The 129,143-nt window shown below is 40.9% G+C and overlaps 4 protein-coding genes across 4 annotated transcripts; 2 read left to right on the top strand and 2 right to left on the bottom strand.

The window, feature by feature from the left end:
• Window positions 1-1,793: 1,793 nt before the first annotated feature.
• Window positions 1,794-51,497, bottom strand: slc4a4a (solute carrier family 4 member 4a; the record flags this gene model as incomplete). Its single annotated transcript, XM_079221619.1, has 24 exons — window positions 51,410-51,497; window positions 45,750-45,923; window positions 36,521-36,656; window positions 34,179-34,339; window positions 31,271-31,450; window positions 27,971-28,047; window positions 23,544-23,701; window positions 22,601-22,688; window positions 21,704-21,858; window positions 18,700-18,810; window positions 17,746-17,920; window positions 17,518-17,651; window positions 17,005-17,279; window positions 15,878-15,948; window positions 15,054-15,239; window positions 14,823-14,936; window positions 12,510-12,671; window positions 11,730-11,908; window positions 9,039-9,111; window positions 7,967-8,035; window positions 7,676-7,849; window positions 6,867-7,028; window positions 4,736-4,815; window positions 1,794-1,932 (listed from the first exon to the last, which is right to left on the bottom strand). Exons 1-24 carry the CDS (start codon window positions 51,480-51,482, stop codon window positions 1,794-1,796), a joined length of 3,306 nt encoding a protein of 1,101 aa, XP_079077745.1. The 5' UTR covers window positions 51,483-51,497.
• Window positions 51,498-68,599: 17,102 nt separating this feature from the next.
• rufy3 (RUN and FYVE domain containing 3) lies at window positions 68,600-87,051 on the top strand (the record flags this gene model as incomplete). Its single annotated transcript, XM_079221909.1, has 18 exons — window positions 68,600-68,852; window positions 74,570-74,743; window positions 75,917-76,034; window positions 76,170-76,271; window positions 76,700-76,823; window positions 77,821-77,885; window positions 78,430-78,495; window positions 78,595-78,664; window positions 78,749-78,838; window positions 79,287-79,370; window positions 79,534-79,701; window positions 81,833-81,930; window positions 82,947-83,066; window positions 83,245-83,386; window positions 83,497-83,582; window positions 83,659-83,689; window positions 83,900-83,977; window positions 85,368-87,051. 18 exons carry the CDS (start codon window positions 68,600-68,602, stop codon window positions 85,509-85,511), a joined length of 2,013 nt encoding a protein of 670 aa, XP_079078035.1. The 3' UTR covers window positions 85,512-87,051.
• A 473-nt stretch (window positions 87,052-87,524) lies between these two features.
• grsf1 (G-rich RNA sequence binding factor 1) lies at window positions 87,525-92,161 on the bottom strand. The gene is made up of 10 exons (XM_079221864.1): window positions 91,863-92,161; window positions 91,074-91,218; window positions 90,285-90,440; window positions 89,958-90,092; window positions 89,458-89,596; window positions 89,246-89,376; window positions 88,362-88,441; window positions 88,130-88,265; window positions 87,951-88,002; window positions 87,525-87,637 (listed from the first exon to the last, which is right to left on the bottom strand). Exons 1-10 carry the CDS (start codon window positions 92,085-92,087, stop codon window positions 87,634-87,636), a joined length of 1,203 nt encoding a protein of 400 aa, XP_079077990.1. The 5' UTR covers window positions 92,088-92,161; the 3' UTR covers window positions 87,525-87,633.
• A 1,288-nt stretch (window positions 92,162-93,449) lies between these two features.
• On the top strand, window positions 93,450-116,139 carry mapk1 (mitogen-activated protein kinase 1). The gene is made up of 9 exons (XM_079222465.1): window positions 93,450-93,879; window positions 110,421-110,603; window positions 111,253-111,442; window positions 111,879-111,995; window positions 112,300-112,414; window positions 113,393-113,524; window positions 114,237-114,346; window positions 114,619-114,747; window positions 115,992-116,139. Exons 1-8 carry the CDS (start codon window positions 93,734-93,736, stop codon window positions 114,733-114,735), a joined length of 1,110 nt encoding a protein of 369 aa, XP_079078591.1. The 5' UTR covers window positions 93,450-93,733; the 3' UTR covers window positions 114,736-114,747; window positions 115,992-116,139.
• Window positions 116,140-129,143: the final 13,004 nt, after the last annotated feature.

Here is a 129,143-nt window from a genome sequence, read left to right on the forward strand (position 1 = left end):
TACAGTGGTGATGACGACGGAGAGGACGGCCACCAAAGACTCAAACATTCAAGTGAGAAAAAGTGCTCCAGTCCTTCAGAGAGGAAGTGGGGATACTGTGATGAAGAAGATGAAGATGAGGATGATGAACAGTGCTTTAGAAGGTAATACTGGCCAATAACAGCTCAGAGGTTTCATTCTTTCTGGACGCGACCGTATGGACTCGCTGGAGGAATGCAGTGAATAGTTTGGATACCAATTGCCTCAATTTCAGCAGCTGTGTTTTTGAGTTTGGATTTTTTCAAAAGTCTGTTCAAATATGTTACTTCTTCGTCATTTCTTCGATCTTCCTCACTGTAGGAAGACTTACAATTTTGTGCAAAAAAAGTCCAAAGTCCAAATCCAGTGGGTATCTTTAAAGGTCTGACGGGAACAACGACCCGAAACACGAGAACCAGTCGACGTACCCGCTGGTTTTGACGAAGGCCTCTTTAAGAGCATACCCTGCTTTATGGTCTGCTTGACTCTAAATGAACCATCATTTACTAAAAGAACATCATGATGTATTGAAGAAGACTTGAAACAAGAGATTGAGACATAAACTCATGTTTAACTGAGGGAATAAATCAAGAGAGAAGTAGAGTCATTTTCTCATAGACTTCTATACCACCAGGTGGTCAGTAGAGAGAATGCACGTTTTAAGAAACTTTCTCATCGGCTTCACTCGCCTGGGTACCGGGAACCTGTGATTACACAGATTTCATTCCCCTTCTCATAATTATTTCGTCGCATCGTTACCATAATAATTTCCGTCTGGATCGATCTCTTATAAGCCACTTAGGTTAAGTAGTTTGTGCAGCACAAGCGATTATATGATATGCATTCCTAGTTACAGCTACGTTTGGCTGAGGAAAATCCGGTGATTATGTATCGCTCAACTGTTTTCTACCAGCAAAGAGAGGGAAAAAAAAGGACATCATAAAAAGTTACCAACATAAACACAAAATAATCATAAAAAAGAAAGAAAAGATTTAATTTAAAAGAGTAACAAAAGCTTTTGAAGTGAACACACGTGAAAGAAGGAATTCAGGAAATTAGAAACAGAAAGTGAAGCGATCAAAAAGAAACGTCATCAAAAAGTGATAATAAAAATATTTACCTCATCTGCACATACAAATATGCTGCTGTTAATGGACCGTTAATTACCTTCAAATAAGCTAATCGCACACGTTTTCTTCACTGGCTATGAAACAGTGAATCTCTTGAATCATTCGGACTCGACAAGAGGAAATGTCAACCTCCTCCATGCTGCGTCAAAAATCAACATGTTGCGTTTGTTCATAAGAAGCTTTTAATCTAAAACAAGAGGTAGAGCTATTAAAAAAAAACATAATTTTCCTGCTACAGGAAAATGTTATTAGAGTAAATCACTTTATATAAAAAATCCCCACAGATGATATTTGTTTGTGTGTGTGTGTGTATATATATATTTATTTTAAGAGCAGGGATGTCATGCGAGGTCAGAGAGAGCTGCAGCCGTTAATATGTGGGAGGAGTTACATTTATCACATTACTGTGGAGCTGTGAGCAAAAATACCGAGAAGATTGTGAGCAAATAAATGGTTTTAAAATAGTTTCATTATTAGAAAAAGAAAGTTTTCTTGTGTCTAACTAAGACTAAGAAAAAGTGTTGTGTTCTTAGTGCGTTAGCTTTCTTTTCTTTGTGACATTCAGAACAAAGTCTTTTTGGGAGATTTTTTTTTGAGTTAAAAAATAATATTTTTGTGTTGCGGGCGCTGCGGTGGTTCGTTGCTCTACAGAGACGTTTCGGATCCTCGGCTCTTCCAGTAGAATGAATCGTCGTCGTCGTCGTCGGGGTCGTCGTCGGGGTCGTCGTCGGGGTCCATGTCGATTCTGATCTGAGGCACAGACTTCAGCGGACTCATCTCGGGGCTGGAACACAAGACGGGTTGCTGTTAGGACACGAGCTGGGAGGAACAGCGGGACATTTATTACATCTCTTGGCGAGAGTCCACACCAAGAAATATAACTCTGAATATATATACATATATGGGTTTTCAAACTTTTTAACTCTCATGGACGGCCATCCACGCCACCACAACAACAACACTGGCGAACGACATCGGATAATTTTTGATGAACGCTGCGAGGTAAAGTAGTTTTATGTGCAACATTCATAAAGCACTTGATTTTTGTAAATTATTCTTTATTATAAGAATATGAATAATAAGACAAACTGCTGAGAAGTCACCACGGAGGCAATTTCAATAAGTAAACTTTATTGCTGGTAGAAAATGTGTTCAAAGACTATTTTTACTAGAACAAATACACCTTTGTATTCCTGAGGTTTTACGTGAGAAGAAGATCAATGCTCTCATGTCTTTACGCTAAAAGTACATTTCCCAAAACTATTTTAATATTGAAGGATCATTTTGGTTTATTACAGCGTCAAAATGTCAATTGTTGTTATACTTTTGCCTCAGAAATGAAGTTTACTGAAAAAAATGAAAGAAATAAGCGATGACTTTAGTGATAGAAAAGACAAAAAAAAGAACAAAAATCACACTTTACATGAACATAAGTGTGTCTTTTTATTTGAGAGGTAATTAATAAAAGAAAAAATTGTCCAACTTGTTGACCATTTTTGACTGTTCAACTGGAAATGTGAAATATTATCTTAATTAGACTAATTAAACTTCAGACACATTAATACGAGATTAAATAGTCTTCTGCCTCTCTGTACTCACAAAAGGAATCCTTTATATTATTTATGCAGAAGCATTATTGCTGCAGGACAGTTGCTGTCACATCCTCCAAATGCTGTGATTAATGTGCCGCGACTGTGAAGCAAAAGGTTTAGATCTACAAACATTTCTTCCACAGTGCCGCTCGTATAAATTTGTCTCTTCGATTGGGTCGAGCGTTTGGATCATAACATAAACTAAGCTTTTTGTATTAATTCCGGTTTGCATCATATATATATATATATAGACTGTGGTTTGATGGATCCTGAGGTCATCTGAGCTCAAAGCAATTTGGCTTCAGCCTGAGTGAGGACGGGATTACAGGACGACTGACGGACATGAGCACAGACCAGCGAAAGGTCGGAGGTCCTTAAAGTAGCAGGAGATCAAACTCAGAATGAGCTTCATCTGAAGAGTTGGTTAGAGTCGTCTGCCACAAGAGCTCGGTCGTCGAGTCCTCTTTACAAATAGATGTCATTTTGTATTTGTTTTATACGCTTTAAAACTTGATATATATAAAAAGTGATTCTGTCAGTAGAACATGTTTTTAGTCACCCTCCATGTGAAGAAAAGCCAGCTGTCCGTGTGAACTCTACAGCTGTGGACCAATTAGGGAAAACCAATCTTGTTGTGTTGCGATCACGGCTGCTTTTTTCCACACATTGTTCCAAAAAAAATATCCACTAATCCTCTTTCGTCAGCGATCGTAGAGCAGATGAGGTAACGCAGCCCCAGGAGAGTGGAGCCTGCTCATCACTAAACGACGGGGGGCCCGATGGAGGAACATAATCTCTTCTCGAGCATCGTAATCATATCTCTCAATGTTGTTCTGCCTCTATAAGAGCGATTGTCTCCTCTAAAGCTCGTAGCGGTGAAGCACAATGTGTGTTTTTCACGCAGCATAACGGTGACGAGGTCACCGACAAAAAGACTCTTTTCAGACCATCATTACTTCTGTAAACGGGCCTGTTCAGTTTGTCTGAAGGAAATCCAAATCTTAAATCTTAAATCTGAAGCACCAGATGACGAGTCTCAAAACAAGTTTCAAGATTAAGTTGAAGTCAAATATTACATTTGTATGTTGCAGGTACTCAGAAATTGCAATTTTAACATCACAGAATATTTCAACGCACACATTTTGTAACTCAATTACTTTTAGGTATTCAGCAGGTTACAAACTTCTCATCTGACGGTATTGAAACAAGATAAAACTCAAAGAGTTTTAAGCTGTGGTGTAATTCAAATATATATTTGCAGTAATTACAAACTGGTCATCTGCGGTGACATTCCCAGGTAAAAGTGCTGAATGTACAAATTCTGCATGTATTCTATGAACACAATTCTGAAAAACATGAAGCTCGTGTATCAACAAAACGACTCCAGGCCGCTAAACTCGAGGCACATTGTCTCCACTCAAGAAGAAATTCCTAATCAACCAGGACTTCTTGTCGAGTATTTAATAATCAACACGGGAGTGGACAACTATGCTTTCTTCATGCAAATATATGTATATCTATTATTGGATATCAATTAACAAAACAAAACAATGACAAAAACTGTCGAGAAAGCTGACTTTGTAGCGCTGTGCCGAACGCCATTTTTTTGTGAATGTCTGACGTCATATTTTATGACGTCATCACCCAAAGAAATGGGAAAAATAACTTGAATTCATGTTTATCGCGGTTATAGAAATATACCGGATGGTGCCGCTAGATTGCTGCTACACAATACTGAATATTAAACTTTTAATTAATGGTGTTCATCCATAACTTCTGCATGCGTAAAATAAGCAACTGTTGGCTCAGTCAGCTGCCCCCTAGTGGACAAAAAAAAAACAGTTCCTGAAGCTTAATAAAGGCCGGCAGTAGTACTGTGTCATCGAAGGATGAATTAAAAAAAGAAATCAGCGGCAGTTTAATTTTTTTTTTTTGCCCTTTCTGTCCCATTTAATTCGTCCGGTTACGTCGGCGTCCCACTCGCCCTCATCTCACCTGGACAAGCAGTTGTCTTGGTAGTAGCGAAGCTGCTCAGCACGATGTGTGTCGTTCAAGGAATGATGGGGACTTCTCTCCTGTGGAAGAAGAAAACAGACAAACGGCCGTTAGTGTGCTAGTGAAGTCAAGCTGGAACAAGCGTTACATGTACCGGACCAACTAAACCCGACAGCAGCTTCGGTCCGGCAAGCGAGAAGTTAAAAAGGGGAAAAGACGAATAAAATCATAGCATCACAAACCCAAGAGAAAAAAAAAGTTTCAAGAGGAGAGGAAAAGGTAAGAATAAAAGAGACAGGGCTGGAGCGAAGGAGAAAGACAAAGAAGGAACGTTAATATCATGCAGTTAGTGAAAGGCCAACACCGACTCTAAGTCACAGAAGACGACTTCAGAGACGAGGAATGAGGAAGCAGAGCAGGAGTCAGTCAGGACCGAGCGGAGGGCGTATTTCCTCCTGCAGCGAGGGTGGAGTCTACTCACTGTCGGAGGCCTTATCACCTAAGAAAGGCTCCTGCTCCATCATGTCCATGGGGATTTTAATGCTGGGGACTCTCTCATTGTAAGGATAGTCAGACTGTTGGGAGAGAGGAAACACACACACACACATCCTGAGACGGGAGCTCAGGGCGCGTCGGTGAGTTTGCATCAACACACACATTCGTGCTGCTAAACCTGCGCTCCCTATTGATTTTGTTGTTTTTCCTTCAGGACAATACAAACGAGCGATTGCTAAACAGCTGACGGCGATGCAACTTGATTCATACTTTCCTGGTTTGCAAAGATAAAAAGAGGCAGGAAAAATAAATACTTCAAAGACGACACGGGGCAGGTCACACATGGCCTGCTGGTGGGGTCTGAAACACCATGGCCACTGCCGGATGTGGCAGAGAAACAACAGAACTGTGAAATATTATGTAATGAACACTTTGTTCACACCAAAAGAAACTACAGGAGGAAAGTATAAGTCATAGGTTGTTGCTATATTATTAAATACATTTTAAATGGAACCGTATGCATTAGTGTGGTGCATTGCCCCCAAAAGAGTGCCGGTTATATCACACTCAATACCATCTAGTCTCATTTTAAAGAAGACTTTGAAAATGTAAATGAGTTGTCATGGGATAAAACCAACGACCTTGGTTGATCTTCACGACTCCAGACTTCCTGGTCTAACGATGGCAAAGCCATCAGCGCTGAATTAGTGTTGAAATAGAATCGTAAGTCAAATCAAATCATGGAATCGGACAGTGGCGCGGCACTGGGAGATTTCTGGCGCAGTTGGACCATCAGATATGTGATGAACCTTTCTGCCTGTCTGTAAGAATCAAAGGTCAAGAGCTTAAATCTAATTTAACCCCCTGATTGTCAAGCCTGTAACCTCTGGCATTTTACAAATGCATCACTCACTGGGTCTGAAATCATCCGATCCATCTGGATTCCAGCTAGAAGGTATTAAATGAATGCATGTCCATGAGTGAATTAAAGAAACGGACCCGATCGAAGCTGACCTGAGAAATGCTGGGAACCAAACAGTGAACCCATTTCCCAATATAGTTTTTATCCGGCACAACTTGGGTCCGTGGTTGAGCGTTACCACATAAACAAAACAAGTTGGACCCATGAAGACCTCCAGCTTCTGCGTGTAATCCCTTAAAACTCAAACTCTAAAAACACGGATCATCCGATTGGCTTATAATCACCGTAAAGACATCTGAATATTACATCAAATATAAAACACACTCGTACAACAGCGGTCTTGCCCCCTATCTGTCAGTCCAAAAAACAAGAAACATCAGTCAAATTGAACTTTGAGACAAAACAGTGAACTAAATCCGCTGGATGTTTATCTTTTACACCGAGGAGACATAAATAAAAATCACTGAAAGTTCGAAAGCGACTCTTGCACTTGATATCTATAACATCTCTACGATTTCCCCGAGAGGGGAAGACATCCTGTAGACCTGGATCTTGATCAGCCAGAGTGGGTAAACACTCAAGTGGGACATGAAGGAGGACGTAACGGGGAGCCGGGAGGAGATCGTTGGTGACAGACTTGGGAAAGGGCCATCATGTAAAACACGAGAAGAACAGGGTCCAACGCTTTGAAGCCGTAAAAGTCAAAACCCTTACGTCTTCAGCGTCGCTGTCTATGCTGCTTCGCTTTTTCTTCTTCTGCTTCTCGTCCTCTTTCTTCTTCTTGTCCTTCTCTGGGATGACGTCGTCCAGGAAGCCGAGCTCATGCTGCGAGAACATGTAGTCCATCGCCTTCCTGACGGCCACCAGAGCGAGGATCTAAAAGCAGAGCAGGATCATTTTTATTTGAAATGAATAAATCAGTGTGGTTCATGACAGCTGTTGTGGTGAGCCTGAGAGCGCCATCTAGTGGGCCAAGGAGGAACTGCCAAATGAACTTTCTGATGAGGAGGCGTCGCTTATTATCTTTTCCATTTCTCAGACTAAACTATTCAAAAAACAGTGCTCATAGAAATTACTACATACTGGTCACTTTTCAGTAGCATCATGATAATTAAATATACATACATAAAATCAGCATTTAACCATTTTTCTCAGTAAATATATTTCAAAAGGTGCTATTGACATGAAATGTTCACCAGATGGCTTTTGAAAGAAGTATTGAATACATTTCAGTAAGCATCTTCAATACTTTTTCCCTATGTCATTCCATTTAATTACACATAACTTGATTTCTGAACTTATTTTTCTGTATGTATGGAATACTCAAGTTCATGTCAATAGCACCTTTAGAAATGTATTTCCTGAGCAAAATGGTGATGTGTTCAATACTTATTTTACCCGCTATATATATATATATATATATACATATATATACACATATATATATACATGCTCATTTGTAGCCTACAAATAGAAGTCGTTCAAATACTAATATTGGCCGAATAGTACTACATGTCTCTCACCATGACAGGGAATACAATGGCGGCCACGGTGGACTTGAGGATCCAGAGCAGGGCCAAGCAGAGGATCTGGATGAAGGTGAAGAGGTGGACCTTCCTGAGGGGGACGTGTCGCAGGTAAACCAGGTCGGGCTGGTGCTTCGCTGGCATCAGGAGCAGCTTGAGACGATCCATGAACTGCAGACAGGTGAGAGGTACAAGTACGCGTGAGCATGAATACATCAGAGGGAGCTGATGTATTGGCTGGCCTTCCTTTGCTCTAAACGCCAATAAAATAAAATATGTACAATTTACCTGCACTCCATTGAGAGAGGCGACCCCCATGTATAGGAAGACTCCATACAGCACAGGCATCGGGATGAACTTGGTCAAACAGAGAGGAAAGCAGGTTATTTTAGTTCAAGTACAAGATGCTTCAGGTTATCATAATAATTAGTTAAACTACAACGGTATGATAAAGTGGAATGAAAGGGCTTGTTGCTTGACCTTAATGAGGTTACTATGTATCAGCTAAAATATTTGGTATAATAACAACATGAATGTTGTTAAAATGTCTATCAAACCTTTTGCCATCTAGGTTTTTTTTTTATTTCTGCAGTTTTACAAGAAACAATGATTTTCTCCTCAATGACAAAAAACCACTCAGGACTTTTCCAAATAACATTTTTACATTAAGAGTCAAAAAAACACAGTCAGTTAATCAATGCTCGGATCTTGTGACCTCTGACCTCAACACACATGGACTGATGTATGAATGTATGAATGAATGAATATATACTTTATTAATCCCCAAGGGGAAATTTTGTGTCGAGTAGCAGCAATTTACACAGAAAACAAGATAAGATGAAAGATATATAAGATATATGCAATAATAATACTAATAAAGATAACAATAACAATAAAATAGCTGAATGAAAGAAAGAAGAACAGAGTGTTAATTTAGGAATTAAATTTAATTAACTTCAACAGTAGAAGTGCAAGAGTGCAAGTATGTATGTGCATATTAAGTGTGTGAGGTGTAAATGAAAATAACAACAACAACAACAAACAAAAGGAGAGTGCAAAAATGCAAATAATGTATGTAATATGATATGTTAAGTGTGAAGTGTAGATAACCATAAACATGTACAGCGTTTAATCCATAGAGGATCTGGCAAGCGGTGACTGTAAAGTCGTATTGTAGCGCCCAACTGGAGAGTTTAGTGTTACAGAATTGATACTGATACAGAATTAAACGTTCATGTATCTCTCTTTTCTCAGACAGTTAGAAAAGTGAATTTCATAACCACAGTCATTTTGAAAAGATGAAAAAGATTAAACTTGAGTCACTCGGTGACGAACAACACGAGACAATCTGCTTAATTACCTTTAGAATGGGAGACATAAATACAGAAAGTCCCGTCAGGAGGAACACAATGACACCGGTGACCCTCTGCTCTCTACAAAAAGAGAAACAAATAGTTAGACACAAGATCAAAACTCAAATGTCTGCTTGGTTTAATGTCCCTTTTTGGACATGTTTTAAAGAAAAAGTCAAAGAACAGCCTGAACAAATGTTGTTGATTTCTTCATTTCCCAAATCTCATTCACTTTAGCCAAAACACAAAAGCGACCCCATCATTTGTCAGGGGTTCAAATTGTGGAGACGTTTCGAGAGTTTGTTAGTTCAGCTCACAGCTGACACATCGGGAGGCTCTGGAGGACGCCGCCGAACAAACTACAAACGAAAACAAACTTTAAAGACGGGAAGTGTCTGAACCGTCTATTAATGAAAACAACAACATGACGTTTGCAACACAGAGTCACTAATGGGCAGCAGAGATACAAACTCAAACTTTGAATTTCATAATTTCTCTTTTAAACGCTCAAATTGAAAGATATTATAATTTTTTCCCCCACTACGTCCTCTAAAACAACAGTCCCCAACCACCGGGTACCGGTCCGTGGCTCCTTTGGAACCGGCCGCACAGAAAGAATGAATGAAAAAATATTTGATTTATTACCACGGACTGAAAGACGCTTTATTTTGAAAAATGACTGGATACATCCGTCTGTGCGTCTGAGCCCCTTGACACACAACAAGACACACGTCTCGGTCACGTGATACATTACCCCAAAAAGGTAGCAAAGATTTGTACAAAACAACCGTCTTTGGATAGGGGAAAAGGCCAAATGGGGAGACACAAGAAGAAGAAGAGCCGACGACTTCCAAGAAAAAGAAAGCTGCATTTAAAAGACAATATCAGGAAACTTAAAAAACGGGTTTAACGCGCCCGCTCTGCATAATATGGTGATAACTCAGTGTTCTCGTGAGTTGTATTTTTTATGTACTTTATATTTGTTTTCATGCCGGTCGTATCATTTTATTTCGTCATATTTATCCCCCACACCTTGAAGGCCGGTCCGTGAAAATGTTTTCCGTCACCAAACCAGTCCGTGGTGAAAAAAAGGTTGAGCTGCTCTAAAATAAAGTTAAAACAAGATTAAGTTAATATGCCTTTTAAATTAGTCGAGCTTTTAAACACGAGAGAATGTAAATATCAGTATTGTACTATTCAGGATTAACAATCCAACAGTAACCGGCTGTGTAAATGATTTTAGAGCTCAAAGTCAGCTGATTACAGTTCAGCTCATGATCTCTAACAAGGGTTATTTCATGTTTTTGGCACACAGCGTATGTTGGTGTGTTTGTTAAGAGGAAGTCTCAAACTACATTTTTGCTGAAATTTGGTGCTTCGACTTCTGAATTGTGTTTTTGTGAAATATTTATTTTTGCTTGTTTGAAAGCTAATCTTTCCGTTGTAGACCACATTTCTTCCTACAAAGACAGTCCACCATGTTCAACACGTTACTCTCAGTCTTCGTGTAATTTGGTGTATTCAACATTGGGACGAGTCACCGAGGTTATTATTAGTGTTAAAAAAGATATGCTATCCACACAGCTTTTCCAAGCGCTTCTGTAAAGTTGTGTGACCTACAGATGGTGCTACAGCGGCACGGTGGATTTAAATGACTATGAATTTGACTCCTTTGTCTCTTGCAGGATTATTAACATTATTAACGTTATCTTTTAATATCCATCATAGCTTTTAATATCCATCATAGCTCCAGGCTTTTGTAAACTACACATTCTATCTGTGTTTGAGGTCAATAGGATGCTAATTTGTAATTTGGCCTCAATCTATCTGGAAATATCAGAGAAGAGATTAGAGAATGTACTCGGCTTCAGATTCCCCTTGTTGAAACCAGCCTCAGTCAAATGCATAATGGACACAGAAAGAGTGCTGCAGGAATGTTTTGCACGTCCCCTTTTGGTTTGAAATATGCTCAGTGGTGAACACAAGCTTAAGACATTTTAAAGTTTTGTTCTACAATATAGAATCAGTAAATATTCCTCTCGTGAATGTTGAAGGTTTTATTTGTGTCAAAAGAGAACACTGGTCCTCCTCCAACGTGAAGTCATGTGACCGCGGTTTGTATCCTAATGTTAGATTTTTTTTTTACTTCTGCCGTTTGTATTTATGCTTCGGAAAGTGTTCATTTGTGCAGATTATCCTGCTGGACAAAAAATAAGTATCATCAACGTTTGTTCGCCACAGCCTGTTCTCTGCAATTATCCAAAATCCAATGGAAGCATTTTTCTTTGTTGAGGGAACATGTGCGATGATAACTTCCTGTTGGCCTCCAAAAATATGTACGTTATCCTGCAGCACTCTGTGTTGGAACAAAGTTTAACAGCTCCCCGTCAGTGTTTAAAAACTTTAAAAAGGTTTCATATTACTTTCTTATCTGTGTGAGACTTTTTTCACCAACAGGATCAGTGTATGAATGGTTGAAACAAGTGCGTAGTTTAAAGAATAGTCCATTTACCAATAATTTGTTTTTCAGTTGATCTTATTTTATTGGGTTGTTTTATCCCAAACTGGGGGAGATCAGTGACGAACCTTTTGGGCTTTTGATATCGTTTCGTTAATATTGTTTTTCCTTCTGCGCTGAACAATCAAATGAAAACAAACACTCAAAGTGTGCACTCTGGAATACGTTAAACAAGTCTCACCTCACACCCAGGAACTTCGGCTGCTCTCCAGGAGCCGACGTTTCGGTTTCCATCTTCAGACTGTCGATGTGCGCGATGGAGATGACGGTGGCGGCGACGTACCACGGCAGACCCATGAAGGAGCAGATAATGAGCAGAATGGCCACCCAGAACAGATCCAGATGGTAACCTGCCCCTTTCTGGTACAGACAACAAACACAAGGTCAAAGGTCATGTGTGTGTGTGCTCAGACGTTAGACCGTATGTAGAGCATGGCTGCAGACACGGGGAAACTCAAACAGCTCTTTCATGGTTGGGTCATATTGTACGCCGTTTAAGACGCCGTTAACTTTAAAGAGACCGAAATCAAAGAAATCATTGCTCAGCTTCGGCGAAAAACACTTCAAGTGGTCGCTTTTTTTGAGCCGACCCGTGTTCAGTCACTGCCGTGAAACATCTCTCACCCCCACGAGAAGAATGACAACGATATTTAACGACAGTGTGAAGGTAGCCGGTGTCCTGTACACACTACAGTATGTTGTGGGAAACTCATGAAAACCCCTACTTCACATGAATCAAGTCAGACAAACAGAAAGAAAAATACTTTTTCACGGCAAATTAACTTGTTTTTCGTTGCCGTTATTGAATTTCTTATTTACACACACATATGCTGCAACCAAAATCTTGCCATCTGAATTCTGAGAACTAGTCCCAACTCTCCGCCGCCTCAACCCTGTACAGTAAATCCACCATGTGTGTTAAGCGCTCCAAACGTTTTGCAGGGGGAGGTTTCATCTCTACCTTCAGCATGTGCTCCTTCCTGTTGACAATCACAGCAGTAATCTGTTGGTCCATGAAGACCAGGATGGTGACCAGCAGGGCGGGGAGGGCCGATGCCAGGTAAACCCACCAAGGGTTTCCTCCGAACGGGGGCACAAACCAGCCCCGTTTAGGACTCGTTGGCTGTGGAGGAGGAGGAGGAGGAGGAGGAAGATAAAGTGCCATTTGTGCTCAACATGCAGAGAGAAATTTGCAGCTGATTATTTTACAAACCCATTACCGTAAAAGTCGGGTACAAGCCGCTACAACCTTCGGTTAGTGTCCACGTTAGCTCCCCGCAGTAGCCAGCTAGCGCTGCTGCTAGCTCTCCGCTAGCTCCCCGACAACCACCGAAGGTAGCGGGACCAGCCCCGGCTCGACACCAGACTCGGGCAGAGGGGATGCAGGCAGTAGCAGCAGCAGCGGGGAGCTAGCTAGTAGTTGCAAGTAGCAGCGCTAGCTAGCTAGCGTTGATACTAGCTTGCTAAAGCGGGGACACCCATCGGACGTACATTCCATTAATCAGAGGTGTCAAGTAACGAAGTACAAATACTTCGCTACCTTACTTGAGTAGAAATTTTGGGTATCTATACTTTACTGGAGTATTTATTTTTCAGACGACTTTTTACTTTTACGCCTTACATTTTCACGCAAATATCTGTACTTTCTACTCCCTACATTTTAAAAATAGCCTCATTTCATTTTGGTTTGTTTTCACTCCGGCTTGTCATCGTTAAAAAACACACACAAAAAATTCTCCGCCCCGTTGCCCACAGATACGTGCGCGCGCACACAGGTGAGCACTGAGCACACACACCAGCGGACAGAGAGCGTCGAAAAATATGTCGCGTGAAAAGTAGACCGCTATATCTGCGTTTTAAACGCTCCCAGGGTGAAGATGCAACAGCAGCTCTCCTGTGAGGAGCAACCGGAGTTCTCCTCGCACTGGAGCGGCTCTCTGAACCCGGAGCAGCTCTCTGAACCCGGAGCAGCTCTCTGAACCCGGAGCGGCTCTCTGAACCCGGAGCAGCTCTCCTGCTCCAGGTGAAACGAGCCAAAGTGCTCGTGTCTTCTACCCAACAAAGAGCTGCTGTCTTCACATATTACAAAAGTACAAAGTACACGGATATAAAACTAAGTCATTAATAAATACATGGACAAATGCCTGTACTTTCGGGTAAATGGTTACGGTACGCCGTTAACAGGTTACGCTTGCGCATGCGCGATTTGACACGACGCCGTGAGCTCCGTGAGCTCGTCTTTTCTTGCTGCTGCGTTTCTCAAAATAAAAAAACAGATCTAAGCTCAATATTGAGCATGAATTGAGAGAGGCCGTATCAAATCTACAACCCCGTTTATAACATATGTGTCGAGGAAAGCAGGTCACTGCAGCCACTAATACTGATACAACCTGATGCCCACATCTGCATTCTGTTTTAAAATTAAAAGCTTATTGTTTTCCACAATGAGCTATTTAGTAGTAACTAAATATGAGTAATTTTTTGCACAGATAGAACTTACACAAAACATTGTCTGATGGGGCAATCTGATTTACTTGAAAGTGATTGCAATTTTCTTTATTCTGTTATTTATAAAAGCACAGATGTGTCACACAATTATGTTATTTACAGAAAAAGTTTTGAGAACCACAGCTTTAAGTGTTTGTGTCGGAGTCGCCGCCTATTTTGCACTATTACAATACTTATAGGCAACTAGTTATCATGTCTTCCGCTCCATGAAACGCATGTTAATGCTCAGTAGTACACATATGGTACTTTATTGTAGTTGCATTGTAATAAAATGTGATCATTTTCAATGGGCATATATGCAGCTGAAACGGGTAGCCTAGTGCATCCCACATTTTTCAACATAACATTTTAAAACATTATAGTCATTATGGCCTTTATAAAAATTATTGTTTTGGGGGAGGTGAGGTAAGACCCTGAGACACGGCTTAAGAGTTTGTCCTTAATGGAAAAAAAAAACATTCCCCTTACATTACTTTTATACTTTTAAGTAGTTTTTAAACCAGTACTTACACTTTTACTTGAGTAAAAAGCTTGAGTTGATACTTCAACTTTTACAGAAGTATTTTTAAACCCTAGTATCTATACTTCTATTTGAGTAAGGGATGTGAATACTTTTGACACCTCTGCCATTAATATGGCAGAATATATTTCCGACATGCAGACGGGAGGACAAGTGTCTACTGTAATCTGGTTGGGTTTCATGATGCAACGCACCAAAACTAAGTGCGCTTGAATCGTGCATCGGCATCAGCGTTGAGGGGCTCACCTTGAATTCACTTGGCACGATGAGTTTCGGAGTGTCGACGCCGACGAGCATGTCGACTCCGACGAAGATGAGGATTGCCAGGATGATGGCAAAGTCACTGATGAGTTTCCTCACCTGGGTGGAAGTTAACACAGATATTTGAGTTGTTCCTCACAACCTGCAGGGCACATGATTCATCCCCTCTGACGGAAGACCTGTTGGATTTGAATTAGCTCGGTGCGGTCGACTCACAGTGGTGGGGAAAAACGGGCTGGTCTTGAACTTCTTCAGACACATGGAGCAGGTGTACGTGCCGAAGAACAGGATCAAGGACATGAGGGCGATGTCGGGGACAAACTCGCAGGCCTTCCCCACCAGCTCTCCGTTGTACTTTAAGCACTCTGTCTTGGAGAGCGACGACCACGTGGCGTTCATGGGCTGCACAGAGGGAACGAAGAGCATCGAGGTTAGAAAGAAATGCAAAAGGAGCGCCCCGCCACCGCTGTGACCTAAACCGAGGCTGAGAAGACAAGACGGATCACTTTTAGAGTAAACAGAGATAATAAAAAAATTATAATAAACTGACTAAGTGTCACAATAACTTTAAATTGAAAACAATGTGCTAATCAGACCGTTTTATTTTCCTTCCAACATTGTTCAACAAACACTTCAGTTTTCTCATTATCTTGCCACCTGTGGTTGGTATGTGATTTGAGCCCAAAGTCCTTCAGTTTGAAACAAACAGTACACTTCATTATATAGCAGCTATGGTGCAAGTACTGTCCTTAAGTACAAGTACCTCAAAACTACTTTTTGTTCTAGTATCTTTGCTGATTCATATTGTTAGTTAATTCTGCGGATGATGAGGACTTTTATTGTAACAGAATATTCTAATGTTAGGATGCTACATAAGTAAAAGATCGTTGTATTTCCTCTACCACTGATGACATATCAATAAGAATATTTGTGCATCCAGGACAAATACCAATAGAAAAGTGTAAAAGATTATGGAAATAATGTAAATATATCTTCTTTTTTCCCCTCAGAAGAGAGCGATAAAAACGTGAAAGACTTACCAGATCAGTGCTGTTCCAGAACCAGACTGAAGTACCGTCCAAAGCATCGTCAATGACGTCTGAACTGTTCTCTGCAACAAAGAAACATATTTTTAACACTGTATTTTTCATCCTCAATAATAGATTAAAACCATGCAATAACAGCTTTATACTTTATACTGCTCTGCATACACATGAAAAACAACCATTGCCATCCATTGTTGAATGGATGACAATTGAATCTGGACGTCTGAATCTCGGCTCTGTGTCGACACACTTGGCTGAACTCTACTTGCTGTTAAGCTCAGCTGCATTCAGGGTCAGCTTGGAGTTGAATGATGATGTGGTAAATGTAGCATGCATGTTTCTATCCCAACGTAAGTGTCGTCATCACGGTGCCATGCTCACACTTCACACGTTAGCTGATCTCAGTGCCGTCAATGTATGTGGAAAATGTCACGGCACACATCACCCCTCACTCCCTCGTTTCCAGACGTTTCTGCATAAAATGCCTCCAAAGGGAATTTACAGTAAAAAGATATTTCCCTCTTGAGCTAAATGACCAACCGCCATGACATAATTGCATCCCCCAGCAACGCTAGAGTATATAAATTCATTATAGTGCATGCTCACTACATATAATGCACTACTAATAACGAGGGCCTTGCATATTTCGAGAGCTTGCACTAAACGCTGCACTTCCTTGGTCTCTCAGCAATACACCCGCTAAATGTGAAGTCAATCGGATTATGTGTTGTCAAGAAAATCAAAAAGGACAGACAGACGGAGACTCCTTCCATTTTTACTGAGATGTGTTAGCTGCTCACTCATCCAGAGTAAGATATTTTTGAAAGCCGCAGGGGATTACCAGTAATTCAGGCTCTTCATCTACCATCCTCCACCAGAAAATAAAACAAAGATGCATGCTGTGGCGCATTAAAGTCTCATCAGCAGCACTTTTTTTTTAATGGTCACAAAAGCAAGCTTGTTTTTCAAATTAAACTCAGTGTTTGTCGGTAGCTGGTCTCCTGTATTCTAAAACATGGGTCCATTAATATACATGATGTCTTATTAAAAAAACACTCTGCTCATTCAATGTCTGGATTCCAACTTTCAGGCCGACGCCTCAAAGGTAAAGATCATCTCACCGAGAACAGCAGGCGCCATACAGAGGCAGTCGTACTGCGTGACATAATCTATCGTAAATTCCGGGTTGATGGGATAGTGGTGAGCTAATTTGAGCATCTTCTTGAAGGCATCGTAGATGAAGATGAAGCTGATGAGACAGGAGAAGCCCTCCTCCGTGAACCGGGTGAAGTACTGAACCAAGTAGCTGGCGTCAGTGGCCACGAGCACCAGGCAGAAAAACGCCGACCACAGGCCGATCCACAGGCGGAACTCCAGGTAGTCAAACTCGTTGTCTCTGCGAGGAAAGAAACACAGCACGTATTAAAAGATGAAAGGAGTATTGGTTTTTTTAAAGAATAAAAAGGACAATATTTAAAGAATATCTTCATACTATCAAATCCATCATTTGACACATGGACGCTGACAGACTGGTCTCCCTCTGCTCACTGAGCCGGAGATTGAAAATGTTGACTGTTCGTTTTATTTTTTCCTAACAGTGGCCCTGATATGACGTAAGAAAACGGGGAAGGCACCTGCTGAAGTTGAAGAGCAGCCGTTCAAACACCAGAACAGGACCGGTGCTGCTGAGGATGATGAGCGGCTGGCCGCCCAGCAGACAGAAAACCCCGCCTGTGATCGCCGTGCCCAGAAAACTCTCCAACACCCCCTGCGCATGCGGAGGGGAACAATTCAGGGGATGAGTCAGAGCACGAGTGGTCGACGCTTCACAAACTGCTGAAAGGTTCAAATCTCAGTCCGACCTGCATGTTCTCTGTGGCGTCCCCCAGCAGACCGCCGAAGGTGATGGCGTTTGTCACGGTTCCCAGGTAAATAAACAAAATGGCGGACAAGGCCTGAATGTGAAATACATCGGTGAAGTCACTGACAAAGAAAGGCGCTTTTCTTTTGATGTCACGTAGGAGACCCCCACAAAACCTGAAAACAGAGAAACCAGAGGGGTTGTTTTCCACAATAAGGAACACTAAGCACTTGGCCTTCACCTGTATGTCTCTCAAAGAGACACGAACAAACCAAGAAAAGACTTAAATGACTACAAAGAGATACAGACGACTACAAAAAGATACAGCTGCAGAGAGACTCAAAACAGACAGAGACAAAAAGCTACTACAAAGGATCGACTACAAAGAGATGTAAAATGACTACAAATAGACAAAAAAAAAAAAACACATAGGGACACACAATTACTACAAAGAGCCCAGGGGTTAATTGTCTCATAGACCCAACAAAAACAACATTTGGGATATTTAAAGTATTTAAAGTACTAGTATGCAGACCCAAGGACCTACGCTATAAGACTTCTTTCATTTTACAAAACATGGTCCATGCAACACTGAATCATGAGCACAGTGGGGCCAAATGTTCCAACAAGACAATATTCTGTGTAATCAGACAAAAGGACCTTCGGCATGTTTTACATTTTTCTCTGGATATGTCAAGTTGCACTTTGGTTCTTTGTACAATGCTTGTAAACTCATTTAGCTCTTGTGTGTTGTGCAATTTAAATTAACTAAATATTTGCACTCCAGGTTGCGCGTGTTGTTGCTTGAATTTTACACTCTACAGTGGCCATTTAACTATTAGAAATTTTGTGTTTGAAAGGTCATACAAATGCTCTGTGTCTAGTTTTAAGCCTGGTATGCATACTATTATAGATATCCATAAAAAATGTCTTTTATTTCTTCATAATTCCGTACCTTCCAGTCTTCTGCAGCTCGTCCCCAGCAGCATGTCCCTCTCCTCCGTGACCTCCATCATGAGGCATATCTCCATTCATATGAGAGTCCCCTCCAGCATACATGTTTTTCCTAAAACACACAAAAAATACACAGTTTTGTTCAGTCGGACAGGAACCGTACCTATATTGAGCATTTTGGTTGCTAAAAAAGGAACAAGTGTGTTGCATTTAGGGGGATCTATTGGCAGAAATGGAATAAAACGGAGTGGGTCCTCTTTCAAGAGCCCAGAATGGACAAGCCAAACTCTGGCTCTAGCCAGGGCCATTCACACTGGAGAAGTTTCAGTCGGTTGCAATCTACAAACTCACCGCTAGATGTCGCCAAATACTACACACTGCACCTTTAAGTGTCAGCATGTTGCTGCGGCCTCTTTTCTTGAGTTGTTGATCATTAATTAGTTGATTGACCAGTGTGTGTGTGCACACACACACACACACACACACACACACACACACACACACACACACACACACACACACACACACACACACACACACACACACACACACACACACACACACCGGCTTCACCGAGTAAACCTGCAGCTTTAACTAAAGTCCACAGCTGCTCCTTCATAAGTGAACACTGTGCTGTACATCTGGATGCACACGGGTGGTTTTGCAATGATTACTCTTCTGTAACATGATGTAGTTACTGCACACACAGCAGTCAGCACAGATCTTACATGTTTAATGCAAGACCTTGTACTCGCTGACACCAGTTTTTTTTAACCATCAAGTTGTTTTTAAATGTACTCTGTCTGGTATAAATGTCAGATTTCACTTAATTCTGTTCCAGACACATTTTTACAATTTAATTTGAAGCTGCTTCTAAGGCTTAACGTCGCACTGGTAATAAAATAACTTTTGTTATACATATTATGAGGTGCCGTAAATTGATTAATAAATGACCAGCAGACTAATACACAGCCTGAGGACCTTGTAGAACAATTGTGATTTCAGATAAGATAACAAGGAAAACCTCTCAAGGGGTTACTGCCGGGTCACTTTTGATAATCCTCCAGTTACAAGAGAGTTGTAGAGACTCAACGTGGGAACACAGCTGAGAGGTGAAGACACAACGCGAAGACGCAACGCGAAGACGCAACGTGAAGACGCAACGCGAAGACGCAACGCGAAGACGCAACGCGAAGACGCAACGTGAAGACGCAACGCGAAGACGCAACGCGAAGACGCAACGCGAAGACGCAACGTGAAGACGCAACGCGAAGACGCAACGCGAAGACGCAACGTGGGAACACAACGTGAAGACACAACGTGAAGACGCAACGTGGGAACACAAAGTGAAGACGCAACGTGGGAACACAACGTGAAGACACAACGTGAAGACGCAACGTGGGAACACAAAGTGAAGACGCAACGTGAGGACACAACGTGAAGACACAACGTGAGGACACAACGTGAGGACACAACGGAAAGACACAACGTGAAGACACAACGTGAAGACACAACGTGAAGACACAACGTGGGAACACAACGTGGGAACACAACGTGGGAACACAACGTGAAGACACAACGTGGGAACACAACGTGAAGACACAACGTGAAGACACAACGTGAAGACACAACGTGAAGACACAACGTGAAGACGCAACGTGAAGACGCAACGTGAAGACGCAACGTGAAGACGCAACGTGAAGACGTAACGTGAAGACACAACGTGAAGACACAACGTGAGGACGCAACGTGAAGACGCAACGTGAAGACACAACGTGAGGACACAACGTGAAGACGCAACGTGAAGACACAACGTGAAGACGCAACGTGAAGACGTAACGTGAAGACACAACGTGAGGACACAACGTGAAGACACAACGTGAGGACACAACGTGAGGACACAACATGAAGACACAACGTGAGGACAGAACGTGAAGACGCAACGTGAAGACGCAACGTGAGGACGCAACGTGAAGACACAACGTGAGGACACAACGTGAAGACACAACGTAAGGACACAACGTGAGGACACAATGTAAAGACACAACGTGAAGACACAACGTGAGGACACAACGTGAGGACACAACGTGAGGACACAATGTAAAGACACAATGTGAAGACACAACGTGAAGACACAACGTGAAGACACACGTGAGGACACAATGTGAAGACACAACGTAAGGACACAACGTGAGGACACAATGTGAAGACACAACGTGAAGACACAACGTGAGGACACAACGTGAAGACGCAACGTGAAGACACAACGTGAGGACACAACGTGAGGACACAACGTGAAGACACAACGTGAGGACACAACGTGAAGACACAACGTGAGGACACAACGTGAAGACACAACATGAAGACACAACGTGAGAACACAACATGAAGACACAACGTGAGGACACAACATGAAGACACAACGTGAGGACACAACATGAAGACACAACGTGAGAACACAACATGAAGACACAACGTGAGGACACAACGTGAAGACGCAACGTGAGGACACAACGTGAGGACACAACGTGAGGACACAACGTGAGGACACAATGTGAAGACACAACGTGAGACTTAAAGATTTAGACTTAATGCAGTTAAGTGCAGTGCAGTGCATGGGACAATATGAACATTACATACGCCACGACGATTATTCTGGCCAAAATAATTGAGATTCACTAATTGATAACGATAATCGTGAAAAAATGCTTTTTAGTGAACATTAATTAAGGTAATAATCATAAATACCAGGATCCCCATGCATAAAATAGCAACATTGTTCTATCTTACATGATAATTCCTATATGTTCTTGAATCTGGCTCTATTTCTGCTCCATGACAGCGAGCTAGACAGCACTCATGGCGATATTCACGTTTATTCCGATAATGGAAAGCACGATCAACTTATTGTAAGCGTATTCACTGTATTAAAAAGAAGAAAATGACAGACTAAATATGATAAAAACTAACAAGGACATTTGACACAGCACTAAGACATGACGGACCTTTTGTCAGAGGAGGGGAGGGATTTCGGGGGCTCTATCCTGATGGCCGGGTCCCATTCTCCAGGAGGAAGCACGATCACCTCATCCAGGAACTCGTCGATACCGGCCAGCAGGTCTTGTCTGTCCTTGGCCTTGTAGGCGATGTCGTGAAAGATCTGAACACAGACAGAGAGGGACGAGGCATTCGACTGTGAAAAAGACCTGTCACAGCACGCAGCGAACCATTGTGTCAGATTACAGGATTAATGGATGGGGAGCATCAAAAATACAACAATTACGCAATTAATATCTGATCGGGACAGAGATCAATAAAATGTGAATGCAATGCAGCTCTGGGGTTTCAGAGGAAACAGTTAATGTCTGAATACATTCTAACTTTGGATTTGGTTGAATTATTTTCCACTGCTCACATTTTTGACTTTTAATATTTGCATACTTTGGGTTTGAGTTTTTATTATATTATTTATTGTAATTTTTTAACTAAAATGTCTTCCCCACAGAACAACTTGAAGAATATTCCTGATCGACAGATCTTTGCATTGTTAATTGAATGCCTTCTCAGCATCTTGTTCAGGAATTATCAGAGATATTTATATGTGAACAAAGTTATGAAATACAACTTGAGTGCACGAATCAAAGTAGAAAGAAAACGCCACTCAAACGAGTAGCAGGCAGCTCAAACTTTAAGGTACTTTAAGAAGCTGATTGTCGGCCTCCGCATGGGGCAGACAAAATCACACGAACAGCTGACAACCCCATAAAGTACGGCTGAGATAACGACCATAGAGCAGAGCAGCAAAAATCTAACAGCAATGGTTCACAAATCCCTCTGAAATGTTCTGCTCTATGTAAACATTAAAATTCGTCAGAGACAATGTGTGTTGTTGGCAGTCGAACCTCATCGGACATCAGCGTGGCGATCGCTCTGCCGATCTCATGGTACGACTTGGCTTTGCCTTTGGGTCCGAGCAGGATGAATAGGAATCTGCAAAGGGTACAAAATCATTTGTATTAATAATGCCAATTATCTTTTTACTTGCTCTGCAACGGATTCACTTTTGAAATAAAGAAGACTTTAAATCTACGTTAGAACCAGATATCAAATAATCATGCTTTATTAGTTTTTTTATAGCATCCTTTTCATATTTACTTTATGTTCAGGTTTCTGGTTTAATGTCTGGTTTTAATGTCAGCGTTTTTATTTTCTCTTTACAAGACTGCAAACTATTTGCATGTATTATTCACAACGTGGACACAGTCACTCCAAACACAAAGAGATATTGTTAATGTGTTTTGTCTACAGGGAAGCTGCTGCAGACCGAATACTGGCCATCCATTCAAATTATGTGTGTTTACCACGAGTATTCAGCCATAAAAGTGACGCACTCCATACGCAACCAGAGCAGAGAAATTCCTGAAGGGCATTGTCGCTCTCTCTCTCTCTCACACACACACACACACACACACACACACACACACACACACACACACACACACACACACTTTACTAGTTCAACAGAAAATAAAATAGTTTTATGGCTCTTTGGTTATCTCTTGGGATTTATTTATGATTTAAGGTGAACACAGAGACACCTAAATAGTATGCATGCCTTACAATATCATGCAATCCACTCTTTTGTTAATTAGCGGGTGGACATTGTATATTTTATGACTGTGTTTTTCACAGATTTCGGTCAATGTTCTGAAACCTTGAAAAAGACGCGTAAAGCACCGTACAAGTTGCACCTTGATGACTACAACTCTCAACGAAAATTCGGTACCGACGCATCTCTCCACATTATTTATGGATTCCTGGAGCTCAGACGTGACTCTCGGCTACCTTGTGGGAACCGGGACCTCCGTCAGCGCTCCCAGCATCACAGCTTGCTGCAGACGAACAAACGCCACGAACGGCGAGTCCAGGAAGTCCACCTCCCCCACCAGCACGTTGGACGCCTCGGCGTCTCTCGGCAACTTCTTCATGAACTTGTTCCTCAGCTGAAAGCACAAAAGGGGCGAACGGGAGGAGACGGCAAATGTTATTTTCACACCAGCAAGCTACCCAACACAATTAAACAAACCTATATCAACCCAGACAATCCCATTCAGCTTAAATACCAAACCGGGGAGGCGCCCATGGGATCTAAATGAGGAACTAGTGGTAAAATGAGGTTTGCATTTCTCTCCGTCATGGCGACGGTGAGGTGTGTGAAGATGGAGGTCAGACACCTGCGGAGCTCCGCAGGTTCAACACTTTACCTTTAAGAGGACATTAAAGTCCTGTGACTCTTGCATGTGCAACAAAAGCAACATACCAACGCGTGTACATGTCTTTCCTTGTTTCGTGTTGTGAACATGTTTCGGTTCTTGGTGTGAAAACTTTGAAAAAAACACATTTTGCTGGGATTCATTACAAAATAATTCTTTGTTAAATGGAGCTCATGAGGCGTCCTGAAGGTTTATCTTTGCGCAGAAGAGTTTCTAAATGTTTTTGTTGGATTTTAAATCGCATATCGGAAGATCCAGTTTATTAAAGCTCGGGTTGGTAATCTTGAGAAACTGGCAAAAGCACGCTGGATTATAAACATCATCCAACTGAAAAACCCAGGCCAGACTGGCCAACTCGTTTCCAATGAAAGTAGCTCTTAATTGTCACATTTTGGTATAAAAGTCCCTTGAGATGCCAATTCATGTCCCTCCGTACGCCACTTTTCTCTGTTTTTAATCCAGGAGTGGTTATTGCAAGTTAAAATCACATATAATTATTAATTCCCCAATCATAAGATGTTCCATATGATAAACAAGTAGTGGCATGTTTATGAGCAGCTCGAGATCACTAATAGATAAAAACTTAGACAAAGAACCATAAACATCCAGATAAGATTGTCATGGAAAACTACTGTGTTATACATTAACTTGCAAAGAGCCGGCAGGAACCGCTTCCTAAGACACAGCCGGTGATAATCAGAGCACCTGTGGGCCCTGGACGGTCACATTTCTTCACATAAAACAATTCCAAGTTTGGTGTCCAAAGAGTCAAAAAGTGGACATTTAACTTGAACTAATGTTGACTTTATCCCGACAGACCCCACTGGAACATTCGGGTAAATATGATTGACAGATATTTTGCGCTTGTTATCACATTTACAACCTGGTGGATTCTTCATTTGTTCATTCTACTATATTCCAGTCCAATCTGAAGACAGATGTTATAATTCCCAATATATTTCCCTTCCATTCACTCCCCACTGGTTCACTACCAAATGCTTCCACAGCCACACGAACAATGGATTTAAAAACAATCCAGTTCTTTTTAATCCTTATTTCTCTAACAATCAATGACCTGTTCTACTAACAGGCCAAGAAGAATCCATAATGATCAGTGCCTCGACAAAGACAGCTGCTCTTCTCAGGGATCAGGACCAATAAAATGAGGCAGTAAAGAAAGATTGATGCTAAATTAAGATAGTTTTTTCACTATGTAAATTTACTATGATAGCAGATAATCAATCAGCTGTCCAGAGAAAGTTCTAGATACCAAACCAAAGTAAGAGTCATCAGCTGATGTTGAATGTGGCTTTAAAATCAGCTGTGCCAGGATTTTAAGTGGATTAGATCCCAAAGAACACTGACATTTCCTCCAATTAATTAGGCTGCCAGTAAACAACCCAAACTGCAAAGTTAAAAAAAAAGAGTCTAAAAGCAGTTTTGTCAGCCTGAAATTAATTGTATTTAATCAATAAGATGACGTATGAATTAAACTGTTCACAATGAGCTAAAAGAGCTAAAAGAACATAATGGCCGTCTATCGCTTGTCATCGTGCCCGCCAAACCCAGATCATGCACTGGCAGGGTCGCTGCCAATAACCTCTGAGGACTGGAATCCCATAAACTAGTGACCTTCCTCTGGCGAGATCCAAACAGATCCCATAAGAGGCTGTTGAGCCTTGTTGGCAGGAGGTTTGTCTGTAAATGATTGAGAAGCTAAACCTGCGTAACTGCACACCCTGACCCGAGTCCAATCACCGCAAAGTCACACCACCTCCATAAACTACGTCTACCCGAATCTGTTCCTGACACTCGATTCTTAACTGGCATGAGGCTCAAACTCTTTATTTATTATCTTAAGACAAGACATCTCGTAAAAGCTTGCAAATTACTAAATATCGTTTCCTTGTTCTTCTTATGTTTGTTAAAATTGCGGGTTTGAGCTCATTTGTCTGACATTTTTGCATCCATCCCAATATGTCATCAGTTTTCATAGGAACGATTTATTTTGTTAAAAGGTAGTTTCAATGAAAACTAGTTGTAGAAATGATTTCCAATCATGCTGTTGAACTTCACTTCTATCATGTAGCGGGAGGAGGCAGAAATCTCAAGATGGACGTCTCAAAATCTACCTGAGTAAATGTTGCTGGCATGTGAGAAAGTGTATGTTGCTGACCCTTCGAAGCCAAAATCACTGCAGAAAAACATTTGTTTTCAATTAAAAAGTCTCATTGGCTTTTATATACGTTAACAAAAACTTGAACATTACATTGAATACACAGGTTGTTGTTTTTTAACCAATCTATGTTTAGGCCTCTGCTCGAAAATTGCATACCCAAACTAAAAAGGGTGTAGCTCTGCTATTTGAATACTTTTGGTTATAATAAAAAAGGTACACATGTGAGATTTTGTTCAGATGTGTAAATATCAGTCTATATGTTACTGGTTAAGAGTAAATGAAGATGACACAAAACAAAAATTAAAAGGTTTCAGGTCCGCCTAAAAGAAAAATCACTTTCAGGATGATCATTTCTTTGAAATGATGCAGCTGTAAGGTCCAACTCTAACCCAACTCATAGCACATTATGTGAACATTCTCTCTGCAAAGGTTGATTTGATAAAGTGAAGCAGAACAAAGCTAGAGAGGGTTTAGTACGGAGAAAATTCAGATGAGGTCTCAAAAATTTGCATTGGGACACATTTGCGCGCATCTGTAACATTTTAATTTTTTCATGTACCAAACCATATATTTCACTTGTATATTACTTATGGTGTTCAATACATCCAAATACAGCAGGGATTTTTTTCTTCTTCATAAAACAAGCTATGATTTACAGTTTTATATAACAATCGCTCAGTGTTGGCCTTTGGGAAAGTCCAAACAATGCAGCAATGAGATAACAGCCTTGTGGTTAGCGTGGAAATGATCGCTGCATGTCGGCCCACAGAGGAAACATCCGAGTGGTATTTATAGGCTGAGTGGGTGTGGAAGAGCTTCGGTTAAGAAGCCGTGCTTCCTGTCCTTCTGTCTCACGGGAGGACATACTGGGTCCGTCTGAACTAAATCTTTTTTTCAAAAGTCATGAATCCGCTCAGACCGGAAAGATTGAGATGTGAACTCCGCAGCAGTGACCTCAACCTCACGTTCTGAAACACTACGAGTTACGTGACTCGTAGTTTACTCAACACTCATTGATAAAGACGGAGAGAAAGCCTCTCCGATATCTCCTCGAGGTGCGACGGATAATCTCCGTGACTCGTAAAGTTGTAGCGGAAGCCGGCTGGAAGAATACAAATGTGTGAGTTTGGGTTTGTAACTTTCCATTCTTACGTAATCGTTGATTGATCATCAATTCCTTTCTTTCTGTTATTCCTTGGACCAAAAGATTCTTGGCCTACTAACAAAATCTCAAAACTGACCATGAAAGGAAAGGTTTCTGTAGATTTTTGACACTCAATAAACGGCTGTGCTGAGGAGAGACATTACATAAGCAACTGGGATATTGTTGCAGTCTTGGCTGCAGCCGACTAGTTGGACCAATGTACTTTAGACAAGCTTAACTTAACACATGTCACTTCAAGGAGACTGCTGTTTAAACGGTCGACACTTCTACACTGGACCAATGCATCACTTTGCTTCTATAAAAAAAACAACTATAATACAACTTAAACTTAATTAAGTTAACATTTGAAGATGTTCTGTCATGATCTTGACCAATTCATCCGATGTGTATCTGACACTTGCAATACATCTCGAGATTCTTCAGACAAAGGGAACTATTATCTGTGGTTTTTTGTTTTATTTGCATTTAAAATTTTGAGTAGAACATCATTAAAAAAAAAATTAAAAAAGAATCACCAACAGAAACTCATCAACTTCAGTTTTCCAAGTCTAATGTTCTAGCGGTGCCCACAACGTTTTGGTTGATTGACTGCAGCAAAATAATTCAGGGACAAATTGAAGACATGTATTTCTGTTAAATCATCAGGTTGACTCACCTGGTCTTTTTCTGGTTTGTCAGAAATGTCGTTCAGGCTGCTGGAGGTCAGGTTCCGGTGAGTTGTGGTGGGACTATCTGCAAAAAACCCGTCAACCCCGTTCGGTTAGACCAGCTGCACTCATTGAACTGAATGTGGAGAAAAAGGATGGCAGAGGAACAAGAAAACACAGACAGTGGCCCAGACAGTTTGCTCCCAAAGCAGCGCCGAAAATAAATAACCAGACAACAGCAAAGCATGAAGAGGTTTCAGATGCCAATAACTTCCATCTACTTAATAGCTGGAGCACAACACTTTGAAGCAAACGTTTAAGTCAAGCTGAAAACATCTTTCCGAGCTATATACAATCTGCTGTAAACCTTAAATCGGCCTTATGAATACTGTTCCATTCAAGTGATTTCCAGTCTTAAATTAGAAGGTAAAGCACCCACAATGTTCTGTGAGATCAATATAAAGTAGAGCCTCCCCGAACCACGACCATATTCCCTCGTAGAGAACCAGACCAACTCTTAGCACAACATTGCCTTTTTCTATTTAGTGTTTAATGCACTACAGCGCCAAAAACTCGACAACATGACGTTGACTTTTTAAACTTCGAACTCGAATCTCAGAGCAGCTAGCGGTTCGGTCCACTTTATTCTACAACTATAATTAAATTATTCTTCAATGGAGGTCTTTCTCTGCACTCGCTAGTTGAGGAATTATCGAGGAAGACAAATGCAGTGCTCACTTACAAATAATAAGTGCATCCAGCCCTTACTGTGTAAAAAAATAATAAAGATGCTTCACTGTTGAGAATATCTGATCACCTTCGTGTCCGTCTTTCACATCAAAGTCTTCCACTAAGTGCAGCTGAGGACTCTGACTGACGCTATGCTGACTTTTGGTTTCAGCTCATCAGCGACCTGACAGCAGAACGTGACCTTACCGACGTCCCGGAGCAAATTCTGATGCCACTGTAGCCTTTCATGCATCTGCCCCCTGAGGATTATTGGTAATAACATGCTTGACAGTATGATGCAGCCAGTATAAATGATAGAAATTGTAGTACTAAAAAAACTACTTCATTAAAAAAGGTAAATACATACGAGATCAAGTTTTGTGGGGGGGAGGTGGTGGGGGGGGACAACTACTCAATGCCACTACTATATAAAGCACTAAAAAGTAAAAAGAGTACTACTACTACTAGAAGACAGTTTACTACAGTTTCATGGCTACGTTCAAACTGCAGATGAAAGTTTTCCAGTTCTGACATTTTTCACTCGCATGTGACACAAATCGGATGAAAAAAAAAAAATTCAATTCAATTCCTGTCTGGACGCGTGTAAAAAAGTGAGGCCTTGGGCAGAGTGGCTGAGTGAGTTATATTAATACGAAAGACTGGGAGAAAATTGGAAGAAAAAAAAAAGAGCCAAATAAACGAGCCACTTGGGTTTTTATAAGATGCCTCACACAAAACTCAAACATAAAGCGAGCCGTGATTCCACCAGAACTGATTGGTGGTCTGCAGTGTGAACGTAGACCGGGTCCAGTGAACTTACTAAGCCAGTCCATGCTGGTACTCCTCTGGGACTGCAAGTCCTCCATTGAAATGTGACCCGACAGGCAAGTCACTGAGTTCTCGAGAGGACTACGAGCTTTTAGTGGCAGCAGCAGGTTATCAAACCCAATCCAGGGCAGCAGAAAAGGAAGGAAAAGAGAGATGATAGACACGCCCACTGAGCCCAAGCAAGACATTTGTTAGGAGAATGAAATCAAGTGGTTAAAAGATGTGTAAAACAGGATCTATCTGTATTTTTACATGCTGTGCAGAGGAGGAAAGGCACCATTAAAATCAGGGCACCATGGGTCAATGGACAGGATTACTGCAACGGGAGTCAATTGTCAGATAGTATTTTAATAAACTGGAGGATGTACTTTATCCTTGTTCCACTGATATCAATTCATTATTATCGGTGACCCTCTTCATATCAGAGCTGTGATGCTGATAAGGGCGTTTCATGTTATGAATTTCCATTTGAACACAAAGCGAATACCGTTTCTTTTGAAAGTCATAAACCCGTTTCATAAGCAGCAGGTAATAAATAACTTCACTTTACAGAGACCCATGGCTGGTAACAGATTAATTATGCTGTTAACACGGTGAAACATCCAGTTACTCAATGCGTAACAATCAAAGGACTCATACAGGAGTTGTTAAGTTAGACATCAGTGTGAATGAGGGCTGTCACTTTGAATCTCACCGCTTAAGATTGAGTATTCTATTCGCTGCTGATTAATTAGATTTGATAAGCTGTTTATTTGCAGCTTATTTGCATTCATCTGAACTGATGAATATTGTAACCAATTTCACTGGCAAAATATTTTGTCACAGAATTAGGTTTAATAGGCTTGAAATGCTGCATAAAAATGATGCATCTATTAGATACTGAAACTACAATTCTATCAAAATGGCCAAAATGTGTTTATCGTTTTGTATTAGTTAGAATGCAGATCTCTTTGTACTTTCTCTGTCTGGGATATTCCTCAGTGAAGCAAAGTGACAGCCCTTCCTGTGAGATGAGAAGAGATGTCATAACAACAAAATCACAAGGTTAATTAAAATCCATCATCAATTTAGGAGATTTGGACTGCTGTAAATCATAATTCTCTATTCGTCACATCTTGATCATGACAAATTAGTTTTATGACCCCACATGGCCTCGGACTTTTCTCACCTTGAGTCATAAATTCCTACACTGAACTTAATTCATCAGTGTCAAAATTTACAGCCAAAGTCAATTTAAAATGAGTTCCATCTGCTCTTACAGGTGATGATCAATTACGTTATATGCATCTGTGAATGCAGTTAGTACAGTTACCCACAGTGAGGTTATCAAAAGTGTTGTTCAGAGTGATAACACCAAATGTTTGTGGGGAATTAGCAAAAGACATCTACAAACTTTAGTTCCGCTAGTTGAATGAGTTAAGTTACGTGAGAAAGTAGAAGTACTAATAGTCGCACTTTACAAAGGGTTTGTGTGTTAACGCCTTTAAAATAAAGTAATAAAGTCTCCAATTTAACCATTAAGGACAAGCTGGTACACATTTCGGACCAAAACGTGCCACATTAGTGGGTTCAAGCAGAGGAGGGCAGCAGTGGGTCCGTTATGTGGCTTTCCTCACCCAATGCCCTCCAAATCCAATGCAGGTGTGTACAGCTACAGTAAATACATTATAGAGTAAGTGGCAAATTTAGTTTTTTCTATCACAAAAATAAATAAACAAAAGACTGCACCAAACTGGTCAAATCAGTATTACCGTTTTCCTGGTTGGAAAACAGCCTACTTGCACTGGAGACCGTCTTGCCGATGTCAGCCAGAGAGCGCAGGTTGGACTTCTTGGTCTGGTGACGATGTTTCCGTAGCAACGTGTACGTCACTTTGTCCTTCAGCTCCGCTTTCAGCTGGCCGATCTCTATCTGGTTGTCAGTGATCATCTCTGGAGGAGCGCACAGAGACAGAGAGAGAGAGAGAGAGGGTAAACAACATTATTGGCAATAATCTAACGATACAATACAGGGGCTACGAGTCAATGTATTTGTGATACTGTAAGCTAATAGGTATATTGTGATTTTCCCTTATCAAGTTTAGGGAAAACCCGTCATGAAGAACACACCGCCATATACAAAGAGTGGGATCTGCATTCATCAGAGTCCGTCACATCAAACATCACAGCACTACTTTCTGAAAAATAAATCTTTGCATATCAAAAACTTTTTTTTTTTAAACAAAAGTTGAAAATCAAAATCTATTCAACTTTCAGTGACATTTATTTAAAAATACAACTAAAATACCAAACCCTCAATGTCAACATATCATTTTGACTTTATATGCAACATGGAAAATGTAATTTATCCGAGCAGTCAGAACGTTTTTTGTAAATTGTACCAATTGTTTCAGCACCTGAGGGCACACAGAGTAGGATTTTCCTCAAAAAAAACATTTTATGTATCATGTATGTATGTGGCATGCAATGATTCCCCAGAAAATGGTTTCCCTGTCCTGCAGCATTTAACCCAACAGTCTTAATTTAGTAACAACTGAAGTAAACATAAATAGTTTCCTCATTCTTGTGCCACCCAGTCGGTGATGCTCCTGCGTGAAAGTCTTCATGATATCGTGAAACGGCTCAATCAAAAGGTCTTGCCTTTTAAAAATAAAAGAAGAAGAAGAAGGTCAGAAGCCTGAAAGCCGACAGATAGCAGCCTCGGGGAGTTTCTCTTCTCGTGGAGGGGTAGTGCCGCTAATGGCCCATCAGTCAAGTCGGCTGGCCTCAAAGCAAGAGGCCCAGCTCCGCTCGTCCTGTGCAAGCGCATGCAGCACACTCAATTACTTCACATTAATCACTCCAAGTGGGAACTCTTCCTCCTGCTCACTCATGCAGACAAAAAACGAGGAGGGTTGGCTGTCCTCAAATTGGGAAGTTTTTTTTGTGTGACCATTTACAAACTACTATTTGAACCCCCCCACCACCAGTGTTCGGGTACAAAGTACAGTACTGGCCGGACTTGCCTTAGAGCTGTGACCTTTTGCTTCTCTTAAAGCAAAGAAGAGGAAGGAAGGAAGGAAGGAAGGAAGGAAGCATCAATCCATAAACCTGCACGTGGCTCTGCCTATAATGTCCATCACAGAGTGGATCGAAATCAAACCGGCAGATGGGTTCTCTGCCGACCTTCGCCAATGTCATCAGTATTAAAAAAAAAAAACACTATAATATTCACTGGAAATGGAGCGAGTACGTTAAAACGGACCAGCTTCTTGTTGCTGAATCTACACAACCTTTATATTAAATACATTTTCGATTAACACATTTGTTTTTTGATTGTTTTACCAAATATCCGCTCTTGGCCAATCATCATTAAAATTGTTGTGGTTCTGTTGAGGCACCTCAAAGCACGTAAGGTGAGTTGACCTAACACTCAGATGCGGTAAAGGGGCAGATTGCACATGTAAATAATTCAAAGTAACGCTGTTTTTAATGTCCTCTGTGATTGTGGTAGAGATTCGCTAACTCTGATAAAACCAGAGTAATCTCAGTTTGGGCTTGAAAAGGACACATTTAGAACAGAGAGCCTGCGTTACAATGTCATGACGTAGAGTGTGAAAGACATACGTGGTAGGAAGAGTTAAATGGAAGCGTCTCTGCATCAAGTTGCATTATGGGAAGTGTAGGATCCAGGAGTTGTGGAACTGAAAACAATTGTGTTTTTTTTAAATTGGACTCTAGCAAGCCACACCCAACTTTATGAACATGCAATTTTAAATGCGTGTGTTTTAGGGTGCTTTTCACTCCTCACCTGGATAAATACGAACGTTAGTACTAACAAATAGCTAACGGTACAATCAAAGCTAGCTATCTTTGTTAGCTAGCTTTGATTGATAGCTACCAATCAAAGCTAGCTATCTTTGTTAGCTAGCTTTGATTGATACCTATCAATCAAACCCAAACCACCAAACTCAGATTGCTGGGAAAGGTGCGGTGCGGTTTGTTTGTGGCGTGAAAGCAAACAAACTAATCAGAGGAATTTATGACAGCAGACATGATTTTATCATGAGTTCAAAATCTTAGCTACCAATAAATCCATCCGCTGAACATGAAATCTGTTCAGGAAGCAAATCTCATGATTGATCTTTCTCAGGCTATGTTATGAGCATGTCAGTGGAGGCATTTCCCCTGTTAAAGCTGATGGTCTTGTATCTGATTCTGTGTACTTGTTCAGTCTAATAATACTAATAATGCGTATAATCAGTTATTTCTTTGATTTCCCCCACTGAGTTCCTGCTGATGCAGGTTGGCGATCGTGTCACTTGTTACTCCATTGGTAAAAGAAAAAGAAAAAAAAAGTCAACGTGACAGGAACCAGATCAGAACTAAAAAACAGAAATGTTTCTTTCCTTTTTTAATCTTTCCTTAGTCTGAACCAGATGAACTGAACTACAGGTGTGAAAGCACCCTCAATGATTCTGCTCAGTTATCGTAAAAACACTAATTTCACTCATATAATTGCACCAGTCTACACTGTAAAAGATAATGCGATTCATGAAACCAATAACTAATAACTTTTCACTGCATTAAAAATTGTTTTACCTCAACCTGAAAACCATCCAAAATGCAGTGCAATTTCCTCCCCTTACGCGAGTGGACTCGTGACCTGCGGCTAGCTTACCGACAACCTGCGGGAGCGTGGAAGCTTCCATGTCCAGCATGATGGTGCCTTTCTCGATGCACGTCCGCAGCTCAAACAGGCTGTGTAAGGACAGCGTGGCCACGTGGGGTTTACTCCAGCGTTCACCTCCTTTCTCCACCTTCTCCTCAAACTTGATCCACCTGGAGGGATGAAAAACAATGAATGAAAAACGATGACAAATGTCCACATTTGTAAAAAAGAGAGTTTCATAATAATACTTAATTAATTAATAAACAATATTTTTGGAGACATTAAAGTTATATTACAGGATCAAACAATGGCAACATGCAACAGACGTCAATATACAAATATAAACAATAAAATGTGTCATCGTTTGTCTCACAAAAGCTGGATCGATGCCAAGCTATCCAGGAAACTTCTAATTAAATAAGACAAAGCACATTCTGTCCACAAACAGTAGAATGGCAGCTATTGGAAGACATCTAAAATGATCCTGTTTTGTGTTATACCTTACACTATAGTAAACTATCTACTATGTTTTATTGTTGTATTACACTACATAGTATATGACTACACCAGATACTATGTCTCATATACCATACTATATTATGTTAATATGTTACATTGACTCTTGCACTAGGCTTTTATATTAATGCAGACAAACAAATGCAGACAAATGCTATTATTCCTACCACTCACTCTATAGCACCATCCACTTTACCATGTTCCTTTGGTCTCTAAATGCTCTTGTGTGGTTTCTATTGTTAGTCATGTCATTGTGAAACTCGTGATAAACTGTCAGATTTGTGCAATTTGCAATTTCCCTTTTATTACTTCTCTAATACTCAACCTTCAAAGATGCCTCTTTGTTATTTATTCCATGTTGCCAAAGTCACATTAAGTCAGAGTGAGAGAATTCAGTTCTTTGTTTTCTTCACGGGGAAGAAGAAAATGTTCTGTTCTTAAATTCAGAGAGAGTGGTCTCTCTCTCTCTCTCTCTCTCTCTCTCTCTCTCTCTCTCTCTCTCTCTCTCTCTCTCTCTCTCTCTCTCTCTCTCTCTCTCTCTCTCTCTCTCTCTCTCTCTCTCTCTCTCTCTCTCTCTCCTCTCTCTCTCTCTCTCTCTCTCTCTCTCCTCTCATCTCTCTCTCTCTCTCTCTCTCTCTCTCTCTGAGATGAGAAACTGAACATTACTGAAAAGTTGTTTCTATACCAGGGCTTTATTTGACCCGTTTTGGCTGCCAGCATAGCACTTGGTGGACAGCCAGCACTTGTGAGATCTTTTATCCGTGTTGGGTCCACTGAGTGCTCTTGGTGAGACTTTGGACCGGGTCTTAATCCCTGCAGTTATCTGCAGAATAATAAGTTTGACAATAAAGATGCAGGACTGATTTATTTCCCCTATTGTAAGCATGACAAACTCGCTTAAAAAAGGGTCTGGGACTGTAATCCTCTTATTACCGTTTTAACCCTGCTGACCCTCTTGTATTGTATCATTTAGAATTTACTGTGGTACACTGCAGATAACTCTGCCCTATTATATTCATATATTTTTTGTTTTGACATTTTCCACCATCACCTCGACCTTATTTTACTTTGTACTTTGTTTTACATTGTATATTGAGAGAGTGACAATACATTTTACCTTATTGTGTTTGATGATTAGGGGTTTGTTTTTCTCCAAATGGTTGGCCCTCCATCTCATTCATTTGCATTTTGACTGACATTTGATCTGATCCAGGTTAAACTTTCAAGCTGTAGTGTTACCTTTTAAATTTTGGGGGGCGGGGTGGATTAAGTATTCTGAAAGTCTTTGACAATAGAGTTCTTCAGAAGAGTTCCTCTGGAGAATCACTCAAGCAACAGTGAAGCAAAATGTAACTTCTCTCTGCAGTATAATTGGTCAGAGGTTACGGTATCAGATCAACTCATTTGGAGCCTCAAACAGCAGCCCAGGGATCCAGTTTCCCCCTGAGAGAGCTTCACTCATCCAACACTAATGATGCACAAACAATCAGCCCATCTCCATCCCACAAGTGGGCCACACAAGAAGACCTGTGAAACCCTGTGAGCTCGGTTCTTCATTCAATGCACAGCAAATCCTCTGATGTCAGAAGAACTGATTTTAGACCGACAGCTAGCTGACAAGCATTTGATTTGTTATTTGACTCTGAGAACTAAAAAGTCAAACAGTTTTTGAGGTGACCTTTAAGAAACAGATTTTTAAAACGGCATACATTTTTGGATTGTTCAAATAACTTTGTTACATGTTTTCAATGATTAAATGGTCAATGGAGAAGGTTTCTAAACGTCATTGCAGGTGCATCTACTGGAAGCCCAGAGTCTGAGGCTGAGGTCCTTACCTGGCCGTCTCCTTCCACTCCATCTCCTGTCCGTCCACCGACAGCAGCTCATCCAACTCGGTGAAGAGTTGAGGCGGCGCCGGGCCGTCATCCTCCTCGCCCAGGATGAAGCGGATCCTCTCGGCCGCCGGAGAGACTGTGGAGAGAGGAAAAATACTGCGGTTCATAGGCTGGCAATGGTGGCCGTTGGGCAAGGGTTTGGGCACCGGCTTTCCCTCCTCAACGGGAACCGTCCCGTTGGGCTCAGGCGGAGGTGGAGGTGGTGGGATTGTCACCATGACCTCCTCTCCTTTCTCTTCCACATCCTCTTCCTTCTTCTCCTCCTCTTGGTTATTGTTGTTGTTGGACATCGTCAAGAACTCAGGGACCCGCCCCCCCTCTTTACTCTCCTCAGATAGCAGTCGAGCTAAGCTCCACAGAGTCCCGAAGCGGCAGCTAGACCCTCATTAGAGTCTTGGGTGGAAGTGACAGCCGCTCTCAGCTGCCTGCTCTAGCACTTTGTGGACCAGGTAGGAGGGGGCCGATGGGGTTTAGGGGTCCCCTCAGTGACAGTGTCCCCACAGCTTCCCTTCTCCCTCTCCGGCCCCCCTTTACTGTTCAAACAGGCCTTCGCCATTGGCCCTCCCGCCTTGGCAAGCTGCCCTGGAGCCCCCTCATTAACAATTAGGAAATGGTCCACAAACTGGCTCCAGCAGAGGCTTGGCTTTCCTTCCCCTTGTCTTCTTATTTGAACACTTAGAAAGCAACACAAACATAATTTAAAGCAGAATTGATATATGGATTACACTTTTCAGTGCAAAACAAACACACCGTAGTTTGTTCCAAATGGAAACAATATTTAAACTTTTCAATGGAAAAGCAAAACAATAACCACCCCCCTTTTCACAAAAGCATGCATGTAGAACACTGTACACAAAGACTACTGTCATCAGCAAACAGCCACACGAGACCAGTGCATGACGCATCATTAGAGTCACAGCTCGGTGACGGGAACGCTCACATAAATGAAGCAGAGGCCTCTCTGCTCGAGGAATCAGACCGCTTTTGTGTATTCTGATTCATATCTTATACTCATCACTCTGAGCAGGTCATATGTTAGCAGGTTAAAGTGACATTTGTCAGTTGATTCAGTTAGTTACGCAACAGTTACAGTTGGCAATTGGTGGCCGTTAAAATTTAGTTAAAAGCTAATCTCTATGTTTGAATTGTGTAATGTGTAAAACTTCACTTAAGAGTTGGATTGAAGAGCCGGAGCAACCCACTTCTGAACAGCTGCACTGATGTTTTCTTGATGATTGGGCCTCTGGTAAAGATTAAAGTTGGGTGAAGTCATGCTTCAGGTCACCAAAGATGTACTCACCTTACAGTAGAGATGACTTTAAACCATGCTGAAATATATTGATTTGCTCTATGTGGAAAATCACCAATCAGCAGTTTTGTTCTTTCTTTGTCCTCATCTTCTGCAGGTTAATAGTTGGTTTTAGATCTTGGGGTTAGAATCAACTTTGGGTTCAGGGTATGGAACTGTAGTTGTGTTGGTGGAGGTCAGGGTTTAGGAATGCATTATGTCAGTGAGGGTCCTCACACACAGGGGCAACAACGCTGGCTGTCTGATTACATAACAGCTTGTTAATAATGTGGCAACAGAGAGTTGACTATAGACACTGAATATATACAGTATATATTTATTTATTTATATGAAAGAAAATTACCTTCCTTGTAGATATAGCCTCTTAATCTTGCTCTCAAATTGATGCATTTTACTTTAAAATATCTTCCTTCAGGGGAGCGCGCCCCTAAAGAGGTGCGTAGTCCTTGGACTCCTCATCTTGCAATAGAAACCCAGGGGAAATAAATGCTTCACAGACTCTGACACTGGGACAACCCACCAGGCTCTTAAATGAAGAATTCATTCAAAGTATCTGCATCCCAAAGGAAGGACAATAATTCAGTGTTGATTTTGACTGGACTCTCTTTTGTAAGTGAAATTTAGACATATATTTAAACAAGCATGCCACATTTGACATTACATCACCCACCACATTGAGTCATTCATTCATTCGGTCAGCAGTAAGTGGTCAAACAGTAAATGAGGTGAAAGCTTGCAGTTTCCCTTATTGTGTTTTCCACCGCACCGTAACAGCAGGTACGGGCCAGACAAGCAGCTGTGAGATTACTAGGTGTGGGGGGGGGGGACTGACTGTCTGCTCACACACACACACACACACACACACACACACACACACACACACGTAAGTCTCCGCAGCGTGTTTAATGACACCTCAGGTGGAATAATTTACATGTGCGTTTCACACAATCAGCTGACACTCCATCTCCACTGCGATTTCGGCTGTTTACAGTCAACAGTTCAAACAAGCTTTAAATACCTATATGGCCAGAACTGCATGCAAACAATAGTGAGCAGTGCAGGGCCGGGGTCAAAGCCTTCGGGGGATGCAGGCTCATACTGCTGGGTTTCTTCAATGTGCATCCAGTCAAACACAAATAAGCATTAAGGCGTTTTATTTAAGAGGGTCAAGAAGTACAGTTGTAATAAAAAACAATCCACAAATACTTATTTGGTTTTCATCCATATGAAATCAATGGAAGGACATCCTGGTGAAGGAAAACCATTATCTTAGCAGAAATCTATTTTGGAACAAGATCAGGAAAAGCCACCTGACACAGTGTCCACGGCTGCAATTGGCTACTTTCAGCACGCTCGAGCTCCCGCCTTTATATAAAAAATGTGACTTATAACAGCTTGATACTTATTACAGTCACAATATTTCATGCTAAAGGAATATGAGCAGGAAGGGAAGACAGAAACATCGGTCATTCTATCGGTGGACATCAAAAATATGAGCAACTTTGAAATAGTCTACAACCCCCAAAATAATAATAAACTGGAAATTAATTCTCTGAAGTTCTTTTTAATACACTGTCGGCATCTAAAACTGTCTCGAGTGTATCCAAGAGAGATGTTCTAATTCTTCGCGAGTCGAGAACTGATGCTGCATGTGCAAACTAACCCATCGAAAACCCCGAGCTGGTAACAAGCTCTGCGATGGTGCGAGGAGGAAGGTGGGTGAGAAGGGTTAGGGGGTGATGCTCAGGGCAGAGTGGAGGCAAACAGGAGAGAGAGCAAGCAACGAGAGGAGGGACAGAAATGAAAATCCCATCGTTCTAACGCAATTTCAAAGCTCTGTGTGCTCTAGCCAAGAGCCATGGGCATACAAAGAGGACTTTGTCCCAGAAGCAGAGGCTCATGGGATAGGGGATGGAGGAAGAATGCCCGCTGCCCGGCAGAAAGCTTAGTGTGACTGCCACTAAAGGCCTGTTTAGTCCCACTCTTGACATGCATCCTACACAAATACCTTCCATCCCCTCTGACCTTTTTGGAAAAACTCAGCACATCATAGGAGGGGGTCTAATAGCGCGTGCATTGTTTGCGACTGTACATGCAATCATAATGCAGCTCGGCGTCACTCATTCAAAGCAAAAGAGAGGATCACTGGGAGTACAGGAAATGTTTTCCATGCCACAGAGTCTGACGCTCAGTATGCAGGGCAGCCAGCACAGAGAGGCAGCGGACGGGGATTGGAGCTGAATGCAGAGTAACACCCAGGGGGTGAATCGTTGAAAGCGCAGTATTTATACTTGGACCATCCAGCTCTGGTATTTTGTTGTGATCGCTAAGGTCGGGCGGGTTCTGATGAGAACGCACCGAATACCGGCGGGTATTTGAATGCCCTCAGTGCCGTCTGCAGGTAAACTGAATGCCAGTCACACTTTTTCTTTCTGCTTTCACTGCAAACCCAATGCGAGTTTATGTGCGATTCTGAGTTTGACTACAAAAAATGGTTCAATGCATCATTCAGCAACATTACCAGATGTTTTAGGAATCCTTTAATCCTCTGGCAATAAGGGAAACCCCATCAAAGTCTTAATACATCTCCCAACTTTTTTTAGTTTTTTATGTTATGACTTTACACAAAATGGTGCATCTTTGCTCTGCAGCCGAGGCGCAACTTCTATTCTAATGCACGGAAACTAATTGAGGTACGGAAGCGTGCAAATATCAGGCTGGTCTCATCACATTCCTTTGCTCATGCTTTACCTAAATAGAAAATAATGCGCCATAATTCGTAGGTATCCCACAAAATGATTTTGTATGTTATGCACGTAATCATTTCCGAGGAAGCCAGGAGGCCGCTGTTGATGTATTTGTAACTTCCGTAGTTAACCCAAAACGACGATCTAACCGAGTAGTTTTGCAGCAGAAACCTACCGAAGCATATTTTGAAAAGACTGCATTCATGTAACGAGCGGCAATTGACAAGTGTTGCAGGACAATAGAAAACAGAAGCCACTGTGGCCACAAGTGGTGACGGCACACTGGATTTCCCAAGTTATATAAGATGCAAGTTGGCATCTCCTATCAGCTATTATGTAATAAAGTATCGCCTTAAATCCTCACTACGGTAAACTTTATCCAATTCACTGTCTAGAAGGAGAAATAATGGTGATTATCTTTTTCTTGTCCTATTGTGGTTTGTTGTGGCTGCAAATAAAGCTAGAAGACGTACATGTAGACAAGAGCAGAGGGATAAAGGAAGACTGTGGATGTTTGTGGTTGGGGAACGTCGTTGATGCAAGAGTCGATCAATGACGATTAACTCATCGTGACAATAAGCTCTGTCCAGGAAGACACAAAGTCTAACAAAACGATGGCCTTTCAAAAGGTTTTAAGCAGTTTACCCAATTAATATCCACAGACCTTTTCTCCTGATGCAATTTATTCCTTCCTGTGACACTGAAGAATATCTCCAGCAGTCGCTCTGTCGACATTCTGGTCTCATATCTCCAGACCTACCTCCCAAGACTTTGTGATATGTCAATAATTGTTTGAAATCATAACGGGAAGACCAAGAGCCTATGTGGGAGAGCAAGTGTATATCCTGAATGTCCTTGTCAGGCCATGTGCACTTTAATATCTCACAGATCTCACAGGGATGTAAAACATATTACTGTGAAAGCAGTTGATCTTTGCATTTATCTAAATCATTTAGAAAGGCTTCGTATTTCTTCGTATTGTAGAAGACAGTATCTGTCCAGTCATGCAAAAACATTACATTGGAGACATATTCGCAAAAAAAATGAAATACAAAGCAGCAGTCTTCGCTTGCTCTGAAATTAAACCCATTTGTATAAGAACCAAGTTTCTAAGTAATCTATATAATCCACTTTCAGAGAACATTTGATCCCACGAAAAGGAGAGGGGCTTTGCAAAGAAAAACATGCTCATCAAAATGAGCAGGGGTCAAATGGCCCTGCAGTGGACACACATGTAACCAGGAGGATGTGCTTTCAGTCCCCGCAGCGTCCATCTGACCAAACAAGAGGCTTTCAGTCCAGACAACAGCCGAGGACCTTCCCCCAGGGGGCGGCCATGGTTCCCAGAGCGAGGAACACGGAGGCGGGCCGTGAATAACAGTAGGACATTAGGTAAGCCGCATGCCTGTCAATTTGTGCGTGCCTGACAGATTCCAGTTCTAGTTGCGCAAACATTTCTCAAAAGGCGGAGGAGCGGCTTAAGATTCATAAATAGCCGAATAAGACATTATTTTCTGTGGCAATAATTGGAAAACTGATTGTTAAATGGTCACGATCTCAAGTTAATGTTTAATGCCGATGACATTCCTGATGATGGAAGGTCAGTGGGCGAGCTCACTAGCAGTCCCAAATAGCTGACTGTAGGTCATTCGGCTGGTTTGACCCCGAGAGGTCAGCTGGGCTTTTAAGACAAGATACTGACAGGAAAACGAGGCTTTGGCCTTCATGGTAACTAGATGTCAACCCAACTGAACACCGCGGGGAGATTTCCGAGCGCTGGCCAAACCATTATCAAAAGTGGAGGACCATCTTTTGGCAGCAGAGTGGTCATCACACCAGCAGAGTTCAGAGACCTGGAGCAATGGAACAAAAGTGCTGGTGTTTCCCAGCACCAGAGTCTCATTTTACTGCTGCAGGTTCTTGATCGTCTGCTCAGCTCAGTCCTGGTTCCCCCCCGCCCAGCAGCCCGGCAAACCCGGCCTGGGTCTCCAGCAGCGAGGGGAAGCCCTGCTCCTGGAGGAAGGAGGCGCCGCCGCCACAAGGTGTGGGAGTTCTCCACCTCCCGCCGGAGCGCCAACTGCAGGTTAAAAGGCGGATCTGTTGTGCTGGTCGCTGCCGGAAGCCCCCGCTGGAGTTTGAGCTGCATGATTTCATCAGAACCCGACCCGGTGGCACCGATGACGAGCATCAAGCATAACTGCGTTTAAATAGCCGGTCTTCGTGCCGACAGTCTCGTTTACTTGTGTAGGTCATATAGTAGCATCAGCAATGAATTAATACAGTTTTATAAACCAGTTTAAAGTTCCTTGTGGGAACTTTAAACATTGTAAACTGTACGCTTCCATGTGCAAAAAAACGTTGAAATCCTATGTGAAGCAAATGCAGCCAACTGTCACTTCGTGAGAGTAAGTAAGAGAAATGATTGGCTCAACTAAAAGTCCGATCCGTCCCGGCACAGGTGGGCTCAGACCCAAACCAACTTCCACTTGAGCAGAGGACCTAAAATATCCCCGTTACTGAGGAGTTCTTTCTTTCTTTCAGTCTCGGATGTTTTATAATACAACAATCTTTCAGGCGAATCGCGGACTCCGCCTTGAATGGGTCACATCAAAGGAAATATAAATTGTGCAGAAGTGTGTTTACTGTCTGGCACTTAATTCCATGACGACGTTTGACATAACATCAACTGCATTTACGCTATTTCGCCCGCACGAGCCAGCAGAGCGCCGCTGTGTTGACTGTTAACAAAACGTCAATGCTCACATTCTCCTGGCAACATAGTGGCATTTTCCGTGAAAGGAGAAATTATGGATATTTGGCTGATTTGGAATATATTTTCCTTTAACTGCAATTCTTTTGGTTTATCTAAATAACGTTCAAGGATAGAAGGAAACAATCAAGCTGTTATTTACTGGTTCATCTTGCACATTCAAACATCCTTTATACTAAATGAAAGGCCCCATCGGCTTATAGTCAATATTACACAGTTTGTAAAATACTAAGTGTGTTGGTGTTGTCAGTACGCTACAAATTCTGATTCAAACCCGATGCTAATAAAAGCTTGACGACGTTAATGAGGCAATCTGAAAACGTTGTCTAGTGAAGGTGGTGATTTCAGTGGGAACACGCAGCCTCCAACCCAATATTTAAAAGCACAACTCCCAAACACTCCTTGGCGACATTGTTCAGGCCACGATCCACCTAATCTGCAAATATTGGCAGCAGTTTAAAAATAAAAACTCATTTTAGTCAACCAAGTGTGAGCAAATGAACCGGCAAAGGCTGAAGAGTAACTGCAACGCTGTTTACACACAACAGGTTGGAATATTTACCGTTGCCTTCATGGCCCCACGGACACGGAACCATCTTCAGACATCCCTCAGATGTTTTTTATGAACAAGGAGATTCATCCGTCACCTGTAAACTGCAATATCTTTTCTGTATTAGTGTAGTGTTGTAACTGTAGCTCCCAGTCTGAAAGTTGAGACCCACCAAGGATAAATCAAAGCAGGATCAATCAGACTGGTTGTGAAAAACATATTGTGAATAGGAGAAGAAGAAAATAATTATTGCTATGCAAATTTTAGCTTTACCTTGAGCACTATTCAGCTGAAACATCACTGTGGTTGCTCGACGCTCATGTACAGTGTGACTAAAACCTGAATCCAGGTTCATTGGAATAAAAGGGACGTGATGCACTTTGGAAGTGTATCACAGACCTGTGCGCCCCAACATGCTCAATACCTGGGACTGTGGTCGGGGGAACAAACTGAAGCCAAAAAATATTAAATAAATCTTTGCAAAATATGCATCGTTACCGTCTGTAGCAGCTACCAGATGGGCTGGCTGTAATCTATTCTCTGATTGGATTTATGTCCTGAAGAAAATCCCCCCCCCACATCAAGTGATGTGTGCAGATTGTAGAAATCCAGTTCTGGTGGATTTTGGTCCTCTTGTCACGTCATGTCAAGCACGCAGGCTTGTGGAAGAAGACGTCATTGTCTTGAAAGAACAGCTTCCTCATTATTGGATTGAGACGACAAGATGGGACATTTTAAGACTCATTCACAGGGGGCTCCTGCTGCACATGGGCATCATGTCACGTTATTGTCATCAGAAGACCCCTCGTCTTCACCAAAGTATCGTAATAAATCTGTGGTTCCCAACCTTTTCTTGTGCGTCTATGAGCTCATGTTTAGGAACTGGAAGCAGTTCAACCAAAGCGGGACGTTTCCATCTCGTTTTTATTTTAGAGTTAAAAGCCTCCAGAATTTCCCCACAAAATGCAAAGATTTGAAGAAGAAATATTCTCATTTAGCAATATGCTTCTTCTTCAACTTATTTCAATTGTTAATTATCTTGCGACCCCTTCAGATTGATCTCAAAAGGCCCTCACAGTTAGACAGACTATGAATTGTAAAAAGGGCAAATTCACGTATTAACATCAACATGACATTATAAATCACTGGACATCTATGCGTTTTGCAAATTTGACTTCAGTCTCATGCCCATTCAAACCATAACTCTAAAAAAAAAATGGCATGGAAAACAATGCTGACATCCGTAGTAGTTGGTCTTCCACTTTTAACTCAGTCAGTCCCCAAACGCATCCTTCCCCCTCCTCCAGCTGGCCGGAGCTCTTTGTCCGAGCATCCGCAGCTGCGCCTCAGGGCATATCGCACTTTCCACCCTTTACGGGGACATAGGAAGCGCCAGTCAACCATGAACGTGGAGCATTAACACATATAGATGCGACGCATGCACACGCACACAAAGACAAGATACACTTATGTCGACAGCCAAGGACAAAAGCGCAGGATGGCGTGCACTTACTGGCCGCACGCAGGACACTCGGATCGGCACGAGCACAATCGCATCGGAGTGGCCATTACTTCCAATGGAAACTCACTCCGTTCTGTCGAAACAGACTCGTCACTCAGCAGGACACGCGTGGCTATTTCTGTCCACAACGTAGACGACTCAGCAACTTCTTTTGGGGTCACGGGGAGTTACAGGGGCGTTTTTATTTTTTTTATCTCGAAAAGAGAGCAGCCTTCAGCAAAGACAGACAGGAAGCCTAATCCGCCCCGACATGGAGTCCATCAGAACTTACTGAGAGGTTTGAGGATGCTGTTGCTGGTCTCATCGTTGTTTTCCGTGTCCGACTTGTCAGAGGTGTTCTCCGTCAACCTCTCCTTTCTGTCCTTGTGGCCGGCTTTCCGACGGTGGCGCCGCCGCCGCCGATAGCTCTTGGGCACGTGCACGCCGATGTAGACGGTGTGGTGGCCTGCGAAAAAGGAAAAGAACAGATCAAACCCCGTGAAACATTCGGAAAAAAGCGATGCACCTGAACAGCTGCCTTCCTGAGAATGACAACACACAATCCCCATCAAGAAATGCAATATTAGAACATTTGGAAAAATCACAATGGGACTTCAACAGCGCTGCGAATGAAGCCAAAAACGACGAGACCCAAACCCGACCCTGAACACTTCTCAATTCAGTTCAAACAGGGAACATTCTCACAGTCTCAGCGGAGCGGGGTTATAGAGGTCGCAGGACACTGTCAAAACAAATATTTGGACAGAAAAAGAGGTAGGACGGAGCAGTGAAGACGACATAACTGCTTGCATGACTGCATCCTTGTTATGCTTGTTGGCACAATATCAACAGGACGTTCAGTTTTACATGTAGTTTGGAGGTTTAGGGTCAACGACGCCAAGCAGACCAGGCTGTTTGCTAACAACATGTCATCCTGATGGACGTGGATTTCATGCCAACACCATATACATCTTATATGTATAACTGCTGGTCCTTTGGCTGCGGTAAGACATCTGGTTCAGGGCACTTATTCTTCACTCACTCACTTTTCACACGTGTGGGTGTTGAATTTTATCCACGCAGGCCCGAGTGATACATTGTGTTTGTGTGTTAACAAAGCAAAACATTATCAAAACGTCTGAAGCACATGATGAGGTTTGACAAAGACACTTCTGCCACTAAAACTGGTGACCAATATAGTCATGAGGCTTATTATGTACGATGATCAGACATCACACTTTGACCAGGATTGTCACGGTTTTTACCACAATCAAAATAATAAGTGTTTTTCAGCACATATATTGACGTTCATCATGTTCTGGCATACTGAATGCTTGAATTCATTAGCCTTTAATTGAAACCTGGACCACAACTTTTCTCCTTCCTAAGCAGAGGAAAAGCAACCTTTTCAGGGTAAAGATCAAAAGTCACGCTGAAACAAAAGGCTCAATGCGATCAGTGTCGAACGTCGGGTAGCGCTGAGCCAAGCACAGCACATGACCTAACCAGGAAGTGGCCGAACCCCTGAAATCAGCAAACAATGATCTCTCTTGAAGCACAACAGCGTTCATTATTCACTCGTACCACAAAGCCTTGTTTTTTTTCCCTTTTTTTTTAGGGGTTCATCTAAATTCACTGACACCAACGCATACCGAGCTACTGCTGAGCTTCAGAGCCGAGGGAGATCCAAGAGGGTTTGAACTGTCTCACCTAAAAACGTGAAGGGATACTGTGAATAAGAGGCTTTTCTGACAATATGAGATTAAACCAATACACTGAGCACATATTAGCCTTTTGTTAAATTCTGGAAATCAGACATCAGCTTGTTGTTTGATTGTAACGTTTTGTGACTGAATGTTCTCACAAAACTACAAAGAAACACATTGAAAACATGCAAGTAGCATACAAATATATAAACAAACAAACATCATTCTGTAAAGCCACATTACTCGACCTGCGTCCTTATCTGTGTTCTCTACTAAGAAGTGGCTGCAACCTATGATCGTGGGGATAAATTATGTACATCAATGTTTTTTTTCAGTTTTTGGGCCTCATCTCCGTGTGAGCTAAAGAGTCTCTTTAAACTAGATTATTTCAAAAACATGCAAGATTATAAAACTGGATTAAGGATCATTTGAGGACTGAATGTGCTTGTCCTGACACCGAATGACAATTCTTTGGTTGATGCAATTTGCAGCTACATTGTTTCTTTTATGCGATTTGTGTTTTTATATTGATTTTTTAGGCAAATTTGTGGGTTTTTTTATGTGGTGGTTTGTGCACCAGCTTGGTAATGAGATTCAAAAACCTCAGTGGGAATATCCTGGCTAATTAAAAGGATCAATAAAAAAATAAATTTTACAATTTCTTTAGTCGACCAGTCTGTTTTGGTAACTTCCAGGCCCACATCACCCACACCAGCGCTGCTACCCACGGGACTTGTGGTTCAACAAAGGTGATGCCGGTCCCATGTTTATGGGAATAACATTAAAAACACTAGATCAATAGTCTACTCACAAAACACTGACAGCATTGTCGGCCGGGAAGAAAAAGAGAAAAACAGACTTCTTGTACTCTAAACAAAACTCAAACTTCAGTCAGACAAGAGCAGATCAAAATTGAGGAATTGCTTGGTAAATAAATGGCATGTCATTTCATTAAATATTACAATATTTACACATGACAAAAGTACAAAATATTATTTTCATGTGAATGTGATGGAGGAGGAAGATCGCCACGAGATCCGAGTCATTTTGTACTTGTTCTGCTACATGCGCCACTTAAAGGGCCAGTGTGTAGGATCACGGTGACGTATGGTCTATTGATCTATTGGCACCGAATATAATATTAATACAACTTCATAACTGTCTCCTGAAACTAAGAATATTTGTGTTTCTGTAAGCTTAGAATGAGACCTACATGTCTACATAGAGGGCGGGTCTTCTTCACGAAGTCCGACGTATTTCTACAGTAGCCCAGAAAGGACAAACCAAACACTCTAGTGGGAGCCTTTCACATTTTTACATTACCTTAAGGCCACCGTAGTTCTCTACACACTTGAAAAGGGAGAGGGGAGTGTCGGGGTATTACTAATATTCAACACAAAGTAATAGTTGACCATGTGTTATGGTGGAGGTGGACACTTAATCTCTCTTAATTTCTCTCCCTCCCTCCCTCCCCAGGTGACTACATTAACCTAAGTTTTACATTATTAAATTAAACTGTATTATTATATTATAATCAGACATGAGCAAATCAGATACCCTATTGGGCCCTTATAGCAGTTACTCTCTGTACTGTAGAGCTTAACATAAATGCCCAGCATCATTGTGTTGCCTTTTACGTGCACACTGGTTCATTAAGTATAATTAGAGTCGACCAAAGACGCAATCAGACTTAACATACAGAAAGTGGGCATTACAACAAGACCTGGGAGCAGATGGCTGTGCCGGGCGATGAAAGAGAACAGAGACACGGACGGACAGAAAGAAGTAAAGACTATGCTATCAGGGCTGATAGATGAGCAATAAAGCAGAGCGTGAAGACACAGGCTGAACGGCCACAAGAAAGGAGGTGAAAGAGGAATAAAAAACAGTCGAGTCAAGGAGCAGTAAAGGGAGATTTGCACACTGCCAGAGCCGCTTGTGTAACGACTTCCTCTTCTTTTTTTCGCGTGGAAGAGGAACGTCTTTTGGAGCTGCCTGTAGGCGCATACTGAATGAAATAAAATCGTTGTGTTCGCTGGGAGGTTTGTTTGAGCTCACTAGATTTTTGAGGAGAGGCAACGCCACCGCCAGTTCCCCCAGTAACCGCGCCACTGGGACCTGCCCAGACCAGTGGGGAGGATGGCAACACGCCACGCAGCACTGACAGCTTGCTCATACAAAACAGCTTTAAACAAAATATATACTGTCGGATTGGGGGGTGGGGGGGCGGAGGGGGGTAGAGACATCGACAGCTTTTTGTCAGAATGAATCATGACTCGTCCTCCTTACTTCTTGCTCAACGATAGCAGGCAATATCTTGACCCTTTTTAATTACGTCACAGGAATACGAAGATCCAACCTAAGGTCACTCAAGATGCGATTGTTGACGTGCATCTTGAGCTGTGACGGAGTTCAGATACCAAATATTTTCGCTTTGTCAGTGTCAGATAAAGATAATTAAGGCCACTGGGAACAAAGCTCCTCTTCCAGACTTTTATCTCGGACAGCGCAACAAGTGTCGAGCTACCTCATCTTTTTTTATCAGTCCTTGAGGCGAGCCGACGGCGCTGAGCGAGCAGCGGGGAGGAGGCTGAGCTCAGCGGAGACTCCAAAAGGGTGATTTAGCCGGCAGACGAGGACACACACGCAGACACACACAGACACACACAGACACACGCAAACACACGCAAACACACGCAAACACAGCTGAGACGCCGGCTACAGACAGGAAGTTAGAGAGATTGAAGCAAGGGTCAAGCTGAGGCGACACCTGACTCTTTTTCTTTAATCTTGTCTACAAATAAGTTACTTTTAGGATCATACCATGTACATTACATAAGAGTTAACAAACCATGCCACTGTGTTGACAACCTGTCTTCACAGCCATTGGCCTGCATTTAACTGCATCAGGTATAAAAGCAATTATCAGGCTTTTCAAGCTTGCTTGAAAAGTGCATTTATTAAAAAGAGCAGTACTCCACAGAATATCACTTTTATTGGCAACGTATGCGAGCACATTACAAGTTTTTTTTCTCTCTTACAAATAAGAAATACTTTATATTCGATGTGCATGTTGCATATTATCCTCATATCACTAAGAAACAAGTTTCTATAATTAATTAGGGTTTAAAGGAATAATTAGGGTTTAAAGGAATCATTTTGTCCTGGGTTTGGGCCAAAACGGGACCAACAAAGAGGAGGTTATGGAACTATTTGAGTACTTCCGCCAAAGAACCCAAACAAACCATTAAGATCTTGGATGTTAAAACTGGCTCTGTCCCAGACCCTTTAATCTGCTGGACTAGAACCAAGAAACCCGTGATGTCGGGTGCAGACAGAGGTCGTCACCTCGTAAATCAACCCGCGCTCCTCGGCAACGAGAGTCTGAGTCGTGAATCAAATTTAATCGGACCGCTGAATCAATTCTAATTAGCTGGTTCTACAGCAGCCTGGTCCGAAATGACAGAAAAGGCAGCAAAATTAACAGTCTGCAAGAAAGAAAAAACTACAAATAAAAATATAAAAAAGACCACTCTACATGCCTTATTTAATTGTATTATTTATAAAAGGAGAACACTCAATCAACCCTACAAACTAGATTATATTTTAATTTAAAAATAAAAATCTGCAGTTCACTATGATGTTAAATTAAAATGTTTGAAGTCATTTCTTATTTGATTAATTTTAATTTATAAACATGCCAATACACTATAAATATAATATTTATGAGCAGGCAGTCATTTATGTTTTTTCCCCTTTTCTCTCTTTGTTGTCCTGTCGGTCTTTGAGGGGATTAGTGAGGTAAACACAGGGTGACATGCTCCGTGTTCCACATCGCTCTCATGCCAGCTCGCTGAACAGGTGAGTGTCACTGAGCACGCGCAGGAAGTGTGAAATTTGGCGGTCTCTAAAAGACTGAATGAGCTCCTTCCTCTCACTAAAGGCCCTGGCTTTGGACAAAAGAATTGATTCAGAGGAAGCGATTTTAAAAAAAAAGAGGCTTTTAGAGTTTTAGAGAGCAGAGATAGGAGACTCGGTGATGTTTAAGAAACTTCAGGAACTTTCCAAAGGTTTTACAAACTGGCATTTTTGTTTTTACTAAACAAGTAAAGCCTTGCTAAAGATATTCATAAAAGAAACCATATTTCTATTGCTTTACGGTCAACATCGCATGCAAGGCTAAACAAGACTTTCTTTTTCATCACATGCAGAGATATTCAAGTGTCCCAGGAACAGGTGAACTCACCCTCTACCTCCTCCTCGTCGCAGATGTGCTTGAGCAAGGACGCCCCCCGGTCCAGCACCGCCTCGTCCTCCATCCTGTAGTAGTAAAAGAGGAAGAAAGACTGCTCACACTTCTCCTCCACAGACAACGTGGAGCCATAGCGCTTCGGCTCGTTCACCTGCAGTAGGTTTGGACTGGGGTTCAGTCTGGTGCTGCTGGTGGCGCTCATCTCCACCCATTAAAGACTCATTGACGGACACGCTACGCAACAGCGTCTTGAGCTCTGCGTTTTGGTAAACTAGCCTCAAGCGAGGGAATGCGCGTCGTCCTTGAGGAGGGCAAAGTGCGCAGTCGATAGGTACGATGCAACGGATTTAATCTGCCGGAGAGGGGGGGTGAGGGAGAGGACAGGAAGTCTCTGCTAATTGAGTGACTGATGCTGGTCATGCTTTAGAAAAAAACGCAGAGCGGCTGAGACTTGAACCCACCGAGATCTGGATCCGCCTCTGCCACACTTCACCTTGTAGAAACTGAATCAAGGTGATGTATTTTTTTTATTACCGGGGGGGGGGAGAGGATCTGAAAAAGTATCAGTCAGTGTTGTGTCTAATCAGTCACACGCCCACACACACTACAAAGCCTCTCCATCTGGTCGGTAATGCCTGCCTGCCAGCCCCCCCCACCGCCCTCCACCTAAGAAACAAGTGGAGCATCACATGTCTGTCTACTCATCCGCCCTTACAGGATTACGCCGGCTTTACTTAAATGACAACACTCGCAGAGGCCCACAACAGGCCGGCGTGCCGGAGCCTCTGCTGCTCTCCAAGACGACTCCACGCCTCAAACAAACCGCGCCGCTTCCCAACAAACAGCGACGGGAAAGCGTTTCCTTCGGGCTAGCGCCGGGGCCGAAAGGAAGTTTTGTTTTTGCGGTGGGGGCAATACACAGTATAGACTCTGTCAGCTACTAATCATTTGAGTCTTTCACACTAACAGCTCATTTACACGCATGCATGTTAATCTTTGTCAGGATGAACCGTGTTGGCAGTGCTAGACGCTGTCAATCAAAGCGTAAAAAAATAATAATTCACTAACTCACTCAAGTGCCCCGTTGCAAGTAATTCTGGAAACACTTCATCCTAAAAGGGATCACAGATAAATTGGTTTGTTTTGTTAAAAAAAAAGAAAGAAATTGCTACATTAATATTGATATTAGTTGTAACAAGAAGATTATTAAGTGTTGATTGGAGAGTTTTTCCCCCAATCACATCATGTTTATGTTTTGTTTTATGGCGCAGTAATTAAATGTTGTGACTGTGTCCGGTAATCCCTTGAATTGAGAAGCCTTAGTGTCATAATATCTGTAATTTTCTCCAACTCAGTCAATTCTAGGCCAAAGGGCACGGGACAGCACGGGCTCAGTGTAACGGCAGGATACCCTGGAGTCAGAGGTCAAAGGTCAGCTGCAGAAAGAGCTCTTCCAGCTGTTCGGGATTCAGCGAGAAGACATTCTCTGCTCGCTGCGTCATAATCTTCATGTCACACATACTGATAGATTCAGTTATCAAGTCAGTCATCAAAGAAGGAATAGGAAGAAAAGTAGGTTTGCAACAATCATCGGTGTTAATTTAGCTTTGAGAAAAATGAAAAACTTGACAACTACTTCTATGCATTCCGGGTGGTTGGTGGTTTTAACCGGCCACCCTGTGACCAAATCAGCTCAAAGCGTGGATAATAAATAGCTCTCCAATCAAAAATCAAAAATAACACTGGAACTCTTCCTGGGTTTAGTTGGAAGAGCTGTTCTCACAAATTACAATTATTCTGGAAATAAAGTTGCTCAAGTGTTTCTGTCATTTCCAGACCACTGAATTTAACTGAATTTAAGGAGCAGTTTGCTAGTCTTTCATAAAAAATAAATAGATAAGGCAAATCATATTAAAATGCCACCTTTTGATTCTGGAGAAAGTTTTGGTTCCTAGTGAAACATTCATTTTCTGAGTGTGTTTTTTGTGTGTAACTGTCGGTTCAACTAGTGGAGCGTTTTAAAACAAACACCAAGATTAAAGTGGAAAGCAGACCTCTTCCATCTCTGGACTTCACCGGCCTTCCAGCTACTTCCATTGCCACCTATGGAACAATCATGGACATAACAGGCCAACCTCCACTCTGCCTCAGCCGACATGTCTGCACCCAAGTTGTACTTCTACACGGAACGGAGCGGATCGGCAGAAGAGGAGGCGGCGACATGTTTATGTGAAGTTATTAAGCAAGAAAAGAAGAAAAAAAGTGTTTTGCTTTATGTATGATGTGATCGTTGCGTGGAAACTATTTGTAAAGGGATGAGCATTCCAGGAGTTATTTAGTGACATAAAAAATATTTTTTCCCTTTTGTCATTTTTTTTTCTTTTCGCGAGAACTTGATTTCCTACATTTCCCAGAAAGCTTTTCAACCCTAAATAATAAAAAAACCCGCTGCACAGCAGACAATTTACAACACATGGTTTCCCTCTTGCTTCTACCTGCAGTGTCAAGTTCCCCTGCATGACGATGTTGTGCATCTTCTCCTGAACTCTCTTCCATCCCAGAATAACAGAAAAGAGTTGAAGAGATGGCAGAGTTTGTGGTTCTGATATTCCATCAACATGATGACACTTTGACTCGACTATACATTATTTCTTGTTTAGAATTTGATGCCAAAGTTTGGAGTTCAACTTGGGGATTTTATTCTGCTGGTGAAAAACTATTTGTTGGTCTCACATCTGCCTTTTGTGATTTTAGATCACTGAAACAACTTCTACAATCAATATCCCTTTTAGCAGCACAACACCTGTTCCTGTTCAACAAGAATAAGAGGAAAAGTACAAAAAAAAAAACGAACAGAAAGGGACCAACGGGATTCAAACTACACTATCAGCAGCACCTCAGCGTTTTTCCAAGATGGATCTAATCATTTAAATCAGCATTTTAAGTTATGTACATATTGATTATCAATAGCTAAACCTTCAAACAACCGTACGACAAGATGTGAAAGTAATCAAAACTTGACTCGCTGATACTTTGCACTCTTGATTGTATATAAGCTGCTATCTGTGTTTCACTTCACAGATAACGTATCGGTCTCCCTGTCCTTGCAGAGCCTCCAGTAATCTGCATGTAGCCTACATTCCCTATCCGTTTTGGAGAGGTGCGCATGTTCTGTGGCTGTCCGCGAGCAGATGCAATTGTTATGGGATACAATATCTACTGGCGTCGTTGTGCGGGAATGTGAATAAATGTGTCCGGATCACGTATCCAGTATCCTGAACTCCAATCAAGTTTGCAAAGTCGAAGCCCCTCGTCTAGTGTGGGCAGAATGTCATCAGATATCAGATTTCCTTGAACCTCAAAGGCTTTCTCACGGCACAATAAAAAGATGCGTGGAGTTTTTTTTTTGTTAAACGATAGCCACGCTGGACTGTCTGACAGCAGTTTCCACTGTGCACGAGGAAGAAAGTCAAAAGCTTCGTTTGCTAGTGATAATTGCAACACAAACCACACCAGAAGTTCCCACTGCATACGTTTAAACGACTGAGGGTCACATGGGAGACAAAAAGCAGCTCGGGTTCAGCTGAGACTTAACAAAACCTGGTATTGTGGTGCCAATATCATCAATATCAAACAGACTTTTGTTTTCCAACTCAAGAAATGCAATTAGCATTTTGTTCCTGAAATTTGCAGTTTACACTCTTTTGAATCTATTTGCAGCACTTTACTTTGAGGACAGCCTTAACCGATTTACTGATTTTTCAATGAGAACCTGTTGACTCCACAGGAACCAGATGACTGAATGAATTACGTTAATAATCTTGCAGGTGAATGTCTTTTTTACGTCAGCGGGGAAAGAAGTTTTGGTGATGGCTTTCTAACAGCAAGCAGAAACAAATGATGCAGCGTCACCTTGGACACTGATTGCCCTCAAAGTTAGAAGACGTATGGACCAGTTTGGTAGCAGTCCTCTTTTAAAAAGATAGATAAATCAATGAAGCCGGTTTAATCTTAAAGCTGTGACTGTGCAGCACGGGAGGAACAAAAGGTGGTGTGTCTAGAGCCACTCTACGCACAATCTTATCTGAAGTATGTTTTCCTCCAGGGCTCGGAGATGCGCTTAAACTTTAACATTGTCACACCTTTGAGGAGTGTGTTAACGTCCAAGCCCCGTGTAGTTCGAATAGTAGCACATTTACATCGGACATGACACAGCCCACACTGTCTGAAAGCCGTGTTTGACTTGTCATTACAAAACCACTTGTCCCTGAAGTGCACCTGATAGCCAAGCGATTAATACTCTTTATATTAAGCAGCGGGAGCCGTTTGCAGCCTCACCTACACACAGCAGCGCCTAATTCAATTTACTCAAGGGTCAAGTAGCTCTGCGTAGAGTGAAAATCACTCCTGTAAAAAGCATGTTGAAGTCACTTACTTCTTGCCGCTGCTCATCTCTTCAGGTTGCTTGTGCTGTGTGATAAATCTCCTTAGTGAATGAGTGCTGAGCAGAGCGTATCACCGGAGCGGCTGCTGATGCTTGACCTGATAAAACAAGGAACAAATGGAGAGGTAATTTCTCTTTTTACAACCAAAGTATGTCACTGAAAGGAGACCATGAGAGAGAACAATTAAGGATATTATCACAGTAAGACTTAATATGGGTCTGATGTAAGGTTTATGAACTATTTGATTTGATTTATAAACACAGGGCAGTAAAATGTGATCACAGGAGAAACAGAGATCACTTAAGAAAAAGAAGAAATACAACAAATATAATGCAAACACTCACAACAAAAGTAATCTCGTGATCAATTTCAGGACACTGATCTGACTTAATAACCTGATGCGGTTGCTTTGGCTGCTAATAGTAAACGGCACTATGATAAAAATCAGACTAACTGGCCCAAACAAAACAAAACAAAACACACTCGCACTGCGCATTTACGCACGAGCCACCCTTTAGTCAATGATAAACAGTTCCCAATACAACTTTACACCACGCAGCTAGCATGACTCAAAAAGCATAATTTAAATTTTAAAAAAGTGACATACGGCGCGATAGAGTGGCTGAAGCCCTGAAGGAACCGGTGACACGCTGTCAGGAAATGACCCGGAGTATTATAAAGGTGATTTAATGCTCGAGGCGCCTCGTTAACGCACGCACACGAGGCCTGCGGGCGGGGGGGGGATGCCCTTCCGAAGGTGGACTGGACCGAGAGCGAGGGACTCACCGCTGCGTGGTTCCCGTGTGGCTTGCTGTGTCACCGCTGCGGTGGCATGAAGGTGAAGAAGTCCACTTCCACGGCGCGGGGTTAGTTTGAGTGAGGCGTCGCACGGCGACTGCGCTCAGCACGCTGCCGCCTCTATCTGCGGGACCATCCTTCTGTCAACGCCACTCCTCCGGTGGGAGGTCAAACTGCTCCACTGCTGCACCATCATCACTTTACCAGCTCCACCAGCAGCAGCAGCAGCAGCAGCAGCCAGTAGTGAACCAAGTCATTGTTTCAGCGATCTGTGGACGTTACTACACACTTCATATACAGTACACATACATACTTTTGCACTTCTCTATTGTTTAAGTTTAATTTAATTTCCTAAATTAATACTCTCTGCGCTGTACATATCTTTCATCCCAGCTATTTGTATTTTTATTTTTGTATATATCTTTCATCCCTGTTTTATTTTGTGTAAGTTGCTGCTACTCTGACAGCAAATTTCCTCTTGGGGATTAATAAAGTATATATTCATGAATTCATTCAAAGATAAACAATAAGTGAATTGTTGTAGTTTTGCTCAGATAAAATAAATTAAAAAAAATAGTAGGCTGATAAAATAATAATAAAACATAACTACAACAATATTTAAGACAAATTCTTCTTTACGTATTTATATTTTGACTTCTGACTTTTTGTCTACTATCATAGTTCCTCTGGGATGTTTGTCCAGCATTCCTCTCCACGATGTTCTGCAGGATAACTCCGGTGTCCTTTCACAACCTGACACTCGCTGGGATTTGTTTATTTGTTTTACTTGATTTGTGAATTATGTATTTTGAATCTACAGCTCCATCTGTTGGAGCAAACGTGGAAAGATTAGACTGTCATTACCGTCACACACACACACACACACACACACACACACACACACACACACACACACACACACACACACTTAGATGACCACTCAATTTGTGTTGTAAGAACGTTTTAGGCATGATTTACAAAATACAAAATAAATGGAGAAATTATTTTATGTATCATCAGCTCACCGAGACTTCAAGGATGATCTATTTCTTTTCTATTCTTTTCTTCTTATTTTCTTTACAGGATTAAGCCAAAATGTGTGGATTTAATCAGCCCAAGTCTCAAATTATTCACTCTGACTTTCTATTAGAGGAATTTTGAAAGGTTGTATGAGCTAAGCATGCTCGTTCCTAATAATAATAAAAAGGGGAGTTTATTGTGTGCACCCTCTTTGCTTTGTCTTTGTGTTAAGTTTCCATCCATCCCAAATTGTTGGATGAAACACTCATACTTCAGATTTAACTGCAAAGTCTTTCAGGAAATAAAGAAAGCCGTGTGTGTAGCTCCGCCATGGCCCTCTGAGATTATCAATCCATAACAGGTTCAAAATGGTTTGAAAACATTCATTAACTCGTGTCTTTCAGGCAAAAGCTAACCTAAGGCAAAACAGGAAAGTCCACCAGCTGACAGTTACCATGTTGTCAAGAAGAATACCTGGCGAAGAAAAAGCAAAAAAGATGTGTGACCAAACACAATGTAAATATAACATGTTTTTTCTGAATTATTATTATTTTCTGCATAAGGGGATTTGCCTGGGAAATTTAAGCTTTACTTTTTTGAAAGCGGAAAACAAAAATATAAACCTGGTAATCTTTCCCATTTGGGACATTGGTAACATTAACGTTAGCTAATTAACGCCATTTTCAATTCGTATATTTTAGCTGAACATTATATTCAGAAGCTGTAACTTATATAAGATGTCATACTACAACTTTTAGAACATAACTGTTATTCTCCTCAAGATTGGTGGCACTGCTCGCTATATGTGACGTTGTATTACGGCACTGCTGTGTTCCATGTAGCCTTTATTTATTTATGTACAGCCTAAGTTGTGCCCAGCGTCTTCTGATTAAAAGCAAACAGTGAAAGTGTGATTCTTTGGAACGTAGAAGTCTGTCGGAGGAATGACGTCTAGTGTTGGTGTACCAAAATCTTTACAGAAGGTTTTCCTCTTTGAACAATTTAACATAGAACAAGATTAAACAGCAGAATGATGTCTACAAGGTTTTGGATCTTTGGCACACTCCTCTGATGTGTGCTCTATCGGTACAAACACAGCTGTGGTTGCTGGTTCACAAATCGTTTCTTCAGTCTGGTGGAACACAATTATTACTGCACAGAAGAACAGAAAACACATTGCAGCTCTTAGGCCACCCCATCCAGCCTGGGAATAGATGCCATGGGGCTGGAGATCTGCCTCCCATCCCGTTACTTAGGTGGTCTTAGTTATTCTCAGACAAATCTCTGCTGTCATATGTTTGGACTGTGGAGACACATGTTTTATTTATGATGAAAACCAAATATGTGACTGTGTAAACGTGTATACTGTAACGAGTCAAGTTTAAAGAGCAAGATTTGTTTTAGTTTTTTGCCCTCTTTGGTTGAAAGTCTGTTTCCTGTGTGCTGTTCTCACTATCCGGACACACCACGGAGTAAAGCCACAGGAGGACAGCAAAAACAAGATTTTCAGGCGAGTTAAGTTGAAATGCATGAATCTCAAACAAAACAAAAAATAGAATCACTGGACCTATACTTTCTCAAGAAACTATCAAAAGTTACAACCTGAAATGAGAAATGTGAGACAAATCAATGAGTGAACACCTCTGAATGGGTCACTCACCGTAAAGCCCTCTCTTGGGGCTTTACATCATTGAGACATTGATACCTTTTAAAAGAACCGTATTATACAATGTGTCATGCAAGGCTCTGCAGACACGCTGTGAACAGTAAGTTATTTCTTTACAGCAACGATGAGAGCCGGAGGAGTCTACCTCGCCCAGCCAAAAAGAAACACACAAGTCTACAGGGAATTGTCGTGGCGACGTTAATTCCCTGTAGACTGTGCATAATTACATAATAAATCTTGAGGAGTGTAATGACTACAACAAGCGTGGTATGAATTGTGTGTCCCTCCTGTTCGCTGCTGTCGACTCATTAATCAAAAGAAAGAGGAAGAGAAAAAAAAGCTTTTGACCCTCAGAGGAGAGTAAAAGGTTTAAGAAGCTATTTGTCAGCGGGTGCCCACCACTTGCCCTCGAGGGCGTACGAGCACACACACACACAAGCATCATCTTCTGACGGGATTTAGTTTTTTCCTTTGTCAGCAGCAGATACGAATAAAAGCTGCAGCTTCGTTGCTCTATTTTGAATGACTTGCCTTCGGCAACATGCATGTCAAACCCCCACGTCAACACTGACGTAAAAAGGATGGTTCCGATTCTTTTAGGTGAGGCCTAGTTTGGAGAAGCAGTACCGACGCGGGCCAGCAGCAAAACTTATTTTAGCCCCTTAAAAAAAAAATCTGTTTAAGTGTACTTAGAATACAGTGTATAAAGAATGTTTTTACCAAGATACCTTGCTGTCAGATAGTTCCTTCCAACAGGGATGAACAAAAAATGGAAGTTTAATAACATAATAACACAAAGAAACTAATCAATTATGGAAGGTAGGGACCAGCAACACCTGTGTTCTGTGAGGAAAAAAAAAAAGAGGAAAAGAACGTCCGAAGGCAAGATAAAGCGGACAAAATAATCAACATAAAGCGTACACCTACACTGATATTGATTTTTTTATTTTATTTTTATGGGCCTGGATGTCAAAAATGGGTTTCGCTTCCGTCCCCGTCCACAGCAGCACATTGCTTTGCTTCCGTGCTGGTTCTCCTGCCCATTTCTCCAAACTGAGGGCGTGTCACCACCATCATAGTAATACGATGATTATGGATACGTACATACAACTCTCCCCTTACACAAATCCAAACAATCTCTATAACTGTCATAACCTAATCCTAACGTCCATTCTCTATATATTTGGATTAATTGCAATCACCCTGGTGCCCCAGTGGAGGACATGTGGTCCCCATGTAATTGCTCAAGGTAGCCTCATTACGGAAAAAAAGAAATGTCTGCCAAGTCTCACAACGATGACTTTTGCTGACTGGGCAATATGCCGTTAAACGACAGGGGGATAATTACCCTGTCAGATACACTAACAAGTACTCTCGCGCGCACACACACACACACAGACACACACACAGCTAGTTAGCTAACGTTAGCCACTGCTAACACACGCTTAGCTTAACTTTGGTGCAGATAGTACAAGTCGGAGATTCCGTGCTGCGTCTGCGTGGAGACATCCCATATATCATCACCTTAGTTTTTACAGGAAAAACAAAGCTTCCCCTGCTGGGTCAGACGGTATGAAGGAGCCATAAAGGCGCTGGCATGCGGCCTTGGAGGTGACTAATGACTATGATAATGAACTGACCCGGATCTTAACAACACGGCTGACCAAGGCTGCTTTTCTCTTGTGGAATAGCCTGCCAGAGGTAAATGATCCTGTACTTGTATAGCGCTTTTCTAGTCTTCCGACCACTCAAAGGACTTTAACACTACATGACATCATTCAGCCATTCACACACTGATGATAGGAGCACCATGCAAGCTGCCACATCAGGATTATCAACCATTCATACACCGTAGGCTCAGCTGCGGGAGACATTTAGGGTTAAGTGTCTTGCTCAAGGACACATTGACATGGGCTAGCGGAGCCGGGGATCGAACCGTCTCCCCAGAGGCTGTGCAGACCGACTATTCTGCAGTAGAGGAGAAATTGACAGGCAAATTGCAGCCTTGTTTGGCGGGCGGGGTAAGTGAAGAGAGCTCAAGTCCTCTGGATCTCCATGGACCGGACCAGGTTGTTCATGATGATACACTGAAACAGTACACCTTGCTAAAACCTGCTGGTTCTTCAAGTCTCCCAGCTTCTCCTCTCTGCTCCTTCCCTTCAGGACGAGGGGCCACCAGAGGACCTGTGGGGTTGAGGGGCCATGGATCACGGGTGGCACAGGGACTGTTTTAGTTTACCGGCATCAGTGAGCCACAACCGACTGTTACTCGTTCTGAGAGGGTGGTGAGACCACCGGTATATTTAAGGGACTTTGTCACTTATAGTAACTGATTTGTGAGTGTTGAATGTGTGACTATGCCTGTTAACATCTTTTCTTTATTGTAGCAGCACATGCTGTATGGTGTGTCCAAGCACTATGGTGTATCACCTATATGTCTGTTGTATATTGGGATTAGCGGGGAATACTTACTAGAGGCTGTGCAGTTGGGTGATGGGGACATATATACTGTTGTTTACTGGGCAATTTTGTTTTATAAAAACGTTTTTATGTTGCATTTTGAGGGTTTAGAACCGGAGACATATGTAAGTTATTATATTGTGTACTTAAACAGCTCTCTATGAAGCTTTTATTGTGAAGGGAAAGAGAGGAGGAGAGGAAATGTTCTGGTGAAGGGTGTGACAAGAATTAAAGTGGTTGCCATCTTGTGCAAACTACAGAGCATCGTATTGTTTTCTTAATAATGTTAAGTATAGACGGAAGATAAACCCTCGGCTACACAATGTATTGTAAGAATACATTTTCTACCTGGGCCTTCTGTGCCATCTGATATTGTACATAAATATGCGCATGATGGGATGCTGCGTCATTAACGGACAATGCATGTTGTTCACATCAACAACAAATTCACAAGACCCAGTCACATTTAGTTAGAACAAAACATGACAAAACAATCCAACAAAACTGCGCCACTAAAACACCGCACACTCAAGAGCACGATCAGAAGGAACAATATTAACTGTAAAATAAAAACAACACCATGGACACTCACTTAATGGGACGCTGACGGCGCGTCTGTGGATTGACTTTACATGTAATCTGGTCGTGCCGCAAATTCGCAAAAATATTTATATAAAAAATACAAAATATAAGAAATATAATCGTTTTATTATAAATGGCTTTGGGCTGAGCAAAATTAAAATGTACAAATACATAATAATATACATTATATAATACAATATTATAAATAAATAATAAAAAGTATTTTTTTCCATGTAAAAACGTGTCATGTTTCCAGTATTTTCATAATCTGAACATAGACTTTTTAATTTAATTAATTTCTTAGGACATCACATTGTCTACATATAGAGTCATTTTATTTAATACTTTAAGTACATTTTCCTAATTATACTTTTACTTAAGCAACATTTTCAAAGCAGGACTTTTTTATTTTCTTGTAAGGAAAAGATCTGACTTCTTCCTCTACCATTGCTGCCACCCGACAAATGCAAGTCCATTAATCACGTAGGCCCATTTTTTTTTAGCTTTGGTTTGGTCTCCACAAAGATATTTCCTAAGATGCTCTAATTGGATGCTATGTTCACGTCTTCTATTGTTTTTTCACCCGAATCATCCAGTTGAGTTCAGAAAAGTACTTTTCAGAATCAGAGATGCTGCCCTATAAAAGAAGCATGCAGTGACGCCATTATTGTTCAGTTGTTCAAAGGCAAGAAACCTTTTCTTTAGTATTACGTGACACGCAGAAGCGACATGTTTTTGTCGCTCAACTGAGAATTCTTGTCAGCTCTTTGAAGGCCTACAGACTAACCTTGGTTGCTGTGTAACAATTTATTTTAACACCGAACTGAGCTCACGTTTGTCAAACTTAGACTGGATAATATTCAGTACATTGGAGAGTAACATTTAACTTGCATGAAAATCAAGTCTCAACATTTCTTGCTTGGGATGTTTAATGTTTAGGGTGTCATCTAGAGATAGGCGCGTTCCGATACCTGATACTTATTGGAAAATTAGAAGCTATTGCCAAAACATAGCCTGCAGAGGGACTCCTGCCGTCATGGGATTGTATTGTCTGCACCTTCTAACTTGATTTAATACTGATTTAATATCTGCCTTGTGTTTTAAAATAAGTTTGTACATACTGCATGTCTATTGGGGAATTCACTGAGAAGATATATGTTGTGTGTTATTTCACACAGGTATTGTGGTAAAGCTTTTATTTTCTAATAATAATGTAATTCGGTTTTATATATTTATATTCAAAGACTTCACATTCTACAGACTTCACATCATTGGGAGTAATGGGATATTTGGGTAAATTGTTCATAATCCATAAATATATAAATAACCCAACATTGCAAACATTTGGTTGTAATCTCAAAAAAGAGGTAATTGTCAGCTTTACTAATAATACCACGATATGATTTATTTTAAATAGATTATAAAAAGTACAGCTAGGACGTAAAGTACGTGTAATTTATCATCTCTTGACAGTATCTATTGTGCATTTCAATCCATTTGGGCTGAGCATCTTCACAAGATTGACAAAAATGAAACCATTCACCGTAGAATGAGCGATGTCAAGATAAACAACACTTTGTGCCAGCTCATGCTTTGATGTAAAATTGCTCCAGGAAACCACCTCAAACTTTTTCTCTGAATTTCCTCAGACCACATCACGACCTTAAAAACAATTTTAATATCAAGCAATTCAGCTTCAACGTGTTCTGGATCTAATCTCTTCATCTGATCACACGTATGGATCACAGATGAGGATTTTAGTAGCTATAAAGTTTCGAGTCTGTTCTGTCTGAAGCCCTTTAGCTAGATCTGCTGTATTTACACTGATGTTTCCAAAATGTGTGTTGATTTAGGTGGTAAATGTGAAATTCAGAGCAGTTTTTATTGCTTCCGCATGGCACAGGGCAAAGAATGTGCAACGGTGCTTAACAGTGTAACCCGGGGTAACCTTGAGGATGGGTGCTACGCTCAACGCAAAGACGCCATGGGTCAGGACGGCATCATCATTGGCCTGTTGGCTCTCAACATGGTCACGGTCAACAGCGCTAACAGTGCTAACAAAGACAACAGCGCTAAAGTGCCCCTTAAGGGGGGGATCCGGGGACAGGCCCTCAGCGTTAGGTAGACAATAGTCCACTTTTCATTACGAATAGTTGTTTGCAGGTATATTGATGCTCTGATTATCAGATATCGAGACCCTTTAAAGCAAACTTCTCCCTGTAAATTAATGATGAATCAATAAACGACGACAGTTATTGGAGAGAAAAATATGTTTATGTTACAAAACCAGCATGATAAACATTTAGTTATCGTCTCAAAAAAGAAATGATAGTTAGAATATTCATGACGTAAAGTAAGTGTGTGGTAATGTTGAATCTTTTCTGGTCTAAGAGCCACTTGGGCTGAGCATCTTTATACGCTTGACAAGAGTTATACAATTCATCAGAGACCATTTGAACACTTTTTGTCGGACAAGACCTCCTTCTGACAAAAGCTATTTCAAGATAAACACTTACCTGAACAGCATGCCATTGTCAAAAGAAAAATATTGCTGTCATGTGCTTTCGCCGTCACTATACTTGAGTGGAAATTTGTTCTCAAAACATCGTTTTATGTTTTTATTCATAACACAAAATATTGTTAAGGCTAACATCGCTACGACATGTCTGAGACAAGTGAGTGTGAGAAGGGATTGTCCCTCATACAAGAGTGTATAATGCAAAACAGCTGCTGTTTTAAACATTCAACCCAACGCCTGTCAGCAGTTCGATGTTTTCCACCATGGAAGACAAGTTTTATTAGTGGAAAAAAAGGCTGCAGAGTTGAGAGAGACAGAGCGACAAAAATAACGGACCCGATACTCCTTCATTTCACAGTTCTCCAGCTTTACTTCAAATGTGTTTTTGAAACATAAAGTACTTGACTTGATTTTCCCTTCGAGCACGGATTTGAAAAGTATCTGCATCGCCTCGTTGGGCCTTTGTAGTTTGAAATGCGTTCAATGTGACTATCTGATGCTGCTGTTTTGATCCCTCTTGTCTTTCCACAGGCTTTTATTGCCAGCTCGGGCCTTTGATGTTAAATTGTTCCGGGAAACGTAGTTCACCGTGGAACCCTTTTCTCAGAAAATCCTCAGGCCACATCACGACAACCAGAATGGGAAAAATTGTATTTTTCACGTTGGTAAAAGTCGATTTAATAATTGTAGTGATATTGTTATTTTGCATAACATTTTTAAGGGGAGCAACTTAATTTATTTCTTATTATTTATCATCAGAATAGTGTCACCTGCAGCGATATTTGTGCCATCAAAAGTAAGGATTTTTAATCTGTTCTGTCGGCCAGTGGAGCATAAACACAATAAAACCATCGCCTATGTGTCGTAAAAGACCGTTTTACATGAAAACAAGGAATAAGTTTAACTGCTGACCTTTGTGACCTCTTTCTGACATGCTGGCAATCTTCCCCAGATTCAGATAAAATATGCTCTAATATTTGCTTTTCCATTTGGCTGTAACACAAATGTTTCTATCCTAAAAGCAGTAAATTAGGGGTTTTAAGCAACAACTTTTGGAAGAACATTCTAGAGATTCTGTGACAGATAACCATCAATAAACCAAAACCATAAACCAAACAGGAGGCCAGAAGTCAGGCAAAGGAAATGGAGATGGATTATGCAGGAGCGGGACATAAACATAAATGACAAAACAAGAGCTGGATTAATGTCCACAGAAGGAGAACTAGGAAAAAAACAGAATTCCATAAATTTCAGAAAAATAGAGTGTTACTCAAAAACCATCATGCAACTTGTGTTTTAATGTGTACATTAGCTGCTGGGCAGATGTTCTCACACAGATGTGAGGTTTCAGTGTACAGTAAGTTATGTGGCAGACGTCTGTGAGGAGAAACAGAAAAACCTCCTCTGAGCCTGTGACTTCTGCACTTTTAGGGCCAAAACTTTCACTGACTACACATATAATATGATAATATATATTAATAACATTTTCTGCAAAAAGAAACAATGTTATTTTTTGTTTATCACATAATACTAATAAAAAGTAAACTACTTATTTGTTGTGCTTTCACCTAAATGCTACCATATGGGTGTTTAGCAGGAATCATGTTTAACATATTCACCTCTAGCGGGATTACCTGCTCATATTTGCACTATGCTTATTTATTCTTGTGAATACCGTTTTAAAAAAAGTATGAAATGCAAGTTTCCTTCCAAAAATTACGCCACACACATTGTAGCTTGTGTGTAAGATTAGAATGCCATATTGAACAATAATAATAATAATTAATAAATAATTATATTTGTTTACCTGATCATGGCATTGGGTCAAAGGTCAGGGAATCACTAAGGTTATTACAGTTCATCCTGAGCAGGTCGTAAATATCTTGAATATATTTGATGACAATTCACTCAAAACCACAAATGCCAATCTCATTGTGGTGCCAAAGGAAAAGTCAGGGGATCCCTGAAGTCATTGAATTCATCCTTTTGGGAACCACAGCATTGCATGGCAGTTTATCCTGTAGTGGTTGGCCCACGAAAAATGCCGATAAAATAAAAAAAAATTATAAAGACATCTTCAAAATGTGTCAAAGCACCCGCAAGGTGGTTTTATATTGTGTGTTATTAAAGTAGGATGCTTGAGTTATACGTCTTACTGATGGCATTCCTCGCAATCTGTGGACCGACTAACCGCGTCAGGGTTGTAGTTTTCCTGTTAATTTCTGACAAAAGAAAAACAGATCTGAACCCGTTGGTTTCTGGCCCCTGAGGAAGAGCACAAAAAGCATGAGTGTAATGCTGAACCACCAAGACACAGTGTGGAACATTGATTTGCTGGGCTTCAATGAAAGGTCTGTCCGATGTCGTGCTGGTTAACATGAGAGACAGTGGAGACAGGTTTTTAACTTATAAATTAAAAACTAAAGATACTCAAAAGTTTGAATGGGAAACTAACATGCATGTCTTTGGTTATTGTTTTAGATTGCTCTTAAACATTACACATGTGAGACTTGGCAGGTGCAGTTGGTCTGACAAAAGGTAACGCAGTGAAATGTCTATGGAGAAAGACAGCACATCCATTTTGCATTACCGGTAGTCCTGCATCTCCTTCTATGGGCCAATTTCGGTATTACTTTTGTGACAGAGCAGGCTGAGTATGAAGGGGAGAAATAAATGGTGACAATATTAACCGCGTTTCATAGGTCTGTACTTGAATAAAAAGCCATTTTAAACCAGATTTAAACCTTATTTAATCCTGTGTGGGATTTAAAGAGTTTGTTGGACCTTACCTGAATTAAATCACCCATGTCACCATAAGCATTGGGTTTAATAGCTTTTCTATAATGATACATTAGTCTTTCAACAACAACAACCTGTTTTATCCTTTATAATATCTGTACATGCAGTGTGATGCAAACCTTTATACAGCTCATACATGATTTTCCCATTTATATCCTATAGTTTTTGTAAAAATGATGTTTCCTTTTATACTTCTTGATTTGTCATTTGTAAATTGTTGTATATCATTTTTTATTTATTTATATGGCACAAATATAAAAAAGTTGTGAATAAAAATAGTCGTATCATGTATGTATCCCATGTATTTTAAGTTGTTGTTTATAAGCAAGTATTGCATATTGATCAAAAATTACCTTTTTTTGTCATTATTTTATAAATATTGTATAACTAGTATTTGTTGCTGTAAGCTGGTGTAATGGCACAATGTTCCACTGGGATATGTCTTGTGTCTGACACCATTGCCGTTATAAATACACATTCATTAATATAAGCATATAGCCCAAACGTAAGGTGTATGTTTTATACAAATTATCCTCGTCGATTTCTATTTATTGTTATACAGCAAGGCACGTTATTTCTGATTGTTTTAAGAGTAAAATAAGTATTTAAATAGTTATTCAGAGAGTCTTGAAAGAGGAGAGGCACAAGCGCGCCGACGTGCGTCGCAATGAATCATGGGAGCATCCACCCGTTCACGCTCAGTCATGGGGGCTACTACTAGTGCGTCATCTCGGCCATCTCTCCTCATTAAAATCTCTGGTCGCGTAAACGGCTCGTTGGACTACCGCTCGTGCCGAGCTATTTCCGGGTCAGGTGGAGGCTGTGGAGGACGGGACGAAAGGCGGAGTGATTCCTCGGGTCACATGAAGTGAATTTAACCCGGAGAGAGGAGGAGGATGGCGGAGCGGGACTTGTCGGGAGACCCACCTCTGCGGTCATTTGCGGAGGTTTCGGACAGTAGACAAAACCCCTCCGACGAAAACGGACACGCGGAGAGTCCGGACGAGACTCTGTCTCCGACGTCGGTGATCTACTTCCAGGAGGCGTTAAACTCCTCAAACTTGAGATTTGGGAAGCCCGGGTCGCTGTCACCCGCTCCGCCTCGACAGTATGACTTCAGGATCGAAAGAGTCGAGTCCAAGCGCCGAAGTGAGTGAGACAAAAGTCCAGATATTCACCCAACTAGCTAACTTAATCCTCCACGTTCACCCGATTCACAGTGAGCTGCTAGCTTGTTTGCTGTTAGCTGACTTTTAAACGTCCGTAAACAACCAACTTCCTACCTGCTTAGGTTTTAGCAACACAAATAGTCAGTTTGGTTCATAAATAGCAACCAAATTCAATAATTTATGTTGTGTTAGTCTGGGATGGAACAATAATCATGATGAATCAGTATGACTTTACAGTAATAATTATCCATGTACGTTGCACATACAAGGAATTTGACTTTGTGACAGTGCATAACAATAAACACAAAGAATAAAACGGGTCAGAATATAACAAGAGACATAGAATAAAACAATAAACATGGTGCTAGAATACAACAATAAACACAGACATAGAATAAAACAATACAAATAATAACAATAAACAGACATAGAATAAAACAATGATACAATACAATAATAAAAACAATAAACAGACATAGAATAAAACGATAAACAGGTCAGAATATAACAAGATACATAGAATAAAACAATAAACATAGTCCTAGAATAAAACAATAAACACAGACAGAATGAAACAATAATAAACAAAGACATAGAATGAACAATAGAATAAATCAATAAAAACAGTAAACATAGAATACAACAATAATATATAAAAAAATAATGAAAACAATAAACATAGACCGAGAATAAAACAATAAACATAGAATAATACAAGGCGAATCAGCACCATTTTCTCAATGAATGTGACTTGTTGGCGAGTCCTCTGATGGTCACTTTGACCACAATAACTAAATGTTGTGACGTGGGTTTGTTGTTTTATTGTCCTCAAATGTGTTGAACTGAACAGATGATAGAATAAGACGATGAAAGATATTTCAATACCACAGAATGGTTTCTGTGATTTGGGCTTCAAACTGGGAATATCTCTTTTTTTCTTTTCTTTGTTTTATGGTTGAGTAAGTTTTCGTTTAGTTTTTTTACTGGAAGAGAGTAAAATTCTTGATTTAGTTGGTCATGAAACAAATGCTTAAAATGTGTTGGTGCTGGCTGCTGAAGTGTGTAGATCTGCTGCTTATCTGTTTTATTTAATTATAAATTGGATATCCTTGAAGTATTTGGCCGTTGCTTGAGCGAAACATGCAATTTGATTGTCACTTTGGGAAAACATTTTATTGGACATTTTATTTATTCAGAAAATAATCTACCGATACTGGATCTCTAAGGTCGTGTTATAAAAACAGATGATGATTTATTGGCAGAAAGTCATTCTTTAAAAGCTTACAAACCACATTATTGATGCTGATCCCTTAGATTTATTTATTTAAAGACTTTGACAGACGTTTTACAGTAAAGACGTGTCAGTGCTATGTGATGGACAAACTATAATGGTGACATTGCTTGTCATGACCTCACACATTTTAAGTAAAAATAATACACCACAGTATGGTTTACCTTTTAGTAATACTGTCATTTGCATAATTTCAAGTGTTAATTGTACAAAAAAATGTTAATAATTTATTGGTCTAGCTCTTAAAATACATCTGAAGTTTATCAATGATGAAAATTAATCAAAGTGACAAATAAACCTCACTTATCTTAAATAAGCGTTAGATTTCAAGAATGTGTTTTGTGTTAATCTGGGATGGAATAATGATTCTGATGAATCAGGTTGACATACAGTAATTATTTAATTAAATCTGCGAATAAGTTGAAGAAACTAATAAGATCTTTCATAGAGCACTTCTCAAACATTTATATAATAAATATAAAAGCAACCGGACACACATAATACGATTGAGCTTAAATATTAACTTTTCCTGGTTCGAATTGGCACCATTTTCTCAATTAATGTGACTGTTGTAGCCGAGCAAAATGAGTCCTCTGATGGTCACTTTGGCCACAATAACAAAATGTTGTGATGTGGGTTTGTTATTTTATTGTCCTCAAATTTGTTGCAGTGTTTTTCTCGTGAAAAACAGGAGGTACGTCATCTCCTAAAAAAAAAAAACGTTCATCGCTTGGCTTTCTTAAAGTAGTAGGTAGTGAGAATAACGACAGGTCCATTTACACCCTGGACGTTTGGCCTCACTGCCCTTATTGCTCACAGCCGTCCCGCTGCAGCCAGCGCAATAATTGCATTGTCACATAACTGGCGTCGGAGGAAGCTGTTGATGCTTGAGAGGCAGATGAGTCCTCTGCTGCATCATTAGCACTGGCTGGCTACTCTGGGGGACACCCCCCCCCCCCCCTCCTCCTCTTTTCTTTTTTTTTTACGCATGCACCATCTGCTCACGTGACTCTGTGTTGCTGTACCCAGAGCTACCGTCAGCCATCTTTGGTCGACACCCACCCCAGTGCATTCACTGCGGCGCACAGGCAGTCAAATCAGAGTGAACCGGCGCTGAGCCGACCGGAGGAGGGCTGTGATTTCCTCTTTTTTTTTCTCCCCGCACGGTACTCTCCTGCATTTTAAATCCCCAGTCTATGCAAAAAGGGGGATTACAAGAGGTTGTTGGAGAAGAAGAAGAAGAGGAGGAGGAGGAGGAGAAGGAGGAGAAGGAAGGAGGGAGGGAGGGATGTGTTGAGGAGGAGAGGGCAGGGCAGCCTCTCGCAAGACAGCAGCATATTTCCCTCAGTTTGTAGCGAGGAGAGGAGGAGGATGCAGGCTTAAAGAGGAGGAGGAGGAGAAGCAGCACCCTTTCTAACACCTGCTGAGAGCCGCTGTGGGCCTTCCCCGTCTTTGGGCCTTTTCATCCTCTTTTGTTTTGATTCTCTTTTCACCCCTCTTCTCTCTCTCTCTCTCCCCTGACTTGTAATTTTCTGGGGGGGCCTCCACTGGGCTTGCGGAACAGAAAGCTACTTTGCCCTTTATTCCCCCCCCCCCCCTCCTCTCCCCTTTCCCCTTGGCGGTGTTGGTTTTTGCATCAGCTGAGTCATCATGTCTGACCTGACGCCTCAGAGCGAAACCCCCACCCCCACCACCGACAAAATCACCCAGGCCGCCCGGGAGACCATCTATCTCTGCAACTTTCGCGTGTCCGTCGATGGCGAGTGGCTCTGCCTCCGCGAGCTCAACGACATCTCCCTGACGCCGGACCCGGAGCCGGCCCATGAAGGTAACGTGTGGGACGGATTAGCTCATCGGGGGTCTGTGGATCACACAGTGTGTGTGTGTGTGTGTGCTCTCTGTTTGGGGCGTGGTGGTGGCACCAGGGAGAGAGGGAGGGTGGGGGTCCTCGGGCGCAACACGTTTGCGTTTGTTGAACTATGGTGACGTGAATCCGTTTGAGCCGTCGTCCCGATGGATGCCGAGCGAGACGGTCTGGTGTCTGAGAGTCACACGGCAGGATGACGCCGCTTGTAAATAGACAGGGCCGCACGACAAAACAACCAGGAAGTGCCTCTTGTTTTGTCGTGAGGATTTACCGTCTTGCAGTAAATCAACAATGATTTATATAGCCTAATATTTGGTGGCTGTTTACCTTCATGTTACTAAATATAACACATTATACATTGTTGATTTTTATTTTTAAAACACGTCAAGATGCAACGGAATTCAGATATTTGCATCTAGCAGTGAACACAACGCTCGTTTTGAACAGATGCATTCATGCAGTATGTATTGTGGTTTACGGTTTTGAATATGACGGGATACAGAATATCGGCTGTACGGTGAGGCTTTTCCTCTTCCTCGTCTCTGGCCACGCCCCTCTCTCTCTCTCTCTCTCTCTCTCTCTCTCTCTCTCTCTCTCTCTCTCTCTCTCAGAGCACAGAGTGGTCAAATCCAGGTTTTTTCCCGGTTCAGACTTTCCTTCGGCCAGTTGGCAAATTCAACCCTGCTGCTCCTCTGTGATGATATTAATGATGTAATGACGTTACAGAGGAGCTTTAACGACGATGACAGACGTTTTCACATTACTCTGTTTATTATCAGGGATGCAGACTTGTATCTAATAATCTGGTCATTTATTTCCAGCTGCAGTTATTTTTTTATTGATTTGCAATTTTATTTTATTAATGGAGTTGATCTGTTTTAAGTATTTCAACTGTTATTGAAGTAACATTTGCTTCACACACATGTTGGCTCATTTATTTGTGTCATATTTCAATGCTTCCTCGTGAGAAGCTAACTAAGAATCTTAGTGGTGGAGAAAGTGCTAATGTCAAAATGTCAGCTTTAAAATATACTATAAATACCCAAAGTAAAAAGAGCACATTATATAGACTGGCCCTTTTCAGAATAATGGATGTTCTGTTGTTAATGCGTGCTAATTATTGGATGCCTGGTGTAGCCTCCGGAAGAACTCAGTCCTCTCTCGTTCTCTATATTTATTTACTAAATGATCACAAGCAAAGTAGTAAGCGCTGCAATTGCAAAAGCAGTGAGTGGTGCAGCAACACGCAGGTTGGGCACAGAACAACTGCCCCACAAACGGAAGTGGGGCCTTTCATACACAGGTCATCGTCACAGGTCCGTCTCGCCTCGTCCTAACATCTGATTCGCTCTATCCTGTCAAGAGGCGGAGAATCCCGTGTTCTCATGTTTTCTCACAAGACTGGACCGTGCAACGGCCCGTCTGCTTCCATAATGTCAATATACTGATAAACAGGTGTGAGTGTTGAAGTGCGCAGGCGTGTGACTGACTTCCCTTGAGAACTGGACATTTCATAGACACAACCAACTCCAGCTGGGAATAAGGATTTATATTATCACTATTATTGGATTATAATTATTGATGCATTATTGCGTTTATCACTTGCAGCTGATGAAGGTGGAGCTCATTTTTAATTACTTTATATATTGCAGGGTTGCAGTATATACATCTATAATGATGCATCATAATTTATTAGTTGATTTATATGTTGCATTATTAATCTGTCTTCAGAAACCAAACGTGTCAAATAAATACAGCAAAAAGAAAAATACAACATGAGTAAATGTAGACTTCTTACTTTCCACCACTGTTTTTCTCTTCACTCCGAATTAAATAAAGTATAAAATGACTCCTTCACCAGCTTTCCTGATTCATCCCAGTATTTAATAACATGGGTTTGTACACTGTGTGTTGCAATTACTTGTAAGCTTTTATCATCAAAACAGAGTGTGTGCGTGTGCGTGTGTGTGCGTGTGTGGTTGGAAGTCGAGACTTTCATGCTTTAAACGTCCCAATTCCACGTGGATGTGATGAAGTCCATGCAAACTACAGGCCAAATGTAAGAAGGCATTAATAATGTAAACGAACGCTGCAGGATAGCGAAGCCCTGAAGAAGGCTTCTGCTAAAAGCCTCTCAGTGGCTATTTATTGACATAAATTATAGATGAGGCATAAACGTATCGGTGGATGACACAAAGGCTTATTAGGGGTTTTACTCGTTGAACCGCCGCCTCCCAAAGTTATTAATTGTTCTTGGTTTGCTGTGTTGGTGCCGAAAGTCAGTTGTAAGTTTCATGACTTTTCTTCTTTTCAAACAAAAGCTCATTGTTTTTTGTTTTTCGTCTTGAATTTTTATCTCAAAACTACTTTACTTGTACTTCCTGGAGAACATTGGATCTCGTGGCACCGAAAGGAAATACAGAACCATCTCAAATGTTGTTCCTGAGTCATTCTCGCTGTTAGTCCCTACTCTGCGTCATCCCCACGAGGACTGTGATGACCTTCCTTTTTCTTTCTTTTTTCTTCTGTCCTCTTTTAGATCCGAAGGATCCCATTGCGATCGAGAGGCTTAACTTGATGAACATGGCCAAGCTGAGCATCAAGGGCCTGATCGAGTCGGCTCTCAACCTCGGGCGCACGCTCGACTCCGACTACGCACCCCTCCAGCAGTTCTTCGTCGTGATGGAGCACTGTCTGAAGCACGGGTTGAAAAGTACGTACTCGGCACGCCTCGCGCTGTCGTCCGTTCAAAGTTCCAGATCTCGACCGATTTGGTTACTGTCCAAAAATGTTCATACGCGACATTTTGTCCGGTGTAACAGGCCGTAGTATACCCCCAGTCTGGACTATGCCTGGGGTTAAAGGGGCCTAGGCTAGATTATACCCCGGGTATATTATGGCCTAGGCCAATTCATACCCCTCAAGCCAGATTATACCCCCATGATATCAGTCGTGTTGAGTGATATACACAAGAATTACTTAATTTTTCAAAATTTTATTCGGGGTTCAGCTTTGTCAGGTAAATTAAGTGAGAAAGCAACTGACTTAAAAACTCTAAAACATAGACTTGTATTACTTCAACCAGAAAAACTGTTGTCATGCTCTTTGATGCATCATAACTTATTAGTTGATTTATAAGTGTAAGGTTGATTTATATATTTCTAACTCCTGGGCCAGCTTATTTAGTTATTAAAGCATTTTGGTGTATCTGGACAGCCTGACATACTTTTTTCATTCCAAGATGGCTGTTGATTAGTTGAATCAGATCTGATTAAACTGTCTAGCCCGCTACAACAATGCTAACGTTGTTATTATTACTCAAATTTCAACTTCATGACACAATGAAAATGACGCAAATTGCAGTACAGCTGAACATGGCGATGTTTAGCTAAAAATAACCTGATGACAGTTTCGACTGAATGACAATAACAAACGTCACACCCCTTCACTGGCTAGCTAACGTTAGCTAACTATCAAGATTACCTGACATTATGATCCCTATAGGAAGGACCGGCCCTGCTTGGGTGGGTATAGTCTGGCCTAGGCTATTTTACACCCCCGGGTATAGTTTGGCCTTGGACTGTTTATCTCGTGGTAGACTCTGTCCTGGGCCAAAGTATTCCCAGGTGTAATCTGGGCGAGGGTTAATTTGGCCTGTTACACCGGAATGCTCATCAAATCCATGAATCTATGTGGTTGTGAGGCACATTTACTGACTAAGATCGTCCTTCACATTCAAACCACCAGAAGAGACACACTTCTGTTAAACAATGATGCCTGGGTAGTTTCCGTTGTTCAGTGTTTAGTTTTTTTGTGTGATGACTTTTGTGACCCAATTTCCTCCAAATGAAAAAGTCTCAACAAGCACCCGTCTCTCACTCCTCAGCCAAGAAGACCTTCCTGGGCCAGAACAAGTCCTTCTGGGGGGCGCTGGAGCTGGTGGAGAAGTTGACGCCTGAAGCGGGAGAGATCACTGCCAGCGTAAAAGACCTGCCCGGCCTCAGGTGAGTCCAACGTAAAGATTTCTCGCAGTTGTAACTTCATATTTAGTTGATATTGCTATATGCACTTTTCTAAATGTCTGCGCAAAAGGTTTAACTCTTGACGGCCATTAAAGATGTTAATGTGTTTGGTTGCAGAACTCCTCTGGGACGAGGGCGTGCCTGGTTGCGACTGGCTTTGATGCAGAAGAAACTGTCCGACTACATGAAGACCATCATCAACAGGAAGGACCTGCTCAGGTGGGTTGACTAATGCCGTAGAAGCCAGATCTTATACATAATATTATTTTGATGTACTCCACCAGAGCCACAACCACATGTTGTCCTCTTAAAACATATTCTATGCACTGTCGCAACAAAGTAAAAAAGCGTTTGACAGTTTCCTTGCTTGTGGTCAGAATGGAAGTAGCAGAGGTTGCCTCTGAGTCCCGATACGCTGGAGCCTATATTTCCCATAATGCAACAGAATAGCATCTTTCGTTGGATCCTATTAGACTGTAGTCAAATGTTTCTTTTTCCCCCAACAGTGACGGCAAGCTATTTCTACTTTTTATATGTGAAACTTAAATGTTGTTGTCGGCCAGCACTATACATCTCAGTGGGACTATCTTCCAAAAGTGAAATAACCAAATTAAATTAAAAGAACAACTCCTGTCTCGTCTCTGCAGTGAATTCTACGAGGCGAACGCGTTGATGATGGAGGAGGAGGGAGCCGTCATCGCCGGGCTGCTCGTTGGACTAAATGTCATCGACGCCAATCTGTGTATGAAGGGAGAGGACTTGGACTCTCAGGTAACCCTGCTCTCTCTTTCACACGTACAAACGCACAGAGCTGCAGGAAAAAACATCTAACTTCTGGGTTTTGATGCCAACTTTCTCTCACATTTTCTCCAAAATGTCCTGAGATGCACCAAACATCCTAAACCATCCAAATGTGCTCTCACCAGATGTGCAGAACAAGTTAGAGGCGTGTGTTATTTGCATGGCCACCTAAACGCCATATAAGGGCAGGGGTTTGTCTGTGTGCAAATATTCTAGCACCAAAGAAGTGGAGAGATTTCCCCCCAAAAAAAACTGTAAGAAGAAGAGTTTATTTTTCCAGAGCGTCAGTTTTGATTATTTAGAACTGAACGCACACAAAAAAAAAGGGGTTTTGGGTCTTGAAATGGGATCAATGGACCAATAGTAAAAAGATAATAATCCAATCATTATAATTACCTTCAAACATATAATAACCTAAATTTGATTATATGATATTCATGTTTTTTTGTATTTTCCTCAAATCTATAATTTCTTTTTTCTTTTTATCTTGGTGAGCGTGCTCTCGGCCTCATTAAATGTTCTCTTACCTAAGAGAAGATTTTAAAAAAAAGAAGAAAAAATTGGATATGTGTTCCTCCTGCATGAGGCCCGATTTGTAGGGAAAATGTCAAACGTTTCTTTCAGATTGATGTTTGTGTGCTAAAATGTTAAATCACTTTATAGAATAAGAGACTAAAGTAATAATAGGGGAGTGTTTTATGGAAGCGTTGGATTTAAAGTTAAGTGCTTTAAATCTCAACACGATCTTCGTGTGTGTGTGTATAGATGGATGGATAGATAGATAACCTGAATGCAGCTAAACCAGGATAAAAATGCAAAACAAAGTGAAGCATGAACACGTCCTGCACATCCTAAGTGCCCACATTAGTAAGGATAGAAGCAGCGTGTAGTCATGTTGTTTCATATGAGCAGCCGTGTGGTTTCAGTAGTCATTGATTTTCTGTTTCTTACTAAATGACCTCTGCAGGTCGGCGTGATCGATTTCTCAATGTACCTCAAAGATGGTGGACACAGTAGTAAGAGTGCAGAGGGGTAAGTGCAGCTTTCTTTATGTTCTTTATTTTACACAAGGAAACAAACGTATGAGCTAAGAAACAAATAAGGATTAACAAAAAAATTCAGGAAAGATTTTTACGTTGCAGGTAAATCACAGGTTAGTTGTAAAATAAAGGCAAAAGGATATAAGTGCACCCTCTGCTAGTCACAGTGGCTATATTTCTACTTTTAGACGCAGAAGCAAAGACAGTGGATGCATTGCTACATCTTTGTTGTACTTTACATTTGAGAGCTGCTTTCCAATTGTCCTGGTGGTGTCGACAAATTGTCACAATATTGAGAATGTTTCTTATTATTTTTACATAGTTTCTCATTATAAAGACTGAGAGGATCTTTTTTTTCCCTCCATCATTTTAGTGGCGTAACTGGGCTTCCCTAGGAATCAGGGATAAACAATCGCTAACTATTAATTCAAACCAAGGTGTCCAACAGTTAACCTCACATTTAGATTTTAACATGCTGTGATGTCTTTCTTCTATCCACCTGTTTCATCCATCTTCCTCGTCCTCCTCTTCCTCAGTGACGGTCAGATTACAGCGATTCTCGACCAGAAGAATTACGTGGAGGAGCTGAACCGACATTTGAGGTTTGTCAGCGTCTCTCTCTCTCTCTCTCTCTCTCTCTCTCTCTCTCCCTCTCCCCCCCACCTTTGTTCATGAGCTGCTGTGTCGGTCCCTGTTTGCAGTGCATCGGTAAATAACCTGCAGGCCAAGGTGGACGCTCTGGAAAAATCCAACACAAAGCTCACGGAAGAGGTGAGTCGACTGGCAGCTGAACCTTTTTCTTTCTTTGTTCTTCTTTGTGTGTACAGATATTTATTCTGACTTTTGTCTCCACAGCTCGCTGTGGCAAATAACCGGATCATCACTCTACAAGAAGACGTGGAGCGAGTGAAGGAAGAGACCTCGTATCAGCTGGAGTCCAGGAAGGTGAGCACATCGTCAACTTAACTGTTTTTATGTTTTTGTTTTTTCCGCCCTACAGGAACGAATCTCCGCTGTAATTCAACATTTCACCGACTTTTGTTTGAACCGCATCGGGTTCAAACAATTCTATTTCTTATTATGTCATCAAATTACAAAGTCACGAGTTAAATGAATGATTACGAGCACGTTGATATTGTAACACCAAGAAAAGGTGATGCAATCGACATCCGTTTAAGATTTTTCCAACACTCGTCTTATTTTGATAGATACAGGACTTATATTCATGTCGAGATATTAGTTTTTCATAATGCCGATAGCATGTTCACTCTTCTCAAAGGCAACTTGGGTACGGCTTTAAGGTAAAATACTTAAAATGTACGTTTGCAGTGCAATTTAAAAAATAGTTTTCTGAGTTGTAATGTGCGTTACCATTTTATTAATTTTTTCTCAGGCATCAAGAAGCGACTCGGCACCAGACGGACAAGCCCTGGGTGAAACACGCAAGCAGCTCAAAGAGGAAACTTTGCTTCGATTGGTGAGTTTCAGGCTCTTTCAAATGCTCCTCTACTCTTTTTTTTTTATACATATATAATTTTTTTTCCTGTCTTCACAATTTGTACATGTGCAGAACTCCCAAAGGTAGCAGGTAAAAAAAACAAACATTGTGAAGTATGTGAAGTGGAAGGATCTCTGTGCAGGATGTGGAGAAAGAGCTGGAGGTGCAGATCGGGATGAAGCAGGAGATGGAGCTGTCCATGAAGATGCTGGAGAAAGACGTCTGTGAGAAGCAGGACGCTCTGGTGGAGCTCAGACAGCAGCTGGAGGACCTCCGCGTCATCAACCAGCAGCTCAGCCACAAGTCACAGGTGAGGCTCCGTCTCTGAGCGCCTTCGTGTTCTACCGCACCCGTGCAGCCACGTCCTCTCTCCTCGCATGGTTTCCTTTCGCCTCTCCATGCATCTCTGGTGGGAGGGACTAAGACGCAAGGAAAGGACGCAAGTGAGGGAAACAGGGATGCAATTAAGAGACTTGTCATTAGGGCTGTGCGGTATGGGCAAGAATTCATATCACGGTATTTTGTAAGATTCTGGCGGTTTCACGGTATATCACGGTATATATTTTTTTAAACAAGTAAATAGATTGATTCCATTAACAGCACCAGTCAACTAGACAGCGGTACTGTCAGCGAGCCATCCATAGATGCAACAATAGCAGGCAGCAACATTGACTTTGTACAGTGGAGCTACTTACCTGTCAGTGTAACTGGGCTCAGTCATGGTTCACACTCGTTATAAAATTACAGCGCCGAATTGCATGGTGGGTAGAGTTCGCGCACAAAAAAAACAGGAAGAGACAGACCGGAAGACACGCCACACAAACAGCTGTTCGCCGCCCAACTTCCCAGCATTCAATTTGGCCGTGTAACTTTGAACCATGAGTGAACCAAGTTACACTGACAGCTAAGTAGCTCCACTGCGCTGCTGGTGTTATACTGTAAAAAATAAATGTTGCGCCTGCTGTTCTTGCAGATATGCACGGCTTGTTGACAGCGCTGGTTGCTGACGGCACCGCTGTCTAGATGACCGCTGTAGCGCAACAACAGTTGTTACTATATGAAAAATTCATACCGTATGGAAATCTGAAACCGGTGTACGGTTTGAACCGGTATACCGCACAGCCCTACTTGTCATGCACCCATTAATTAAGACGCAAGGAAACCATGCGAGGAGAGAGGACACGAGGAAATATGTTTTAAGAGACATGAGACGTGCCTTTCCGCTGAAGCGTCACGTGAAGCGACGTTGGTTTCTGATGAATGCGGGCGCCGATCACAGCCGATCACAGCCGATCACAGCCGATCACAGCCGATCACAGCCGATCACAGCCGATCACAGCCGATCCATCTAAATCTATCTTATCACAGCTGTGATCAGATGTCAGTCAGCTTTAACGGCTGAGAATTAAGACAGAGTTTGTGTCTGAACACATGATCAGTTTTCTGTTTTCTGGTCCGGAATGTTTTTAGCAAACATTCCAATAAAAATACACTTAAAATATTGATACAAATGATCGTATAATGTTTTCAGTTGATTTAATTGTGTTAAACTACTACTTGTACTAATAGACACAGTTATAATCACTGTCAGAGTGGAGATGTTTTCTCTGTAGTCTGTTACCTGTTTAACAAACTGCATTGAGTATTTATACACAATGTGTGATATTTATACTGTGTTCTGTGTCCTGCTTATACATGCAGTGCCGATTTCTACTGGCGGAATGCGTCTTATTTATTTATTATTTACCTCTGTTTGTAAATTCAGATTGTGACATCCTTTAAAAAAGGAACCCAGTTTTTTTTTTTAGGATCAATGTTTCAGGTCAAACTTAAATTATATATCTCATCAAACCCGACCTCGGCCTCACGTGACTGAATGGAAATTACGATGCAAGTGTTTCCTCTCTCCAGCTCTCTCTGACTTTAATTATATACATAATAAAAGTTGTTTAGGGAAATAACAGATCAAGAAAAGACTAATCTTTTTCTAAAATGAAGAAAGTTGTTTGTGGTCCTTTTTTTTTTTTCTTGTGTTCAGACCTACAAAGAACATATTTTAACCAGATGGTGACTCCGAAAACAGATCAAATATGTAACTTTAATAAAACACTTCCTGGACGCTTGATCATGGCTCCTCCTCGCTCCTCAGAGCAGAATAAGAGCTTTGGGTCGGCCGTCAATATGGCAACGCAGAACAACTTCCGGTTCAATCGAGGAGCGAGGAAACGACAATTAAGAGACTTGGTTTGATCTGCAGATTGTGTTTTGTGTTTTCATGCTAACGTTATCTTTAGCTGCGCTGCCGTTAGCAGTTTGAAGCTCTACGATTGGAGGGTTCTTGCAGTAAAAGCCTCTTGGGAGTCGTAGTTCCCCAAAGTCTTAATGTGCACAGGCTTCTCGCGTATCGTTTCCCGTTAACCAGCATGCCTCGTCCTCCCCAGAACGCCGACGCCGGCTCCAAACACAAGACTGAAGCCATCTCTCGCCTGGAGGAAAAAATAAACCAGATGACCGGGACTGTGAAGCAGATGGAGACCAGGTGAGGACGGTTCTCCACAAGCCACGTTTGCTATTTCTTTGATAATTATTTCACGGGAACCATTTGCCTACAAAAAAAAACATCTTATTGTCCTGTTTTGTCATTCTTCTCCCTCCACCTTTCATTGTTTCTTTCATCGTCATTATTATTTGTTTTTGCTGGCGCCGCTCAGTGAGAAGCATGTGGTGAAGCAGGCCAGGAACCTGAACTCGGCGGCGGGGAGGCTGCTGCAGCTGCAGCAGTAGCTCCTCCCCCCGCCCGCATTCATGCATCTCAATTACAAACATACAACCCTGTCTAACATAGAAATAACCAAACTAGGATGTTATCTTTTCTGTACGACGCTCCTTTGTTGTTGAAAATAAAAAAATATATAGAAACCCTAAACATTTTACCACAACCTCCTGCAGTGGCTCTCCAGCATCAGCTTCGAGTAGTGTGGACTGAATCCATCCTTTTAGCGGCCCCTTAATCCTTGTGTTCTCTGACGGCTCAGATTTCTACTTTTTATTTGGTGGGCATTTCTTTAAAAAGAAAAAAATACAGCATTAATGCCTTTTTTTTTCTTTTTTGGGGGAGGCGGGGTTTTTTTTGATGGGCACGTCCTGGATATGTGGGAGGTGGTGGACTTCCAAAGAATTAAGACCACTGCCGGAGAGCCACAGAGACCGGGCTGGTGTTTAGGGGGCCGGTGTCCAATGGGTCCTTTGGGGGTCTACAGTCGAGTGTAGAAAGCCGGGACGGGACGGGAGCGGGATCAAGTGAGAAGAAAAGGGCAAAATTAATTCATTAATTTTGAATTGTATGTGAACATAACATTGGTGTAAACTGTAGTAAACATTAGCCTAATAAAACAATAAACAAACAGCCGGCTTCATCTTCTTTGGCGAACGTTTCCTCGTTCAATTCTCTTCATTTTTTTGTGTGTGTGTTTTGTTTTAAGTTTCAGTTCCCACCACGTTTTCATTTTACCATAAGTTTATGTAACCCCTCCCCCCCCCACTCCCCCTGACCAGATGCAAACAGGCTGAGAGAGAGAGGGCTCTGGCTTTGGAGGCCAACCGGCTCTTCAAACAGGAGTTTGGGGACAAAATCGAGAGTCTGCAGGTGGAGGTGGAGCAGCTGAGGAAGCACAGGTAAAGTCTGGCTGAATGGTGGACATGACGAGGGATGTTTGTTTATGGTGCCTATCCTTTGATTACCTTTTTTGAATTTGTGGCATTCATTTGAGTTTTATTTATATATATATATATATATATATATGCGCACTTACTGTATAAACTTGTTCTCACTGCGTTGTTTGTCCCATTTCAGGTCTAATCTGGAGCTGGAGCTGAGAAAAGAGCGAGAGCGAAGGAGTGAGCAGCAGCATCATCATCATCTTCATCACGACGCCGCGTCCGGACAGTCCAGCGCTCCTCGGAGGGAGAGGAGACTCCCAGAAAACATACCAAAAGTAAACCTGTGGTCACCAGTATGCAAAACTTGGAAGATGAACTAAACTACTTTGTTCTTTTTTTATCTACTGTGTGTGTGTGTGTGTGTGTGTGTGTGTTTCACCGACAGCGGGTCCCAGAATCCCCATCGGTCAGAAGGGAGAGCGACCAGTTCAACTCGGGAGCTGAAGATAAAACCAGTCTGAGCTCTAGCTTGTAAGTAGTTTACACAACAACAACACATCTTTGAGGGAATATTGTTTTTTTATTTATTCATTCCTCCCCTTCTCAGGTCCTCGAGGTCGCACCACGAGGACGAACAGGTGAGGTCTAAGATGCACAAAGTGAAATGTATAATTATCTTATTATATTTCTGTGTAAACAACAGCTTTTGATCAAGTTTGATCTGTAAAGATGCCAACGAGCTGAAACAGTCGGTCAGTATTGTAGTACTAGTATATTGATATTCGATGATATTCACAAATCCCATAATGACCTCAATAAACATCTCCTTATTGATTTATTCTCTGCAGGACGATTCCTTCGTGGAGATCAGTGAGCCTTCCATCTGTACGATGTGTGAGCAGGACGACTCCCTGGTGAAGACGAAGGTACAGAGACGCTACTTCTTGTCTCGTGAAGAGTTTTTGATATCAGGAGATGTTGAGAGAAGCTTACGGCTGCCCAGTCTTTACCTTTTTTAAAGGGTATCTTTGGTATTTTTCCAACCTTATTTTCCCATGATTTTTGTGTCCCAGTACCTAATGGAGACACGATTTTTTTAATTGGTTCAATATTGAAGGAGAGCGCTGCAGACGTCACTAAATCCACAAAGTGTTTTTTTTTTTTTTGCCACCGGAAGGTTTGGATTGTTGTTTTCTGTGTCTGACAACATTATGAAAAGAACCCTTTTTACTTCATACTTTTCACTTGAGGCCACGAGGTTTCTGAAAGAGACTTCTCCTTGAGCGAGATGCACGATAAACAAACGGACCGGAGGGAAGTGAAAGGGAAAGAAAAAGAAAAAAGGGTGCTTTCCATAATGTTGTGAGACGCATGTAATAACAATCTGAGCCTGGCGGGGGCAGAAACGAGCACATTTTAGAGAACGTAAGTTGTCAGTGAGGAGTCGCACCAAAGGATGACGCTGCAGCCCCGCATCATGGCTGCAGGCTGCAGCGTTCTCACGCAATACTGGACCAATGGTCCCCATTCGTTATTTAGAGATTTAGACCAAAAATAATTGAAGGTGAAAAAAATGCAGAACTTTTCAATAGTTTTTAGAGGAAGTGATCAGATTAAATGCAAGCTAAAACCGATTGGATTTCGATAAATCCAACTCTCTTGTATCGCATGACATGGCGCTCCTCCTCCATGATGAACTGAATCAATATTTATTAGCCACACTAGCAGCATAACGATGTCAGTGTCGACCCGTTTGTCAGGTGGTTCACCACTTTGGTCCAAATGGCAACGTTTAGGCTATTGGACGGGTCGATTTAATTTGTCATCTTTGTCCTTTAAAAAAAACAAAAAAAAACGCATTGGTAAATGTTTGCATGCTCGAACGCTAAACTGAGATGGTAAATAGGATAAATATGAATTTCCATGGTTGGTTAAAAATACAGCCTTACTGTGGTTACATAATATTTGTCAAGTCCTCTGCCTTCGTTCAGAATTTTAAATATGGACATTAATCTCCCAGATACTTTGGCAGCACTTCTGTAATACATTGTATGAAGATAAGACATTGGAAATGCAATAACAGGAAGTCAGACGGCTTCAAAGAAACAACATGGTTGCTTTTTTTATTTTATTTTCAGTTGCATAATTTAATGCCAAAAGAAAAGTCTGATTTTGTTTATTAGGCAAAAACGGCAACAGCTGAAGTGCTAGAATAAATATTGAGATGTTGGTTCCTTGAGAAAGCCGTGAGGCTGAGAGGTGAAGACTCGGCATCCTCCCCTCCCTCACCGTGTGTTTTCATTCTCTCGTCTCTAGAAACAATGCAAGAACTGCGGCGGCGTCTTCTGCGAGAGCTGCGTGTCCAACGAGCTGCCGCTGCCTTCCTCCATTCTCCCGGAGACCGTGTGCACCGCCTGCTTCTCTCTGTTGCTGCAGCAGTACGCGTCAACGCCGACATGAGACGGCGCCCGACCCGAGGCCTTCGGTTTGTCGGGCCGCCGCCGCCAAAATGCACTTTTTTTGACTTTGCAACGTCATGAAAGATCATGAAGAGTCCCGCGAGTTCTGGACCTGCCGATATTGTAGTTACTTCTAGGTTAGTGACGTCTGAACATGTTGCCACTGGGAGCCGACTGGATGCAGGTTTTCATTTGTTTTCAAACGCTGGCGTCACCTTAATTCTTTCTTTCTGGCTGAAAATGTGTTGAGCTGCTTTTAGTGAAAACTTGCATTTTGAAAAAGCTGTAAAAGAAAAAAAATGGCATCTGATGGCATAAAAAAAACTTAAATCATCTCATCCACTAAGTGGATTATTGATTAAAAGGGTCACCTGACGATATATTTTTTAAATAATTCAGTTTAAAAAAAGTAAAACTGGACAACTGTTTCATTATAACACAACTATTAATCATAGATAGATCAGTATATGATGCATCAGGTGAAGCATGAATTTACACACTTTATTTCTCAAAGTGGCCTCTGACTCCAGTGGATGCTAACAAATCACTTTTGACCAAATATTATATTATACTATAATATTATACATGTGTTTGCATTTTGTGAAAGACTGTGCGGTCAAAAAGGTTTTATACACTACTTAAAATCAAAGTAAACAATCATAAATATACACATACATTTGTGATACACTCTGTGTAGTGAGTTATGAAGATTGTAAAACTGTAATGCAGAAGTTAAGAACAGAAAAAAACTAATATTTAAAATTGAATCGCAACGTTGTGATCCCAGACTGCATCTCGAAGGTAACAAAATGCCCCGAGCAGCATCTCTAAAGCATGTTAACATGTTCCATCTTGTTCGTTTAATCCGTACAAAACGCTGACAAAAAGTTAAAATGTCCGCTAAGACTATTTCTTAGTCGTCTCTTTGGGTGTTGAATGTGGAAGTCATGCACTTTAGGTGCTGGGAGGTGTTGTCTTTATGCTAAGCTAACTCGCTGCCGGGTGTAGCTTCATATACTTGCAGACAGAGGGTCTTTTTTTTTATATACATTTTTTTTTTAGCCCATAATAAAAAAATAAACCCTTTTTTTATCTGAGTTGTGAAGATACTGTGAAAGGCGTTTGAGCCGCGCTCACACTGCAGCTTCGTATTTACCGATCAGATAGAAGAGCGATATTGGAGATCTCTTCAAATGAGCCCATGCCCCCAAAAATATCAGACTGTTCCTTTTTTAAGTTGACAACGCTGAGTCTTCTGGGTAAAATATGTGGCGGCTGCAGCTGTTCTATATTATTTAGACCGTTTGACAAAGAATGTTTTGTCACATCAGCGTCCGGTTGAAGTCTAAACATTCAGATATTTAGATTCTAGTCTTTTCTCTGGATAATCCAATCTCATCCTATTACAGCACTTTTAAATGCATGGCTCTCTGCCCGACTGGCTTGAAGTGCGTCTTTATAACAGCTGTTTGTACGTTTTGTATGAAGGATATTTAGGAGCGCAGTAAATCCAGCTCAGTGGTTCTTGTTGAGGCGAATTAACCCACGAGATGGAAATGCTTCTTAGATCAATAAACTTTTATTAAATGTTACTGGTGTGCGACTCCATTATTTTAAAATTCACCTTTTGTGAAGGATGTGATTTGTTTACTCAGTTGAATTATTCTCTGCACAGAAACATATTTTGCCCGTTAGATAAAAGTCATTATAAGTGGATGTGTTAACAATAAGTGCTTTTTAAAAGACACATCCGCTCTAATTATATTTCATAAACACTGACCTTCAAGTGCTTTTCTGTAACATAATTTGTCACTGTATTCAATACTTCTGTAAAAACTGGTGAACATGTTGAGTAAATTCATCAGGATATTAAAAAGTCCCACAGAGAAGTAAATATGCACATTTGAATGTAGGTTGTTTTCCCAAACCTTTTTAGATTTACAGATTATTTCACAGGACAAACATTTCCAGACAAACTAAATGTTCAGGGAACAGGCAATGAAGGCAAATAGTTTTTTTTTGACACCAGGGATGTTTATTGTTCGATGTCCGAGTCAGGCTGGAAAATAAATACAATAGTCCTGCTTATGTATGTGTGTGTGTGAGTCTGGGCATCTGTGTGTTCACCTGCAGGAGAAAATACATGTTAAAAAATGTCAAACTAGTAAATTCACATTGAAGTATATCTTTTTTCATTTTTTTTTTACAAAAAGAAAGCGGCGCAGAGACTTCAGTGTGTTTTTCTTTGTTCTATTAAAAAGCTGGAAATTCCCAGCTGGTGGGTTGTAATTACAACTTGTGTGTTACATCCTGCAGAAAGCGGCACAGCCACTAAACTGTCGTTAAGAAATGCACGATTCTGTCTCTGTCTTAAACGTGTGAGTAAGACATAGAAACATGGAGTATTTTTTTTTTTTCCTGTCAAGTGAGAATTTCTCACCTTTCATCAGAGTGTGCGTCAGAGTTCAGGAATAACTCGATGTATCTTTCTCCTAAAAAAAAAAAAAATTAGAGAAATGTTCAGTTTAAAAATCCCACAGTGAAGAATCAACCGCACTGATTATGAGACCATTTTTATATTGAAACAAAGAATTTCTAAACGCTCTCAGGCTGTCTCACCTATGTACATCCGGTCTCTGGTCATGGCGGTCAAGGCGTCCTGGTGGCAGCTGAAGTAAACGTCGGCCTCTCCGCTCGGCCTTCCTTCAGGGCCGCACTCAATCAGGATCTTAGACACAGCGAGAGGAGAGAAGAACTGCAGGAGGAGAACAAACACTTAGTATCACGTGCAAAGTGACTTATAATTCAACAACGTAACCAGCCTCTTTGTTATTCATTCATGTATTTTTACCTTAACAACGTCTTCTCCGGCCACCTGGAAGGGAAGTCCTCTCATGTGGATGTAGTGAAGCGAGGAGCTGTGAGCAGATCCTGATGGAGCACATGCGTATTAAACAAAAAGGTAATAAACTCATTTGTGCTCAAATTATGTTTTTTTTTAAATATATACTGTATATCCTCACTATAACTGTCTACTTACCTAGTTAACTTATCATTTGGGCTTTCATTTGTATTTACAACAATTTTCACTGAAAATCACTATTATTTCTAAACACAAATAGTTTAGTATAAACCCTTTCTTAAATAAAACAGGATGTTGTTCCCAACCATAGATGTGTTTTGTGTTGCAAGAAAATACTTTTTTTAGGTGAAGGTGTCGGTGAGCTGCTGATTATTAGGGGTGAAAACCACAAATTTCATGACTAAACAATATTATATGGTTTCGTTGGACAATGTTGCGATATTTGCCGAGATCGCAAAGTCTGCCACAGCACGAGTTTGATTCAATTAAAGTCAGCCCAATTGTCATTCTTCAACACAATCAGTTACATGTATACTATCGACTGACTACCAAGCTACTAAAATATGATCTGGCTATGTCATCCCTGGTCTCTGGAGGAAGTGGTGACACAGAAGCAATGGGAATTACAAAATAAAAGGCGTATCTTGAAGAGATTTTTTCACTTTGCATAAATTTTACGGTTCCAGATAGAGGGACTTTGGTGCATAATGCGATTCATCTAAGAAGGTAGAACAATAAATAGTTGAGCAACAGTGTTAAAGCAGCAAATGAGTATTTAAAAGTCAGATTTTTACACTTTTGAACCCATTGTCATTTCAGGAGGGAGGGAGGAGCTAACAAATTAAATATAACAAGTCCTGAAATCCCCTCACCAGTTTTGTTCTGCGAGGCGGAGACGGTCCTGCCGGCCGACTGCAGGCCGACGTGAGGGAAATCTGAACTCTGCTTCTTCTTCCAACTCGAATGAATCTGGTCCTTTCTGCTGGGAAACACCTCGATGTATCTGCAGACGCAAAACAGTGGAGAAGACACATCGGTGACCGGTGTTCCTCAGAACGAGAGACATACCTTCACGCGAGCCGACCTGTTTCCGATGACCTGTCTGTCTCTCTGCAGAGCTTCGTTCGCCGCTTCTTGGGAGGAAAACTGCACGAAGGCCTCTCCGGAGTTCCTTCCTTTGCGGTCCATGACGACGGTGATCCCGTTCTCCACTATGTCCAAACCTGAGGGACACAAAGAGACGGATTTCAGTTTGTGTCATTTTATTGTGTCTTCTATTCTTTCTCTCTTTGTAATTTGTTTTTTTTTTAAAGAACCCATCCATGTATAGATTCATTTAACCCAATCAAAAATACTTTGGGATAGAGATAGATATCAGTTTGGTTGTCAAATAAAATCAATCACTGCTAAAACTCCACTTTAAATTATAGAGTCTACAAATATGTTTCATTACGCAACCTATAAAAAAACAACTGCTATTTCACTGGGCCTTTGACTTTTAATAGACATCGTTCGAGGGGAAACTATGGAACGGTTTCTAACCGCAGCACAGATCCAGTGTTTCACTGTAAATCTGATGTTTACCCGAAAAAAACTGGACAATGTCTTGGTCTGTGCAGGAGAAGGGGAGCCCTCTGAGGCGCACCACGCCGCTCTCGGACGGAGCCTGGGACACTTTCTGCAGGAGGGCTTCCGCGTCGCTGTTCGTCACTTCAAACACTGCAAAGAAGAGAGAAAAAAAAAAAAAAACACACGCACGTTTTTTATTCGTCGTTGTATTTACAGTGTATTGTTCTGTTAAAGTGTCACAGTAAGCCCCTCCCCCTCCAGGACCCTGAAACTGAAGCAGCTTAATAACTATTCATGTGGCCGATCAAAATGTTTTTCGACTCGGGAAACAAAGTCACGCACCTTCCACGTATCGCGGGCCGAGGTACTGCCGGTGCTTCTCCAGGGCTTTGCCCACGTCCTCCTCGTGCTCCATCTCGATGAAGGCTTGTCCCGACGGCCTCCCCACCCGGTCCACCGTGAGATGGATCCCCTTCACCCCGTCACGTATTCTGCACTCTGGAATACGGCAACAAACACGGAGAGAATGTTTATTTTTCTACATGATCTTAATGTTTAACTGGATTGTTCTGGTTTTTCACAAAGCTTTCACCTTAAAACTAAACAAGTTAGCATTTAGTTATTAAAGAGTTATGATAAAGATATAAACTGAGGCAGGATATTTTGACACAATCTTTACTATTATTCTATGAACAATTAAGGTCTCCATGGAAAAACCATCTCACATAAGGGTTGCAGGTAATTATTTTAATTATTGATTGTTTTCTAGATTCATTGTTTAATGCATTTTTCTTATATATATTCTTTATTTTCTTTTCTTAATATGTTTCCTCTCATTTCCTTTTCTCAATTTTCAGCTTTCCTCCTTTCCTTTTTTTCCTTTCTATTTTCTCTTTTATTCATCTCTCCATTTATCTTGTAGTTTTTTTTGTTAAATGTTACAACGTTAACAATAAAAACTTAAATTCAAACAGAATATAAAAAAACACAAACTTGAACTGTGAATAATGAACTTTCAAAAACACAGCGAGCCAACAAAGTGCTGTCAACCTTAAATGCATCCTTCACGATGCAACAAACAACTGGAGGTGCGGATGCTGACGCTTCTTCCCCCGAAATCCAAACTCTCACCTGAGAAGAACTGCAGGAGCTCCTGAGCCGAGCAGGACCAGGGGAGACCCTTCACCTGCATGATGTACACCTCCTTCTTCTCCGCTTCTGGATCCGACTGGTAGGCCGGCAGCGGCGGGTAATCGTCTTCACAAGGTGCTCCCGCCTGGAAGACGTGGACGTTAATGAGACAATACAGAAGTGCTGTTCAAAGAACCACAGTTTTTTTCCAGGTATTTTCCAGTCCAGTAAAGTTCAGGTGTTCACCAGACGATTAAAAATAAACTGCAGTACTAATTGTTTGTTTAATATGGAGGCAATAATTCAACATTATTGTTCTACATTTCATTGCTCCACCTCAACATTAAAAGGGATGGACACATTGATGCATCACCAATTATATTATGAATCAACATATATTAATCTGAAACCGTGCATTCTGCATAACTTTACTTTTGAGTACTTTTTGAGTACATTTCGATGCTCATACCAGAGTACCGCTTTTGATCATCATCTGAATTAGGTTGTCAATACTGCCAGAGGTGGAAGAAGTATTCAGATCGTACTTCAGTATAGGTAGCAAATAGATGCATTATTGTTTACATCACTTTAATGGTGCAGTTATTTTAATAACTGTATGTACTTCTGGGGAAATTAACCTATCACAGTACATGTGTTGTTGATTTGTATGTTGCATTACTAATCTGAATCCGCAAAGTAAGTAGTACTGTAGTAGAATTAAACTATCTGACTCCAGATTGCACTAACGTAGGAGTATAAAACAGCGGTACTGCTCAGTCATCTCCTCACCTCGGGATCAACCTTGGTACAGAACCGGTACTGACTGCTTCTCACTGCGGACTGCAGCTGGCAGACTGCCGGGGTGGTTGATGCCCATGTCGGCTGCTGCGTGAAGGCGCACCGGGCCGACAACACGCTGCTGCTGCTGTATCTTGTGTTGATACTTGTCGTCACCTGTCTGACTGCGACACACCGCTGCAGCAGAAACAACAGAGATTTACTGCCGCGTGACATGTTGGCCGAGGCTCGCCAGGTGTAAGGAGATAAAAACAGGTCGTTTTAAGTCCGTTTTTCTCTTAATTTAGCCAGTTGACGTATCTGCCCCGTTTGCAGGAAGCTAGACTATCTCACGTGGGTCAGTCAAGGGCAGAGCTCGTGAGGTTTAAGGGAGTTTACGGCCAAACGCTTTGTACTTTCCGGTTATTCTTTCACAACAAAAGCCGAAACGTTTTACATTTTGATCACCTTGCAGAGCTCACAGTTATTTTATTAAGTATGTTGTTATTAATACTGCTATTACCGCTAAATGTTTTTTAATGATGCGATAATTCCTTAATCACGTTTTGTTAAATCAATTAACACAGCAAAACTGACTAACTAAATAAATATATTTGCTGTAAAGCAAAAATAAATTAAAAAAAACACACTAAACTAAATTCTAAAAACTAAGTCAGCAGCTCGACAGAAATTAAATAAAATAAAAAAATAGTATATTTTTCCTTTTTTCTTTTCCTCTTTTTTTACCTTTTCTGGGTGGTTAAGTAATTGTTAGGAATATATTCAAACAAAACAAGATACAAATTACGTAAAATAATTGTTAAATACATGCAACTTGTTTATAAGTAATTTAACCTCCAATGTTGTATGTGAAAAATCCCTAATTTGCGTAATTTGGCAGATTTATGTATTATTCGTATTTTAAACATATATATTTTAATTTGTAGGTCTTCCGGAAGTGGTCTTGCCACTAATTACTGTAAACATGACAACCGTCTTCTCGCGCGCCTCACTCCGGTACTTCCGCTTTCCCACTCTGTTTATGTTGCATGTAGCCTGCTCTGCCCCCTAGAGGTCAGGATGACTGATAACCTACTCATAAACATCCTGTGTTTCACAATATGGATTGTCATGCCTCCACCTCTTCCAGCCATATAAATGGGATTCTACTTCATGGTTCGAGACAGAGATTTGAGGAATTAGATGAAATGTAACTAGTCTGTTATTAAAATTGTCATATAGGGCCAACATCAATTCTAACGGTTTGAACAAACTTTGTTGTGTGGAAACAGTTAATAATGAGATAGTTGACTGATTACACACATGCTAAAAGTAAATTCAATGAACAGTTCAGGTCTCTATGATATGGTTGGATAAGAGTTATTGGGTTGCAAGTAATTATTTGAATTATTGATTGTTAAATTGTGATTATTTTGTAATCTCTCTGTACCTACCTTACTGTTGAAGTCAACTGTATCTACCGTACTGTCTGCGCTCGTGCTACTGAAGCTGTACCTGAAGGCAACACCGGATCACGTGACCACCTCCGTTATTTCCTGCAGCATCAACCTCCTCGCAACTCGCTCCTGCCTGCGACAGCACAGCAGCGGTGGTGTGGTCGCTCCGAAAGAAGAAGAAGAAGACGAAGAAGAAGAAGAAGACGAAGACGAAGACGAAGTGAAGGCCTCTGCTAACACCGACAACTGTTGCACTGACAGCGACGACGGATATATATATAAATATATATAAAAAAGAAGAAAAAACATATTTTATTTTTTTTACAGAATTGTTTTCAAATTTTTGCTGCTGTCTTTTTTTATATATATTTTTAATAGTTTTATGATTTGATAGCCTTGTCAGAGAAAAATAAACCGGAGTTCATAATGGCGACAGCTGCGGTGTCTGCCCCTGCTGGCTCCGGCCCCAGCGCCGGGTCGGTGACGGAGCTGGTCCGCGGGCAGGCCTTCGACGTCGGGCCTCGGTACAGCAACCTCTCGTACATCGGGGAGGGAGCCTACGGGATGGTGTGGTGAGTGAACCCGCAGGCTGCGTCTCCCGACCGAGCGTTTTATGGTTTTAAACCACTGCGTGGAGTTTAACATCGTTTCTTTTTTAGCCCGACTTAACGTCAGCGAGCTAACTTGCTGTGTTTTTCTGCGTGACACCGATGTTAGTTTAAATTAACCCGTTAAATCACGGCTGCTGGGCTGTAAAAAATGACCGACTTAAAGTCAGTCTAAATTGTGTTTTAGGTAACGATACAATGTTTCTGTTTCCTCATAAACATTACATTTGCGTCGCTTTTACTGCTCTGCTCCCAGACGTTGCATGCAGCTTATAAAAATGAGCAAACCTAGTGTTTTTTTGTCAATAATAACACGACAACAGGGTCTGTGCAATCATCCACGTTGAGTTTATTGTGATTTTTGTTCACTTCACGCATATGTAATACTTTACCATAGGATTCATACTACTCAAACACTACTACATCTTATTTTTGCCTCACAGTTTCATCATAAAATGTCCACGTGTTAGCTATACACTATTTAAATTGAATGTACAGTGCTTTTAATTGACTTTCTGGTGTGTGTTTTTATCTCCAAAACATGCCCTTACAACATATTTAGATAGAGATGTTATCCGCCATCGTAGCTGTACAACTATGTTTGGATATATTTGGTGATATTTGCCATAAAATCGACTTGCAAGAGAAGCTCGAGGCTTTTTTCCTTGTAAACTTGTTTCAGTAGCTGAAGGCTTGTTACACAATGTGAAGGAATTTATAGGCGAGACCCATTCAGAGGTAGTGTGGCCTATACTAAATGCTATCAGAGATGTAGTTGAAGATAAGGTATTCTCCTGCGTCTGCTGTTATCATAACCCTATACATTTGTAGTATTCATTCTGATAATTAACCTTTTTTATTCAATTTTAACAGCATCTCAGTTTGTATTCAGCCAAACGCTACTCTCCTCCTTTTTAAAAACACAGGCTCTTGTGGTTTCTTCAGCCTTTGGTAACTTAGTTTACCTTAAAAGTGCACACCGTGCTGCGTTACATAACACAATGTCCTTGTGTCAAACAACAGCAGTGTAGTTCTTTTTCCTTCTCCTCTGTGGTGAGAGAGCTTGGTTTTCTGAGAGTTTGCACGCAGCCTGCCTACAGTGTTGAGGCACAGCAGGCTGCTCAGCATCTGTCTGTCTGCAAAATGGGAAGAAAAACCACCAAAAGCACAAAGCAACAGTTGTTACTGGTTTGATCCACTTTATAACAAATCATTGGTTAACCGATAAAGTTCAGTTCAACATCAGAGCCCTAGTGTTGGAGGAATTTGATGTTTCTGTAGCATGAATGGAGAAACTTCAGCGTGATGGTAAACCAGGATGTAACTGCAACTCAAATATAATATAATTTAAGAAATTCACCTTTTTAAAAATGAGTATCTGCTGTTTCTGGAAACCTAAATATATGAGGATCTGCTGCTTTTGTTACTGCTTCATATCACTGTAAACGTAATATCGACAAAATTCATAATTTGAAGACGTCACTAATCAAAAGTTTCTGCCGACTAATCAATAGTGACGGCTGACTTTCTTGACGTGTCCTCAACTAATTCTGTTTTTTATTAATACTAACTAGATATAGATACTCTTTTGACTGCCTTTTATCTTTTCACAAATGGCAATGAGTATATTTTTGTGTTTGGTCTTTAGTGTGCAAAGAGCTGTTTTTGCCAATAGGCCGGCACATTTACATTTACGTAGATTTATGTGCAGTTCCCTCCGTTAATTATTTACTCAAATCTTGTTGATGTTTTTGTCTTTTTATTGGAGACCCAAACAATAACTGAACACAACGAGTATAGTTGAACTGATGGCGTTCATTTCTTCTCCAGATTGACTTGTTCACCAGTGTTTTGTCATATGTTCTGGGGGGAAACTCATCGAGGATGAACTGTGCAAGTTTGTACTAAACATGGGCAAAATAAGGTCAACAAAAAATAAACTGACCTGTTTTTGCCGCATGTAAAACTTGGCCCAGTCATCCCGCGAGCCGACAATGAATATCATATGTTGATCTGTCACAAGCCGTCGCTTGTGGAGTTCTTGTGGCTGTGGCGTTTCTGCACTTCACCTCCTCAGAGATCATTTATCAGCCCCACTGTGTGGGCAGCAACTGTGAGCTTTTATTCCTCCTCTTTAAAAATCAAGTTTCCGTTTCTGTAAGCGGAGCACTTTGCGTTACATGTTCGCCCATGCTGGCCATCGGTGCTTTCTTCTTCTGGCGATGGTGAGTAATTCCAGTAATGTGAGATGCAGACTGTGAAGACTAATACAGTTAGTATTTTGCTCTGCACGTTGACAAGATCAGACATCCTTTTGATGTTGATCTTCTCCTCTGCTTGAGTGAATGATGGTTGGGTGATGCCGTCTGGAGCGAAACACATGATCGTTGTTGATTCGATGGATGTAATTAAAATTCATCGCTCATTTTGAATGCGTTTGTTTTGGTTAATTTGGGCAGATTTGGTCTGCGCCTATCACGTTACACAAAAATGCGTGATTTAAAAAAAAAAAAAGTACAGTCTCACTTATCTTCTCACGAAACAGTGCGAATTTCAACCAAATACAGGAAACAACCCCCAAAAATGCAATGATTTCTGAGTTTAAAAGAGACTCTCCTATTTGGATATCTCATAATGTTATTATATATTATTACATTAGAGCAACAGGTCATGCTTGATGGACCTGCAGCCCGGATCGTATTTCTGTTGACTCCCAATGATGCCAAAATCTGAAAGTTTGGCAAAATGACAAGTTACAAGAACATTGTGACCATCAAATGGAAAGTTTCTCTGACGAGCCTTTCTCACGTGTAAGTGCTTTGAGATAAAATATGCAACAACATACACTGTTTGATTATATAACTTGATGCAGCGTTGTGATTGATTTTATTCTGAGTCTCTCAAGGAGAAATTAGTGAATGTGAATTCAACGACTGTTTTCATCTCGTAGCCGTGAAATGAATGCATCAACAACTTTAATACCAGCAGCAGAACCGACATAAACACTCCAGTATTCTTCACTCGCGTCAACGTGAGAGCCCAGTTATTTCCTCTGGTGTATTTTTGGCGTTCGAGTGGATGATTTGTCAGCCTCGGCCTCCTTGCCCTTGCGGTCTTGCTGCGTTCTTCTTTGAGACCTGTAGTTTTGAGTCAGTTGGTCATGTTGCTTTAATGTGCAGCAGCCAAAGCTGCAGCGTGTACTTTTAACATCCAAAGTATTTCTAAATCAGGAACTCGCTCTTTTTTTTGTCTGACTTTCTGGTGTTATCTTAAAGACGTCTTCCCGTGGGATGGATTCAATGAGTATTATGTAAGGCATTTTTTATAGCTTAAAACTCATATGTAAAAAAAGAAAGTGTAGTTTACAGAGATTGAAAGGCTGGAAAAATGCTTTTGCAGAAATTAGCTGAAACGTCTCGACAGAGCTACACAGAGGTTATGGTATAAGTTACATTTTTGTTATTGCCTGTTGCAGATGCTCGACGAGGAACACACACACACACACACACACACACACACACACACCCCTCCCAAACATAAACAACTTGCATGTTTAAAAAAAACGACTTTTCTAAAACATAGAAAGTCACTCGATACTAAATATTTACAACCTGGGTTCATTTGAAAGTAGTCTTCCAAATAACACAAAACCTCCCAATTTTCCCAGATTCTGTTTGTCCGTCGTCTCAAATGTCCGACTTCCTGCTGCTTTAATTGTTTTCAACGTGCGATCCTAAAGAGTTTTAACTTACTTAATCGCACCAAAACATTAAGTATTATGTTGGTGCATCGAGTATAATGTTGTGTCAAAGGTAACAACGCTGGTGGGCGAGGGTGGACTTTATTGCTGGAAGGATGGGATGGATAACCTTTCATCGGTGTCGCGTGTCTGATACTAGAGCTACGTGGCGCCGGTAATGCGTCCACGGCTCCGATATGTTCTCAAACGGGTTGCTCCTCTTCTAAGGCAACTTTTTAACAAAGCGTCACAACTTTAGCTTTCCTTTTTGTTGGGGTTCTCAATTTCATCTCCCATTAAGCATTTCTTGTGTCTGGGTTTCTGATGTGTCCGTACACCAAGCAAAACAGCTACGGACTAATGTACTAGAAAGTAGTATTTGAGCACATTAACCAAGATACACAATTATTTTGTCAGCGTTCTTCGCCTATGAACTTGAATGGAAGTTGTCGTTGCTATGTGTCGTACTGATTTTCTTTGAATCGTTTTGCAAATCTTAATGGAACAAGGCGGGGTAGAGGATCAAATCGTTAAAAGAAAGGCTTATAACAACCAGTATCTCATTCCACAAAGTTGTGTGTCAGGGTGTGCTGTGTTACGAAATTCGGCTGCGTTTGCCTGTTTGGCAAGAGGGCGGTTTTGGCGGTGAGGCATGTCTGTGTCATTTTCAGAGTAGGCCTATTTTAGTTTTCCAAAGCCTCTTGTTGACTGTGTGCCTTCCAGAGGCTGAGGGCTGCTCGTATTGACTGAGCCTCTTAACGCGAGCCTCGGTCCGTGCACACCGATGGGCTTACGCAATCGCAAGATACCGTATCGCCCTCTGTGGCGATGTTCCGAAGCCTTGCGTGCTCTTTTGTTTTAACAGTGCCCACGTGAACAGTTGCATTATGGGGGAATGCTGCTGGAGTGGCTCCTGTTGCTGTAAAAGAAAAACGTTGTGCCAGTCGGTCAGGCAAATCGCTGCAAATGTACTGCTGTTGGTATTGAGAGAATCAGTCGGATCAATGCATACCTCCAATCACTTCTGATAGTATCTGTGGGGTACCGTACTGATCTGCCTTATAAGGCAAGGCAAGGCAAGTTTATTTGTATAGCACATTTCAACAACAAGGCGATTCAAAGTGCTTAAAGGTATTGTTGTGTGAGTACCGTTGCAGATCCGGTGCATCCAAAGTTCATTTAACTATTAAAAAAAAAAACGTTTTTAAAAAGCTTTTTTCTCCATTAGATCACAGGCTTTGGCGTCACATTTGGCTCTTGTTTCAACATGTTTGAGTTGTAATGCCAGTTGAAAGACAACGAAGAATATCAAAAGTTGTGAGCAGTGTTTTGTGGATCACAGTAAATCCGACGTGACTTGAGCATGTCGTCATAACCGGCTTTACGCTTTCTTTTGATCTGTTATAACATTGCCTAAGATCTGATAACATTGATAACATTGCCTAAGAAGTTTTTTTTTTTTTTTATTCAACCAGTCGAGTAAAAGTTGTAAAGACTGTCAGAAGAAGCTGATTTAAACCAAGCTGAACCCTGTAGCAAAAATAAGTGTGACTAAAGCTTTTAACTGTCTTTTAAGGGCTGCAACTAACAGCTATTTAAAACCTCTTGTGTCAGTGGATTATATTCACAATTAGTCATGTAAAGAAAGCGCAATGTGTTGTTTTCAGATAACTCATTTAGACAAAACAACTACTACTACAAACCCAAATGTGTTCAATTTAAAATGATAAGCTGAGGAGTTGCAAACGGTGAAGATTTGGGTTTTTACTTGAGTGAAAAAATCATTATTGAGATCAAGTTGTAACATAAGTCTGTGCCATAACTTGTGCAATACAATGTGACTGGTAATAACTGCACGTGGAGTCCAGACAAAGTAAACCAAGACATTTTACTTGGGTAGGATTGATGGTTTTAAGACGTAACGAGCTGGCATGAAATAACTATGTAATAAATGTGGTGCATTGTGCACCACATTTATTACATAGTTCACACATTTTCCAGTAAATATCATCATGTTTAAACCAAAACATCTTTTTTTTTCTCTCCTAATGGCGACTCCTCCTGGTCTTGAGCTCAACTCCTTGACCCGTCAGATTATTTTTTTTACCCCGTCGCTGATGCTCTGCTTCATTCTGCCACGAGCCTCTTGAATGCTACCGTGGCGCCCGTCTCCATGGTAACCCCTCTGCTTCTGACATCAGTACCACCACTCCGCAGCCAATGGGAGCGACACGGGGGGAGAGAACGAGAGCCTCGACACTCCGAGATCCTGTTGTGCAATTCAGAAGGAGATGTAATTTGTGTAATTTAGGGTGATTGGCCCTGCCAAGACGAGCCCGAGGGCTTCGCGTTCTACAAACACTCATGCACTCTGCGGCTCGTTGCTTCGAAGCTGAGATATTGGTGTTCATCGTCGGGGCCACACAGATGTGCATTGTATTGCTGCACTACTGCTGCCGGTTATTCAAAAGAATTATTGAATTCTATTCAAATAAATTCCAGGGTCACGGTATGAAATATGACTGAACCACATTGACGTGGTTTCCACACGATGCCAAGTTTCATTGGCAGAAGACGGTCGAGCAGCGTTGAACGTATACAAGTCGTGCTTCTGGAGGCACGAAGCAAGACTGTTGAATTTACTTTCCCGACAGTTAAAGCACAGACAAAACGCATATTTGCGCGTAAAACTAATAGTTTTGCATTTTGTACAATCCATTTAGCTAATATTCCAAATGACTAGCATAAGTAACAAATCACCAGCGTTAGATGGAATATTTTCCTGCTGTGTTGTAGTGAAAGTGCATATAGATAAATAGCCTTAGGACTGTAATGAGCTTTTATAGTATTAAAGCTACAAATGAACAATATTTTTTTTGCTATTGATGAATCTGTCAATTTATGATTTTCTTATTAATGGTTAGTCTGACTAAAAAATTAATAATAATTAGGTTTAAAATGTTGCCCAAGATGAGATCTTTTAATGTCTTGTTTTGTTTGCCCAACACTCATCAACACCAGTAATACTTGATATGAACTACTACACATTTCAGAAGCTAGAATCGGAGACTAACTAAACAACTCAACAAATAATTAATCAATTAATATTTTCTCTATTTATCTACTAGTCTATAAAATGCATTTTTATACGTTCCTAAAACCAAAGGCTAAAGTCTTCAGATTTCTTATTTTGCATCAAATCCTCACAATTTAGAAGCTGTAACCAGTTAATGTTTGACATATTATATCAAATAAATGATTACATTTCTGTGTAAATAGTTTCAGCTTTTTAGGATATGACTCGCACATGAATTGTTAGTTCTGATGTCGGATTAGACATAGTTGACAAGTTGGCTCCATAAAAGGAGCTAAAAGTTGAAGGCGTGAAATGCTTTGGTTGAACTCCAGTTTAAAAGATTGCATATTATCAATTTAAACAATACTACTAAAATGATGCCCTGTTAGATTTTGTATTATTTGGTTATCCTCCCTCATGGATACAAGCGGGTAAAGTAATGCCATCAGAGTCTGGCTGCATGTCGAGCTCGACTGGGTGGTGGTTGTACGACCTTGCAGATAATGAGCTCAAACAGCGACACAATGGTCCGAGTGTCTGGGCCGCACCTGAGAGCCGGAAGTCATACTGTGCTGTTTGTAGCGGGACCGCTGTGCTTCACATTGTACAGTATTCAGTGTGTGTGTTTGTGTGTGTGTCTGATGTTATGGAGCTGGGTATTTAGCCGCGTTTACTTTGGGTTTTTGAGGTAAACAAACTACATGCATTCAAGCTAATGTTGTGCTAGTTGTTGTGATGCGGGATTCAAACCTAAAAAAATATTCAAACAAAAGAAACTATTCTTTTGAGGAAGGAAGTCATCTGTATTTGGGCTGATTTGTGTTTTTAATGTAGCCTCTTGTAAACCTGTCGGGTAAAAAAAAAATGTAATATTAAAATAACTAGGCAATACGGCACATACTAACTATTAATTTGGTAAAGCAGTCAATTTAGGAATGAGGGGAAAGGCAATATACAAAAACAAAATCATTTTTGATTCACATTTTGCTGCGACGTTTGAGCGATTTGAATTGTATTTTAAACAAGTAATTGTAGTTGCTTAACTATGTGCCTCACATATAGTCAACATCCAACTGCTTCAAAAAGTGCATTTGATTACCGCTCCAGACACTGCCGTTTAGTATTGTTCTCGTCAGCATGTCTACGCGTATTGTTAGCATGAATATCATGACGGAGTCTCCTCCAGGAAATGGTTTAGATAAGGCGGTAAGCAGCCCGAATACTGATGCGCTTATTACGTTCTGCATTATAAAGCTGCCCTCTGGAAGTTTCTCTTGACGCTCGGTGCTCAAGGTGTGTCCTTCAGATCTAACAAGTTCAATATATTTCCTTCCTCGTAAACATTTGTCTGAAGATTTCATTCCTCCCAGCGCATTGCTGCATTTCTGGACACGTTGGACACAATCTGTAGATCAGTGGAAGAGTGTGAAACCATTTGGCAGTGATGTGATGTTATGTAACGCACATGCGCTCACAACACAAGCAAAATGTTGTAACATCCCTGTGTGTGAGTGTGTGTGTATATATGGCATTGGCTGCGTGAAAAGGCACGTCTCTCTGACGGTTAATGTTTAATTTCATAAAAACCTGTAAACAAATGCATGTTGTCAGCAGAGGTGGTGATTGATTGTTTCCTTGTTGGATGGTTCTTGTTCAGATGCTATGAAGTGAGGTTCGATGATGGTCTTATCCGTCTTTTAACGTAAAGTCTGTGACGAAGTACTGCATCCCACGGTGAGGAATCCATTGGACTAGATATCGCTGCTCAGTGCCGTGTGCACAATGCAAGGCGGGAGAAGTGGCTTCCTGAAAGTCACTTCCTCAAAGTTTCCTCAGAATCCAAGAATGATTGCAGGCACGTGTTGGAAAAATGTTGTATTCACCAATTGTTCATTATTACAGAAGCAGAAAGCGAAAACAGGTGCTTTATCAGTGGCTCTTCACATGTCAGTGTCCTGCATAAAGGCCACATTTGTTTATCAGTTTGTTAAGTATGTGCTCCAATATCTTATTGTATTATCCATTCTACTCAACGGGATGATGTTGGAGCTTATCAAAAGCTTTCACTTGGCTAGTTCATCATGTCGAGCACATTTTTTATCACACAGGCATGCAAATAGGAGTGAAATGTTCTTGTCAACACAAACACCTCCCCTGTCACCTCGCTGGAAACAGGTTGTTTTGGTTAGTACACAGAAACAGGAAGTGTGTGTGTGTGTGTGTGTGTTTTTGATAAGCAGAAAAAGAAGATGCAGCCAGAATCTGTCGTAGTTCATGGATAACGCTTTAAGTGAGCAAATATGCAAAGCAGATTTGATCTTTGTGATTTGAAATTGTGATTTTGCTGAACTAAAGACCGCCATGATAATCGGATATATATTTTCTACACACGACTAAGAAGCATATTGTGTGAACTCTTGTGGGCGATAGTCAGTGAAGCCCGAGGCTTTACTACTGAAGCCTCTCGGAGGCAGCGATGATATCAGTTCTAAGAAAAGAGATTTCACTTTAATAAGATCTCTGCAGAAACGTCTGACGTGGATTCTGAAATTATTTAAAACCGATGGACAAATCAAATCTAGAATAAGAACTGACAAACAACACAACAGTTTATGGACAGTTGATCAATCTAGTATTTTTTTGATCTCTGATGGAATATAAAAACACACGGCCAGAAATTGATAAAGAAAATGAACTCTTTCGAATAATAATCCTTAATTTTCAATATCTCCATGTGTGACTTTGAATAATTGTGTTTGGGTTTTGAGTATTATATTATAAGGTATGAAAGCACAATACTAAACACTGTTGTCGTCATTGTAACGCATTGATTATTCATCACTAAAACTGTAGCGAATTAAATATTTTTTCGCATGAGAAGCTTCTATTGAGGTTTCGAAGTCGTCATATTTTATGATGTTTTTTCGAAATGCTGAACGCCAACAAATAAGGATCGAAGCGGACTATTTCATAAGATAAAAACATGTTGGGGAATTTAGGCACAATTCAGGGAATGTGTGCGTAATAAACTTTTATGCGTTAGAACGTAACTGCTGTGACACAATCTTGAGAATTATGTTTTTATTCCTCTGGTTTACGGCTTTGTTCTCGCCATCGCCTTCTCTCCGTTCCCTCTCTTCTCTTTTGCTCGTTGAGCCAGAGGGGGAATATTGAACGGACAACGCGACGACATATTAAACTTGTAATGATTGTGTGACATTTTTGCAGCGGCCGAGTGCTGCAGCACATTTGAATGTTAGAATTTGAATGTCGGCGTAATGAATGAAGCTTCGACCTAATAACCACCGGTGTGTTGTGATTGATAACCCGGCGTACCGGGGTGTCGCTCTAGATTAGTGGATGTACTGTGAATAGAACGATGCAGAGACCCTCTGATGCCACAGGACCGATGCCGAGTGCGCCGGCGGCCCGAGCGTGTCGTTTGAAGCTCGATCCTCCGGCCTCACGGTGCCTTCAAAGCCTTTGAAAATCGCTGGACTCCGTCTGTCTAGTTTGCGCAAGGACGCTCATACCTGCACTTTCTCGGTCCGCGTCACCCTCAAGCATTGTGAGCCCCCCGTCAACCCATCCCCTTGAACATCGTCATGGTAACTAACAGCCCTATTGCATAACACAGCGGCTGCAGTGTGAAGCCTTGTATTCCCGTCTCCTTGGAAACAGAGACCCCCCACCACCTCCACCCGTCCTTGTTCTCTTTTAACCCCCTCCCCTCCTCTCTGTGCTCCTTCCTGGCCACTGAGCATGCTCAGAAAACCATACAGAAGCAGAGGAAACAGGAAAGGCAGCTCAGAGCAGATTCTCTTCACTGTTGTGTACAATAGCCTGCCGCTCTTAATAGTCACCACATTATCTTTTATTAAAATATGCACATTGGGAGAAAAAAATACGAGAAAATCTGATGCATTTGATAACTTTCCTGTTTATATTAACAAAGATGTGAGTAAATCCAAAGTTGGGGGTCAGAAGAAGACCGAAGTGCTGCTTTCCTAAATCTTCATCTAGCTGTCAGTTTCAGCTGCAAGTAATGATTACTTTTTTACTATTGATTGATCGACCAGTTCAAGTTGACATTCTTACTGATCTCAAAGGAAATAGATTTTCTGTCACAGAAGACTAAGAAAAGCTGAATGTATTCACATTTGTGAAGCTGGAATTAGTGGGTTAAAGACAATTATTGCTTCAAAGATGAATTGATCAAATCAGAACACAGATCTTCTTATTGGATTGAGTTCTCAGAAGAACTGCTGTCAGCTGACAGGTGACCCCATCAGCTGGTTGTGAGCATTGAGCCAGCTGTGGTCTCCTCTTCATCAGGCATAGCAAATTTACATCAGTAAAAACCCCAAACTAGCAAATTTACATAAATTAAAAAAAAATCTAAACTATCACATTTGCATCAGTAAAAATGAAAACCAGCAAAGAGTTAGCGTTCAAAAGTCCTGAGTGCCTTTAAGCGAACCGTTGTGAGAAGTGAAAGTCCTCCTCCAGTGATAAGGCTCGGCGGTCGAGACTCTCTCGGTGCACGGAGGTCAGCGCATTGATACTACACTCTCCACTCGGTGCACTTTGTACTTCCTCAAAGAGTTCCTGCTGTTTCTCCTGGACAAACTGACAAGGAACTGATGGGCTTGCCTCAGTAAACATGTGGTGAAATGTAGCGTGAACTAAGATTGTCCTCGCTTCTCTCTGCACTCGACACGGGAACACGCAAGTGGTTGCAACACATTTAGTTCATCTAAAAATAGATATTTTAGGATTTTATATTAAGTGGGTTTTGAAAAGTGCGCCTGCTAACGATTAAATCATTATGCATCAAACTTTCAATTATTTAGGATTATAAAGGGGTGGGGTGGGGGGGGGGGGGAGACCATTAACAACATTGACTTTGAGACGAGGGAACAGGAAGTATAAAAATAAAGACTCATTCCCAGGTTTTAGGACTCATTCCTGCAGCACTTTGTAGGATTATTAGTTTATTATAATAATAATAATAATAATAAAAAAGAATGTTCCTATCGTCCTGAAACCCCAAGATATATTTTCTTATTTGTGATACAAAACAGAAAACGAGCAACAAATCATAACATTTAAGAAGATAAAACCAGACTCGTTGTTTTTTGTCATTTTTGCTTAATTAACTAATAACTGTTTTAAAAAGAATTATCAATTCATGTGGTTATTTTCTCAATTACTAATTTTCTCTGTAAAAAAAAAGGACTTAAGCCCAAGACATCGTCATGTGTCTCGCTAGAACCAGCAATAAAAACAACAATCAACATTTCTGCAAGTTTTGAGGAGCAACAAATATGTGATTTCAAAGTGATATCAAACGGAACCAGATAATATTTTGCTTTTTTGCTTGATGAATGACTGAGGAATTAATCAAATATCACAGTTGTGTGTTTAAGCTCTAGATATGAAATGACATACTGTCGTGAAATACGCACTGTTTTGCAACTGGTGCACAATCCTCTATCTACAAGCCAAATTAGGCATTTTATCTTTAGTTTTTTGCAGAAATAAATGCAGTTTGAGGAGGCATGTTATTGTGAAGACCTTCCGCTTGCGGTCTTTTACATTGTCCATGAGAAAATATTGTTATTGACCACTCAAACAAGATACAGTAGGTCTGTGCCAAATGAACTCTCTCTTGACCCTCTAAACCATAATGTGATCACATTATGGTTTAGATCAGGGGTGTCAAACTCATTTTAGTGATGGGGCCACATGCTGCTCATTTTGATCTCAAGTGGGCCAGACCAGTAAAATCATAGCATAATAACGCATACATAATGACAATATTTCTTTAGGTTTTTGCATGATATTTTAAGGTCCTTCTACAATAAACTAGAAACATAAAGACCACAAATTCAGACATCAGCCCACTGTTTACCTGCCTGGGCTCTCCTCTGCAGATTCCCTCGCAGTTGAGCAATATAGTAATGTCAGATGTCAAAATAATTGCGACTGTGGTTCAATGGTTCCCATGCCTGACTTTCAGAGGATCAGTGGTTTGAGTCCCAGCTCTAGTTTTTTTTTTTTCTTTTCTATTTTAAGAATTAGTCCGGCCCTCGTGCCGTATGTTTGACACCCCTGGTTTAGATGTATTAGTCTTGTAGCTCCCTGCCTCTCTGTCCACAACAAGAGTATTGACTGGTGCAGAGCAGTTAACATGGAAAGCTATTCACTCACTCACTCACTCCTCTCGCAAGTGGAAAGGAAGGTCACTCATATTTCCCTCGCTGGCACACTTGTGTTTACAGTTCATCCCTACACCCCCATCACTATAGCAACTCGTTTTCTTATTTTGTCACACAACGTGGGAGTTGTTTTTTTCAGTCGTCTCGCTCCGTTGTTTGTAATTTGCAGAAATAAAATCACTCTTGGCTGTAGGTGTAAACGATGCAGCTCAATTTTGTTATCTTGTAGGTACAGCTTTGTTGGGCAATTTGGGTTTTGCGGTGCCTCCAAATGGCAGCAACTTGCATCAGTTTGAAAGTGGAGGACTTAGAAATCCAGACAATCTGGGAAGCCGGGAGCAGTTCATTTGCATCTCTTGGCAGTAGGCGGTGAGTTTGGACGTGATTTTTGGTGTTTTCGGTTCCTCCACCGAAGATGTCTGGCCAGTTTTCGTAACCAACGCCAGACTAAATCTATGACTCTTCATTCTCCGGGACGGACTTCATAATTTAGATGGACTGAATTTCGGTCCATGCAATAAAAACCTGAATGTTGGTAAATGTTCAAATCCCTCGTGGGAGTTAAAGTTGACACGCAAGACTCATGTTTAGACCCCAGTTCTGTAGTTGAGAATACTTCAGGCTGAGTGATTGTGGGGAAGTTGAGGCGGCCATTAATCCGGTGAAAAGAGTCGGCGCTTCAGCTGTGGACATGTCTGTACCTGGCATGCTGTGGGGGAGGCGTCTCACCAGGCAGGGCCAAGCTTTCACAATTGGCCCGCTGGGCTCAGACGCACTCAGACGATCAGTAAAAGCAACTCTCTTTGTTAGCTTTTATTGCAGTTAGCTTGGAACCAACCATTTGGACAAACAGTTTTGTTCTACAATAACGTTTATCACAACTCTCAAGCTCCTAACACACGGCTGAACCTGCCAGCTGCTAGAAAACTGCTGTTGCAGCACGATGGTAGCCGAAAACAATAAAAACAATAAACTGAGTAAACAAAAATCCAATGTTCAACAGACCGCAGGGTTCATTTAACATGTTGATGCGAGAAAAGGCCTGCAGGTAAAAACGTACCACACATTATTGATTCATGCCAAAGGGCATGCTGGGATTTCTTTCCTGTTTTTTTTTTTTTACATCTGATCAGAAACAGGAGTTTCGACTGTGTTCTAGTTTATCTTGGTCTTTTTTTAGTCTCCTTATGAAAAGTGAGCAAATATGTGTATTTTTCTTCTTCCTAATCAAACACTTGTTTGCATAAAGAGCTACATGTTTCCTTTTCCTCTTCTAGCAGTGTATTTGACGGCACTCTCAGCTTTGAAGAGGGTGGATTGAATTGACAGTAAATCACCTCTGTTGTGCAGAATGTGTGCTGTGAAAAGCACATACCTCCTAAGCTGTGTGCATTAACTTATTGACCCTTCTCTGGATCCGGCTTTACTGTGAGAGCTGCCAGACCCAGGCATCCCATCATTTCCTCCATATGGTTTTTCATTATTGGATTTTAAGACGCCAATATTGCAAAATTGAGCTTGAGCTGCCTGCAAACATTATTACCTTCTCAACAAGATGAATCGTGACATCACAAGTATTATTGAGTACTAAACATTGGTAGAGAAGATCTGCAATTAATTCGGTGACAATACATACTTTGCTGTCTCTTTGTTTGCGCATATATTTCAAATGTGTCTCACTTGTGTACATGCAGTAAGGACGCGACCCTAAAATCTGAAAATAAGTTTTCCAGGCCTTTTGAGAGTATGAACGTCATGTTATACTTTGGCAGTAGTATAATGCCATGTTATACTTTGGTAGTAATATAATGCCATGTTATACTTGTCCACAGTGACCTCTAGTATTACCTGTCCACAGTGACCTCTAGTATTACCTGTCCACAGTGACCTCTAGTATTACCTGTCCACAGTGACCTCTAGTATTACCTGTCCACAGTGACCTCTAGTATTACCTGTCCACAGTGACCACTAGTATTACCTGTCCACAGTGACCTCTAGTATTACCTGTCCACAGTGACCTGCCGTATGATCGGCACTGAACTGAACTGTGTGTCGCTGCTTGGTTTTCAGGTATCGTTGCGTAAGCGTGTTCAGAGCCATGTTGTATGTGTTTGGGGAGTTTTGCTCCACTCCTACATTCCTGTTCTCACTTTCATTAAAGCGACAGCAGCCTCATTGTTGTGTTGGCCGTGTTAAGATACTGCTCATGCAGGCCCCAACATTTCCTGCCGTCACTACTTCACATTAAGAGATTTCCACTTGCAAATCACAGGAAGGAAGCTGCGTTTGTCACAGACTTTGGCGCCTGACTGCTGCTGTTTTTTAATAAAACGAGGTCTGCACAACAAGATATGATTTTATTTTTCTGTACCGTTTGTTCGGTAGATCATTCAAACATATTTCAAAGGGTAATGAGGAAGGAAGAAACCACAAGTGCTATCTGCAGTCAGTTCATGTCAAATGGCAAACCTCAAAGCTTAAAATCTTTTACTGTTCCTTCCTTGTTTTTTTTGTTTTCTGGACTTGTGCCATTACTGCATAGAGACGGAGTGCATTTAAGTCCCGCCCACGCGGACGGGAAGACAATTCATCGCTGTCGATGGACTTTGTATTGTGTGAAGGTGCCCCTTGTTACTTTTGTCTGCGAGTAAACAACAGAAAAATGCCTAAAAAGCTGCTGTGTGTTGGCCTAAATGTCAGTTTTAGGTTAACTGATCATAAAAGGATCAGTGGAATGTGGATAAATCAGAAAGCAATGCAGTATTATGGTTATCATTCATTTTAGTGACTTTGACATGCTGAAATCTGAAGTTTTTATCGAGTTAGAGGCATTTTGTTAGGGTTCCAGCCCTTGGTTGCAGGTAGTTTTGTTTCACTCCAGTGGGCGTGGTTTTCACAGTATGACACGCTGATGATCTTTGGCTTCAAGCAGTTAGTTGCTCACACAGCACACCTTGGTGCTGCAGCCTGACGGTGTGAAAAGTGGCGTTGTTGGCATCCATTGAGGCGATATCCGTGTCATGCCATGCTCTTCTGTTGTAAAGGATTGTGGGTATCAGAGAGGCTGCAGTCACACCTAATCAGGGTTGTGCGCCAGTGTGGGAGAGTCAATGAAAATTAACACGAAGCAACAGCTTTGTGTTTCTCCAAAAGTTGATTGTTTCAACTTTTTAATTTTTCTTCTCGGCCCACTACGCAGGTTCTGAAGAATGGGCGGTACTGGTGTTTTCCCAGCAATGCCTCTAGGGATTTGGTGTGAATTTTGCCCAGAGACCACAGAAGAGTCTGTACAAAATACACAAGACAGGAAGTTAAAACTTAAGTATCACGATTTCTGGTTGAAAGGTTGGAGACGCAAGAATAAATGGGTCGAAATATGTTTCTGCTTTTTCTGATGCCGTTTTAAGTGTTTTCCTCCAACATCTTTGTCTAATAGTTGGCTTCTGTTTTGTTTTTTTTATTCAATCAGCGCTGCCCATGACCGGGACAACAAGGTGCGTGTGGCCATCAAGAAGATCAGCCCTTTCGAGCACCAGACGTACTGCCAACGCACCCTGAGGGAGATCAAAATCCTCCTGCGCTTCAAACATGAGAACATCATCAGCATCAACGACATCATCCGCACACCAACCATTGACCTGATGAAGGATGTGTATCCTTCTACAAACACTGCTCATGATTTAGATCTGTCGAAAGTATTTAGTGTTTCTGCAGTTTAATTTACGGGCTTCATGTTATTCGTTTATGACAATAAAAGTACATGCATTTTTCAGGTAGTTATCAGGAGGTTAAAGTATTTGTATTGTATGTTTTGTGTTACCAGTGAAGTTCATCCTACACGCCAGCATTCGTATTTGCAAAGAGGTTTTCGTATATATTTTATGACATAATGGCCACCTGTCACTATATATTTGGCAGAAACGCTCTTCACTGTAGCCCAGCAACATGCGGATAATCGTCTGCGCTAAATGATGCAACTTTAATCATTTTCTCTGCAATGCTCAAACGGTCCAATTTGAGTGGCAGTAAAAACCTAAATGTACTTTTGGTTCGAGGGCTGGGCAGTACAACATACACGGAAAAACCTTGGATTCGTACTGTTCATGTTGATATGATGCAAAATGTCTGTTTAGGTCACTTTTGGGTTGATTGCACAGCCCTGTTGGAAACCCAGATATCTTATGTTAAAAGACATAACAATGAGGCCCAGATGGAAATAAAAAAGTGAACAAGACAGTTTTAAAAGCTTGTGTTCTCCACGTTGCATTAACGCAGAAGCTCTTTAACGCGGCGCCGTGCAGATACATTGTCCAGGATCTGATGGAGACGGACCTGTACAAGCTCCTGAAGACTCAACACCTGAGCAACGACCACATCTGCTACTTCCTCTACCAGATCCTGCGAGGGCTCAAGTACATCCACTCTGCCAACGTCCTGCACCGCGACCTGAAGCCCTCCAACCTTCTGCTCAACACCACCTGTGATCTCAAGGTAGAGTCTCTCCGAGCAAAAGAGTGTCTCTTTTTCACGTGAAGCACCAGGTCCATGTGATTCCTGGCACTTTGAGCTACGTTTATTGCATAAAGGTTGCTGTACGGGCCGATTTTCAGTCACTAAGAATCCATATTTTGTCTATTATTTATTGCAGGTACACTATTTCAATACAATGTGATGGCATTCAGTCTTATCCTCCCAAATGTATTTTTTGTCAGTGTTGAAAGGCCTCTTAAGCCTAAATGTAGTTGTTTTTAGGTTACTTTGGTGGTTCGTGACTGAAGACTAACCTCTCCATATTGGCACAATCTTCAAACCATTGCTCTCAACATGTCCTCCAACGATGGTTTTAAGTTCTCAATATAATGACGTCCAGCTGATTTAGATCTCGTGTCCGTCCTCATTCACCTTCTCGTCTCCCGCCTCTCTGCAGATCTGTGACTTCGGTCTGGCCCGCGTGGCCGATCCGGACCACGACCACACTGGCTTCCTCACAGAGTATGTCGCCACTCGTTGGTACCGAGCGCCTGAGATCATGCTCAACTCCAAGGTGAGTGTCCTCGTCCGCCGTGAAGATGTTGACATGTCAACAGGACGAGTGCATGTGTTTTGTCTTTGTTTTCGTTTGTTTTTGCTTCCGTTAAATATTTTTGGGAAAACATGTTGAATGTGTAGATGTGTCGAAGTGTGTCTTTTTTTTATTTTACTTGGATTTAGCTTTCTGATTCCTAGAAAGAAGAATGAATGGATTATTCTTTCTGGGCCCAGCAACCTGTAACTTGATACTGTTCCAATCATTATGCCGACCTTAAATATGCTGCAGTCATGACTGTCGTTGTGCTGCTCCCTCTCAGGGCTACACCAAGTCCATAGACATTTGGTCGGTGGGCTGCATCCTGGCTGAGATGTTGTCCAACAGGCCAATCTTCCCTGGGAAGCACTACCTGGATCAACTGAACCACATTTTGGGTAAATATTATCTTCACTGTTGTCCAGTGCTGTATGAGTATTGTTGTTTAACCCAATGATTCTCAACGTGGGCTCCATTGAACTCTCGTCAATATCATTGGTCCTCGGAAATATTCTGCTATAAATTAACTATGAAATGTGTTGTTTCTTTAAAGACCATTTGTGTCGTTAAAACTAATAAAAACTCTGACAAGGTTGTAACACACAGCAATAAGAACTACTTAGTGTTTATATGTAAGAATCAGAATCACTGTTAATTTGACATCTTGTACTGAATGTATGTCTTCATACAATTCAATTAGTTAAAGTTAAAAAAGGACACATTTTAAAAGGTCAGATTATAAAACCTGCTATCATTTGCGTAAACATGTGTTAGTTAGTAAATTAAGTTTACATTATAAGAAACAGTTTCAGAAAGTTTTAATGAGTTTATTCCATTAGAATTCTAAATTACATCATTGTATGAACAGAAAACCATTAATTTTCTTCATAATAATTCATCTTAATCACTGAAGCAAACTGTGTTTATATAGTTTAACATAGAAATCAAGTAATTTTGATATGGACAATTAAGAATATGCTGTATATTGTTTCTGTCTGTTGATTGTATATATTAACAATATGTATATCATGATAGTCGTACTGTAGCACGTCAATAACTTCATGTTTTCCTTTCAGTCAAGATAAATATGAATCTGTTTCGCTTTAGTCCGAATAAAAGATTTGACACCTTTTTACAGTAGAACTAAACTTTCACACACTCCGTCAGCAGCGACAGCTTCCTGGTGCCAGTCCATAGATACTGTAGCTGCTAACACTCATTATAAAGTTGTACTTTTCTGGTGCAAGACCGCATATTGCTTCTCCCATCTGGCATCGTGTGGAGCCATCAGACTGTGTGTTTTAGTTTAGAGTCGTGCACTTGTAAAGACCGAATTTAGGAAAGTAAATATTCTCCCATGATCTTTGTCCCTCCAGGGATTCTGGGTTCTCCCACTCAGGAGGATCTCAACTGCATCATCAACATCAAGGCCAGGAACTACCTTCTGTCGCTGCCGCTGCGCTGCAAAGTGCCGTGGAACCGCCTCTTCCCCAACGCCGATCCCAAAGGTCAGAGACGGGACGAACGCTTCTGTAGAATGTTCTGAATCTTTGAGAGGTTGCACCGCAGCTGAGGGAGAGTTAACGCCGCTAAACCGCTTCCTGAGAGAATCCCTGGACAGAAAATATATTTAATGGGGCGCACAGGGAACAAAACATTGACCCACCAGTCAGGCAAAACAAGTGCCGATGTTTGGGGGTTGGACGCAAGAGGAGTAGGTTGGATGTTACCGGTCCACTTCCATTTAGATTTCAGGGACACAACTAGATCATATTATGAACATGCAGAAGATGAACAAAGTAGTCCTAGAATTGGAATTTTAATTTCCTAATAAAATGTGTAAAAGGTCTCCTTGTTTTCTACCTTGAAATAATCCAAACAGCCTATAGGGTGTGATGGCGCCCTCTAGTGGGCAGCAAGCTCACTGTTGCTTCAGAACCCTGTCAAGAGATAATCCTTTATTAGTGGGGAAATTGCAGGATTACAGCAGCATTGCACACAAGAGACACATAGTAGATACATAAAACAAATCAAGTAATATAAATAAACAGTAAAACTGTAATAAAAACAGTAAAGAAGAATACAATAGCAATATTATATATACAAACGGAATTAAAAAAGTATATAAAAAGTATTTAAATGTATTTATATTGCACCAGATGAACGTAATGAAAGTGATTAAAGTGTTAAGTGTCAAGCGTTCTCCTCCTCGTGCTGCAGCTCTGGACCTGTTGGACAAGATGTTGACCTTCAACCCTCACAAGAGGATCGAGGTGGAGGAGGCCCTGGCGCACCCTTACCTGGAGCAGTATTACGACCCCACGGATGAGGTGAGACAGTCGGTTACACGTCAGCTTGTGCTGATGGAGTCATGTTGGGAGTTTTTATTGCAACTGTTATGTTCCTCTATTCCTTAAAAGTAACTTTTTCGGAAAATATTGTGTAATTGTGTGCCGAAACCTGAAATTAGCAATTCCCATCTCCATAACGGAATGATTTTTAACATATTTTAAACACGGTGCACTCTATTTTAACGGGTTTTGACACCGGAAGTGTCTGCTGTACGTTTGCGCCAACATGTCCTCTCTGCCTCTCCGTGTAGCCGGTGGCTGAGGCCCCGTTCAAGTTTGACATGGAGCTGGATGACCTCCCCAAAGAGACGCTGAAGGATCTCATCTTTCAAGAAACTTCACGTTTCCAGACTGTCTACAGGTCCTAACGTCGCACGCCGGTAAGTCCACATCACTTGCGGTTCAGATAAAAACCTGAAAACCAACATAACGGGACGGTGTGCAGGACAATTTTACTGTTAGCTGTTCTGAAGTAGTTTTTCATGATAGACTCAGTCATCCTTTTAAAAAAAAAGAGACTTAAAACTCCCAGTGGTGTTACAGCTTTAAAAACTACTGATTTGTGTGTTTTAAATTGAACAACAAAGTCCTGACTGTACGCTATGATAAAGATTTTGAAGAATTGTAAAGTAGATGTTCTTCACCAGGATAAAAACACTTTTAAAAACCACATATCTCAACGGGCACTTTCCAGGTCCACCACCAGGTATAACTTTAACCAAGGAAATATGATATTTATGGAAGTTTGATCTGAAAGCAGATGTTTTATTGCACTTTAAATGTTAAAAACATGATATGGAGAATTGCCCAATAACATAATCCCGCGAGGCGCCACTTCACTCGATCCACACAGCGTCCGCCCCCGGGGCGTAAAGGCCGTTAGACTGTAATCTATGAAGTGACTGGGTTTTTATGTTAAACACGTTTATACATCTCGTATGACGGTATCATGAAAGCTATTGCATTGGTACTGAAACTCTGTATCAAAAATATTCAGTCATTACCCAGACTTTCATAATTTCAAGTAATAAGTATCTCTTTATTTAAGGGTAATGTGCAGAGGCTGACTTGTTTAAGAGATGTTCTATCTCGTATACGTGTGGAAATCTTTAGTCTGAGTTTAACTGAAGATCTTAACAACACGTTGGTCTTTTTTTTCACTCAGACAAGAATGCAAATATGGGAGGAAAACATAATATTTCCAATTATGAAGAAAATACAATACTCGTGACTTTTTAATATAGAATATATATGCAATTCCAAATCAATATTGGAAGCGGATTAGACTATTAAAACGGTTTATAAAACCCCACAGTGATGCCGAGCCTCAGATGTGCTGTGTTTGCTAACCACCAGCTGCTCGCTTGTTGTGATAATAACCATCGCTGCTACATGTTGTCGCCCCTCGTCTGCTTCCTGTCAGCGTTCGTAATTACGGCGCTTCCCCTCTGCAGCGGTTCGATGCAGAAACACGAGTCGGAGTGTGTGACGCCTCCTCAATTAGAGCAGCGGAAAGAAAGGAGCTGCTCCTTGCCGCTTTAAAACACTGTAAAATGTTCAAGTGAAATCGCTCTAAAAGACGTGATAAAGTATGTGACGAGGTCACTGTTTCTTCTCCCTCCAGATGATTCTGTGGACCGGTTTCTGCGTCGCTCCTCCTCGCCTCCTCACTGTTGCTGTGATATTCTTCTTTTGTTTTTAATTCCCTCTCCGGTCGTCCACATCACCTGGATTCCTTGGGTCTCACTCGTCAAGTCCACTTTGCTCAGGAATGGCGTCAGGAATCGATCCATCATTCTCTTGTCTTTCTCTCTCTCTCTCTCTTCCCCCCCCCCCCCCCCCCCCCCCCCCCCCCCCCCCCCCCCCCCCCCCCCCTCTCCCTCTCCCTCTCTGTCACATCACAGCTTACAGTTTGGAGGTTGAATTTGTGTTTCAAGCCAAGATAAACAACATGTTTTCTGTGTCTCCAAGGCGTCTGGCTCTGGCTATTCCTATTCAAGACCTTTTTATGTCCAGTGGCATTTGAATGGCCGTGATAGACTAGCTGTTGTGTTCTCTGGAGTGCAGCTGTCGTGGTAATTGCTCGGCCGACATTGCACAAACAAACAACGGGAGACTACTTATAAGAATCCTCCATCGTTTAAAAAAAAAAAGAAAAAATAAGGAGTCTTTTTGAATTTTCTAACCTTTTCTCGCACTGTTACAGGAGACACCTTGAGCTCTTATCTCTTCTTTTTTCTCGCGTTATCTCTTTTCAAAAAAGGAAAAAAAATCTGAATTAAATTAACTGATTTATGCAATGTAATCACATAATCAGCCACAGACTTGTGGGCCCAAAAGCCATTAGTTTCTTTCGAAGAGGATTTATATTTTAACAGCACACACAAGGCCCAAATGCAAATATATATATATATATATATATACACATACATACATACATACATAGCCCAAAGAGTCATAAGATATCTTAATGGCAAGAGTGACGATAGATGTGAATTAGATGAATTTATAATACTTTTTTCTTTCTTCTTCTCGTTTAACACAAAAACCTTCATTTCTCATCGGCTTCAGTAAAATTGTCAGGTTGCGTGTAAATGCACCAAAAATCACAAGTACGTTGAAAGATCTATTTCTGCCTTAGCCATGAGAAACCTAAAGGAAATGTCTGTTATTTCATACAAGTCTTTGTGTACTGTATGATGTTTTTTCACACGGGAGAAGATTTACTGCGTCAGGACAAGAATTTCGTCTGAAACGTTGTCGTGCCTCCTTTTTTTTTTTTTTTCTTCGTTTCGGTGTTTTTTCTTTTCTCTCTCTTTCTCTCGCCTTGTTAGAATAAAACTGTGCCCTTTTGCACGACTGTTATAAGCTCCGTATACAAAGACGACGATGTTAAGTGCCACACAAGCCGGGCAGATCCGCCGGGAAAGCGCCCAGGCTCTTTCTGTTTCTACCTTCTTCTTTTATTTTTTATTTTGCACTTCCCAATCACATGGTGCTTTTTGTCCCGTTTCTTTCTTTTGCTTTAGCATTTTCTTTGTCCTTTTTTTAAATGTCATTTCCATTTACAATTGTTTTTTTTTCTCTCGTTATTAGGTAAACTCCATCGTGCACGCTCGGACGTCTTTTTTTTTTTTTAGGTTGCAAATAGGAGAATAACCATATATCTGTATTTATACCAATCACACAGAAACCACAACATGTAACCTGAGAAGTGGGATCCAGGCACAATACAGTTGAAATAACACCCAAACTAAAATCAGGTTTTCCCATTTTGTCTGTTGTAACATTTTTTATTTTATTTCTTTGCTTTAAATTGCACATTATCAAGCTGATAACAGTTGGCAATGTCGGCATCAGCCGACAACTGCAGTACAACAACAACACACACAAAACCAAGAAGCAGCCGAAGTCAAGAGCCTATTTTTCAGTTCTTGTCAGTAACTGCTGATTACAGACGGTTGGAGTTCAAGATTTTATTTGAAGCCAACAGAGTTAAGACTTAAAAGACTATATTTGTGGAAACTTTAAGGGAGCATCATTCAGTTTGTTTACAATGTATTCAGTTTCATGGTAACCGCTCGCCTTTAGTTGGGTTTCAGCACCACTCAGTGATGTGCGATGGACCTAAAAATGAAACTTAAGTATTACCTACGACACTAAAACATCTCCAATAGATTAACAGACTAAATCTACCTGAATGGATTCTTCAAGAATCTTTCTCTGCTGGCACTTAAAGTGGGAAATTAGAGATTTAAATGTTCAACAAGACAGTTTCGGCAGTATCGAGCTGCTTTTTCATTCTTTCCCATGCCTAAATATAGTCACAGATGTTTAGAATTTGTCTTTTGTTCTGGCTGAATAACGTTCAGGATAATGCTGAGGAGGGCTGATGCTCTGCTGATAAAAGAAAATGTCAGTAAATGGTGAAAAATGCCCATCGCCAAGAAGAAACGACCCCTCTATGAGATATTAAGAGAACGGTGATATGAAACAGAGAAAAACAGCAAATCCTCATATCTTGAGAAGCTGTTTTGTAATAAAAGACCTAAACAATTATCCATTTATCATAATTATGCACGATTCAATTCATCAACTTATCTTCGTATTCTCGGTTTTAAATTGGTCCACTTTCAATGCATTAATTGCTAAAATGCCATAACTTAGGGAGCGCAAAGCAGGTCTGATTAAAAAAAAAAAAAAAAAAGTCTTTTTTTTTTTTTTTTCTACCTTACCAATTCTAAGTAACGATGTCCTTTAATCCAGGTAAATAGTCAACAGAAATAACTGCATCAAACGTTGTCTCTATTTTCCTTATTAGTTTGAGGAAACTTTCATGGAAACATTAGAAAATACCAGAATGCAGTGTTACCATGAAAACATCCTACAACCTTTTATATTTCATAAAAAATGTCCCTATTTGCTTCCCCCCCCCTCCCCCCCGGCAAAAAAAATTAACCTGCTTGTTGGTTCCGTCGTCGTCGATTAAACGCACCTGAAAAAAATGACCAAAACTCCATTGCAAAAACGACTGAATAAAAAAAAAATTAAAAAAATTGCACTCCCAAATTTTGAACTGAACGTGTGGTAAAGACTCGTCTGTCCCGGCGCTCGGAGTCCTCGCGCTCGCCGTACTCAGCCCGTCTGTCTCGATTATGAAATGCACTTCTTCTACAGTAGTTGGGATGGGATTTATAATCCGAGGTGCCTGCCGGGACTTGACTTGCCTGTAGATAGTCTTTTATTTTGGCGGTGGAAGGGAAGGGAAGGGGGGGCGGGGGGGGTAGTTAGAATTAAGGGCGCTGGAAACCTTACTGGGATTCGTTGTATAAAAAAAGCTTCTGCTGAGTTCTTTGTGCAACCTGTCTGTTTGTGCCTTTTTTGATGGTCTTGATATCCAAGATTTGAATTTGTTCAGCTTTTGTTCAGTCAGGAATCCGTTTGTAATCGCAGTATACGCTCTTAAAAATGAACACAATCAAGTCTGGGGGAGGGGGGGAGGGAGGGTATCCTTATCTTTCAGTTATGTACATTTTAAAGAGATTTGTTTCCACAGCTGTGTGATTTGTGACTGTATTGAAAAGATGAAAAGCAAACATTTAAATTTTTTGCGTTAACCTTTTTTTTTTCTTTTTTTTTTTTGGGGGATGTTTTGTGCAGATATTTTTATTGTAAAATGAATGTTATGTTTCTATCGGACACTAATCTTGTTTGAGTTGTCTCCAGTGGAACTACTTCACTCTGTATGTTTTGATCAGTATAAACCTTTAATTGTGTAGTTAACATTTCTGAAAGAGGAAAAAAGAGAGAAAAAGATCCTTGTTTGGATTTTAACGGTTCCTGTTTGACCTGCCATAGACATTGTTTGAATTGATCGGTCAGTTTTATTTTGCTGTCATGTGAAGGATTTGACTTGAACGAAGCATTTCTTTGCTATTATTAAAGACTGACTGCCACTTTGACAAACCTTTTTTTATGTTTCTTTTTTTGCACCTCTGCCATTTAAATAGACATCACTAAAAACACTGAACCTTCATTCACATCTCTGAGAAGCTTCTATGTAAGAGTTAAACTGGCAACAGACAACATATTTAACAACTATCATGACACACAGACTTACACAATTTGTTTTATATATAAACCAATACAATAATCAAAATACAAATTAACATTATATATATATATTAAATAATTGTATTTATTATAATTTATATATATTTCAATGTGTATTTGTTTTGTTGTATTAAACTGAATCACCAAAGTTACTTAAGTTATAAAATGGCTGTAGAAGTATAAAGTAGCAGAAAATGGAGGTACTAGCCCTTTACTTAAATACAGTATTACAGTAAATGCACTTGCTTTCCTGTGAGGATTTCTGTCATCCAATGTTGAAATCCTCTGAAGAAAAAAAAAGAAGGAAAAAAATCTGAATTAAATCAACTGATTTATGCAATGTAATCACATAATCAGCCACGGACTTGTGGGCCCAAAATTCTGTGTTGTCTGATTTTTATTTTTAAATAATTACTTGGATTATATCTTTTTTGTTGGTATATCTGTTTTTAATGTAAACATGGTGCAGATAAAATAATGAATGATAAAGAATTATCAGTTAGAATTTTATCTTTGAAAGCTGAAGTCTAATTTAACAAAAAAATGCATACTACATGCAATAATGTCCAACAACAACAAAAAGGTCATGTTCAACAGTTTGAATGATCTCACTGTTTAATGCACGGTGTTCTTTAGGGGGCGCTGTTGTGTTGGATTAAAAACATCTACTGCAGTCTGTTCTTTGTCAAGTCAGCAGTTAATTAATAAATTAATGTCATTCACTTTGTAGCCCATATACCCATAAAAAGTTCAAAATTCAAATAATTTACTTCGATTTTTAAGAAGTTGACATAATTGTGAACTTGAACCTCTGTTATTCTTTTTTACGAAGATAAATCCACTTTTATTCACACAATCTACAAACGTAAAAATGAAACATGTTTGCTTCACAATGCCGTTTAAAAGAATACACTATATATATATGTATATATATATATGTATATACATATGTATATGTATATACATATGTATATGTACATACATATATATATATACATATACATATATATATGTATATGTATATGTATATATATGTATATATATATGTATATGTATATGTGTATATATATGTGTATATATATATGTGTATATATGTGTGTATATATATATGTGTGTGTATATATATATATATATATATATATATATATATATATATATATGTATATACATATGTATATGTGTATATATATGTATATACATATGTATATGTGTATATATATGTATATACATATGTATATGTGTATATATATGTATATATATGTATATGTATATATGTATATGTATATATATGTATATATGTATATGTATATATATATATATATATATATATATGTATATATGTATATATGTATATGTATATATGTGTATATATATGCATGTATGTATATATATAGTATGTATGTATATGTATATATATATATATGTATATATATATATATATATATATATATATATATATATATATATATATATATATATATATAATTTAAATATGTAAGATGTAACAATAAAAAAGTTATGTTATCCCTGGCATGAACATATATTCTAATGAAACTACATCAAATTCTAGAATTAAACATCAGTTCATTGTATTGATTTTTTTTTTGTGAGTGGGGGTTTGTTTACTTACTCTCCCTTACCACGTGTTGCAATGCGGCCACGCATGCGTGCTGTGGGGCATTGGCTTTTGGCACGCGTCTGTTGTCGGTGACGCGCATAGCCCAAAACACTCTTCAGCCTCGCGAACGCGCAGTCCAGCGTCTGGCTTCGTGTTGATTGGCTGTGGTAGTGGAGCCCCGCCCTTCCTCGCAGTCTATTGGTCAGACTATGATTGTACTTCTCACTGATTGGACGCTATTTGTAGAACTGGCTGTGTAGCTAGGCTGCTGTTGCCTTCAAGTACCCCCTTCAAAGATCAGACTTAAAACTTTTTTTAAGATGAAGTCATGTGCTTTCAGTTGTTTTGTTTGGAAGTATCAGTTAAATAAATGGGATCCTGTCTCACACTTTTTGGAATCTATAAAAGCTACAAGATAAGTAAAAGCTGAAAGTAAAAACATTAAAAAGTGGTTATTCAGCAGTATTGGCAGCTGTTGACATCGTGCCTTTACCACCGGGAATACAAATAAATATACAAGTCACCTCGTGACAAAGCATGTCAAAAGTTTCCAAGCCTACAATACTTGTACATAATTAAACTGAACATAGTTTGTCCTTTTTTGTTTTAGTTTGTCCTTTTTTCCTCGTGAATGTTTCCTCATATTGGCAATAAAACAAAACCATCTTACTGAGCAACTACATCCACGGAGAAAGACCACCAGATGCGGTTGAAAGCTTCGGAACCAAGTAAGTTACACCGTATTGTTAATTATGTTGTCTTTATAAAACATTCTTAAAGTTCTAATGTTCGTGTTTATAAATACATATAGAATTGTTTCACCACAGACTGTTGCAGTGTATTTTCACCCTGTGATTGTTATGTGTTAACTGGCTGTCTGCAAACCAAATGTCCTTTTGGGAAGAGAAGATAATAATGCTGGAGTTGTCCAGACACGTTCCGCATTGTTGTGCGCTCGCGTTTCCTATTTCCTGCAGTACTTAAAGGCAGCATCGGTAGATCTACAATAACACTGATTTTCGGCACTTTTTCAAAAATTATTATTATCTTTCCTTTACATTTACTTTAGAAGGAAACCATTTGACACAATCCCCCATTCCCCCGATGAGAATACAAAGCCTTTAAAACCCAGAGCGAACAGTCCGGTCCGACACGTCCGCGGTCCCTGAATGTGTTTGTGCATTATTCACAGCGCTGCTGCGCATCACGGAGCGAATTAGGATATCGGTATAAATAAGGCCGCAGACGGGACAGCTCGGCCTGTCCTGCCGCTGACGTCGGAGAGCTGAATGCATAGAGGTTAAAGCCCTCCAAAGAGCTGCGAGCTGCTCCAACATGCACACACTCTGACCCTCCTCTCGGATGGGACTCCACTCAGACCGGACCTCCGGAGATACCCCGCACCTTTTACGCTTTAACCCAGAAAGTATTTGGCTTATGAGCGCAGTGAAGATCCGCCGAGGAGACTGGTGTTTTTTGAGGGGCTTTTTAATGGCATTCGGCCCGACCTAGACAGCCCGCTGCTATACCTTTACGGGACGGTGAAGGTGTATTTTTATTTAGTTTTTATGTTTTTTCCCAATACCCAAAGACTCCTGTGGCTCCAGCGGAGGAAGAGATTTCTTCACCGGGTTGTTTTGGTTTCCGAGGTGTTTTTGGGGTGAGTGCAGCGCCAGTGACCCGCTGGAGGACACGCGCGTGTCTCTCAGAGTAATCGCTACAATAACTGTAAAAGCCTACCATTGCAGCCTCCTCTCACTTTAAAGTGTTTGTGTCTGTGTAGTGAGTTTATAGCTGTCATTACACTGTAATGTATTTTCTGTTTCTTTTCTGTTTCACCAAGGGATTTATACTTTATTGCCTACATTATGTTACACCTTAAATGTAATCATGTTGAGTTTTTTTTCTTCTGTTTTGGGTGCAGACAGTACCACCAATGCATGGAAAACACACTTTAATATTCCAGAAACAACATTATAATATGCATAATACTCTTCTAGAAACTTAGTTTGGCATTTGTGTTTTTGTATTTTATGCTCCTGCAGGATTATAATTCTGCAGGATTCATATAGCAGCAGGTATACGTCTGTAACAGTCCATTTGCATAAATTATGAGGTTACAACGTCTCCTTTCTTTAATGAGACACGTTCTGCAATTTGATCCTCGAGTTACGTTCAAGAGCAGAAAAACAAAAAGCCCGGACGTGCAGCTCCTTGTAACCGCTATGACCACCGCCATCTCTCTGGCTGCAGATCTCGGTCCGTTTTTGTGTGTTTGGGTGAGTGGGGTGGGGGGAGATATGATGCCACGTGAACAGGCGACAAAAACACAGTGAAAAGGATTGATTTCATAACGCTCGCGCGCGCGCACAAAGCTTCCCCATCTGAGGGAAGCTGCAGTGTGCAATGTTGTGTTTATTAAATGCATCCCGTACGGTGAAGCAACACATTTGACAGTATTGCTACACAACGTGGCTGCAGTGTCAATATTTCGTTCTTATTTGTTTTTTTATGAAAGGCAGTAAAAAAAAAAAACAGTTCATGAGTTGTTGTTGTTGTCATGAAGCTCACGCGCGTCCACGTCGTCAGGACGGCAAGGGTAGGATGAGGGCAAGCTTTAGACTGGGAGGGAGAAACCAGATTACTGTTTAATCTTAGGCTGTTTTATGGTTAATGTCATCATGCATGACCACGATGTGTCCGATGTGGATCTGCCCAATGTCAGGGACGATGCAGCACTGACACACAGACAGTGCAGCAGGAGGAAGAGGAGGAGGTAGTGAAGGAGGTCGTGGTGTGGGCGATCAGGCTGTTTGTTTTTTTGCCACGATATAATAAAATAATGATTCCAGCTTTCTCATGTCAACGTCTAAAGACACGAGGATTCTATTGATCTGTTTCTAAAAATAACTAATAGTCGAACTTGTTTTGGCTCCGATTTCGCTGTGTGGGCGTTTTTCAGGAAAAACTGATCCTGTAATATTCTGATAGTGTTTGTATTGTGCTCTGTTCGGACTTTCTGGTGTTTCTGCTCCAACTTGGTGTCGAATTGTATATGTTGTTGTGTTTGATGGCCTCATAAAACATGTCTCGGTCCTTTTCCTTAAAGGACTATAAGCCACAATATCGCTTCACCAATCCTCATTTAAAGAGAAATATGTGTCATGCAATTGGTCATTTCAATGAAAAATAATTATTTGTGCCCCAACACGTGCAGAAACCAAATGTGACTTTGCCTTTAATGAATTCAAAGAGGTGCAGGTGGAAAACTGAGAGTGACAAACAAAACTATTATTATTTTTCTTATCGGAGAAGGAAGAGCAATGAAATTCATATTCTCATCTTGTATTTATTTACACATCCGGGTGTCTGCGCGCTCCCTCCTCCCCTTGGCTGCGCGTTCAGGCCACATGGGAAATAAGCTATTCAGTGATAAAACAATTACTTACAGATTTTTTTTCTTTTTCTGAAACCAAAATATGTGGTTTAATGTGTTGCTTCTGATAAATAATTCTCCACTTTGACACACAATTTACACACGGACACGTTATATGTGATGCATTTGAGTTTATGCTTTACAGCATTAAATCAATGTTTTAGAACATCCAAAAATACCTTTACATCCATTTAAAAACGTCATCAAAGAAGTTGGCTTTCATTTAAACACCTGTGAGGGAAACACAAATGAAAGCACACAAAGTAAGCTCTATTACTGTGTGTTTATATACATACATTTTTGTATGTATGCATGTGTATGAAGAACACATGCAATAACAAATACACTCCAAATAAAACATTAAATTAATAGACTGCGAAAAAAAGGGAAAATATATTTCCACCTAATGCCTCTCTGAACCTGGTTTCCATCTTTCCCACGGAAGCCTGAAGGCAGCACAGCCACCCATTGGCCAGCCCTCAACGTCAATCACATGTCCATCTCCCTCCCACGTGGTGACGTTCTGTACCAAAGTAACCAGGCCAGTCCATTACGCACACAAAAGACACAACAAAAGCCCGTGTAGGGGAAAAAATGAAATCCGTCAGCACCCAAAGGACACAACAATAAGTTCCCGTCTGGCAGCACCACACATGGACCAGAGACTGGGACGACGACAATCATTTATTTTACTTAAAAAGAGAAAACGTCCAACTGCAAAACATCTCTGGTGTTTCTTCAGTTTTCCTCCAAGCTGCGTTTTGTTCTGATGACCCAGGTGGTGAGTACAGCAGCACGGCATCGTTTCCCTCACACAACCTGGTTCTGGTGTCGTGTGGATCCACACACTGCATCCGGTTCGGGAAGAAAAGAAGAAAAAAAAAGTACCGCAAAAAAATAACAACAACAACAACAACAAAGCGACACTGTTGCGCTTGAGCTCACGTCGTGGCTCTTTACTGGGGATAAACACATTTTGGGGAGAAGAGAGGGAGGCTGCAGAAGCCTGTCGTGTCCAGATGAACTTCTTTAGAATATAAATATGATGCATGTTGTGTTAAATGTGTCGTTTTTGGAGGTTAGATTCAGTGTTGAGTGCAGCGAGTCTTTTGTCTGGTACTTCTTCCTGTTAGTGGTCACGCGCAGTGTGCTGCTGCCTCTTTGTTTCCACTTTGGCCAGTTTGACCATCAGCTGTGTTACCTGTCGACTCGACTCACATCTCCCTCCTTTTGTTTTTTATATTTCCTTTGGTCTATTCTTCAAAACAGCGTCGTTTAAATACAATACAAAAAATGTCAGCTGTTACCATGTGGCGAGGAAGGCTGAAACAAAAGAACCACAAATTAAAGAGCTAGGAAATACTTTCTTTAGGATTCAAGTAATCGTTTGAAGTATTTTTCCAAAACACAAAATGCCAAATCAAGAGCAATAAAAAGTCAACACAAATAAGAGCATGTACCCTGAAGTGAGCAACTTGGGACCATAACAAACAAAGAAACGGCTCGGCGGATGTAAAGTTGTCCTTATTTGGCTTTTCTGAAGGGAAAAAAGGAAAATGCTCTGTCTGTCATGCTGTCAGTGTGTCTAAATACAAATAACAGCATGCTATGCTATTGTCTCTCTCTCACTCTCTCTCTCTCTCTCTTTCTCTCTGTGTGTGTGTGTGTGTGTGTGTGTGTGTGTGTGTGTGAGAGAGTGAGAGAGAGATGCACTGCCAAAGCTGATATTATCACTGATGGTGATGACACACACACACACACACACACACACACACACACACACACACACATAGACAGATAAAGCTCTTGTGTGTGTGTGTTTACCTTTCTCTGTCCACGTGCAGCCGAGGTTAAACTGGGCTAATTCAGAAAGAGGATTTTGTCCTTTTTCATGCTGGGATTATTCCTCAGGCGCCTGTGCAGATTATACAGTTATACATGTACAGTCTGGAAATGTTGCTTGTTTGGGGGCTGCCAGGTTAGGCTGCCACCTCTTTTTGTGTGTGTGTGTGTGTGTCACGGCTGTTTCCTGTTGAGTTGCGGAAGCTCCTTTGTTTTTCTCGTCTGGCTTCTGTCTCGGCGCTGCTGCTCTTCCTGTTGCACCACATTGAGCTCAACTGGAAAACCTCTGGAGCTCGATGTCATTGTGTTTTGTTTTACTCTCGGGGATGCAGCACGGTTATTGTTGTTGTTGTTGTTGAACGAGGGGAAACCTGTGTTGTGCTGTGCTGGTGGTGGGAGTGACTGGAGCACCTGGGCTGCACTAGACAGAATGTTTTAAAGACAAAGATGGATTCTTTTAAGGACAAGAGGTAGTTTTTTTTTTTCTCCCAATTGCAACATTTTGATTATTCATCGTATGTCCTTTGTTCTAAGTTACAAATACTTCTTCAGGAAAAGTATCAGGTAACACAATATGTCTGCTGGAATGTAACTAAGTAAATTCACTCAAGTACTGTACTTTGAGGTACTTACACCACTACAGTATTTCCATGTTATGCCACTTCCTTACTTTCTACTTTATCCCCAGGCGATTAATGGACTTTGTACTTTGACAGCTTTTGTTACTTTGCAGATTTAAACTATTCATACAAAATGTAAAAAAGACACAAATAACTATGTTGTATAATTGGCAGTATATACAGTAATAATGCAGCACAGGTTTTAATTCAATTACATAATATACACCATTGTGAAATGGGTCATACTGCCTATTTCGTACTTTTAAAAGTAGTCACTGTTCAGCCCAAAAGACTCTAAGTGTTAATATATTTATATTATTATTATATATTATATTATCTGATGATAATTAACTGATGCATAACAAGCATTTTAATGTTGCAGCTCAGTAGAAGATCATTTTAACTCTTGGCTACTTTGCCACGGCGCTTGATGCTGTTTAGCTTTCAACAACCGGCGCCCCCTGTGGCCATAAGTTACAATTACAACACAACGGTAAATGCGTAAAAGTTAGTGCAACAATAGCGCCTGTAAAGACGCGTCATAACGTCAGCAAACTGACACAGTAATATTAATTAGTTACGCAACAATATATGTAAAGTTTTCCTCATGTTACCTAACATTAAGCCGCCTTAAAGTAATTGTCGTACCAGAGTGTTTTTGTTTTCGTTCTCTTTTTAGTTTTGAATAATTTTTTGGTTCACTCTAATGGCTCTCATCAACCAGGTTACTGTTTTGCAGCGAAAAAGCTCTAAAATCACAAAGCAGAGAAGCAAAGTTAGCAACTACCTGGAAACGTGACTCCGAAAGTTTGTGTCTGCTGTATGATTAGTAAAGGTTTGCTAACATTTAACCCAATAACAACAGTATGAAGCCATAATATGTCAGTTTTTGTGTTTTTAAAGCTTGTTCTGTTGACACCAAGTGGCCAAAACAAAATCCATTAACGTAGCTTTTAAAATATATAAAACATTTTGTACGGGGTAAGCAATATAAAGTGATTTGTTTACTGACGAGATGATAATAAGTTAAGGCAAATGTAAACGGTTAAATCATTTGAGATTACCACAGGAAATACAAATCTAGTAATAAAACAGATGCATATAGATAATAAAAAGACTATAACAAATCAACTAGACAAAAGGGAGTAAACCATTTAGAAATGTATTCATGATAAAACATTAAAACACTTTCCCTCACTGTCCTGTAGAACTGTGACGGGAGATAAATGTGTTTAAATCTGCTCGGATCAAAAACAATTAAACTCGTGCAAAGATTGCGACACAAAGTGTTTCACATAGAAATGAAAAGAACAACACAAGAAACAACAGAGTAACAAGCTGCAGAAAAAATCTAGCTGAACGGTTCTCTGAACAGCCGTCATCTCAACGTTTACAGGAACAACACTTCAGCTCCCAGACGCTGTAAAGCACGGACACAAACAAAACTAATAATAATGATAATACGATAGACAAGATACATAAAAAAGGGGTCATCAAGGGCTGCATGGTAAAGAAACAGAGGGAGATATATAAAGGAACTATTTGAATAGAAATAGGTCAAATAAAACAAAAACTGGTCTGTTTGACGATGTGAATGCTCAACTTTAAAGTTGTAGCTGTTTTATTTAAGAGTACGGAATGTCTTAT

This window comes from Taurulus bubalis (assembly GCF_910589615.1).
Source record: "Taurulus bubalis genome assembly, chromosome: 8".
NCBI classification, from domain to species: domain Eukaryota; kingdom Metazoa; phylum Chordata; class Actinopteri; order Perciformes; family Cottidae; genus Taurulus; species Taurulus bubalis.

Excerpts from the sequence above, each read along its gene's own strand:
- grsf1 (XM_079221864.1), bottom strand. The coding sequence starts at position 92,087 with ATGTCACGCGGCAGTAAATCTCTGTTGTTTCTGCTGCAGCGGTGTGTC. Across the intron at positions 88,442-89,245 it reads CGCCTCGCAGAACAAAACTG|GATCTGCTCACAGCTCCTCG; the intron begins GTGAGGGGATTT and ends GTGCTCCATCAG. Across the intron at positions 88,266-88,361 it reads CCGGAGAAGACGTTGTTAAG|TTCTTCTCTCCTCTCGCTGT; the intron begins GTAAAAATACAT and ends CTCCTCCTGCAG.
- mapk1 (XM_079222465.1), top strand. The coding sequence starts at position 93,734 with ATGGCGACAGCTGCGGTGTCTGCCCCTGCTGGCTCCGGCCCCAGCGCC. Across the intron at positions 93,880-110,420 it reads GGAGCCTACGGGATGGTGTG|CGCTGCCCATGACCGGGACA; the intron begins GTGAGTGAACCC and ends TTATTCAATCAG. Across the intron at positions 112,415-113,392 it reads TCAACTGAACCACATTTTGG|GGATTCTGGGTTCTCCCACT; the intron begins GTAAATATTATC and ends TTGTCCCTCCAG.